General features: G+C 34.7%; 1 long non-coding RNA gene across 1 annotated transcript; it reads right to left on the reverse strand.

Annotated features, from left to right (window-relative positions):
- Positions 1-98,675: 98,675 nt before the first annotated feature.
- On the reverse strand, positions 98,676-100,644 carry LOC148788672 (uncharacterized). Its single transcript, XR_016064836.1, has 3 exons — positions 100,279-100,644; positions 99,701-99,766; positions 98,676-98,887 (listed from the first exon to the last, which is right to left on the reverse strand). It is a non-coding gene; the product is annotated as an uncharacterized LOC148788672 (long non-coding RNA).
- Positions 100,645-144,179: the final 43,535 nt, after the last annotated feature.

Raw genomic sequence — 144,179 nt, forward strand, 5'->3', positions numbered from 1 at the left:
ACACTGACTTGTAGTTATTATTACGCTTAGCAAATTTACCACACAAATGCATGGGTCAAGGCCTACCTTTGGTTCGAGTTTCGTGGAATTTTGAGAACATTCAAAATTTAGCTGTTTTGCATGGTTTTAGTAAAGCAAGTTCGTTTCCCTTATTGACTAACTTTTATTTATTATTACGCTTTGCAAATTTATGACACAAACGAATGGGTGTAGACCAGCGTTTGGGTCAAGTTTCATGGAATTCTATGAACGTTCAATATTTAGCTGTTTTGCACGGTTTATTAAAGCAAGTTCGTTTCCATTTTTACACTAACTTTTAATTATAATTACGCTTAGCAAATTTACCACACAAATGCATGGGTCTAGACCACATTTGGGTCAAGTTTCGTGGAATTCTGAGAACGTTTGATACTAAGCTGTTTTGCACGATTTTTTTAAAGCAAGTTCGTTTCCCTTTTACACTAACTTGTAGTTATTATTATGCTTATCAAATTTACCACACAAATGCATGGGACTAGACCTACATTTGGTTCAAGTTTCATCGAATTGTGAGAACGTTCAAAATTTAGCTGTTTTGCACGATTTTATTAAAGCAAGTTCGATTCCCTTTTACACTGACTTGTAGTTATTATTACGCTTAGCAAATTTACCACACAAATGCATGGGTCAAGACCTACGTGTGGTTCGAGTTTCGTGCAATTCTGAGCACATTCAAAATTTAGCTGTTTTGCATGGTTTTAGTAAAGCAACTTCGTTTCCCTTATACACTAACTTTTATTTGTTATTACGCTTTGCAAATTTACGACACAAACGAATGGGTGTAGACCAGCGTTTGGGTCAAGTTTCATGGAATTCTATGAACGTTCAATATTTAGCTGTTTTGCACGGTTTATTAAAGCAAGTTCGTTTCCATTTTTACACTAACTTGTAATTATAATTACGCTTAGCAAATTTACCACACAAATGCATGGGTCTAGACCACATTTGGGTCAAGTTTTGTGGAATTCTGAGAATGTTTGATACTAAGCTGTTTTGCAGGATTTTTTTAAAGCAAGTTCGTTTCCCTTTTACACTAACTTGTAGTTATTATTATGCTTATCAAATTTACCACACAAATGCATGGGACTAGACCAATGTTTGGTTCAAGTTTCATCGAATTGTGAGAACATTCAAAATTTAGCCCGTTTTGCACGGTTTTATTAAAGGAAGTTCGATTCCCTTTTACACTGACTTGTAGTTATTATTACGCTTAGCAAATTTACCACACAAATGCATGGGTCAAGGCCTAAGTTTAGTTCGAGTTTCGTGGAATTTTGAGAACATTGAAAATTTAGCTGTATTGCATGGTTTTAGTAAAGCAAGTTCGTTTCCCTTATACACTAGCTTTTATTTATTATTACGCTTTGCAAATTTACGACGCAAATGCATGGGTGTAGACCAACGTTTGGGTCAAGTTTCATAGAATTCTATGAACGTTCAATATTTAGCTGTTTTGCACGGTTTATTAAAGCAAGTTCGTTTCCATTTTTACACTAACTTGTAATTATAATTACGCTTAGCAAATTTACCACACAAATGCATGGGTCTAGACCACATTTGGGTCAAGTTTCGTGGAATTCTGTGAACGTTTGATACTAAGCTGTTTTACACGATTTTTTTAAACCAAGTTCGTTTCCCTTTTACACTAACTTGTAGTTATTATTATGCTTATCAAATTTTCCACACAAATGCATGGGACTAGACCTACGTTTGGTTCAAGTTTCATCGAATTGTGAGAACGTTCAAAATTTAGCTGTTTTGCACGGTTTTATTAAAGCAAGTTCGATTCCCTTTTACACTGACTTGTAGTTATTTAATCGGTTAGCAAATTTGCTTCACAAATGCATGGGTCAAGGCCTACGTTTAGTTCGAGTTTCGTGGAATTTTGAAAACATTCAAAATTTAGCTGTTTTGCATGGTTTTAGTAAAGCAAGTTCGTTTCCCTTATACACTAGCTTTTATTTATTATTACGCTTTGCAAATTTACGACACAAACGCATGGGTGTAGACCAACATTTGGGTCAACTTTCATGGAATTCTATGAACGTTCAATATTTAGCTGTTTTGCACGGTTTATTAAAGCAAGTTCGTTTCCATTTTTACACTAACTTGTAATTATAATTACGCTTAGCAAATTTACCACACAAATGCATGGGTTTAGACCACATTTGGGTCAAGTTTCGTGGAATTCTGAGAACGTTTGATACTAAGAACGTTTTACACTAACTTGTAGTTATTATTATGCTTATCAAATTTACCACACAAATGCATGGGACTAGACCTACGTTTGGTTCAAGTTTCATCGAATTGTGAGAACGTTTAAAATTTAGCTGTTTTGCACGGTTTTATTAAAGCAAGTTCGATTCCCTTTTACACTGACTTGTAGTTATTATTACGCTTAGCAAATTTACCACACAAATGCATGGGTCAAGGCCTACGTTTAGTTCGAGTTTCGTGGAATTTTGAGAACATTCAAAATTTAGCTGTTTTGCATGGTTTTTTAGTAAAGCAAGTTCGTTTCCCTTATACACTAGCTTTTATTTATTATTACGCTTTGCAAATTTACGACACAAACGCATGGGTGTAGACCAACGTTTGGGTCAAATTTCATGGAATTCTATGAACGTTCAATATTTAGCTGTTTTGCACGGTTTATTAAAGCAAGTTCGTTTCCATTTTTACACTAACTTGTAATTATAATTACGCTTAGCAAATTTACCACACAAATGCATGGGTCTAGACCACATTTGGGTCAAGTTTCGTGGAATTCTGAGAACGTTTGATACTAAGCTGTTTTGCACGATTTTTTTAAAGCAAGTTCGTTTCACTTTTACACTAACTTGTAGTTATTATTATGCTTATCAAATTTACCACACAAATGCATGGGACTAGACCTACGTTTGGTTCAAGTTTCATCGAATTGTGTAAACGTTCAAAATTTAGCTGTTTTGCACGGTTTTATTAAAGCAAGTTCGATTCCCTTTTACACTGACTTGTAGTAATTATTACGCTTAGCAAATTTACCACACAAATGCATGGATCAAGACCTACGTGTGGTTCGAGTTTCGTGCAATTCTGAGCACATTCAAAATTTAGCTGTTTTGCATTGTTTTAGTAAAGCAACTTCGTTTCCCTTATACACTAACTTTTATTTGTTATTACGCTTTGCAAATTTACGACACAAATGCCTGGGTGTAGACCAACGTTTGGGTCATGGTTCATGGAATTCTATGAAGGTTCAATAATTAGCTGTTTTGCACGGTTTATTAAAGCAAGTTCGTTTCCATTTTTACACTAACTTGTAATTATAATTATGCTTAGCAAATTTACCACACAAATGCATGGGTCTAGACCACATTTGGGTCAAGTTTCGTGGAATTCTGAGAACGTTTGATACTAAGCTGTTTTGCACGATTTTTTTAAAGCAAGTTCGTTTCCCTTTTACACTAACTTGTAGTTATTATTATGCTTATCAAATTTTCCACACAAATGCATGGGACTAGACCTACGTTTGGTTCAAGTTTCATCGAATTGTGAGAACGTTCAAAATTTAGCCCGTTTTGCACGGTTTTATTAAAGCAAGTTCGATTCCCTTTTACACTGACTTGTAGTTATTTAATCGCTTAGCAAATTTGCTTCACAAATGCATGGGTCAAGGCCTACGTTTAGTTCGAGTTTCGTGGAATTTTGAAAACATTCAAAATTTAGCTGTTTTGCATGGTTTTAGTAAAGCAAGTTCGTTTCCCTTATACACTAGCTTTTATTTATTATTACGCTTTGCAAATTTACGACACAAATGCATGGGTGTAGACCAACGTTTGGGTCAAGTTTCATAGAATTCTATGAACGTTCAATATTTAGCTGTTTTGCACGGTTTATTAAAGCAAGTTCGTTTCCATTTTTACACTAACTTGTAATTATAATTACGCTTAGCAAATTTACCACACAAATGCATGGGTCTAGACCTCATTTGGGTCAAGTTTCGTGGAATTCTGTGAACGTTTGATACTAAGCTGTTTTACATGATTTTTTTAAAGCAAGTTCGTTTCCCTTTTACACTAACTTGTAGTTATTATTATGCTTATCATATTTACCACACAAATGCATGGGACTAGACCTACGTTTGGTTCAAGTTTTATCGAATTGTGAGAACGTTCAAAATTTAGCTGTTTTGCACGGTTTTATTAAAGCAAGTTCGTTTCGCTTTTACACTGACTTGTAGTTATTATTACGCTTAGCAAATTTACCACACAAATGCATGGGTCAAGGCCTACGTTTAGTTCGAGTTTCGTGGAATTTTGAGAACATTCAAAATTTAGCTGTATTGCATGGTTTTAGTAAAGCAAGTTCGTTTCCCTTATACACTAGCTTTTATTTATTATTACGCTTTGCAAATTTACGACACAAACGCATGGGTGTAGACCAATGTTTGGGTCAAGTTTCATGGACTTCTATGAACGTTCAATATTTAGCTATTTTGCACGGTTTATTAAAGCAAGTTCGTTTCCATTTTTACACTAACTTGTAATTATAATTACGCTTAGCAAATTTACCACACAAATGCATGGGTCTAGACCACATTTGAGTCAAGTATCGTGGAATTCTGAGAACGTTTGATACTAAGCTGTTTTGCAGGATTTTTTTAAAGCAAGTTCGTTTCCCTTTTACACTAACTTGTAATTATAATTACGCTTAGTAAATTTACCACACAAATGCATGGGTCTAGCGACATTTGGGTCAAATTTCGTGGAATTCTGAGAACGTTTGATGCTAAGCTGTTTTGCACGATTTTTTTAAAAAACGTTCGTTTCCCTTTTACACTAACTTGTAGGTAATATTATGCTTATCAAATTTACCACACAAATGCATGGGACTATACCTACGTTTGGTTCAAGTTTCATCGAATTGTGAGAACGTTCAAAATTTAGCTGTTTTGCACGGTTTTATTAAAGGAAGTTCGTTTCCCTTTTACACTGACTTGTAGTTATTATTACGCTTAGCAAATTTACCACACAAATGCATGGGTCAAGGCCTACCTTTGGTTCGAGTTTCGTGGAATTTTGAGAACATTCAAAATTTAGCTGTTTTGCATGGTTTTAGTAAAGCAAGTTCGTTTCCCTTATAGACTAACTTTTATTTATTATTACGCTTTGCAAATTTATGACACAAACGAATGGGTGTAGACCAGCGTTTGGGTCAAGTTTCATGGAATTCTATGAACGTTCAATATTTAGCTGTTTTGCACGGTTTATTAAAGCAAGTTCGTTTCCATTTTTACACTAACTTGTAATTATAATTACGCTTAGCAAATTTACCACACAAATGCATGGGTCTAGACCACATTTGGGTCAAGTTTCGTGGAATTCTGAGAACGTTTGATACTAAGCTGTTTTGCACGATTTTTTTAAAGCAAGTTCGTTTCCCTTTTACACTAACTTGTAGTTATTATTATGCTTATCAAATTTACCACACAAATGCATGGGACTAGACCTACATTTGGTTCAAGTTTCATCGAATTGTGAGAACGTTCAAAATTTAGCTGTTTTGCACGGTTTTATTAAAGCAAGTTCGATTTCCTTTTACACTGACTTGTAGTTATTATTACGCTTAGCAAATTTACCACACAAATGCATGGGTCAAGGCCTACGTTTAGTTCGAGTTTCGTGGAATTTTGAGAACATTCAAAATTTAGCTGTTTTGCATGGTTTTAGTAAAGCAACTTCGTTTCCCTTATACACTAGCTTTTATTTATTATTACGCTTTGCAAATTTACGACACAAACGCATGTGTGTAGACCAACGTTTGGGTCAAGTTTCATGGAATTCTATGAACGTTCAATATTTAGCTGTTTTGCACGGTTTATTAAAGCAAGTTCGTTTCCATTTTTACACTAACTTGTAATTATAATTACGCTTAGCAAATTTACCACACAAATGCATGGGTCTAGACCACATTTGGGTCAAGTTTCGTGGAATTCTGAGAACGTTTGATACTAAGCTGTTTTGCACGATTTTTTTAAAGCAAGTTCGTTTCCCTTTTACACTAACTTGTAGTTATTATTATGCTTATCAAATTTACCACACAAATGCATGGGACTAGACCTACATTTGGTTCAAGTTTCATCGAATTGTGAGAACGTTCAAAATTTAGCTGTTTTGCACGGTTTTATTAAAGCAAGTTCGATTCCCTTTTACACTGACTTGTAGTTATTATTACGCTTAGCAAATTTACCACACAAATGCATGGGTCAAGGCCTACGTTTAGTTCGAGTTTCGTGGAATTTTGAGAACATTCAAAATTTAGCTGTTTTGCATGGTTTTAGTAAAGCAACTTCGTTTCCCTTATACACTAGCTTATATTTATTATTACGCTTTGCAAATTTACGACACAAACGCATGTGTGTAGACCAACGTTTGGGTCAAGTTTCATGGAATTCTATGAACGTTCAATATTTAGCTGTTTTGCACGGTTTATTAAAGCAAGTTCGTTCCATTTTTACACTAACTTGTAATTATAATTACGCTTAGCAAATTTACCATACAAATGCATGGGTCTAGACCACATTTGGGTCAAGTTTCGTGGAATTCTGAGAACGTTTAATACTAAGCTGTTTTGCACGATTTTTTTAAAGCAAGTTCGTTTCCCTTTTACACTAACTTGTAGTTATTATTATGCTTATCAAATTTACCACACAAATGCATGGGACTAGACCTACGTTTGGTTCAAGTTTCATCGAATTGTGAAAACGTTCAAAATTTAGCAGTTTTGCACGATTTTATTAAAGCAAGTTCGATTCCCTTTTACACTGACTTGTAGTTATTATTACGCTTAGCAAATTTACCACACAAATGCATGGGTCAAGGCCTATGTTTAGTTCGAGTTTCGTGGAATTTTGAGAACATTCAAAATTTAGCTGTTTTGCATGGTTTTAGTAAAGCAAGTTCGTTTCCCTTATACACTAGCTTTTATTTATTATTACGCTTTGCAAATTTACGACACAAACGCATGGGTGTAGACCAACGTTTGGGTCAAGTTTCATGGAATTCTATGAACGTTCAATATTTAGCTGTTTTGCACGGTTTATTAAAGCAAGTTCGTTTCCATTTTTACACTAACTTGTAATTATAATTACGCTTAGCAAATTTACCACACAAATGCATGGGTCTAGACCACATTTGGGTCAAGTTTCGTGGAATTCTGAGAACGTTTAATACTAAGCTGTTTTGCACGATTTTTTTAAAGCAAGTTCGTTTCCCTTTTACACTAACTTGTAGTTATTATTATGCTTATCAAATTTACCACACAAATGCATGGGACTAGACCTACGTTTGGTTCAAGTTTCATCGAATTGTGAAAACGTTCAAAATTTAGCAGTTTTGCACGATTTTATTAAAGCAAGTTCGATTCACTTTTACACTGACTTGTAGTTATTATTACGCTTAGCAAATTTACCACACAAATGCATGGGTCAAGGCCTATGTTTAGTTCGAGTTTCGTGGAATTTTGAGAACATTCAAAATTTATCTGTTTTGCATGGTTTTAGTAAAGCAAGTTCGTTTCCCTTATACACTAGCTTTTATTTATTATTACGCTTTGCAAATTTACGACACAAACGCATGGGTGTAGACCAACGTTTGGGTCAAGTTTCATGGAATTCTATGAACGTTCAATATTTAGCTGTTTTGCACGGTTTATTAAAGCAAGTTCGTTTCCATTTTTACACTAACTTGTAATTATAATTACGCTTAGCAAATTTACCACACAAATGCATGGGTCTAGACCACATTTGGGTCAAGTTTCGTGGAATTCTGAGAACGTTTGATACTAAGCTGTTTTGCACGATTTTTTTAAATCTAGTTCGTTTCCCTTTTACACTAACTTGTAGTTATTATTATGCTTATCAAATTTACCACACAAATGCATGGGAACCTACATTTGGTTCAAGTTTCATCGAATTGTGAGAACGTTCAAAATTTAGCTGTTTTGCACGGTTTTATTAAAGGAAGTTCGTTTCCCTTTTACACTGACTTGTAGTTATTATTACATTTAGCAAATTTACCACACAAATGCATGGGTCAAGGCCTACCTTTGGTTCGAGTTTCGTGGAATTTTGAGAACATTCAGAATTTAGCTGTTTTGCATGGTTTTAGTAAAGCAAGTTCGTTTCCCTTATAGACTAACTCTTATTTATTATTACGCTTTGCAAATTTATGACACAAACGAATGGGTGTAGACCAGCGTTTGGGTCAAGTTTCATGGAATTCTATGAACGTTCAATATTTAGCTGTTTTGCACGGTTTATTAAAGCAAGTTCGTTTCCATTTTTACACTAACTTGTAATTATAATTACGCTTAGCAAATTTACCACACAAATGCATGGGTCTAGACCACATTTGGGTCAAGTTTCGTGGAATTCTGAGAACGTTTGATACTAAGCTGTTTTACACGATTTTTTTAAAGCAAGTTCGTTTCCCTTTTACACTAACTTGTAGTTATTATTATACTTATCAAATTTACCACACAAATGCATGGGACTAGACCTATGTTTGGTTCAAGTTTCATCGAATTGTGAGAACGTTCAAAATTTAGCCCGTTTTGCACGGTTTTATTAAAGGAAGTTCGATTCCCTTTTACACTGACTTGTAGTTATTATTACGCTTAGCAAATTTACCACACAAATGCATGGGTCAAGGCCTAAGTTTAGTTCGAGTTTCGTGGAATTTTGAGAACATTGAAAATTTAGCTGTATTGCATGGTTTTAGTAAAGCAAGTTCGTTTCCCTTATACAATAGCTTTTATTTATTATTACGCTTTGCAAATTTACGACACAAACGCATGGGTGTAGACCAACGTTTGGGTCAAGTTTCATAGAATTCTATGAACGTTCAATATTTAGCTGTTTTGCACGGTTTATTAAAGCAAGTTCGTTTCCATTTTTACACTAACTTGTAATTATAATTACGCTTAGCAAATTTACCACACAAATGCATGGGTCTAGACCACATTTGGGTCAAGTTTCGTGGAATTCTGAGAACGTTTAATACTAAGCTATTTTGCACGATTTTTTTAAAGCAAGTTCGTTTCCCTTTTACACTAACTTGTAGTTATTATTATGCTTATCAAATTTACCACACAAATGCATGGGACTAGACCTACGTTTGGTTCAAGTTTCATCGAATTGTGAGAACGTTCAAAATTTAGCTGTTTTGCACGATTTTATTAAAGCAAGTTCGATTCCCTTTTACACTGACTTGTAGTTATTATTACGCTTAACAAAATTTACCACACAAATGCATGGGTCAAGGCCTATGTTTAGTTCGAGTTTCGTGGAATTTTGAGAACATTCAAAATTTAGCTGTTTTGCATGGTTTTAGTAAAGCAAGTTCGTTTCCCTTATACACTAGCTTTTATTTATTATTACGCTTTGCAAATTTACGACACAAACGCATGGGTGTAGACCAACGTTTGGGTCAAGTTTCATGGAATTCTATGAACGTTCAATATTTAGCTGTTTTGCACGGTTTATTAAAGCAAGTTCGTTTCCATTTTTACACTAGCTTGTAATTATAATTACGCTTAGCAAATTTACCACACAAATGCATGGGTCTAGACCACATTTGGGTCAAGTTTCGTGGAATTCTGTGAACGTTTGATACTAAGCTGTTTTACACGATTTTTTTAAAGCAAGTTCGTTTCCCTTTTACACTAACTTGTAGTTATTATTATGCTTATCATATTTACCACACAAATGCATGGGACTAGACCTACGTTTGGTTCAAGTTTCATCGAATTGTGAGAACGTTCAAAATTTAGCTGTTTTGCACGGTTTTATTAAAGCAAGTTCGTTTCGCTTTTACACTGACTTGTAGTTATTATTACGCTTAGCAAATTTACCACACAAATGCATGGGTCAAGGCCTACGTTTAGTTCGAGTTTCGTGGAATTTTGAGAACATTCAAAATTTAGCTGTATTGCATGGTTTTAGTAAAGCAAGTTCGTTTCCCTTATACACTAGCTTTTATTTATTATTACGCTTTGCAAATTTACGACACAAACGCATGGGTGTAGACCAATGTTTGGGTCAAGTTTCATGGACTTCTATCAATGTTCAATATTTAGCTATTTTGCACGGTTTATTAAAGCAAGTTCGTTTCCATTTTTACACTAACTTGTAATTATAATTACGCTTAGCAAATTTACCACACAAATGCATGGGTCTAGACCACATTTGAGTCAAGTATCGTGGAATTCTGAGAACGTTTGATACTAAGCTGTTTTGCAGGATTTTTTTAAAGCAAGTTCGTTTCCCTTTTACACTAACTTGTAATTATAATTACGCTTAGTAAATTTACCACACAAATGCATGGGTCTAGACGACATTTGGGTCAAATTTCGTGGAATTCTGAGAACGTTTGATGCTAAGCTGTTTTGCACGATTTTTTTAAAAAACGTTCGTTTCCCTTTTACACTAACTTGTAGGTAATATTATGCTTATCAAATTTACCACACAAATGCATGGGACTATACCTACGTTTGGTTCAAGTTTCATCGAATTGTGAGAACGTTCAAAATTTAGCTGTTTTGCACGGTTTTATTAAAGGAAGTTCGTTTCCCTTTTACACTGACTTGTAGTTATTATTACGCTTAGCAAATTTACCACACAAATGCATGGGTCAAGGCCTACCTTTGGTTCGAGTTTCGTGGAATTTTGAGAACATTCAAAATTTAGCTGTTTTGCATGGTTTTAGTAAGGCAAGTTCGTTTCCCTTATAGACTAACTTTTATTTATTATTACGCTTTGCAAATTTATGACACAAACGAATGGGTGTAGACCAGCGTTTGGGTCAAGTTTCATGGAATTCTATGAACGTTCAATATTTAGCTGTTTTGCACGGTTTATTAAAGCAAGTTCGTTTCCATTTTTACACTAACTTGTAATTATAATTACGCTTAGCAAATTTACCACACAAATGCATGGGTCTAGACCACATTTGGGTCAAGTTTCGTGGAATTCTGAGAACGTTTGATACTAAGCTGTTTTGCACGATTTTTTTAAAGCAAGTTCGTTTCCCTTTTACACTAACTTGTAGTTATTATTATGCTTATCAAATTTACCACACAAATGCATGGGACTAGACCTACATTTGGTTCAAGTTTCATCGAATTGTGAGAACGTTCAAAATTTAGCTGTTTTGCACGGTTTTATTAAAGCAAGTTCGATTCCCTTTTACACTGACTTGTAGTTATTATTACGCTTAGCAAATTTACCACACAAATGCATGGGTCAAGGCCTACGTTTAGTTCGAGTTTCGTGGAATTTTGAGAACATTCAAAATTTAGCTGTATTGCATGGTTTTAGTAAAGCAAGTTCGTTTCCCTTATACACTAGCTTTTATTTATTATTACGCTTTGCAAATTTACGACACAAACGCATGGGTGTAGACCAATGTTTGGGTCAAGTTTCATGGACTTCTATGAACGTTCAATATTTAGCTATTTTGCACGGTTTATTAAAGCAAGTTCGTTTCCATTTTTACACTAACTTGTAATTATAATTACGCTTAGCAAATTTACCACACAAATGCATGGGTCTAGACCACATTTGAGTCAAGTATCGTGGAATTCTGAGAACGTTTGATACTAAGCTGTTTTGCAGGATTTTTTTAAAGCAAGTTCGTTTCCCTTTTACACTAACTTGTAATTATAATTACGCTTAGTAAATTTACCACACAAATGCATGGGTCTAGCGACATTTGGGTCAAATTTCGTGGAATTCTGAGAACGTTTGATGCTAAGCTGTTTTGCACGATTTTTTTAAAAAAAGTTCGTTTCCCTTTTACACTAACTTGTAGGTAATATTATGCTTATCAAATTTACCACACAAATGCATGGGACTATACCTACGTTTGGTTCAAGTTTCATCGAATTGTGAGAACGTTCAAAATTTAGCTGTTTTGCACGGTTTTATTAAAGGAAGTTCGTTTCCCTTTTACACTGACTTGTAGTTATTATTACGCTTAGCAAATTTACCACACAAATGCATGGGTCAAGGCCTACCTTTGGTTCGAGTTTCGTGGAATTTTGAGAACATTCAAAATTTAGCTGTTTTGCATGGTTTTAGTAAAGCAAGTTCGTTTCCCTTATAGACTAACTTTTATTTATTATTACGCTTTGCAAATTTATGACACAAACGAATGGGTGTAGACCAGCGTTTGGGTCAAGTTTCATGGAATTCTATGAACGTTCAATATTTAGCTGTTTTGCACGGTTTATTAAAGCAAGTTCGTTTCCATTTTTACACTAACTTTTAATTATAATTACGCTTAGCAAATTTACCACACAAATGCATGGGTCTAGACCACATTTGGGTCAAGTTTCGTGGAATTCTGAGAACGTTTGATACTAGCTGTTTTGCACGATTTTTTTAAAGCAAGTTCGTTTCCCTTTTACACTAACTTGTAGTTATTATTATGCTTATCAAATTTACCACACAAATGCATGGGACTAGACCTACATTTGGTTCAAGTTTCATCGAATTGTGAGAACGTTCAAAATTTAGCTGTTTTGCACGATTTTATTAAAGCAAGTTCGATTCCCTTTTACACTGACTTGTAGTTATTATTACGCTTAGCAAATTTACCACACAAATGCATGGGTCAAGACCTACGTGTGGTTCGAGTTTCGTGCAATTCTGAGCACATTCAAAATTTAGCTGTTTTGCATGGTTTTAGTAAAGCAACTTCGTTTCCCTTATACACTAACTTTTATTTGTTATTATGCTTTGCAAATTTACGACACAAACGAATGGGTGTAGACCAGCGTTTGGGTCAAGTTTCATGGAATTCTATGAACGTTCAATATTTAGCTGTTTTGCACGGTTTATTAAAGCAAGTTCGTTTCCATTTTTACACTAACTTGTAATTATAACGCTTAGCAAATTTACCACACAAATGCATGGGTCTAGACCACATTTGGGTCAAGTTTTGTGGAATTCTGAGAATGTTTGATACTAAGCTGTTTTGCAGGATTTTTTTAAAGCAAGTTCGTTTCCCTTTTACACTAACTTGTAGTTATTATTATGCTTATCAAATTTACCACACAAATGCATGGGACTAGACCTATGTTTGGTTCAAGTTTCATCGAATTGTGAGAACATTCAAAATTTAGCCCGTTTTGCACGGTTTTATTAAAGGAAGTTCGATTCCCTTTTACACTGACTTGTAGTTATTATTACGCTTAGCAAATTTACCACACAAATGCATGGGTCAAGGCCTAAGTTTAGTTCGAGTTTCGTGGAATTTTGAGAACATTGAAAATTTAGCTGTATTGCATGGTTTTAGTAAAGCAAGTTCGTTTCCCTTATACACTAGCTTTTATTTATTATTACGCTTTGCAAATTTACGACGCAAATGCATGGGTGTAGACCAACGTTTGGGTCAAGTTTCATAGAATTCTATGAACGTTCAATATTTAGCTGTTTTGCACGGTTTATTAAAGCAAGTTCGTTTCCATTTTTACACTAACTTGTAATTATAATTACGCTTAGCAAATTTACCACACAAATGCATGGGTCTAGACCACATTTGGGTCAAGTTTCGTGGAATTCTGTGAACGTTTGATACTAAGCTGTTTTACACGATTTTTTTAAAGCAAGTTCGTTTCCCTTTTACACTAACTTGTAGTTATTATTATGCTTATCAAATTTTCCACACAAATGCATGGGACTAGACCTACGTTTGGTTCAAGTTTCATCGAATTGTGAGAACGTTCAAAATTTAGCTGTTTTGCACGGTTTTATTAAAGCAAGTTCGATTCCCTTTTACACTGACTTGTAGTTATTTAATCGGTTAGCAAATTTGCTTCACAAATGCATGGGTCAAGGCCTACGTTTAGTTCGAGTTTCGTGGAATTTTGAAAACATTCAAAATTTAGCTGTTTTGCATGGTTTTAGTAAAGCAAGTTCGTTTCCCTTATACACTAGCTTTTATTTATTATTACGCTTTGCAAATTTACGACACAAACGCATGCGTGTAGACCAACATTTGGGTCAAGTTTCATGGAATTCTATGAACGTTCAATATTTAGCTGTTTTGCACGGTTTATTAAAGCAAGTTCGTTTCCATTTTTACACTAACTTGTAATTATAATTACGCTTAGCAAATTTACCACACAAATGCATGGGTTTAGACCACATTTGGGTCAAGTTTCGTGGAATTCTGAGAACGTTTGATACTAAGCTGTTTTGCACGATTTTTTTAAAGCAAGTTCGTTTCCCTTTTACACTAACTTGTAGTTATTATTATGCTTATCAAATTTACCACACAAATGCATGGGACTAGACCTACGTTTGGTTCAAGTTTCATCGAATTGTGAGAACGTTTAAAATTTAGCTGTTTTGCACGGTTTTATTAAAGCAAGTTCGATTCCCTTTTACACTGACTTGTAGTTATTATTACGCTTAGCAAATTTACCACACAAATGCATGGGTCAAGGCCTACGTTTAGTTCGAGTTTCGTGGAATTTTGAGAACATTCAAAATTTAGCTGTTTTGCATGGTTTTTTAGTAAAGCAAGTTCGTTTCCCTTATACTCTAGCTTTTATTTATTATTACGCTTTGCAAATTTACGACACAAACGCATGGGTGTAGACCAACGTTTGGGTCAAATTTCATGGAATTCTATGAACGTTCAATATTTAGCTGTTTTGCACGGTTTATTAAAGCAAGTTCGTTTCCATTTTTACACTAACTTGTAATTATAATTACGCTTAGCAAATTTACCACACAAATGCATGGGTCTAGACCACATTTGGGTCAAGTTTCGTGGAATTCTGAGAACGTTTGATACTAAGCTGTTTTGCACGATTTTTTTAAAGCAAGTTCGTTTCACTTTTACACTAACTTGTAGTTATTATTATGCTTATCAAATTTACCACACAAATGCATGGGACTAGACCTACGTTTGGTTCAAGTTTCATCGAATTGTGTAAACGTTCAAAATTTAGCTGTTTTGCACGGTTTTATTAAAGCAAGTTCGATTCCCTTTTACACTGACTTGTAGTTATTATTACGCTTAGCAAATTTACCACACAAATGCATGGGTCAAGACCTACGTGTGGTTCGAGTTTCGTGCAATTCTGAGCACATTCAAAATTTAGCTGTTTTGCATTGTTTTAGTGAAGCAACTTCGTTTCCCTTATACACTAACTTTTATTTGTTATTACGCTTTGCAAATTTACGACACAAATGCCTGGGTGTAGACCAACGTTTGGGTCATTTTCATGGAATTCTATGAAGGTTCAATAATTAGCTGTTTTGCACGGTTTATTAAAGCAAGTTCGTTTCCATTTTTACACTAACTTGTAATTATAATTACGCTTAGCAAATTTACCACACAAATGCATGGGTCTAGACCACATTTGGGTCAAGTTTCGTGGAATTCTGAGAACGTTTGATACTAAGCTGTTTTGCACGATTTTTTTAAAGCAAGTTCGTTTCCCTTTTACACTAACTTGTAGTTATTATTATGCTTATCAAATTTACCACACAAATGCATGGGACTAGACCTACATTTGGTTCAAGTTTCATCGAATTGTGAGAACGTTCAAAATTTAGCTGTTTTGCACGATTTTATTAAAGCAAGTTCGATTCCCTTTTACACTGACTTGTAGTTATTATTACGCTTAGCAAATTTACCACACAAATGCATGGGTCAAGACCTACGTGTGGTTCGAGTTTCGTGCAATTCTGAGCACATTCAAAATTTAGCTGTTTTGCATGGTTTTAGTAAAGCAACTTCGTTTCCCTTATACACTAACTTTTATTTGTTATTATGCTTTGCAAATTTACGACACAAACGAATGGGTGTAGACCAGCGTTTGGGTCAAGTTTCATGGAATTCTATGAACGTTCAATATTTAGCTGTTTTGCACGGTTTATTAAAGCAAGTTCGTTTCCATTTTTACACTAACTTGTAATTATAACGCTTAGCAAATTTACCACACAAATGCATGGGTCTAGACCACATTTGGGTCAAGTTTTGTGGAATTCTGAGAATGTTTGATACTAAGCTGTTTTGCAGGATTTTTTTAAAGCAAGTTCGTTTCCCTTTTACACTAACTTGTAGTTATTATTATGCTTATCAAATTTACCACACAAATGCATGGGACTAGACCTATGTTTGGTTCAAGTTTCATCGAATTGTGAGAACATTCAAAATTTAGCCCGTTTTGCACGGTTTTATTAAAGGAAGTTCGATTCCCTTTTACACTGACTTGTAGTTATTATTACGCTTAGCAAATTTACCACACAAATGCATGGGTCAAGGCCTAAGTTTAGTTCGAGTTTCGTGGAATTTTGAGAACATTGAAAATTTAGCTGTATTGCATGGTTTTAGTAAAGCAAGTTCGTTTCCCTTATACACTAGCTTTTATTTATTATTACGCTTTGCAAATTTACGACGCAAATGCATGGGTGTAGACCAACGTTTGGGTCAAGTTTCATAGAATTCTATGAACGTTCAATATTTAGCTGTTTTGCACGGTTTATTAAAGCAAGTTCGTTTCCATTTTTACACTAACTTGTAATTATAATTACGCTTAGCAAATTTACCACACAAATGCATGGGTCTAGACCACATTTGGGTCAAGTTTCGTGGAATTCTGTGAACGTTTGATACTAAGCTGTTTTACACGATTTTTTTAAAGCAAGTTCGTTTCCCTTTTACACTAACTTGTAGTTATTATTATGCTTATCAAATTTTCCACACAAATGCATGGGACTAGACCTACGTTTGGTTCAAGTTTCATCGAATTGTGAGAACGTTCAAAATTTAGCTGTTTTGCACGGTTTTATTAAAGCAAGTTCGATTCCCTTTTACACTGACTTGTAGTTATTTAATCGGTTAGCAAATTTGCTTCACAAATGCATGGGTCAAGGCCTACGTTTAGTTCGAGTTTCGTGGAATTTTGAAAACATTCAAAATTTAGCTGTTTTGCATGGTTTTAGTAAAGCAAGTTCGTTTCCCTTATACACTAGCTTTTATTTATTATTACGCTTTGCAAATTTACGACACAAACGCATGCGTGTAGACCAACATTTGGGTCAAGTTTCATGGAATTCTATGAACGTTCAATATTTAGCTGTTTTGCACGGTTTATTAAAGCAAGTTCGTTTCCATTTTTACACTAACTTGTAATTATAATTACGCTTAGCAAATTTACCACACAAATGCATGGGTTTAGACCACATTTGGGTCAAGTTTCGTGGAATTCTGAGAACGTTTGATACTAAGCTGTTTTGCACGATTTTTTTAAAGCAAGTTCGTTTCCCTTTTACACTAACTTGTAGTTATTATTATGCTTATCAAATTTACCACACAAATGCATGGGACTAGACCTACGTTTGGTTCAAGTTTCATCGAATTGTGAGAACGTTTAAAATTTAGCTGTTTTGCACGGTTTTATTAAAGCAAGTTCGATTCCCTTTTACACTGACTTGTAGTTATTATTACGCTTAGCAAATTTACCACACAAATGCATGGGTCAAGGCCTACGTTTAGTTCGAGTTTCGTGGAATTTTGAGAACATTCAAAATTTAGCTGTTTTGCATGGTTTTTTAGTAAAGCAAGTTCGTTTCCCTTATACTCTAGCTTTTATTTATTATTACGCTTTGCAAATTTACGACACAAACGCATGGGTGTAGACCAACGTTTGGGTCAAATTTCATGGAATTCTATGAACGTTCAATATTTAGCTGTTTTGCACGGTTTATTAAAGCAAGTTCGTTTCCATTTTTACACTAACTTGTAATTATAATTACGCTTAGCAAATTTACCACACAAATGCATGGGTCTAGACCACATTTGGGTCAAGTTTCGTGGAATTCTGAGAACGTTTGATACTAAGCTGTTTTGCACGATTTTTTTAAAGCAAGTTCGTTTCACTTTTACACTAACTTGTAGTTATTATTATGCTTATCAAATTTACCACACAAATGCATGGGACTAGACCTACGTTTGGTTCAAGTTTCATCGAATTGTGTAAACGTTCAAAATTTAGCTGTTTTGCACGGTTTTATTAAAGCAAGTTCGATTCCCTTTTACACTGACTTGTAGTTATTATTACGCTTAGCAAATTTACCACACAAATGCATGGGTCAAGACCTACGTGTGGTTCGAGTTTCGTGCAATTCTGAGCACATTCAAAATTTAGCTGTTTTGCATTGTTTTAGTGAAGCAACTTCGTTTCCCTTATACACTAACTTTTATTTGTTATTACGCTTTGCAAATTTACGACACAAATGCCTGGGTGTAGACCAACGTTTGGGTCATGTTTCATGGAATTCTATGAAGGTTCAATAATTAGCTGTTTTGCACGGTTTATTAAAGCAAGTTCGTTTCCATTTTTACACTAACTTGTAATTATAATTACGCTTAGCAAATTTACCACACAAATGCATGGGTCTAGACCACATTTGGGTCAAGTTTCGTGGAATTCTGAGAACGTTTGATACTAAGCTGTTTTGCACGATTTTTTTAAAGCAAGTTCGTTTCCCTTTTACACTAACTTGTAGTTATTATTATGCTTATCAAATTTTCCACACAAATGCATGGGACTAGACCTACGTTTGGTTCAAGTTTCATCGAATTGTGAGAACGTTCAAAATTTAGCCCGTTTTGCACGGTTTTATTAAAGCAAGTTCGATTCCCTTTTACACTGACTTGTAGTTATTTAATCGCTTAGCAAATTTGCTTCACAAATGCATGGGTCAAGGCCTACGTTTAGTTCGAGTTTCGTGGAATTTTGAAAACATTCAAAATTTAGCTGTTTTGCATGGTTTTAGTAAAGCAAGTTCGTTTCCCTTATACACTAGCTTTTATTTATTATTACGCTTTGCAAATTTACGACAGAAATGCATGGGTGTAGACCAACGTTTGGGTCAAGTTTCATAGAATTCTATGAACGTTCAATATTTAGCTGTTTTGCACGGTTTATTAAAGCAAGTTCGTTTCCATTTTTACACTAACTTTTAATTATAATTACGCTTAGCAAATTTACCACACAAATGCATGGGTCTAGACCACATTTGGGTCAAGTTTCGTGGAATTCTGAGAACGTTTGATACTAAGCTGTTTTGCACGATTTTTTTAAAGCAAGTTCGTTTCCCTTTTACACTAACTTGTAGTTATTATTATGCTTATCAAATTTACCACACAAATGCATGGGACTAGACCTACATTTGGTTCAAGTTTCATCGAATTGTGAGAACGTTCAAAATTTAGCTGTTTTGCACGATTTTATTAAAGCAAGTTCGATTCCCTTTTACACTGACTTGTAGTTATTATTACGCTTAGCAAATTTACCACACAAATGCATGGGTCAAGACCTACGTGTGGTTCGAGTTTCGTGCAATTCTGAGCACATTCAAAATTTAGCTGTTTTGCATGGTTTTAGTAAAGCAACTTCGTTTCCCTTATACACTAACTTTTATTTGTTATTACGCTTTGCAAATTTACGACACAAACGAATGGGTGTAGACCAGCGTTTGGGTCAAGTTTCATGGAATTCTATGAACGTTCAATATTTAGCTGTTTTGCACGGTTTATTAAAGCAAGTTCGTTTCCATTTTTACACTAACTTGTAATTATAACGCTTAGCAAATTTACCACACAAATGCATGGGTCTAGACCACATTTAGGTCAAGTTTTGTGGAATTCTGAGAATGTTTGATACTAAGCTGTTTTGCAGGATTTTTTTAAAGCAAGTTCGTTTCCCTTTTACACTAACTTGTAGTTATTATTATGGTTATCAAATTTACCACACAAATGCATGGGACTAGACCTATGTTTGGTTCAAGTTTCATCGAATTGTGAGAACATTCAAAATTTAGCCCGTTTTGCACGGTTTTATTAAAGGAAGTTCGATTCCCTTTTACACTGACTTGTAGTTATTATTACGCTTAGCAAATTTACCACACAAATGCATGGGTCAAGGCCTAAGTTTAGTTCGAGTTTCGTGGAATTTTGAGAACATTGAAAATTTAGCTGTATTGCATGGTTTTAGTAAAGCAAGTTCGTTTCCCTTATACACTAGCTTTTATTTATTATTACGCTTTGCAAATTTACGACGCAAATGCATGGGTGTAGACCAACGTTTGGGTCAAGTTTCATAGAATTCTATGAACGTTCAATATTTAGCTGTTTTGCACGGTTTATTAAAGCAAGTTCGTTTCCATTTTTACACTAACTTGTAATTATAATTACGCTTAGCAAATTTACCACACAAATGCATGGGTCTAGACCACATTTGGGTCAAGTTTCGTGGAATTCTGTGAACGTTTGATACTAAGCTGTTTTACACGATTTTTTTAAAGCAAGTTCGTTTCCCTTTTACACTAACTTGTAGTTATTATTATGCTTATCAAATTTTCCACACAAATGCATGGGACTAGACCTACGTTTGGTTCAAGTTTCATCGAATTGTGAGAACGTTCAAAATTTAGCTGTTTTGCACGGTTTTATTAAAGCAAGTTCGATTCCCTTTTACACTGACTTGTAGTTATTTAATCGGTTAGCAAATTTGCTTCACAAATGCATGGGTCAAGGCCTACGTTTAGTTCGAGTTTCGTGGAATTTTGAAAACATTCAAAATTTAGCTGTTTTGCATGGTTTTAGTAAAGCAAGTTCGTTTCCCTTATACACTAGCTTTTATTTATTATTACGCTTTGCAAATTTACGACACAAACGCATGCGTGTAGACCAACATTTGGGTCAAGTTTCATGGAATTCTATGAACGTTCAATATTTAGCTGTTTTGCACGGTTTATTAAAGCAAGTTCGTTTCCATTTTTACACTAACTTGTAATTATAATTACGCTTAGCAAATTTACCACACAAATGCATGGGTTTAGACCACATTTGGGTCAAGTTTCGTGGAATTCTGAGAACGTTTGATACTAAGCTGTTTTGCACGATTTTTTTAAAGCAAGTTCGTTTCCCTTTTACACTAACTTGTAGTTATTATTATGCTTATCAAATTTACCACACAAATGCATGGGACTAGACCTACGTTTGGTTCAAGTTTCATCGAATTGTGAGAACGTTTAAAATTTAGCTGTTTTGCACGGTTTTATTAAAGCAAGTTCGATTCCCTTTTACACTGACTTGTAGTTATTATTACGCTTAGCAAATTTACCACACAAATGCATGGGTCAAGGCCTACGTTTAGTTCGAGTTTCGTGGAATTTTGAGAACATTCAAAATTTAGCTGTTTTGCATGGTTTTTTAGTAAAGCAAGTTCGTTTCCCTTATACTCTAGCTTTTATTTATTATTACGCTTTGCAAATTTACGACACAAACGCATGGGTGTAGACCAACGTTTGGGTCAAATTTCATGGAATTCTATGAACGTTCAATATTTAGCTGTTTTGCACGGTTTATTAAAGCAAGTTCGTTTCCATTTTTACACTAACTTGTAATTATAATTACGCTTAGCAAATTTACCACACAAATGCATGGGTCTAGACCACATTTGGGTCAAGTTTCGTGGAATTCTGAGAACGTTTGATACTAAGCTGTTTTGCACGATTTTTTTAAAGCAAGTTCGTTTCACTTTTACACTAACTTGTAGTTATTATTATGCTTATCAAATTTACCACACAAATGCATGGGACTAGACCTACGTTTGGTTCAAGTTTCATCGAATTGTGTAAACGTTCAAAATTTAGCTGTTTTGCACGGTTTTATTAAAGCAAGTTCGATTCCCTTTTACACTGACTTGTAGTTATTATTACGCTTAGCAAATTTACCACACAAATGCATGGGTCAAGACCTACGTGTGGTTCGAGTTTCGTGCAATTCTGAGCACATTCAAAATTTAGCTGTTTTGCATTGTTTTAGTGAAGCAACTTCGTTTCCCTTATACACTAACTTTTATTTGTTATTACGCTTTGCAAATTTACGACACAAATGCCTGGGTGTAGACCAACGTTTGGGTCATGTTTCATGGAATTCTATGAAGGTTCAATAATTAGCTGTTTTGCACGGTTTATTAAAGCAAGTTCGTTTCCATTTTTACACTAACTTGTAATTATAATTACGCTTAGCAAATTTACCACACAAATGCATGGGTCTAGACCACATTTGGGTCAAGTTTCGTGGAATTCTGAGAACGTTTGATACTAAGCTGTTTTGCACGATTTTTTTAAAGCAAGTTCGTTTTCCTTTTACACTAACTTGTAGTTATTATTATGCTTATCAAATTTTCCACACAAATGCATGGGACTAGACCTACGTTTGGTTCAAGTTTCATCGAATTGTGAGAACGTTCAAAATTTAGCCCGTTTTGCACGGTTTTATTAAAGCAAGTTCGATTCCCTTTTACACTGACTTGTAGTTATTTAATCGCTTAGCAAATTTGCTTCACAAATGCATGGGTCAAGGCCTACGTTTAGTTCGAGTTTCGTGGAATTTTGAAAACATTCAAAATTTAGCTGTTTTGCATGGTTTTAGTAAAGCAAGTTCGTTTCCCTTATACACTAGCTTTTATTTATTATTACGCTTTGCAAATTTACGACAGAAATGCATGGGTGTAGACCAACGTTTGGGTCAAGTTTCATAGAATTCTATGAACGTTCAATATTTAGCTGTTTTGCACGGTTTATTAAAGCAAGTTAGTTTCCATTTTAACACTAACTTGTAATTATAATTACGCTTAGCAAATTTACCACACAAATGCATGGGTCTAGACCTCATTTGGGTCAAGTTTCGTGGAATTCTGTGAACGTTTGATACTAAGCTGTTTTACACGATTTTTTTAAAGCAAGTTCGTTTCCCTTTTACACTAACTTGTAGTTATTATTATGCTTATCATATTTACCACACAAATGCATGGGACTAGACCTACGTTTGGTTCAAGTTTCATCGAATTGTGAGAACGTTCAAAATTTAGCTGTTTTGCACGGTTTTATTAAAGCAAGTTCGTTTCGCTTTTACACTGACTTGTAGTTATTATTACGCTTAGCAAATTTACCACACAAATGCATGGGTCAAGGCCTACGTTTAGTTCGAGTTTCGTGGAATTTTGAGAACATTCAAAATTTAGCTGTATTGTATGGTTTTAGTAAAGCAAGTTCGTTTCCCTTATACACTAGCTTTTATTTATTATTACGCTTTGCAAATTTACGACACAAACGCATGGGTGTAGACCAATGTTTGGGTCAAGTTTCATGGACTTCTATGAACGTTCAATATTTAGCTATTTTGCACGGTTTATTAAAGCAAGTTCGTTTCCATTTTTACACTAACTTGTAATTATAATTACGCTTAGCAAATTTACCACACAAATGCATGGGTCTAGACCACATTTGAGTCAAGTATCGTGGAATTCTGAGAACGTTTGATACTAAGCTGTTTTGCAGGATTTTTTTAAAGCAAGTTCGTTTCCCTTTTACACTAACTTGTAATTAGAATTACGCTTAGTAAATTTACCACACAAATGCATGGGTCTAGCGAGATTTGGGTCAAATTTCGTGGAATTCTGAGAACGTTTGACGCTAAGCTGTTTTGCACGATTTTTTTAAAAAACGTTCGTTTCCCTTTTACACTAACTTGTAGGTAATATTATGCTTATCAAATTTACCACACAAATGCATGGGACTATACCTACGTTTGGTTCAAGTTTCATCGAATTGTGAGAACGTTCAAAAATTTAGCTGTTTTGCACGGTTTTATTAAAGGAAGTTCGTTTCCCTTTTACACTGACTTGTAGTTATTATTACGCTTAGCAAATTTACCACACAAATGCATGGGTCAAGGCCTACCTTTGGTTCGAGTTTCGTGGAATTTTGAGAACATTCAAAATTTAGCTGTTTTGCATGGTTTTAGTAAAGCAAGTTCGTTTCCCTTATAGACTAACTTTTATTTATTATTACGCTTTGCAAATTTATGACACAAACGAATGGGTGTAGACCAGCGTTTGGGTCAAGTTTCATGGAATTCTATGAACGTTCAATATTTAGCTGTTTTGCACGGTTTATTAAAGCAAGTTCGTTTCCATTTTTACACTAACTTGTAATTATAATTACGCTTAGCAAATTTACCACACAAATGCATGGGTCTAGACCACATTTGGGTCAAGTTTCGTGGAATTCTGAGAACGTTTGATACTAAGCTGTTTTGCACGATTTTTTTAAATCAAGTTCGTTTCCCTTTTACACTAACTTGTAGTTATTATTATGCTTATCAAATTTACCACACAAATGCATGGGACTTGACCTACGTTTGGTTCAAGTTTCATCGAATTGTGAGAACGTTCAAAATTTAGCTGTTTTGTACGGTTTTATTAAAGGAAGTTCGTTTCCCTTTTACACTGACTTGTAGTTATTATTACATTTAGCAAATTTACCACACAAATGCATGGGTCAAGGCCTACCTTTGGTTCGAGTTTCGTGGAATTTTGAGAACATTTAAAATTTAGCTGTTTTGCATGGTTTTAGTAAAGCAAGTTCGTTTCCCTTATAGACTAACTTTTATTTATTATTACGCTTTGCAAATTTATGACACAAACGAATGGGTGTAGACCAGCGTTTGGGTCAAGTTTCATGGAATTCTATGAACGTTCAATATTTAGCTGTTTTGCATGGTTTATTAAAGCAAGTTCGTTTCCATTTTTACACTAACTTGTAATTATAATTACGCTTAGCAAATTACCACACAAATGCATGGGTCTAGACCACATTTGGGTCAAGTTTCGTGGAATTCTGAGAACGTTTGATACTAAGCTGTTTTACACGATTTTTTTAAAGCAAGTTCGTTTCCCTTTTAAACTAACTTGTAGTTATTATTATGCTTATCAAATTTACCACACAAATGCATGGGACTAGACCTACGTTTGGTTCAAGTTTCATCGAATTGTGAGAACGTTCAAAATTTAGCTGTTTTGCACGGTTTTATTAAAGGAAGTTCGTTTCCCTTTTACGCTGACTTGTAGTTATTATTACGCTTAGCAAATTTACCACACAAATGCATGGGTCAAGGCCTAAGTTTAGTTCGAGTTTCGTGGAATTTTGAGAACATTGAAAATTTAGCTGTATTGCATGGTTTTAGTTTAGCAAGTTCGTTTCCCTTATACAATAGCTTTTATTTATTATTACGCTTTGCAAATTTACGACACAAACGCATGGGTGTAGACCAACGTTTGGGTCAAGTTTCATAGAATTCTATGAACGTTCAATATTTAGCTGTTTTGCACGGTTTATTAAAGCAAGTTCGTTTCCATTTTTACACTAACTTGTGATTATAATTACGCTTAGCAAATTTACCACACAAATGCATGGGTTTAGACCACATTTGGGTCAAGTTTCGTGGAATTCTGTGAACGTTTGATACTAAGCTGTTTTACACGATTTTTTTAAAGCAAGTTCGTTTCCCTTTTACACTAACTTGTAGTTATTATTATGCTTATCAAATTTTCCACACAAATGCATGGGACTAGACCTACGTTGGGATCAAGTTTCATCGAATTGTGAGAACGTTCAAAATTTAGCCCGTTTTGCACGATTTTATTAAAGGAAGTTCGATTCCCTTTTACACTGACTTGTAGTTATTATTACGCTTAGCAAATTTACCACACAAATGCATGGGTCAAGGCCTACGTTTAGTTCGAGTTTCGTGGAATTTTGAGAACATTCAAAATTTAGCTGTATTGCATGGTTTTAGTAAAGCAAGTTCGTTTCCCTTATACACTAGCTTTTATTTATTATTACGCTTTGCAAATTTACGACACAAACGCATGGGTGTAGACCAACGTTTGGGTCAAGTTTCATAGAATTCTATGAACGTTCAATATTTAGCTGTTTTGCACGGTTTATTAAAGCAAGTTCGTTTCCATTTTTACACTAACTTGTAATTATAATTACGCTTAGCAAATTTACCACACAAATGCATGGGTCTAGACCACATTTGGGTCAAGTTTCGTGGAATTCTGAGAACGTTTGATACTAAGCTGTTTTGCACGATTTTTTTAAAGCAAGTTCGTTTCCCTTTTACACTAACTTGTAGTTATTATTATGCTTATCAAATTTACCACACAAATGCATGGGACTTGACCTACGTTTGGTTCAAGTTTATTCGAATTGTGAGAACGTTCAAAACTTAGCTCTTTTGCACGGTTTTATTAAAGCAAGTTCGTTTCCCTTTTACAGTGACTTGTAGTTATTATTATGTTTAGCAAATTTACCACACAAATGCATGGGTCAAGACCTACGTGTGGTTCGAGTTTCGTGCAATTCTGAGAACATTCAAAATTTAGCTGTTTTGCATGGTTTTAGTAAAGCAAGTTCGTTTCCCTTATACACTAGCTTTTATTTATTATTACGCTTTGCAAATTTACGACACAAACGCATGGGTGTAGACCAATGTTTGGGTCAAGTTTCATGGAATTCTATGAACGTTCAATATTTAGCTGTTTTGCACGGTTTATTAAAGCAAGTTCGTTTCCATTTTTACACTAACTTGTAATTATGATTACGCTTAGCAAATTTACCACACAAATGCATGGGTCTAGACCACATTTGGGTCAAGTTTCGTGGAATTCTGTGAACGTTTGATACTAAGCTGTTTTACACGATTTTTTTAAAGCAAGTTCGTTTCCCTTTTACACTAACTTGTAGTTATTATTATGCTTATCAAATTTATCACACAAATGCATGGGACTAGACCTACGTTTGGTTCAAGTTTCATCGAATTGTGAGAACGTTCAAAATTTAGCCCGTTTTGCACGGTTTTATTAAAGGAAGTTCGATTCCCTTTTACACTGACTTGTAGTTATTATTACGCTTAGCAAATTTACCACACAAATGCATGGGTCATGGCCTACGTTTAGTTCGAGTTTCGTGGAATTTTGAGAACATTCAAAATTTAGCTGTATTGCATGGTTTTAGTAAAGCAAGTTCGTTTCCCTTATACACTAGCTTTTATTTATTATTACGCTTTGCAAATTTACGACACAAACGCATGGGTGTAGACCAATGTTTGGGTCAAGTTTCATGGACTTCTATGAACGTTCAATATTTAGCAGTTTTGCACGGTTTATTAAAGCAAGTTCGTTTCCATTTTTACACTAACTTGTAATTATAATTACGCTTAGCAAATTTACCACACAAATGCATGGGTCTAGACCACATTTGGGTCAAGTTTCGTGGAATTCTGAGAATGTTTGATACTAAGCTGTTTTGCAGGATTTTTTTAAAGCAAGTTCGTTTCCATTTTTACACTAACTTGTAATTATAATTACGCTTAGCAAATTTACCACACAAATGCATGGGTCTAGACCACATTTGGGTCAAGTTTCGTGGAATTCTGAGAACGTTTGATACTAAGCTGTTTTGCACGATTTTTTTAAAACAAGTTCGTTTCCCTTTTACACTAACGTGTACCTATTATTATGCTTATCAAATTTACCACACAAATGCATGGGACTAGACCTAAGTTTGGTTCAAGTTTCATCGAATTGTGAGAACGTTCAAAATTTAGCTGTTTTGCACGGTTTTATTAAAGGAAGTTCGTTTCCCTTTTACGCTGACTTATAGTTATTATTACGTTTAGCAAATTTACCACACAAATGCATGGGTCAAGGCCTACCTTTGGTTCGAGTTTCGTGGAATTTTGAGACAACATTCAAAATTTAGCTGTTTTACATGGTTTTAGTAAAGCAAGTTCGTTTCCCTTATAGACTAACTTTTATTTATTATTACGCTTTGCAAATTTATGACACAAACGAATGGGTGTAGACCAGCGTTTGGGTCAAGTTTCATGGAATTCTATGAACTTTCAATATTTAGCTGTTTCGCATGGTTTATTAAAGCAAGTTCGTTTCTATTTTTACACTAACTTGTAATTATAATTACGCTTAGCAAATTTACCACACAAATGCATGGGTCTAGACCACATTTGGGTCAAGTTTCGTGGAATTCTGAGAACGTTTGATACTAAGCTGTTTTGCACGATTTTTTTAAAGCAAGTTCGTTTTCCTTTTACACTAACTTGTAGTTATTATTATGCTTATCAAATTTACCACACAAATGCATGGGACTAGACCTACATTTGGTTCAAGTTTCATCGAATTGTGAGAACGTTCAAAATTTAGCTGTTTTGCACGGTTTTATTAAAGCAAGTTCGATTCCCTTTTACACTGACTTGTAGTTATTATTACGCTTAGCAAATTTACCACACAAATGCATGGGTCAAGACCTACGCGTGGTTCGAGTTTCGTGCAATTCTGAGAACATTCAAAATTTAGCTGTTTTGCATGGTTTTAGTAAAGCAAGTTCGTTTCCCTTATACACTAGCTTTTATTTATTATTACGCTTTGCAAATTTACGACACAAATGCCTGGGTGTAGACCAACGTTTGGGTCATGTTTCATGGAATTCTATGAACGTTCAATAATTAGCTGTTTTGCACGGTTTATTAAAGCAAGTTCGTTTCCATTTTTACACTAACTTGTAATTATAATTACGCTTAGCAAATTTACCACACAAATGCATGGGTCTAGACCACATTTGGGTCAAGTTTCGTGGAATTCTGAGAACGTTTGATACTAAACTGTTTTACACGATTTTTTTAAAGCAAGTTCGTTTCCCTTTTACACTAACTTGTAGTTATTATTATGCTTATCAAATTTACCACACAAATGCATGGGACTAGACCTATGTTTGGTTCAAGTTTCATCGAATTGTGAGAACGTTCAAAATTTAGCCCGTTTTGCACGGTTTTATTAAAGGAAGTTCGATTCCCTTTTACACTGACTTGTAGTTATTATTACGCTTAGCAAATTACCACACAAATGCATGGGTCAAGGCCTACGTTTAGTTCGAGTTTCGTGGAATTTTGAGAACATTCAAAATTTAGCTGTATTGCATGGTTTTAGTAAAGCAAGTTTGTTTCCCTTATACACTAGCTTTTATTTATTATTACGCTTTGCAAATTTACGACACAAACGCATGGGTGTAGACCAACGTTTGGGTCAAGTTTCATAGAATTCTATGAACGTTCAATATTTAGCTGTTTTGCACGGTTTATTAAAGCAAGTTCGTTTACATTTTTACACTAACTTGTAATTATAATTACGCTTAGCAAATTTACCACACAAATGCATTGGTCTAGACCACATTTGGGTCATGTTTCGTGGAATTCTGAGAACGTTTGATACTAAGCTGTTTTGCACGATTTTTTTAAAGCAAGTTCGTTTCCCTTCTACACTAACTTGTAGTTATTATTATGCTTATCAGATTTACCACACAAATGCATGGGACTTGACCTACGTTTGGTTCAAGTTTCTTCGAATTGTGAGAACGTTCAAAACTTAGCTCTTTTTCAAGGTTTTATTAAAGCAAGTTCATTTCCCTTTTACAGTGACTTGTAGTTATTATTACGTTTAGCAAATTTACCACACAAATGCATGGGTCAAGACCTACGCGTGGTTCGAGTTTCGTGCAATTCTGAGAACATTCAAAATTTAGCAGTTTTGCATGGTTTTAGTAAAGCAACTTCGTTTCCCTTATACACTAACTTTTATTTGTTATTACGCTTTGCAAATTTACGACACAAATGCCTGGGTGTAGACCAACGTTTGGGTCATGTTTCATGGAATTCTATGAACGTTCAATAATTAGCTGTTTTGCACGCTTTATTAAAGCAAGTTCGTTTCCATTTTTACACTAACTTGTAATTATAATTACGCTTAGCAAATTTACCACACAAATGCATGGGTCTAGACCACATTTGGGTCAAGTTTTGTGGAATTCTGTGAACGTTTGATACTAAGCTGTTTTACACGATTTTTTTAAAGCAAGTTCGTTTCCCTTTTACACTAACTTGTAGTTATTATTATGCTTATCAAATTTACCACACAAATGCAAGGGACTAGACCTACGTTTGGTTCAAGTTTCATCGAATTGTGAGAACGTTCAAAATTTAGCCCGTTTTGCACGGTTTTATTAACGGAAGTTCGATTCCCTTTTACACTGACTTGTAGTTATTATTACGCTTAGCAAATTTACCACACAAATGCATGGGTCATGGCCTACGTTTAGTTCGAGTTTCGTGGAATTTTGAGAACATTCAAAATTTAGCTGTATTGCATGGTTTTAGTAAAGCAAGTTCGTTTCCCTTATACACTAGCTTTTATTTATTATTACGCTTTGCAAATTTACGACACAAACGCATGGGTGTAGACCAATGTTTGGGTCAAGTTTCATGGACTTCTATGAACGTTCAATATTTAGCTGTTTTGCACGGTTTATTAAAGCAAGTTCGTTTCCATTTTTACACTAACTTGTAATTATAATTACGCTTAGCAAATTTACCACACAAATGCATGGGTCTAGACCACATTTGGGTCAAGTTTCGTGGAATTCTGAGAACGTTTGATACTAAGCTGTTTTGCAGGATTTTTTTAAAGCAAGTTCGTTTCCCTTTTACACTAACTTGTAATTATAATTACGCTTAGCAAATTTACCACACAAATGCATGGGTCTAGACCACATTTGGGTCAAATTTCGTGGAATTCAGAGAACGTTTGATACTAAGCTGTTTTGCACGATTTTTTTAAAGCAAGTTCGTTTCCCTTTTACACTAACTTGTAGGTATTATTATGCTTATCAAATTTACCACACAAATGCATGGGACTAGACCTACGTTTGGTTCAAGTTTCATCGAATTGTGAGAACGTTCAAAATTTAGTTGTTTTGCACGGTTTTATTAAAGGAAGTTCATTTCCCTTTTACACTGACTTGTAGTTATTATTACGCTTAGCAAATTTACCACACAAATGCATGGGTCAAGGCCTACCTTTGGTTCGAGTTTCGTGGAATTTTGAGAACATTCAAAATTTAGCTGTTTTGCATGGTTTTAGTAAAACAAGTTCGTTTCCCTTATACACTAACTTTTATTTATTATTACGCTTTGCAAATTTATGACACAAACGAATGGGTGTAGACCAGCGTTTGGGTCAAGTTTCATGGAATTCTATGAACGTTCAATATTTAGCTGTTTTTCACAGTTTATTAAAGCAAGTTCGTTTCCATTTTTACACTAACTTGTAATTATAATTACGCTTAGCAAATTTACCACACAAATGCATGGGTCTAGACCACATTTGGGTCAAGTTTCGTGGAATTCTGAAAACGTTTGATACTAAGCTGTTTTGCAGAATTTTTTTAAAGCAAGTTCGTTTCCCTTTTACACTAACTTGTAATTATAATTACGCTTAGCAAATTTACCACACAAATGCATGGGTCTAGACCACATTTGGGTCAAGTGTCGTGGAATGCTGAGAACGTTTGATACTAAGCTGTTTTGCAGGATTTTTTTAAAGCAAGTTCATTTCCCTTTTACACTAACTTGTAATTATAATTACGCTTAGCAAATTTACCACACAAATGTATGGGTCTAGACCACATTTGGGTCAAGCTTCGTGGAATTCTGAGAACGTTTGATACTAAGCTGTTTTGCACGATTTTTTTAAAGCAAGTTCGTTTCCCTTTTACACTAACTTGTAGCTATTATTATGCTTATCAAATTTACCACACAAATGCATGGGACTAGACCTACGTTTGGTTCAAGTTTCATCGAATTGTGAGAACATTCAAAATTTAGCTGTTTTGCACGGTTTTATTAAAGGAAGTTCGTTTCCCTTTTACGCTGACTTGTAGTTATTATTACGCTTAGCAAATTTACCACACAAATGCATGGGTCAAGGCCTACGTTTAGTTCGAGTTTCGTGGAATTTTGAGAACATTCAAAATTTAGCTGTTTTGCATGGTTTTAGTAAAGCAAGTTCGTTTCCCTTATACACTAGCTTTTATTTATTATTACGCTTTGCAAATTTACGACACAAACGCATGGGTGTAGACCAGCGTTTGGGTCAAGTTTCATGGAATTCTATGAACGTTCAATATTTAGCTGTTTTGCACGGTTTATTAAAGCAAGTTCGTTTCCATTTTTACACTAACTTGTAATTATAATTACGCTTAGCAAATTTACCACACAAATGCATGGGTCTAGACCACATTTGGGTCAAGTTTCGTGGAATTCTGAGAACGTTTGATACTAAGCTGTTTTGCAGGATTTTTTTAAAGCAAGTTCGTTTCCCTTTTACACTAACTTGTAATTATAATTACGCTTAGCAAATTTACCACACAAATGCATGGGTCTAGACCACATTTGGGTCAAGTTTCGTGGAATTCTGAGAACGTTTGATACTAAGCTGTTTTGCAGGATTTTTTTAAAGCAAGTTCATTTCCCTTTTACACTAACTTGTAATTATAATTACACTTAGCAAATTTACCACACAAATGCATGGGTCTAGACCACATTTGGGTCAAGTTTCGTGGAATTCTGAGAACGTTTGATACTAAGCTGTTTTGCAGGATTTTTTTAAAGCAAGTTCGTTTCCCTTTTACACTAACTTGTAATTATAATTACGCTTAGCAAATTTACCACACAAATGCATGGGTCTAGACCACATTTGGGTCAAATTTCGTGGAATTCAGAGAACGTTTGATACTAAGCTGTTTTGCACGATTTTTTTAAAGCAAGTTCGTTTCCCTTTTACACTAACTTGTAGGTATTATTATGCTTATCAAATTTACCACACAAATGCATGGGACTAGACCTACGTTTGGTTCAAGTTTCATCGAATTGTGAGAACGTTCAAAATTTAGCTGTTTTGCACGGTTTTATTAAAGGAAGTTCGTTTCCCTTTTACACTGACTTGTAGTTATTATTACGCTTAGCAAATTTACCACACAAATGCATGGGTCAAGGCCTACCTTTGGTTCGAGTTTCGTGGAATTTTGAGAACATTCAAAATTTAGCTGTTTTGCATGGTTTTAGTAAAACAAGTTCGTTTCCCTTATACACTAACTTTTATTTATTATTTCGCTTTCCAAATTTATGACACAAACGAATGGGTGTAGACCAGCGTTTGGGTCAAGTTTCATGGAATTCTATGAACGTTCAATATTTAGCTGTTTTTCACGGTTTATTAAAGCAAGTTCGTTTCCATTTTTACATTAACTTGTAATTATAATTACGCTTAGCAAATTTACCACACAAATGCATGGGTCTAGACCACATTTGGGTCAAGTTTCGTGGAATTCTGAAAACGTTTGATACTAAGCTGTTTTGCAGGATTTTTTTAAAACAAGTTCGTTTCCCTTTTACACTAACTTGTAATTATAATTACGCTAAGCAAATTTACCACACAAATGCATGGGTCTAGACCACATTTGGGTCAAGTTTCGTGGAATTCTGAGAACGTTTGATACTAAGCTGTTTTGCAGGATTTTTTTAAAGCAAGTTCATTTTCCTTTTACACTAACTTGTAATTATAATTACGCTTAGCAAATTTACCACACAAATGTATGGGTCTAGACCACATTTGGGTCAAGCTTCGTGGAATTCTGAGAACGTTTGATACTAAGCTGTTTTGCACGATTTTTTTAAAGCAAGTTCGTTTCCCTTCTACACTAACTTGTAGTTATTATTATGCTTATCAGATTTACCACACAAATGCATGGGACTTGACCTACGTTTGGTTCAAGTTTCTTCGAATTGTGAGAACGTTCAAAACTTAGCTCTTTTGCAAGGTTTTATTAAAGCAAGTTCATTTCCCTTTTACAGTGACTTGTAGTTATTATTACGTTTAGCAAATTTACCACACAAATGCATGGGTCAAGACCTACGCGTGGTTCGAGTTTCGTGCAATTCTGAGAACATTCAAAATTTAGCAGTTTTGCATGGTTTTAGTAAAGCAACTTCGTTTCCCTTATACACTAACTTTTATTTGTTATTACGCTTTGCAAATTTACGACACAAATGCCTGGGTGAGACCAACGTTTGGGTCATGTTTCATGGAATTCTATGAACGTTCAATAATTAGCTGTTTTGCACGCTTTATTAAAGCAAGTTCGTTTCCATTTTTACACTAACTTGTAATTATAATTACGCTTAGCAAATTTACCACACAAATGCATGGGTCTAGACCACATTTGGGTCAAATTTCGTGGAATTCAGAGAACGTTTGATACTAAGCTGTTTTGCACGATTTTTTTAAAGCAAGTTCGTTTCCCTTTTACACTAACTTGTAGGTATTATTATGCTTATCAAATTTACCACACAAATGCATGGGACTAGACCTACGTTTGGTTCAAGTTTCATCGAATTGTGAGAACGTTCAAAATTTAGTTATTTTGCACGGTTTTATTAAAGGAAGTTCATTTCCCTTTTACACTGACTTGTAGTTATTATTACGCTTAGCAAATTTACCACACAAATGCATGGGTCATGGCCTACGTTTAGTTCGAGTTTCGTGGAATTTTGAGAACATTCAAAATTTAGCTGTATTGCATGGTTTTAGTAAAGCAAGTTCGTTTCCCTTATACACTAGCTTTTATTTATTATTACGCTTTGCAAATTTACGACACAAACGCATGGGTGTAGACCAATGTTTGGGTCAAGTTTCATGGACTTCTATGAACGTTCAATATTTAGCTGTTTTGCACGGTTTATTAAAGCAAGTTCGTTTCCATTTTTACACTAACTTGTAATTATAATTACGCTTAGCAAATTTACCACACAAATGCATGGGTCTAGACCACATTTGGGTCAAGTTTCGTGGAATTCTGAGAACGTTTGATACTAAGCTGTTTTGCAGGATTTTTTTAAAGCAAGTTCGTTTCCCTTTTACACTAACTTGTAATTGTAATTACGCTTAGCAAATTTACCACACAAATGCATGGGTCTAGACCACATTTGGGTCAAATTTCGTGGAATTCAGAGAACGTTTGATACTAAGCTGTTTTGCACGATTTTTTTAAAGCAAGTTCGTTTCCCTTTTACACTAACTTGTAGGTATTATTATGCTTATCAAATTTACCACACAAATGCATGGGACTAGACCTACGTTTGGTTCAAGTTTCATCGAATTGTGAGAACGTTCAAAATTTAGCTGTTTTGCACGGTTTTATTAAAGGAAGTTCGTTTCCCTTTTACACTGACTTGTAGTTATTATTACGCTTAGCAAATTTACCACACAAATGCATGGGTCAAGGCCTACCTTTGGTTCGAGTTTCGTGGAATTTTGAGAACATTCAAAATTTAGCTGTTTTGCATGGTTTTAGTAAAACAAGTTCGTTTCCCTTATACACTAACTTTTATTTATTATTACGCTTTGCAAATTTATGACACAAACGAATGGGTGTAGACCAGCGTTTGGGTCAAGTTTCATGGAATTCTATGAACGTTCAATATTTAGCTGTTTTTCACAGTTTATTAAAGCAAGTTCGTTTCCATTTTTACACTAACTTGTAATTATAATTACGCTTAGCAAATTTACCACACAAATGCATGGGTCTAGACCACATTTGGGTCAAGTTTCGTGGAATTCTGAAAACGTTTGATACTAAGCTGTTTTGCAGAATTTTTTTAAAGCAAGTTCGTTTCCCTTTTACACTAACTTGTAATTATAATTACGCTTAGCAAATTTACCACACAAATGCATGGGTCTAGACCACATTTGGGTCAAGTGTCGTGGAATGCTGAGAACGTTTGATACTAAGCTGTTTTGCAAGATTTTTTTAAAGCAAGTTCATTTCCCTTTTACACTAACTTGTAATTATAATTACGCTTAGCAAATTTACCACACAAATGTATGGGTCTAGACCACATTTGGGTCAAGCTTCGTGGAATTCTGAGAACGTTTGATACTAAGCTGTTTTGCACGATTTTTTTAAAGCAAGTTCGTTTCCCTTTTACACTAACTTGTAGCTATTATTATGCTTATCAAATTTACCACACAAATGCATGGGACTAGACCTACGTTTGGTTCAAGTTTCATCGAATTGTGAGAACATTCAAAATTTAGCTGTTTTGCACGGTTTTATTAAAGGAAGTTCGTTTCCCTTTTACGCTGACTTGTAGTTATTATTACGCTTAGCAAATTTACCACACAAATGCATGGGTCAAGGCCTACGTTTAGTTCGAGTTTCGTGGAATTTTGAGAACATTCAAAATTTAGCTGTTTTGCATGGTTTTAGTAAAGCAAGTTCGTTTCCCTTATACACTAGCTTTTATTTATTATTACGCTTTGCAAATTTACGACACAAACGCATGGGTGTAGACCAGCGTTTGGGTCAAGTTTCATGGAATTCTATGAACGTTCAATATTTAGCTGTTTTGCACGGATTATTAAAGCAAGTTCGTTTCCATTTTTACACTAACTTGTAATTATAATTACGCTTAGCAAATTTACCACACAAATGCATGGGTCTAGACCACATTTGGGTCAAGTTTCGTGGAATTCTGAGAACGTTTGATACTAAGCTGTTTTGCAGGATTTTTTTAAAGCAAGTTCGTTTCCCTTTTACACTAACTTGTAATTATAATTACGCTTAGCAAATTTACCACACAAATGCATGGGTCTAGACCACATTTGGGTCAAGTTTCGTGGAATTCTGAGAACGTTTGATACTAAGCTGTTTTGCAGGATTTTTTTAAAGCAAGTTCATTTCCCTTTTACACTAACTTGTAATTATAATTACGCTTAGCAAATTTACCACACAAATGCATGGGTCTAGACCACATTTGGGTCAAGTTTCGTGGAATTCTGAGAACGTTTGCTACTAAGCTGTTTTGCAGGATTTTTTTAAAGCAAGTTCGTTTCCCTTTTACACTAACTTGTAATTATAATTACGCTTAGCAAATTTACCACACAAATGCATGGGTCTAGACCACATTTGGGTCAAATTTCGTGGAATTCAGAGAACGTTTGATACTAAGCTGTTTTGCACGATTTTTTTAAAGCAAGTTCGTTTCCCTTTTACACTAACTTGTAGGTATTATTATGCTTATCAAATTTACCACACAAATGCATGGGACTAGACCTACGTTTGGTTCAAGTTTCATCGAATTGTGAGAACGTTCAAAATTTAGCTGTTTTGCACGGTTTTATTAAAGGAAGTTCGTTTCCCTTTTACACTGACTTGTAGTTATTATTACGCTTAGCAAATTTACCACACAAATGCATGGGTCAAGGCCTACCTTTGGTACGAGTTTTGTGGAATTTTGAGAACATTCAAAATTTAGCTGTTTTGCATGGTTTTAGTAAAACAAGTTCGTTTCCCTTATACACTAACTTTTATTTATTATTTCGCTTTCCAAATTTATGACACAAACGAATGGGTGTAGACCAGCGTTTGGGTCAAGTTTCATGGAATTCTATGAACGTTCAATATTTAGCTGTTTTTCACGGTTTATTAAAGCAAGTTCGTTTCCATTTTTACATTAACTTGTAATTATAATTACGCTTAGCAAATTTACCACACAAATGCATGGGTCTAGACCACATTTGGGTCAAGTTTCGTGGAATTCTGAAAACGTTTGATACTAAGCTGTTTTGCAGGATTTTTTTAAAACAAGTTCGTTTCCCTTTTACACTAACTTGTAATTATAATTACGCTAAGCAAATTTACCACACAAATGCATGGGTCTAGACCACATTTGGGTCAAGTTTCGTGGAATTCTGAGAACGTTTGATACTAAGCTGTTTTGCAGGATTTTTTTAAAGCAAGTTCATTTCCCTTTTACACTAACTTGTAATTATAATTACGCTTAGCAAATTTACCACACAAATGTATGGGTCTAGACCACATTTGGGTCAAGCTTCGTGGAATTCTGAGAACGTTTGATACTAAGCTGTTTTGCACGATTTTTTTAAAGCAAGTTCGTTTCCCTTCTACACTAACTTGTAGTTATTATTATGCTTATCAGATTTACCACACAAATGCATGGGACTTGACCTACGTTTGGTTCAAGTTTCTTCGAATTGTGAGAACGTTCAAAACTTAGCTCTTTTGCAAGGTTTTATTAAAGCAAGTTCATTTCCCTTTTACAGTGACTTGTAGTTATTATTACGTTTAGCAAATTTACCACACAAATGCATGGGTCAAGACCTACGCGTGGTTCGAGTTTCGTGCAATTCTGAGAACATTCAAAATTTAGCAGTTTTGCATGGTTTTAATAAAGCAACTTCGTTTCCCTTATACACTAACTTTTATTTGTTATTACGCTTTGCAAATTTACGACACAAATGCCTGGGTGAGACCAACGTTTGGGTCATGTTTCATGGAATTCTATGAACGTTCAATAATTAGCTGTTTTGCACGCTTTATTAAAGCAAGTTCGTTTCCATTTTTACACTAACTTGTAATTATAATTACGCTTAGCAAATTTACCACACAAATGCATGGGTCTAGACCACATTTGGGTCAAATTTCGTGGAATTCAGAGAACGTTTGATACTAAGCTGTTTTGCACGATTTTTTTAAAGCAAGTTCGTTTCCCTTTTACACTAACTTGTAGGTATTATTATGCTTATCAAATTTACCACACAAATGCATGGGACTAGACCTACGTTTGGTTCAAGTTTCATCGAATTGTGAGAACGTTCAAAATTTAGTTGTTTTGCACGGTTTTATTAAAGGAAGTTCATTTCCCTTTTACACTGACTTGTAGTTATTATTACGCTTAGCAAATTTACCACACAAATGCATGGGTCATGGCCTACGTTTAGTTCGAGTTTCGTGGAATTTTGAGAACATTCAAAATTTAGCTGTATTGCATGGTTTTAGTAAAGCAAGTTCGTTTCCCTTATACACTAGCTTTTATTTATTATTACGCTTTGCAAATTTACGACACAAACGCATGGGTGTAGACCAATGTTTGGGTCAAGTTTCATGGACTTCTATGAACGTTCAATATTTAGCTGTTTTGCACGGTTTATTAAAGCAAGTTCGTTTCCATTTTTACACTAACTTGTAATTATAATTACGCTTAGCAAATTTACCACACAAATGCATGGGTCTAGACCACATTTGGGTCAAGTTTCGTGGAATTCTGAGAACGTTTGATACTAAGCTGTTTTGCAGGATTTTTTTAAAGCAAGTTCGTTTCCCTTTTACACTAACTTGTAATTGTAATTACGCTTAGCAAATTTACCACACAAATGCATGGGTCTAGACCACATTTGGGTCAAATTTCGTGGAATTCAGAGAACGTTTGATACTAAGCTGTTTTGCACGATTTTTTTAAAGCAAGTTCGTTTCCCTTTTACACTAACTTGTAGGTATTATTATGCTTATCAAATTTACCACACAAATGCATGGGACTAGACCTACGTTTGGTTCAAGTTTCATCGAATTGTGAGAACGTTCAAAATTTAGCTGTTTTGCACGGTTTTATTAAAGGAAGTTCGTTTCCCTTTTACACTGACTTGTAGTTATTATTACGCTTAGCAAATTTACCACACAAATGCATGGGTCAAGGCCTACCTTTGGTTCGAGTTTCGTGGAATTTTGAGAACATTCAAAATTTAGCTGTTTTGCATGGTTTTAGTAAAACAAGTTCGTTTCCCTTATACACTAACTTTTATTTATTATTACGCTTTGCAAATTTATGACACAAACGAATGGGTGTAGACCAGCGTTTGGGTCAAGTTTCATGGAATTATATGAACGTTCAATATTTAGCTGTTTTTCACAGTTTATTAAAGCAAGTTCGTTTCCATTTTTACACTAACTTGTAATTATAATTACGCTTAGCAAATTTACCACACAAATGCATGGGTCTAGACCACATTTGGGTCAAGTTTCGTGGAATTCTGAAAACGTTTGATACTAAGCTGTTTTGCAGGATTTTTTTAAAGCAAGTTCGTTTCCCTTTTACACTAACTTGTAATTATAATTACGCTTAGCAAATTTACCACACAAATGCATGGGTCTAGACCACATTTGGGTCAAGTTTCGTGGAATTCTGAGAACGTTTGATACTAAGCTGTTTTGCAGGATTTTTTTAAAGCAAGTTCATTTCCCTTTTACACTAACTTGTAATTATAATTACGCTTAGCAAATTTACCACACAAATGTATGGGTCTAGACCACATTTGGGTCAAGCTTCGTGGAATTCTGAGAACGTTTGATACTAAGCTGTTTTGCACGATTTTTTTAAAGCAAGTTCGTTTCCCTTTTACACTAACTTGTAGCTATTATTATGCTCATCAAATTTACCACACAAATGCATGGGACTAGACCTACGTTTGGTTCAAGTTTCATCGAATTGTGAGAACATTCAAAATTTAGCTGTTTTGCACGGTTTTATTAAAGGAAGTTCGTTTCCCTTTTACGCTGACTTGTAGTTATTATTACGCTTAGCAAATTTACCACACAAATGCATGGGTCAAGGCCTACGTTTAGTTCGAGTTTCGTGGAATTTTGAGAACATTCAAAATTTAGCTGTTTTGCATGGTTTTAGTAAAGCAAGTTCGTTTCCCTTATACACTAGCTTTTATTTATTATTACGCTTTGCAAATTTACGACACAAACGCATGGGTGTAGACCAGCGTTTGGGTCAAGTTTCATGGAATTCTATGAACGTTCAATATTTAGCTGTTTTGCACGGTTTATTAAAGCAAGTTCGTTTCCATTTTTACACTAACTTGTAATTATAATTACGCTTAGCAAATTTACCACACAAATGCATGGGTCTAGACCACATTTGGGTCAAGTTTCGTGGAATTCTGAAAACGTTTGATACTAAGCTGTTTTGCAGGATTTTTTTAAAGCAAGTTCGTTTCCCTTTTACACTAACTTGTAATTATAATTACGCTTAGCAAATTTACCACACAAATGCATGGGTCTAGACCACATTTGGGTCAAGTTTCGTGGAATTCTGAGAACGTTTGATACTAAGCTGTTTTGCAGGATTTTTTTAAAGCAAGTTCATTTCCCTTTTACACTAACTTGTAATTATAATTACGCTTAGCAAATTTACCACACAAATGTATGGGTCTAGACCACATTTGGGTCAAGCTTCGTGGAATTCTGAGAACGTTTGATACTAAGCTGTTTTGCACGATTTTTTTAAAGCAAGTTCGTTTCCCTTTTACACTAACTTGTAGCTATTATTATGCTCATCAAATTTACCACACAAATGCATGGGACTAGACCTACGTTTGGTTCAAGTTTCATCGAATTGTGAGAACATTCAAAATTTAGCTGTTTTGCACGGTTTTATTAAAGGAAGTTCGTTTCCCTTTTACGCTGACTTGTAGTTATTATTACGCTTAGCAAATTTACCACACAAATGCATGGGTCAAGGCCTACGTTTAGTTCGAGTTTCGTGGAATTTTGAGAACATTCAAAATTTAGCTGTTTTGCATGGTTTTAGTAAAGCAAGTTCGTTTCCCTTATACACTAGCTTTTATTTATTATTACGCTTTGCAAATTTACGACACAAACGCATGGGTGTAGACCAGCGTTTGGGTCAAGTTTCATGGAATTCTATGAACGTTCAATATTTAGCTGTTTTGCACGGTTTATTAAAGCAAGTTCGTTTCCATTTTTACACTAACTTGTAATTATAATTACGCTTAGCAAATTTACCACACAAATGCATGGGTCTAGACCACATTTGGGTCAAGTTTCGTGGAATTCTGAGAACGTTTGATACTAAGCTGTTTTGCAGGATTTTTTTAAAGCAAGTTCGTTTCCCTTTTACACTAACTTGTAATTATAATTACGCTTAGCAAATTTACCACACAAATGCATGGGTCTAGACCACATTTGGGTCAAGTTTCGTGGAATTCTGAGAACGTTTGATACTAAGCTGTTTTGCAGGATTTTTTTAAAGCAAGTTCATTTCCCTTTTACACTAGCTTGTAATTATAATTACGCTTAGCAAATTTACCACACAAATGCATGGGTCTAGACCACATTTCGGTCAAGTTTCGTGGAATTCTGAGAACGTTTGATACTAAGCTGTTTTGCAGGATTTTTTTAAAGCAAGTTCGTTTCCCTTTTACACTAACTTGTAATTATAATTACGCTTAGCAAATTTACCACACGAATGCATGGGTCTAGACCACATTTGGGTCAAATTTCGTGGAATTCAGAGAACGTTTGATACTAAGCTGTTTTGCACGATTTTTTTAAAGCAAGTTCGTTTCCCTTTTACACTAACTTGTAGGTATTATTATGCTTATCAAATTTACCACACAAATGCATGGGACTAGACCTACGTTTGGTTCAAGTTTCATCGAATTGTGAGAACGTTCAAAATTTAGCTGTTTTGCACGGTTTTATTAAAGGAAGTTCGTTTCCCTTTTACACTGACTTGTAGTTATTATTACGCTTAGCAAATTTACCACACAAATGCATGGGTCAAGGCCTACCTTTGGTTCGAGTTTCGTGGAATTTTGAGAACATTCAAAATTTAGCTGTTTTGCATGGTTTTAGTAAAACAAGTTCGTTTCCCTTATACACTAACTTTTATTTATTATTTCGCTTTGCAAATTTATGACACAAACGAATGGGTGTAGACCAGCGTTTGGGTCAAGTTTCATGGAATTCTATGAACGTTCAATATTTAGCTGTTTTTCACGGTTTATTAAAGCAAGTTCGTTTCCATTTTTACACTAACTTGTAATTATAATTACGCTTAGCAAATTTACCACACAAATGCATGGGTCTAGACCACATTTGGGTCAAGTTTCGTGGAATTCTGAAAATGTTTGATACTAAGCTGTTTTGCAGGATTTTTTTAAAGCAAGTTCGTTTCCCTTTTACACTAACTTGTAATTATAATTACGCTAAGCAAATTTACCACACAAATGCATGGGTCTAGACCACATTTGGGTCAAGTTTCGTGGAATTCTGAGAACGTTTGATACTAAGCTGTTTTGCAGGATATTTTTAAAGCAAGTTCATTTCCCTTTTACACTAACTTGTAATTATAATTACGCTTAGCAAATTTACCTCACAAATGTATGGGTCTAGACCACATTTGGGTCAAGCTTCGTGGAATTCTGAGAACGTTTGATACTAAGCTGTTTTGCACGATTTTTTTAAAGCAAGTTCGTTTCCCTTCTAAACTAACTTGTAGTTATTATTATGCTTATCAGATTTACCACACAAATGCATGGGACTTGACCTACGTTTGGTTCAAGTTTCTTCGAATTGTGAGAACGTTCAAAACTTAGCTCTTTTGCAAGGTTTTATTAAAGCAAGTTCATTTCCCTTTTAAAGTGACTTGTAGTTATTATTACGTTTAGCAAATTTACCACACAAATGCATGGGTCAAGACCTACGCGTGGTTCGAGTTTCGTGCAATTCTGAGAACATTCAAAATTTAGCAGTTTTGCATGGTTTTAGTAAAGCAACTTCGTTTCCCTTATACACTAACTTTTATTTGTTATTACGCTTTGCAAATTTACGACACAAATGCCTGGGTGTAGACCAACGTTTGGGTCATGTTTCATGGAATTCTATGAACGTTCAATAATTAGCTGTTTTGCACGCTTTATTAAAGCAAGTTCGTTTCCATTTTTACACTAACTTGTAATTATAATTACGCTTAGCAAATTTACCACACAAATGCATGGGTCTAGACCACATTTGGGTCAAGTTTTGTGGAATTCTGTGAACGTTTGATACTAAGCTGTTTTACACGATTTTTTTAAAGCAAGTTCGTTTCCCTTTTACACTAACTTGTAGTTATTATTATGCTTATCAAATTTACCACACAAATGCAAGGGACTAGACCTACGTTTGGTTCAAGTTTCATCGAATTGTGAGAACGTTCAAAATTTAGCCCGTTTTGCACGGTTTTATTAACGGAAGTTCGATTCCCTTTTACACTGACTTGTAGTTATTATTACGCTTAGCAAATTTACCACACAAATGCATGGGTCATGGCCTACGTTTAGTTCGAGTTTCGTGGAATTTTGAGAACATTCAAAATTTAGCTGTATTGCATGGTTTTAGTAAAGCAAGTTCGTTTCCCTTATACACTAGCTTTTATTTATTATTACGCTTTGCAAATTTACGACACAAACGCATGGGTGTAGACCAATGTTTGGGTCAAGTTTCATGGACTTCTATGAACGTTCAATATTTAGCTGTTTTGCACGGTTTATTAAAGCAAGTTCGTTTCCATTTTTACACTAACTTGTAATTATAATTACGCTTAACAAATTTACCACACAAATGCATGGGTCTAGACCACATTTGGGTCAAGTTTCGTGGAATTCTGAGAACGTTTGATACTAAGCTGCTTTGCAGGATTTTTTTAAAGCAAGTTCGTTTCCCTTTTACACTAACTTGTAATTGTAATTACGCTTAGCAAATTTACCACACAAATGCATGGGTCTAGACCACATTTGGGTCAAATTTCGTGGAATTCAGAGAACGTTTGATACTAAGCTGTTTTGCACGATTTTTTTAAAGCAAGTTCGTTTCCCTTTTACACTAACTTGTAGGTATTATTATGCTTATCAAATTTACCACACAAATGCATGGGACTAGACCTACGTTTGGTTCAAGTTTCATCGAATTGTGAGAACGTTCAAAATTTAGCTGTTTTGCACGGTTTTATTAAAGGAAGTTCGTTTCCCTTTTACACTGACTTGTAGTTATTATTACGCTTAGCAAATTTACCACACAAATGCATGGGTCAAGGCCTACCTTTGGTTCGAGTTTCGTGGAATTTTGAGAACATTCAAAATTTAGCTGTTTTGCATGGTTTTAGTAAAACAAGTTCGTTTCCCTTATACACTAACTTTTATTTATTATTACGCTTTGCAAATTTATGACACAAACGAATGGGTGTAGACCAGCGTTTGGGTCAAGTTTCATGGAATTATATGAACGTTCAATATTTAGCTGTTTTTCACAGTTTATTAAAGCAAGTTCGTTTCCATTTATACACTAACTTGTAATTATAATTACGCTTAGCAAATTTACCACACAAATGCATGGGTCTAGACCACATTTGGGTCAAGTTTCGTGGAATTCTGAAAACGTTTGATACTAAGCTGTTTTGCAGGATTTTTTTAAAGCAAGTTCGTTTCCCTTTTACACTAACTTGTAATTATAATTACGCTTAGCAAATTTACCACACAAATGCATGGGTCTAGACCACATTTGGGTCAAGTTTCGTGGAATTCTGAGAACGTTTGATACTAAGCTGTTTTGCAGGATTTTTTTAAAGCAAGTTCATTTCCCTTTTACACTAACTTGTAATTATAATTACGCTTAGCAAATTTACCACACAAATGTATGGGTCTAGACCACATTTGGGTCAAGCTTCGTGGAATTCTGAGAACGTTTGATACTAAGCTGTTTTGCACGATTTTTTTAAAGCAAGTTCGTTTCCCTTTTACACTAACTTGTAGCTATTATTATGCTCATCAAATTTACCACACAAATGCATGGGACTAGACCTACGTTTGGTTCAAGTTTCATCGAATTGTGAGAACATTCAAAATTTAGCTGTTTTGCACGGTTTTATTAAAGGAAGTTCGTTTCCCTTTTACGCTGACTTGTAGTTATTATTACGCTTAGCAAATTTACCACACAAATGCATGGGTCAAGGCCTACCTTTGGTTCGAGTTTCGTGGAATTTTGAGAACATTCAAAATTTAGCTGTTTTGCATGGTTTTAGTAAAACAAGTTCGTTTCCCTTATACACTAACTTTTATTTATTATTACGCTTTGCAAATTTATGACACAAACGAATGGGTGTAGACCAGCGTTTGGGTCAAGTTTCATGAAATTCTATGAACGTTCAATATTTAGCTGTTTTTCACAGTTTATTAAAGCAAGTTCGTTTCCATTTTTACACTAACTTGTAATTATAATTACGCTGAGCAAATTTACCACACAAATGCATGGGTCTAGACCACATTTGGGTCAAGTTTCGTGGAATTCTGAAAACGTTTGATACTAAGCTGTTTTGCAGGATTTTTTTAAAGCAAGTTCGTTTCCCTTTTACACTAACTTGTAATTATAATTACGCTTAGCAAATTTACCACACAAATGCATGGGTCTAGACCACATTTGGGTCAAGTTTCGTGGAATTCTGAGAACGTTTGATACTAAGCTGTTTTGCAGGATTTTTTTAAAGCAAGTTCATTTCCCTTTTACACTAACTTGTAATTATAATTACGCTTAGCAAATTTACCACGCAAATGTATGGGTCTAGACCACATTTGGGTCAAGCTTCGTGGAATTCTGAGAACGTTTGATACTAAGCTGTTTTGCACGATTTTTTTAAAGCAAGTTCGTTTCCCTTTTACACTAACTTGTAGCTATTATTATGCTTATCAAATTTACCACACAAATGCATGGGACTAGACCTACGTTTGGTTCAAGTTTCATCGAATTGTGAGAACATTCACAATTTAGCTGTTTTGCACGGTTTTATTAAAGGAAGTTCGTTTCCCTTTTACGCTGACTTGTAGTTATTATTACGCTTAGCAAATTTACCACACAAATGCATGGGTCAAGGCCTACGTTTAGTTCGAGTTTCGTGGAATTTTGAGAACATTCAAAATTTAGCTGTTTTGCATGGTTTTAGTAAAGCAAGTTCGTTTCCCTTATACACTAGCTTTTATTTATTATTACGCTTTGCAAATTTACGACACAAACGCATGGGTGTAGACCAGCGTTTGGGTCAAGTTTCATGGAATTCTATGAACGTTCAATATTTAGCTGTTTTGCACGGTTTATTAAAGCAAGTTCGTTTCCATTTTTACACTAACTTGTAATTATAATTACGCTTAGCAAATTTACCACACAAATGCATGGGTCTAGACCACATTTGGGTCAAGTTTCGTGGAATTCTGAGAACGTTTGATACTAAGCTGTTTTGCAGGATTTTTTTAAAGCAAGTTCGTTTCCCTTTTACACTAACTTGTAATTATAATTACGCTAAGCAAATTTACCACACAAATGCATGGGTCTAGACCACATTTGGGTCAAGTTTCGTGGAATTCTGAGAACGTTTGATACTAAGCTGTTTTGCAGGATTTTTTTAAAGCAAGTTCATTTCCCTTTTACACTAACTTGTAATTATAATTACGCTTAGCAAATTTACCACACAAATGCATGGGTCTAGACCACATTTGGGTCAAGTTTCGTGGAATTCTGAGAACGTTTGATACTAAGCTGTTTTGCAGGATTTTTTTAAAGCAAGTTCGTTTCCCTTTTACACTAACTTGTAATTATAATTACGCTTAGCAAATTTACCACACAAATGCATGGGTCTAGACCACATTTGGGTCAAATTTCGTGGAATTCAGAGAACGTTTGATACTAAGCTGTTTTGCACGATTTTTTTAAAGCAAGTTCGTTTCCCTTTTACACTAACTTGTAGGTATTATTATGCTTATCAAATTTACCACACAAATGCATGGGACTAGACCTACGTTTGGTTCAAGTTTCATCGAATTGTGAGAACGTTCAAAATTTAGCTGTTTTGCACGGTTTTATTAAAGGAAGTTCGTTTCCCTTTTACACTGACTTGTAGTTATTATTACGCTTAGCAAATTTACCACACAAATGCATGGGTCAAGGCCTACCTTTGGTTCGAGTTTCGTGGAATTTTGAGAACATTCAAAATTTAGCTGTTTTGCATGGTTTTAGTAAAACAAGTTCGTTTCCCTTATACACTAACTTTTATTTATTATTTCGCTTTGCAAATTTATGACACAAACGAATGGGTGTAGACCAGCGTTTGGGTCAAGTTTCATGGAATTCTATGAACGTTCAATATTTAGCTGTTTTTCACGGTTTATTAAAGCAAGTTCGTTTCCATTTTTACACTAACTTGTAATTATAATTACGCTTAGCAAATTTACCACACAAATGCATGGGTCTAGACCACATTTGGGTCAAGTTTCGTGGAATTCTGAAAACGTTTGATACTAAGCTGTTTTGCAGGATTTTTTTAAAGCAAGTTCGTTTTCCTTTTACACTAACTTGTAATTATAATTACGCTAAGCAAATTTACCACACAAATGCATGGGTCTAGACCACATTTGGGTCAAGTTTCGTGGAATTCTGAGAACGTTTGATACTAAGCTGTTTTGCAGGATTTTTTTAAAGCAAGTTCATTTCCCTTTTACACTAACTTGTAATTATAATTACGCTTAGCAAATTTACCACACAAATGTATGGGTCTAGACCACATTTGGGTCAAGCTTCGTGGAATTCTGAGAACGTTTGATACTAAGCTGTTTTGCACGATTTTTTTAAAGCAAGTTCGTTTCCCTTTTACACTAACTTGTAGCTATTATTATGCTCATCAAATTTACCACACAAATGCATGGGACTAGACCTACGTTTGGTTCAAGTTTCATCGAATTGTGAGAACATTCAAAATTTAGCTGTTTTACACGGTTTTATTAAAGGAAGTTCGTTTCCCTTTTACGCTGACTTGTAGTTATTATTACGCTTAGCAAATTTACCACACAAATGCATGGGTCAAGGCCTACGTTTAGTTCGAGTTTCGTGGAATTTTGAGAACATTCAAAATTTAGCTGTTTTGCATGGTTTTAGTAAAGCAAGTTCGTTTCCCTTATACACTAGCTTTTATTTATTATTACGCTTTGCAAATTTACGACACAAACGCATGGGTGTAGACCAGCGTTTGGGTCAAGTTTCATGGAATTCTATGAACGTTCAATATTTAGCTGTTTTGCACGGTTTATTAAAGCAAGTTCGTTTCCATTTTTACACTAACTTGTAATTATAATTACGCTTAGCAAATTTACCACACAAATGCATGGGTCTAGACCACATTTGGGTCAAGTTTCGTGGAATTCTGAGAACGTTTGATACTAAGCTGTTTTGCAGGATTTTTTTAAAGCAAGTTCGTTTCCCTTTTACACTAACTTGTAATTATAATTACGCTTAGCAAATTTACCACACAAATGCATGGGTCTAGACCACATTTGGGTCAAGTTTCGTGGAATTCTGAGAACGTTTGATACTAAGCTGTTTTGCAGGATTTTTTTAAAGCAAGTTCATTTCCCTTTTACACTAGCTTGTAATTATAATTACGCTTAGCAAATTTACCACACAAATGCATGGGTCTAGACCACATTTGGGTCAAGTTTCGTGGAATTCTGAGAACGTTTGATACTAAGCTGTTTTGCAGGATTTTTTTAAAGCAAGTTCGTTTCCCTTTTACACTAACTTGTAATTATAATTACGCTTAGCAAATTTACCACACAAATGCATGGGTCTAGACCACATTTGGGTCAAATTTCGTGGAATTCAGAGAACGTTTGATACTAAGCTGTTTTGCACGATTTTTTTAAAGCAAGTTCGTTTCCCTTTTACACTAACTTGTAGGTATTATTATGCTTATCAAATTTACCACACAAATGCATGGGACTAGACCTACGTTTGGTTCAAGTTTCATCGAATTGTGAGAACGTTCAAAATTTAGCTGTTTTGCACGGTTTTATTAAAGGAAGTTCGTTTCCCTTTTACACTGACTTGTAGTTATTATTACGCTTAGCAAATTTACCACACAAATGCATGGGTCAAGGCCTACCTTTGGTTCGAGTTTCGTGGAATTTTGAGAACATTCAAAATTTAGCTGTTTTGCATGGTTTTAGTAAAACAAGTTCGTTTCCCTTATACACTAACTTTTATTTATTATTTCGCTTTGCAAATTTATGACACAAACGAATGGGTGTAGACCAGCGTTTGGGTCAAGTTTCATGGAATTCTATGAACGTTCAATATTTAGCTGTTTTTCACGGTTTATTAAAGCAAGTTCGTTTCCATTTTTACACTAACTTGTAATTATAATTACGCTTAGCAAATTTACCACACAAATGCATGGGTCTAGACCACATTTGGGTCAAGTTTCGTGGAATTCTGAAAACGTTTGATACTAAGCTGTTTTGCAGAATTTTTTTAAAGCAAGTTCGTTTCCCTTTTACACTAACTTGTAATTATAATTACGCTAAGCAAATTTACCACACAAATGCATGGGTCTAGACCACATTTGGGTCAAGTTTCGTGGAATTCTGAGAACGTTTGATACTAAGCTGTTTTGCAGGATATTTTTAAAGCAAGTTCATTTCCCTTTTACACTAACTTGTAATTATAATTACGCTTAGCAAATTTACCACACAAATGTATGGGTCTAGACCACATTTGGGTCAAGCTTCGTGGAATTCTGAGAACGTTTGATACTAAGCTGTTTTGCACGATTTTTTTAAAGCAAGTTCGTTTCCCTTCTACACTAACTTGTAGTTATTATTATGCTTATCAGATTTACCACACAAATGCATGGGACTTGACCTACGTTTGGTTCAAGTTTCTTCGAATTGTGAGAACGTTCAAAACTTAGCTCTTTTGCAAGGTTTTATTAAAGCAAGTTCATTTCCCTTTTACAGTGACTTGTAGTTATTATTACGTTTAGCAAATTTACCACACAAATGCATGGGTCAAGACCTACGCGTGGTTCGAGTTTCGTGCAATTCTGAGAACATTCAAAATTTAGCAGTTTTGCATGGTTTTAGTAAAGCAACTTCGTTTCCCTTATACACTAACTTTTATTTGTTATTACGCTTTGCAAATTTACGACACAAATGCCTGGGTGTAGACCAACGTTTGGGTCATGTTTCATGGAATTCTATGAACGTTCAATAATTAGCTGTTTTGCACGCTTTATTAAAGCAAGTTCGTTTCCATTTTTACACTAACTTGTAATTATAATTACGCTTAGCAAATTTACCACACAAATGCATGGGTCTAGACCACATTTGGGTCAAGTTTTGTGGAATTCAGTGAACGTTTGATACTAAGCTGTTTTACACGATTTTTTTAAAGCAAGTTCGTTTCCCTTTTACACTAACTTGTAGTTATTATTATGCTTATCAAATTTACCACACAAATGCAAGGGACTAGACCTACGTTTGGTTCAAGTTTCATCGAATTGTGAGAACGTTCAAAATTTAGCACGTTTTGCACGGTTTTATTAACGGAAGTTCGATTCCCTTTTACACTGACTTGTAGTTATTATTACGCTTAGCAAATTTACCACACAAATGCATGGGTCATGGCCTACGTTTAGTTCGAGTTTCGTGGAATTTTGAGAACATTCAAAATTTAGCTGTATTGCATGGTTTAGTAAAGCAAGTTCGTTTCCCTTATACACTAGCTTTTATTTATTATTACGCTTTGCAAATTTACGACACAAACGCATGGGTGTAGACCAGCGTTTGGGTCAAGTTTCATGGAATTCTATGAACGTTCAATATTTAGCTGTTTTGCACGGTTTATTAAAGCAAGTTCGTTTCCATTTTTACACTAACTTGTAATTATAATTACGCTTAGCAAATTTACCACACAAATGCATGGGTCTAGACCACATTTGGGTCAAGTTTCGTGGAATTCTGAGAACGTTTGATACTAAGCTGTTTTGCAGGATTTTTTTAAAGCAAGTTCGTTTCCCTTTTACACTAACTTGTAATTATAATTACGCTTAGCAAATTTACCACACAAATGCATGGGTCTAGACCACATTTGGGTCAAGTTTCGTGGAATTCTGAGAACGTTTGATACTAAGCTGTTTTGCAGGATTTTTTTAAAGCAAGTTCATTTTCCTTTTACACTAGCTTGTAATTATAATTACGCTTAGCAAATTTACCACACAAATGCATGGGTCTAGACCACATTTGGGTCAAGTTTCGTGGAATTCTGAGAACGTTTGATACTAAGCTGTTTTGCAGGATTTTTTTAAAGCAAGTTCGTTTCCCTTTTACACTAACTTGTAATTATAATTACGCTTAGCAAATTTACCACACAAATGCATGGGTCTAGACCACATTTGGGTCAAATTTCGTGGAATTCAGAGAACGTTTGATACTAAGCTGTTTTGCACGATTTTTTTAAAGCAAGTTCGTTTCCCTTTTACACTAACTTGTAGGTATTATTATGCTTATCAAATTTACCACACAAATGCATGGGACTAGACCTACGTTTGGTTCAAGTTTCATCGAATTGTGAGAACGTTCAAAATTTAGCTGTTTTGCACGGTTTTATTAAAGGAAGTTCGTTTCCCTTTTACACTGACTTGTAGTTATTATTACGCTTAGCAAATTTACCATACAAATGCATGGGTCAAGGCCTACCTTTGGTTCGAGTTTCGTGGAATTTTGAGAACATTCAAAATTTAGCTGTTTTGCATGGTTTTAGTAAAACAAGTTCGTTTCCCTTATACACTAACTTTTATTTATTATTTCGCTTTGCAAATTTATGACACAAACGAATGGGTGTAGACCAGCGTTTGGGTCAAGTTTCATGGAATTCTATGAACGTTCAATATTTAGCTGTTTTTCACGGTTTATTAAAGCAAGTTCGTTTCCATTTTTACACTAACTTGTAATTATAATTACGCTTAGCAAATTTACCACACAAATGCATGGGTCTAGACCACATTTGGGTCAAGTTTCGTGGAATTCTGAGAACGTTTGATACTAAGCTGTTTTGCAGGATTTTTTTAAAGAAAGTTCGTTTCCCTTTTACACTAACTTGTAATTATAATTACGCTTAGCAAATTTACCACACAAATGCATGGGTCTAGACCACATTTGGGTCAAATTTCGTGGAATTCAGAGAACGTTTGATACTAAGCTGTTTTGCACGATTTTTTTAAAGCAAGTTCGTTTCCCTTTTACACTAACTTGTAGGTATTATTATGCTTATCAAATTTACCACACAAATGCATGGGACTAGACCTACGTTTGGTTCAAGTTTCATCGAATTGTGAGAACGTTCAAAATTTAGCTGTTTTGCACGGTTTTATTAAAGGAAGTTCGTTTCCCTTTTACACTGACTTGTAGTTATTATTACGCTTAGCAAATTTACCACACAAATGCATGGGTCAAGGCCTACCTTTGGTTCGAGTTTCGTGGAATTTTGAGAACATTCAAAATTTAGCTGTATTGCATGGTTTAGTAAAGCAAGTTCGTTTCCCTTATACACTAGCTTTTATTTATTATTACGCTTTGCAAATTTACGACACAAACGCATGGGTGTAGACCAGCGTTTGGGTCAAGTTTCATGGAATTCTATGAACGTTCAATATTTAGCTGTTTTGCACGGTTTATTAAAGCAAGTTCGTTTCCATTTTTACACTAACTTGTAATTATAATTACGCTTAGCAAATTTACCACACAAATGCATGGGTCTAGACCACATTTGGGTCAAGTTTCGTGGAATTCTGAGAACGTTTGATACTAAGCTGTTTTGCAGGATTTTTTTAAAGCAAGTTCGTTTCCCTTTTACACTAACTTGTAATTATAATTACGCTTAGCAAATTTACCACACAAATGCATGGGTCTAGACCACATTTGGGTCAAGTTTCGTGGAATTCTGAGAACGTTTGATACTAAGCTGTTTTGCAGGATTTTTTTAAAGCAAGTTCATTTTCCTTTTACACTAGCTTGTAATTATAATTACGCTTAGCAAATTTACCACACAAATGCATGGGTCTAGACCACATTTGGGTCAAGTTTCGTGGAATTCTGAGAACGTTTGATACTAAGCTGTTTTGCAGGATTTTTTTAAAGCAAGTTCGTTTCCCTTTTACACTAACTTGTAATTATAATTACGCTTAGCAAATTTACCACACAAATGCATGGGTCTAGACCACATTTGGGTCAAATTTCGTGGAATTCAGAGAACGTTTGATACTAAGCTGTTTTGCACGATTTTTTTAAAGCAAGTTCGTTTCCCTTTTACACTAACTTGTAGGTATTATTATGCTTATCAAATTTACCACACAAATGCATGGGACTAGACCTACGTTTGGTTCAAGTTTCATCGAATTGTGAGAACGTTCAAAATTTAGCTGTTTTGCACGGTTTTATTAAAGGAAGTTCGTTTCCCTTTTACACTGACTTGTAGTTATTATTACGCTTAGCAAATTTACCATACAAATGCATGGGTCAAGGCCTACCTTTGGTTCGAGTTTCGTGGAATTTTGAGAACATTCAAAATTTAGCTGTTTTGCATGGTTTTAGTAAAACAAGTTCGTTTCCCTTATACACTAACTTTTATTTATTATTTCGCTTTGCAAATTTATGACACAAACGAATGGGTGTAGACCAGCGTTTGGGTCAAGTTTCATGGAATTCTATGAACGTTCAATATTTAGCTGTTTTTCACGGTTTATTAAAGCAAGTTCGTTTCCATTTTTACACTAACTTGTAATTATAATTACGCTTAGCAAATTTACCACACAAATGCATGGGTCTAGACCACATTTGGGTCAAGTTTCGTGGAATTCTGAGAACGTTTGATACTAAGCTGTTTTGCAGGATTTTTTTAAAGAAAGTTCGTTTCCCTTTTACACTAACTTGTAATTATAATTACGCTTAGCAAATTTACCACACAAATGCATGGGTCTAGACCACATTTGGGTCAAATTTCGTGGAATTCAGAGAACGTTTGATACTAAGCTGTTTTGCACGATTTTTTTAAAGCAAGTTCGTTTCCCTTTTACACTAACTTGTAGGTATTATTATGCTTATCAAATTTACCACACAAATGCATGGGACTAGACCTACGTTTGGTTCAAGTTTCATCGAATTGTGAGAACGTTCAAAATTTAGCTGTTTTGCACGGTTTTATTAAAGGAAGTTCGTTTCCCTTTTACACTGACTTGTAGTTATTATTACGCTTAGCAAATTTACCACACAAATGCATGGGTCAAGGCCTACCTTTGGTTCGAGTTTCGTGGAATTTTGAGAACATTCAAAATTTAGCTGTATTGCATGGTTTAGTAAAGCAAGTTCGTTTCCCTTATACACTAGCTTTTATTTATTATTACGCTTTGCAAATTTACGACACAAACGCATGGGTGTAGACCAGCGTTTGGGTCAAGTTTCATGGAATTCTATGAACGTTCAATATTTAGCTGTTTTGCACGGTTTATTAAAGCAAGTTCGTTTCCATTTTTACACTAACTTGTAATTATAATTACGCTTAGCAAATTTACCACACAAATGCATGGGTCTAGACCACATTTGGGTCAAGTTTCGTGGAATTCTGAGAACGTTTGATACTAAGCTGTTTTGCAGGATTTTTTTAAAGCAAGTTCGTTTCCCTTTTACACTAACTTGTAATTATAATTACGCTTAGCAAATTTACCACACAAATGCATGGGTCTAGACCACATTTGGGTCAAGTTTCGTGGAATTCTGAGAACGTTTGATACTAAGCTGTTTTGCAGGATTTTTTTAAAGCAAGTTCATTTTCCTTTTACACTAGCTTGTAATTATAATTACGCTTAGCAAATTTACCACACAAATGCATGGGTCTAGACCACATTTGGGTCAAGTTTCGTGGAATTCTGAGAACGTTTGATACTAAGCTGTTTTGCAGGATTTTTTTAAAGCAAGTTCGTTTCCCTTTTACACTAACTTGTAATTATAATTACGCTTAGCAAATTTACCACACAAATGCATGGGTCTAGACCACATTTGGGTCAAATTTCGTGGAATTCAGAGAACGTTTGATACTAAGCTGTTTTGCACGATTTTTTTAAAGCAAGTTCGTTTCCCTTTTACACTAACTTGTAGGTATTATTATGCTTATCAAATTTACCACACAAATGCATGGGACTAGACCTACGTTTGGTTCAAGTTTCATCGAATTGTGAGAACGTTCAAAATTTAGCTGTTTTGCACGGTTTTATTAAAGGAAGTTCGTTTCCCTTTTACACTGACTTGTAGTTATTATTACGCTTAGCAAATTTACCATACAAATGCATGGGTCAAGGCCTACCTTTGGTTCGAGTTTCGTGGAATTTTGAGAACATTCAAAATTTAGCTGTTTTGCATGGTTTTAGTAAAACAAGTTCGTTTCCCTTATACACTAACTTTTATTTATTATTTCGCTTTGCAAATTTATGACACAAACGAATGGGTGTAGACCAGCGTTTGGGTCAAGTTTCATGGAATTCTATGAACGTTCAATATTTAGCTGTTTTTCACGGTTTATTAAAGCAAGTTCGTTTCCATTTTTACACTAACTTGTAATTATAATTACGCTTAGCAAATTTACCACACAAATGCATGGGTCTAGACCACATTTGGGTCAAGTTTCGTGGAATTCTGAGAACGTTTGATACTAAGCTGTTTTGCAGGATTTTTTTAAAGAAAGTTCGTTTCCCTTTTACACTAACTTGTAATTATAATTACGCTTAGCAAATTTACCACACAAATGCATGGGTCTAGACCACATTTGGGTCAAATTTCGTGGAATTCAGAGAACGTTTGATACTAAGCTGTTTTGCACGATTTTTTTAAAGCAAGTTCGTTTCCCTTTTACACTAACTTGTAGGTATTATTATGCTTATCAAATTTACCACACAAATGCATGGGACTAGACCTACGTTTGGTTCAAGTTTCATCGAATTGTGAGAACGTTCAAAATTTAGCTGTTTTGCACGGTTTTATTAAAGGAAGTTCGTTTCCCTTTTACACTGACTTGTAGTTATTATTACGCTTAGCAAATTTACCACACAAATGAATGGGTCAAGGCCTACCTTTGGTTCGAGTTTCGTGGAATTTTGAGAACATTCAAAATTTAGCTGTTTTGCATGTTTTAGTAAAACAAGTTCGTTTCCCTTATACACTAACTTTTATTTATTATTTCGCTTTGCAAATTTATGACACAAACGAATGGGTGTAGACCAGCGTTTGGGTCAAGTTTCATGGAATTCTATGAACGTTCAATATTTAGCTGTTTTTCACGGTTTATTAAAGCAAGTTCGTTTCCATTTTTACACTAACTTGTAATTATAATTACGCTTAGCAAATTTACCACACAAATGCATGGGTCTAGACCACATTTGGGTCAAGTTTCGTGGAATTCTGAAAACGTTTGATACTAAGCTGTTTTGCAGAAATTTTTTAAAGCAAGTTCGTTTCCCTTTTACACTAACTTGTAATTATAATTACGCTAAGCAAATTTACCACACAAATGCATGGGTCTAGACCACATTTGGGTCAAGTTTCGTGGAATTCTGAGAACGTTTGATACTAAGCTGTTTTGCAGGATATTTTTAAAGCAAGTTCATTTCCCTTTTACACTAACTTGTAATTATAATTACGCTTAGCAAATTTACCACACAAATGTATGGGTCTAGACCACATTTGGGTCAAGCTTCGTGGAATTCTGAGAACGTTTGATACTAAGCTGTTTTGCACGATTTTTTTAAAGCAAGTTCGTTTCCCTTCTACACTAACTTGTAGTTATTATTATGCTTATCAGATTTACCACACAAATGCATGGGACTTGACCTACGTTTGGTTCAAGTTTCTTCGAATTGTGAGAACGTTCAAAACTTAGCTCTTTTGCAAGGTTTTATTAAAGCAAGTTCATTTCCCTTTTACAGTGACTTGTAGTTATTATTACGTTTAGCAAATTTACCACACAAATGCATGGGTCAAGACCTACGCGTGGTTCGAGTTTCGTGCAATTCTGAGAACATTCAAAATTTAGCAGTTTTGCATGGTTTTAGTAAAGCAACTTCGTTTCCCTTATACACTAACTTTTATTTGTTATTACGCTTTGCAAATTTACGACACAAATGCCTGGGTGTAGACCAACGTTTGGGTCATGTTTCATGGAATTCTATGAACGTTCAATAATTAGCTGTTTTGCACGCTTTATTAAAGCAAGTTCGTTTCCATTTTTACACTAACTTGTAATTATAATTACGCTTAGCAAATTTACCACACAAATGCATGGGTCTAGACCACATTTGGGTCAAGTTTTGTGGAATTCAGTGAACGTTTGATACTAAGCTGTTTTACACGATTTTTTTAAAGCAAGTTCGTTTCCCTTTTACACTAACTTGTAGTTATTATTATGCTTATCAAATTTACCACACAAATGCAAGGGACTAGACCTACGTTTGGTTCAAGTTTCATCGAATTGTGAGAACGTTCAAAATTTAGCCCGTTTTGCACGGTTTTATTAACGGAAGTTCGATTCCCTTTTACACTGACTTGTAGTTATTATTACGCTTAGCAAATTTACCACACAAATGCATGGGTCATGGCCTACGTTTAGTTCGAGTTTCGTGGAATTTTGAGAACATTCAAAATTTAGCTGTATTGCATGGTTTAGTAAAGCAAGTTCGTTTCCCTTATACACTAGCTTTTATTTATTATTACGCTTTGCAAATTTACGACACAAACGCATGGGTGTAGACCAATGTTTGGGTCAAGTTTCATGGACTTCTATGAACGTTCAATATTTAGCTGTTTTGCACGGTTTATTAAAGCAAGTTCGTTTCCATTTTTACACTAACTTGTAATTATAATTACGCTTAGCAAATTTACCACACAAATGCATGGGTCTAGACCACATTTGGGTCAAGTTTCGTGGAATTCTGAGAACGTTTGATACTAAGCTGTTTTGCAGGATTTTTTTAAAGCAAGTTCGTTTCCCTTTTACACTAACTTGTAATTGTAATTACGCTTAGCAAATTTACCACACAAATGCATGGGTCTAGACCACATTTGGGTCAAATTTCGTGGAATTCAGAGAACGTTTGATACTAAGCTGTTTTGCACGATTTTTTTAAAGCAAGTTCGTTTCCCATTTACACTAACTTGTAGGTATTATTATGCTTATCAAATTTACCACACAAATGCATGGGACTAGACCTACGTTTGGTTCAAGTTTCATCGAATTGTGAGAACGTTCAAAATTTAGCTGTTTTGCACGGTTTTATTAAAGGAAGTTCGTTTCCCTTTTACACTGACTTGTAGTTATTATTACGCTTAGCAAATTTACCACACAAATGCATGGGTCAAGGCCTACCTTTGGTTCGAGTTTCGTGGAATTTTGAGAACATTCAAAATTTAGCTGTTTTGCATGGTTTTAGTAAAAAAGTTCGTTTCCCTTATACACTAACTTTTATTTATTATTTCGCTTTGCAAATTTATGACACAAACGAATGGGTGTAGACCAGCGTTTGGGTCAAGTTTCATGGAATTCTATGAACGTTCAATATTTAGCTGTTTTTCACGGTTTATTAAAGCAAGTTCGTTTCCATTTTTACACTAACTTGTAATTATAATTACGCTTAGCAAATTTACCACACAAATGCATGGGTCTAGACCACATTTGGGTCAAGTTTCGTGGAATTCTGAGAACGTTTGATACTAAGCTGTTTTGCAGGATTTTTTTAAAGAAAGTTCGTTTCCCTTTTACACTAACTTGTAATTATAATTACGCTTAGCAAATTTACCACACAAATGCATGGGTCTAGACCACATTTGGGTCAAATTTCGTGGAATTCAGAGAACGTTTGATACTAAGCTGTTTTGCACGATTTTTTTAAAGCAAGTTCGTTTCCCTTTTACACTAACTTGTAGGTATTATTATGCTTATCAAATTTACCACACAAATGCATGGGACTAGACCTACGTTTGGTTCAAGTTTCATCGAATTGTGAGAACGTTCAAAATTTAGCTGTTTTGCACGGTTTTATTAAAGGAAGTTCGTTTCCCTTTTACACTGACTTGTAGTTATTATTACGCTTAGCAAATTTACCACACAAATGCATGGGTCAAGGCCTACCTTTGGTTCGAGTTTCGTGGAATTTTGAGAACATTCAAAATTTAGCTGTTTTGCATGTTTTAGTAAAACAAGTTCGTTTCCCTTATACACTAACTTTTATTTATTATTTCGCTTTGCAAATTTATGACACAAACGAATGGGTGTAGACCAGCGTTTGGGTCAAGTTTCATGGAATTCTATGAACGTTCAATATTTAGCTGTTTTTCACGGTTTATTAAAGCAAGTTCGTTTCCATTTTTACACTAACTTGTAATTATAATTACGCTTAGCAAATTTACCACACAAATGCATGGGTCTAGACCACATTTGGGTCAAGTTTCGTGGAATTCTGAAAACGTTTGATACTAAGCTGTTTTGCAGAAATTTTTTAAAGCAAGTTCGTTTCCCTTTTACACTAACTTGTAATTATAATTACGCTAAGCAAATTTACCACACAAATGCATGGGTCTAGACCACATTTGGGTCAAGTTTCGTGGAATTCTGAGAACGTTTGATACTAAGCTGTTTTGCAGGATATTTTTAAAGCAAGTTCATTTCCCTTTTACACTAACTTGTAATTATAATTACGCTTAGCAAATTTACCACACAAATGTATGGGTCTAGACCACATTTGGGTCAAGCTTCGTGGAATTCTGAGAACGTTTGATACTAAGCTGTTTTGCACGATTTTTTTAAAGCAAGTTCGTTTCCCTTCTACACTAACTTGTAGTTATTATTATGCTTATCAGATTTACCACACAAATGCATGGGACTTGACCTACGTTTGGTTCAAGTTTCTTCGAATTGTGAGAACGTTCAAAACTTAGCTCTTTTGCAAGGTTTTATTAAAGCAAGTTCATTTCCCTTTTACAGTGACTTGTAGTTATTATTACGTTTAGCAAATTTACCACACAAATGCATGGGTCAAGACCTACGCGTGGTTCGAGTTTCGTGCAATTCTGAGAACATTCAAAATTTAGCAGTTTTGCATGGTTTTAGTAAAGCAACTTCGTTTCCCTTATACACTAACTTTTATTTGTTATTACGCTTTGCAAATTTACGACACAAATGCCTGGGTGTAGACCAACGTTTGGGTCATGTTTCATGGAATTCTATGAACGTTCAATAATTAGCTGTTTTGCACGCTTTATTAAAGCAAGTTCGTTTCCATTTTTACACTAACTTGTAATTATAATTACGCTTAGCAAATTTACCACACAAATGCATGGGTCTAGACCACATTTGGGTCATGTTTTGTGGAATTCAGTGAACGTTTGATACTAAGCTGTTTTACACGATTTTTTTAAAGCAAGTTCGTTTCCCTTTTACACTAACTTGTAGTTATTATTATGCTTATCAAATTTACCACACAAATGCAAGGGACTAGACCTACGTTTGGTTCAAGTTTCATCGAATTGTGAGAACGTTCAAAATTTAGCCCGTTTTGCACGGTTTTATTAACGGAAGTTCGATTCCCTTTTACACTGACTTGTAGTTATTATTACGCTTAGCAAATTTACCACACAAATGCATGGGTCATGGCCTACGTTTAGTTCGAGTTTCGTGGAATTTTGAGAACATTCAAAATTTAGCTGTATTGCATGGTTTAGTAAAGCAAGTTCGTTTCCCTTATACACTAGCTTTTATTTATTATTACGCTTTGCAAATTTACGACACAAACGCATGGGTGTAGACCAATGTTTGGGTCAAGTTTCATGGACTTCTATGAACGTTCAATATTTAGCTGTTTTGCACGGTTTATTAAAGCAAGTTCGTTTCCATTTTTACACTAACTTGTAATTATAATTACGCTTAGCAAATTTACCACACAAATGCATGGGTCTAGACCACATTTGGGTCAAGTTTCGTGGAATTCTGAGAACGTTTGATACTAAGCTGTTTTGCAGGATTTTTTTAAAGCAAGTTCGTTTCCCTTTTACACTAACTTGTAATTGTAATTACGCTTAGCAAATTTACCACACAAATGCATGGGTCTAGACCACATTTGGGTCAAATTTCGTGGAATTCAGAGAACGTTTGATACTAAGCTGTTTTGCACGATTTTTTTAAAGCAAGTTCGTTTCCCATTTACACTAACTTGTAGGTATTATTATGCTTATCAAATTTACCACACAAATGCATGGGACTAGACCTACGTTTGGTTCAAGTTTCATCGAATTGTGAGAACGTTCAAAATTTAGCTGTTTTGCACGGTTTTATTAAAGGAAGTTCGTTTCCCTTTTACACTGACTTGTAGTTATTATTACGCTTAGCAAATTTACCACACAAATGCATGGGTCAAGGCCTACCTTTGGTTCGAGTTTCGTGGAATTTTGAGAACATTCAAAATTTAGCTGTTTTGCATGGTTTTAGTAAAACAAGTTCGTTTCCCTTATACACTAACTTTTATTTATTATTACGCTTTGCAAATTTATGACACAAACGAATGGGTGTAGACCAGCGTTTGGGTCAAGTTTCATGAAATTCTATGAACGTTCAATATTTAGCTGTTTTTCACAGTTTATTAAAGCAAGTTCGTTTCCATTTTTACACTAACTTGTAATTATAATTACGCTTAGCAAATTTACCACACAAATGCATGGGTCTAGACCACATTTGGGTCAAGTTTCGTGGAATTCTGAAAACGTTTGATACTAAGCTGTTTTGCAGGATTTTTTTAAAGCAAGTTCGTTTCCCTTTTACACTAACTTGTAATTATAATTACGCTTAGCAAATTTACCACACAAATGCATGGGTCTAGACCACATTTGGGTCAAGTGTCGTGGAATGCTGAGAACGTTTGATACTAAGCTGTTTTGCAAGATTTTTTTAAAGCAAGTTCATTTCCCTTTTACACTAACTTGTAATTATAATTACGCTTAGCAAATTTACCACACAAATGTATGGGTCTAGACCACATTTGGGTCAAGCTTCGTGGAATTCTGAGAACGTTTGATACTAAGCTGTTTTGCACGATTTTTTTAAAGCAAGTTCGTTTCCCTTTTACACTAACTTGTAGCTATTATTATGCTTATCAAATTTACCACACAAATGCATGGGACTAGACCTACGATTGGTTCAAGTTTCATCGAATTGTGAGAACATTCAAAATTTAGCTGTTTTGCACGGTTTTATTAAAGGAAGTTCGTTTCCCTTTTACGCTGACTTGTAGTTATTATTACGCTTAGCAAATTTACCACACAAATGCATGGGTCAAGGCCTACGTTTAGTTCGAGTTTCGTGGAATTTTGAGAACATTCAAAATTTAGCTGTTTTGCATGGTTTTAGTAAAGCAAGTTCGTTTCCCTTATACACTAGCTTTTATTTATTATTACGCTTTGCAAATTTACGACACAAACGCATGGGTGTAGACCAGCGTTTGGGTCAAGTTTCATGGAATTCTATGAACGTTCAATATTTAGCTGTTTTGCACAGTTTATTAAAGCAAGTTCGTTTCCATTTTTACACTAACTTGTAATTATAATTACGCTTAGCAAATTTACCACACAAATGCATGGGTCTAGACCACATTTGGGTCAAGTTTCGTGGAATTCTGAGAACGTTTGATACTAAGCTGTTTTGCAGGATTTTTTTAAAGCAAGTTCGTTTCCCTTTTACACTAACTTGTAATTATAATTACGCTTAGCAAATTTACCACACAAATGCATGGGTCTAGACCACATTTGGGTCAAGTTTCGTGGAATTCTGAGAACGTTTGATACTAAGCTGTTTTGCAGGATTTTTTTAAAGCAAGTTCATTTCCCTTTTACACTAACTTGTAATTATAATTACGCTTAGCAAATTTACCACACAAATGCATGGGTCTAGACCACATTTGGGTCAAGTTTCGTGGAATTCTGAGAACGTTTGATACTAAGCTGTTTTGCAGGATTTTTTTAAAGCAAGTTCGTTTCCCTTTTACACTAACTTGTAATTATAATTACGCTTAGCAAATTTACCACACAAATGCATGGGTCTAGACCACATTTGGGTCAAATTTCGTGGAATTCAGAGAACGTTTGATACTAAGCTGTTTTGCACGATTTTTTTAAAGCAAGTTCGTTTCCCTTTTACACTAACTTGTAGGTATTATTATGCTTATCAAATTTACCACACAAATGCATGGGACTAGACCTACGTTTGGTTCAAGTTTCATCGAATTGTGAGAACGTTCAAAATTTAGCTGTTTTGCACGGTTTTATTAAAGGAAGTTCGTTTCCCTTTTACACTGACTTGTAGTTATTATTACGCTTAGCAAATTTACCACACAAATGCATGGGTCAAGGCCTACCTTTGGTTCGAGTTTCGTGGAATTTTGAGAACATTCAAAATTTAGCTGTTTTGCATGGTTTTAGTAAAACAAGTTCGTTTCCCTTATACACTAACTTTTATTTATTATTTCGCTTTGCAAATTTATGACACAAACGAATGGGTGTAGACCAGCGTTTGGGTCAAGTTTCATGGAATTCTATGAACGTTCAATATTTAGCTGTTTTTCACGGTTTATTAAAGCAAGTTCGTTTCCATTTTTACACTAACTTGTAATTATAATTACGCTTAGCAAATTTACCATACAAATGCATGGGTCTAGACCACATTTGGGTCAAGTTTTGTGGAATTCTGAAAACGTTTGATACTAAGCTGTTTTGCAGGATTTTTTTAAAGCAAGTTCGTTTCCCTTTTACACTAACTTGTAATTATAATTACGCTAAGCAAATTTACCACACAAATGCATGGGTCTAGACCACATTTGGGTCAAGTTTCGTGGAATTTTGAGAACGTTTGATACTAAGCTGTTTTGCAGGATTTTTTTAAAGCAAGTTCATTTCCCTTTTACACTAACTTGTAATTATAATTACGCTTAGCAAATTTACCACACAAATGTATGGGTCTAGACCACATTTGGGTCAAGCTTCGTGGAATTCTGAGAACGTTTGATACTAAGCTGTTTTGCACGATTTTTTTAAAGCAAGTTCGTTTCCCTTTTACACTAACTTGTAGCTATTATTATGCTTATCAAATTTACCACACAAATGCATGGGACTAGACCTACGTTTGGTTCAAGTTTCATCGAATTGTGAGAACATTCAAAATTTAGCTGTTTTGCACGGTTTTATTAAAGGAAGTTCGTTTCCCTTTTACGCTGACTTGTAGTTATTATTACGCTTAGCAAATTTACCACACAAATGCATGGGTCAAGGCCTACGTTTAGTTCGAGTTTCGTGGAATTTTGAGAACATTCAAAATTTAGCTGTTTTGCATGGTTTTAGTAAAGCAAGTTCGTTTCCCTTATACACTAGCTTTTATTTATTATTACGCTTTGCAAATTTACGACACAAACGCATGGGTGTAGACCAGCGTTTGGGTCAAGTTTCATGGAATTCTATGAACGTTCAATATTTAGCTGTTTTGCACGGTTTATTAAAGCAAGTTCGTTTCCATTTTTACACTAACTTGTAATTATAATTACGTTTAGCAAATTTACCACACAAATGCATGGGTCTAGACCACATTTGGGTCAAGTTTCGTGGAATTCTGAGAACGTTTGATACTAAGCTGTTTTGCAGGATTTTTTTAAAGCAAGTTCGTTTCCCTTTTACACTAACTTGTAATTATAATTACGCTTAGCAAATTTACCACACAAATGCATGGGTCTAGACCACATTTGGGTCAAATTACGTGGAATTCTGAGAACGTTTGATGCTAAGCTGTTTTGCACGATTTTTTTAAAACAAGTTCGTTTCCCTTTTACACTAACTTGTAGGTATTATTATGCTTATCAAATTTACCACACAAATGCATGGGACTAGAACTACGTTTGGTTCAAGTTTCATCGAATTGTGAGAACGTTCAAAATTTAGCTGTTTTGCACGGTTTTATTAAAGCAAGTTCGATTCCCTTTTACACTGACTTGTAGTTATTATTACGCTTAGCAAATTTACCACCCAAATGCATGGGTCAAGGCCTACGTTTAGTTCGAGTTTTGTGGAATTTTGAGAACATTCAAAATTTAGCTGTTTTGCATGGTTTTAGTAAAGCAAGTTCGTTTCCCTTATACACTAGCTTTTATTTATTATTACGCTTTGCAAATTTACGACACAAACGCATGGGTGTAGACCAACGTTAGGGTCAAGTTTCATGAAATTCTATGAACGTTCAATATTTAGCTGTTTTGCACGGTTTATTAAAGCAAGTTCGTTTCCATTTTTACACTAACTTGTAATTATAATTACGCTTAGCAAATTTACCACACAAATGCATGGGTCTAGACCACATTTGGATCAAGTTTCGTGGAATTCTGAGAACGTTTGATACTAAGCTGTTTTGCACGATTTTTTTAAAGCAAGTTCGTTTCCCTTTTACATTAACTTGTAGTTATTATTATGCTTATCAAATTTACCACACAAATGCATGGGACTTGACCTACGTTTGGTTCAAGTTTCTTCGAATTGTGAGAACGTTCTAAACTTAGTTCTTTTGCACGGTTTTATTAAAGCAAGTTCGTTTTCCTTTTACAGTGACTTGTAGTTATTATTACGTTTAGCAAATTTACCACACAAATGCATGAGTCAAGACCTACGTGTGGTTCGAGTTTCGTGCAATTCTGAGAACATTCAAAATTTAGTTGTTTTGCATGGTTTTAGTAAAGCAACTTCGTTTCCCTTATACACTAACTTTTATTTGTTATTACGCTTTGCAAATTTACGACACAAATGCCTGGGTGTAGACCAACGTTTTGGTCATGTTTCATGGAATTCTATGAACGTTCAATAATTAGCTGTTTTGCACGGTTTATTAAAGCAAGTTGGTTTCCATTTTTACACTAACTTGTAATTATAATTATGCTTAGCAAATTTACAACACAAATGCATGGGTCTAGACCACATTTGGGTCAAGTTTCGTGGAATTCTTAGAACGTTTGATACTAAGCTGTTTTACACGATTTTTTTAAAGCAAGTTCGTTTCCCTTTTACACTAACTTGTAGTTATTATTATGCTTATCAAATTTACCACACAAATGCATGGGACTAGACCTACATTTGGTTCAAGTTTCATCGAATTGTGAGAACGTTCAAAATTTAGCCCGTTTTGCACGGTTTATTAAAGCAAGTTCGATTCCCTTTTACACTGACTTGTAGTTATTATTACGCTTAGCAAATTTACCACACAAATGCATGGGTCAAGGCCTACGTTAAGTTCGAGTTTCGTGGAATTTTGAGAACATTCAAAATTTAGTTGTTTTGCATGGTTTTTAGTAAAGCAAGTTCGTTTCCCTTATACACTAGCTTTTATTTATTATTACGCTTCGCAAATTTATGACACAAACGCATGGGTGTAGACCAACGTTTGGGTCAAGTTTCATGGAATTCTATGAACGTTCAATATTTAGCTGTTTTGCACGGTTTATTAAAGCAAGTTCGTTTCCATTTTTACACTAACTTGTAATTATAATTACGCTTAGCAAATTTACCACACAAATGCATGGGTCTAGACCACATTTGGGTCAAATTTCGTGGAATTCAGAGGACGTTTGATACTAAGCTGTTTTGCACGATTTTTTTAAAGCAAGTTCGTTTCCCTTTTACACTAACTTGTAGGTATTATTATGCTTATCAAATTTACCACACAAATGCATGGGACTAGACCTACGTTTGGTTCAAGTTTCATCGAATTGTGAGAACGTTCAAAATTTAGCTGTTTTGCACGGTTTTATTAAAGGAAGTTCGTTTCCCTTTTACACTGACTTGTAGTTATTATTACGCTTAGCAAATTTACCACACAAATGCATGGGTCAAGGCCTACCTTTGGTTCGAGTTTCGTGGAATTTTGAGAACATTCAAAATTTAGCTGTTTTGCATGGTTTTAGTAAAACAAGTTCGTTTCCCTTATACACTAACTTTTATTTATTATTACGCTTTGCAAATTTATGACACAAACGAATGGGTGTAGACCAGCGTTTGGGTCAAGTTTCATGGAATTCTATGAACGTTCAATATTTAGCTGTTTTGCACGGTTTATTAAAGCAAGTTCGTTTCCATTTTTACACTAACTTGTAATTATAATTACGCTTAGCAAATTTACCACACAAATGCATGGGTCTAGACCACATTTGGGTCAAGTTTCGTGGAATTCTGAGAACGTTTGATACTAAGCTGTTTTGCAGGATTTTTTTAAAGCAAGTTCATTTTCCTTTTACACTAACTTGTAATTATAATTACGCTTAGCAAATTTACCACACAAATGCATGGGTCTAGACCACATTTGGGTCAAGTTTCGTGGAATTCTGAGAACGTTTGATACTAAGCTGTTTTGCAGGATTTTTTTAAAGCAAGTTCATTTTCCTTTTACACTAACTTGTAATTATAATTACGCTTAGCAAATTTACCACACAAATGCATGGGTCTAGACCACATTTGGGTCAAATTTCGTGGAATTCAGAGAACGTTTGATACTAAGCTGTTTTGCACGATTTTTTTAAAGCAAGTTCGTTTCCCTTTTACACTAACTTGTAGGTATTATTATGCTTATCAAATTTACCACACAAATGCATGGGACTAGACCTACGTTTGGTTCAAGTTTCATCGAATTGTGAGAACGTTCAAAATTTAGCTGTTCTGCACGGTTTTATTAAAGGAAGTTCGTTTCCCTTTTACACTGACTTGTAGTTATTATTACGCTTAGCAAATTTACCACACAAATGCATGGGTCAAGGCCTACCTTTGGTTCGAGTTTCGTGGAATTTTGAGAACATTCAAAATTTAGCTGTTTTGCATGGTTTTAGTAAAACAAGTTCGTTTCCCTTATACACTAACTTTTATTTATTATTTCGCTTTGCAAATTTATGACACAAACGAATGGGTGTAGACCAGCGTTTGGGTCAAGTTTCATGGAATTCTATGAACGTTCAATATTTAGCTGTTTTTCACGGTTTATTAAAGCAAGTTCGTTTCCATTTTTACACTAACTTGTAATTATAATTACGCTTAGCAAATTTACCACACAAATGCATGGGTCTAGACCACATTTGGGTCAAGTTTCGTGGAATTCTGAAAACGTTTGATACTAAGCTGTTTTGCAGGATTTTTTTAAAGCAAGTTCGTTTCCGTTTTACACTAACTTGTAATTATAATTACGCTAAGCAAATTTACCACACAAATGCATGGGTCTAGACCACATTTGGGTCAAGTTTCGTGGAATTCTGAGAACGTTTGATACTAAGCTGTTTTGCAGGATTTTTTTAAAGCAAGTTCATTTCCCTTTTACACTAACTTGTAATTATAATTACGCTTAGCAAATTTACCACACAAATGTATGGGTCTAGACCACATTTGGGTCAAGCTTCGTGGACTTCTGAGAACGTTTGATACTAAGCTGTTTTGCACGATTTTTTTAAAGCAAGTTCGTTTCCCTTTTACACTAACTTGTAGCTATTATTATGCTTATCAAATTTACCACACAAATGCATGGGACTAGACCTACGTTTGGTTCAAGTTTCATCGAATTGTGAGAACATTCAAAATTTAGCTGTTTTGCACGGTTTTATTAAAGGAAGTTCGTTTCCCTTTTACGCTGACTTGTAGTTATTATTACGCTTAGCAAATTTACCACACAAATGCATGGGTCAAGGCCTACGTTTAGTTCGAGTTTCGTGGAATTTTGAGAACATTCAAAATTTAGCTGTTTTGCATGGTTTTAGTAAAGTAAGTTCGTTTCCGTTATACACTAGCTTTTATTTATTATTACGCTTTGCAAATTTACGACACAAACGCATGGGTGTAGACCAGCGTTTGGGTCAAGTTTCATGGAATTCTATGAACGTTCAATATTTAGCTGTTTTGCACGGTTTATTAAAGCAAGTTCGTTTCCATTTTTACACTAACTTGTAATTATAATTACGCTTAGCAAATTTACCACACAAATGCATGGGTCTAGACCACATTTGGGTCAAGTTTCGTGGAATTCTGAGAACGTTTGATACTAAGCTGTTTTGCAGGATTTTTTTAAAGCAAGTTCGTTTCCCTTTTACACTAACTTGTAATTATAATTACGCTTAGCAAATTTACCACACAAATGCATGGGTCTAGACCACATTTGGGTCAAATTACGTGGAATTCTGAGAACGTTTGATGCTAAGCTGTTTTGCACGATTTTTTTAAAACAAGTTCGTTTCCCTTTTACACTAACTTGTAGGTATTATTATGCTTATCAAATTTACCACACAAATGCATGGGACTAGAACTACGTTTGGTTCAAGTTTCATCGAATTGTGAGAACGTTCAAAATTTAGCTGTTTTGCACGGTTTTATTAAAGCAAGTTCGATTCCCTTTTACACTGACTTGTAGTTATTATTACGCTTAGCAAATTTACCACCCAAATGCATGGGTCAAGGCCTACGTTTAGTTCGAGTTTTGTGGAATTTTAAGAACATTCAAAATTTAGCTGTTTTGCATGGTTTAAGTAAAGCAAGTTCGTTTCCCTTATACACTAGCTTTTATTTATTATTACGCTTTGCAAATTTACGACACAAACGCATGGGTGTAGACCAACGTTAGGGTCAAGTTTCATGGAATTCTATGAACGTTCAATATTTAGCTGTTTTGCACGGTTTATTAAAGCAAGTTCGTTTCCATTTTTACACTAACTTGTAATTATAATTACGCTTAGCAAATTTACCACACAAATGCATGGGTCTAGACCACATTTGGATCAAGTTTCGTGGAATTCTGAGAACGTTTGATACTAAGCTGTTTTGCACGATTTTTTTAAAGCAAGTTCGTTTCCCTTTTACACTAACTTGTAGGTATTATTATGCTTATCAAATTTACCACACAAATGCATGGGACTAGACCTACGTTTGGTTCAAGTTTCATCGAATTGTGAGAACATTCAAAATTTAGCTGTTTTGCACGGTTTTATTAAAGGAAGTTCGTTTCCCTTTTACGCTGACTTGTAGTTATTATTACGCTTAGCAAATTTACCACACAAATGCATGGGTCAAGGCCTACGTTTAGTTCGAGTTTCGTGGAATTTTGAGAACATTCAAAATTTAGCTGTTTTGCATGGTTTTAGTAAAGTAAGTTCGTTTCCGTTATACACTAGCTTTTATTTATTATTACGCTTTGCAAATTTACGACACAAACGCATGGGTGTAGACCAGCGTTTGGGTCAAGTTTCATGGAATTCTATGAACGTTCAATATTTAGCTGTTTTGCACGGTTTATTAAAGCAAGTTCGTTTCCATTTTTACACTAACTTGTAATTATAATTACGCTTAGCAAATTTACCACACAAATGCATGGGTCTAGACCACATTTGGGTCAAGTTTCGTGGAATTCTGAGAACGTTTGATACTAAGCTGTTTTGCAGGATTTTTTTAAAGCAAGTTCGTTTCCCTTTTACACTAACTTGTAATTATAATTACGCTTAGCAAATTTACCACACAAATGCATGGGTCTAGACCACATTTGGGTCAAATTACGTGGAATTCTGAGAACGTTTGATGCTAAGCTGTTTTGCACGATTTTTTTAAAACAAGTTCGTTTCCCTTTTACACTAACTTGTAGGTATTATTATGCTTATCAAATTTACCACACAAATGCATGGGACTAGAACTACGTTTGGTTCAAGTTTCATCGAATTGTGAGAACGTTCAAAATTTAGCTGTTTTGCACGGTTTTATTAAAGCAAGTTCGATTCCCTTTTACACTGACTTGTAGTTATTATTACGCTTAGCAAATTTACCACCCAAATGCATGGGTCAAGGCCTACGTTTAGTTCGAGTTTTGTGGAATTTTGAGAACATTCAAAATTTAGCTGTTTTGCATGGTTTAAGTAAAGCAAGTTCGTTTCCCTTATACACTAGCTTTTATTTATTATTACGCTTTGCAAATTTACGACACAAACGCATGGGTGTAGACCAACGTTAGGGTCAAGTTTCATGGAATTCTATGAACGTTCAATATTTAGCTGTTTTGCACGGTTTATTAAAGCAAGTTCGTTTCCATTTTTACACTAACTTGTAATTATAATTACGCTTAGCAAATTTACCACACAAATGCATGGGTCTAGACCACATTTGGATCAAGTTTCGTGGAATTCTGAGAACGTTTGATACTAAGCTGTTTTGCACGATTTTTTTAAAGCAAGTTCGTTTCTCTTTTACACTAACTTGTAGGTATTATTATGCTTATCAAATTTACCACACAAATGCATGGGACTAGACCTACGTTTGGTTCAAGTTTCATCGAATTGTGAGAACGTTCAAAATTTAGCTGTTTTGCACGGTTTTATTAAAGGAAGTTCGTTTCCCTTTTACACTGACTTGTAGTTATTATTGCGCTTATCAAATTTACCACACAAATGCATGGGTCAAGTCCTACGTTTAGTTCGAGTTTCGTGGAATTTTGAGAACATTCAAAATTTAGCTGTTTTGCATGGTTTTAGTAAAACAAGTTCGTTTCCCTTATACACTAACTTTTATTTATTATTACGCTTTGCAAATTTATGACACAAACGAATGGGTGTAGACCAGCGTTTGGGTCAAGTTTCATGGAATTCTATGAACGTTCAATATTTAGCTGTTTTGCACGGTTTATTAAAACAAGTTCGTTTCCATTTTTACACTAACTTGTAATTATAATTACGCTTAGCAAATTTACCACACAAATGCATGGGTCTAGACCACATTTGGGTCAAGTTTCGTGGAATTCTGAGAACGTTTGATACTAAGCTGTTTTGCAGGATTTTTTTAAAGCAAGTTCATTTCCCTTTTACACTAACTTGTAATTATAATTACGCTTAGCAAATTTACCACACAAATGCATGGGTCTAGACCACATTTGGGTCAAGTTTCGTGGAATTCTGAGAACGTTTGATACTAAGCTGTTTTGCAGGATTTTTTTAAAGCAAGTTCGTTTCCCTTTTACACTAACTTGTAATTATAATTACGCTTAGCAAATTTACCACACAAATGCATGGGTCTAGACCACATTTGGGTCAAATTTCGTGGAATTCAGAGAACGTTTGATACTAAGCTGTTTTGCACGATTTTTTTAAAGCAAGTTCGTTTCCCTTTTACACACTAACTTGTAGGTATTATTATGCTTATCAAATTTACCACACAAATGCATGGGACTAGACCTACGTTTGGTTCAAGTTTCATCGAATTGTGAGAACGTTCAAAATTTAGCTGTTTTGCACGGTTTTATTAAAGGAAGTTCGTTTCCCTTTTACACTGACTTGTAGTTATTATTACGCTTAGCAAATTTACCACACAAATGCATGGGTCAAGGCCTACCTTTGGTTCGAGTTTCGTGGAATTTTGAGAACATTCAAAATTTAGCTGTTTTGCATGGTTTTAGTAAAACAAGTTCGTTTCCCTTATACACTAACTTTTATTTATTATTTCGCTTTGCAAATTTATGACACAAACGAATGGGTGTAGACCAGCGTTTGGGTCAAGTTTCATGGAATTCTATGAACGTTCAATATTTAGCTGTTTTTCACGGTTTATTAAAGCAAGTTCGTTTCCATTTTTACACTAACTTGTAATTATAATTACGCTTAGCAAATTTACCACACAAATGCATGGGTCTAGACCACATTTGGGTCAAGTTTCGTGGAATTCTGAAAACGTTTGATACTAAGCTGTTTTGCAGGATTTTTTTAAAGCAAGTTCGTTTCCCTTTTACACTAACTTGTAATTATAATTACGCTAAGCAAATTTACCACACAAATGCATGGGTCTAGACCACATTTGGGTCAAGTTTCGTGGAATTCTGAGAACGTTTGATACTAAGCTGTTTTGCAGGATTTTTTTAAAGCAAGTTCGTTTCCCTTTTACACTAACTTGTAATTATAATTACGCTTAGCAAATTTACCACACAAATGCATGGGTCTAGACCACATTTGGGTCAAATTTCGTGGAATTCAGAGAACGTTTGATAGTAAGCTGTTTTGCACGATTTTTTTAAAGCAAGTTCGTTTCCCTTTTACACACTAACTTGTAGGTATTATTATGCTTATCAAATTTACCACACAAATGCATGGGACTAGACCTACGTTTGGTTCAAGTTTCATCGAATTGTGAGAACGTTCAAAATTTAGCTGTTTTGCACGGTTTTATTAAAGGAAGTTCGTTTCCCTTTTACACTGACTTGTAGTTATTATTACGCTTAGCAAATTTACCACACAAATGCATGGGTCAAGGCCTACCTTTGGTTCGAGTTTCGTGGAATTTTGAGAACATTCAAAATTTAGCTGTTTTGCATGGTTTTAGTAAAACAAGTTCGTTTCCCTTATACACTAACTTTTATTTATTATTTCGCTTTGCAAATTTATGACACAAACGAATGGGTGTAGACCAGCGTTTGGGTCAAGTTTCATGGAATTCTATGAACGTTCAATATTTAGCTGTTTTTCACGGTTTATTAAAGCAAGTTCGTTTCCATTTTTACACTAACTTGTAATTATAATTACGCTTAGCAAATTTACCACACAAATGCATGGGTCTAGACCACATTTGGGTCAAGTTTCGTGGAATTCTGAAAACGTTTGATACTAAGCTGTTTTGCAGGATTTTTTTAAAGCAAGTTCGTTTCCCTTTTACACTAACTTGTAATTATAATTACGCTAAGCAAATTTACCACACAAATGCATGGGTCTAGACCACATTTGGGTCAAGTTTCGTGGAATTCTGAGAACGTTTGATACTAAGCTGTTTTGCAGGATTTTTTTAAAGCAAGTTCATTTCCCTTTTACACTAACTTGTAATTATAATTACGCTTAGCAAATTTACCACACAAATGTATGGGTCTAGACCACATTTGGGTCAAGCTTCGTGGAATTCTGAGAACGTTTGATACTAAGCTGTTTTGCACGATTTTTTTAAAGCAAGTTCGTTTCCCTTTTACACTAACTTGTAGCTATTATTATGCTTATCAAATTTACCACACAAATGCATGGGACTAGACCTACGTTTGGTTCAAGTTTCATCGAATTGTGAGAACATTCAAAATTTAGCTGTTTTGCACGGTTTTATTAAAGGAAGTTCGTTTCGCTTTTACGCTGACTTGTAGTTATTATTTCGCTTAGCAAATTTACCACACAAATGCATGGGTCAAGGCCTATGTATAGTTCGAGTTTCGTGGAATTTTGAGAACATTCAAAATTTAGCTGTTTTGCATGGTTTTAGTAAAGCAAGTTCGTTTCCCTTATACACTAGCTTTTATTTATTATTACGCTTTGCAAATTTACGACACAAACGCATGGGTGTAGACCAGCGTTTGGGTCAAGTTTCATGGAATTCTATGAACGTTCAATATTTAGCTGTTTTGCACGGTTTATTAAAGCAAGTTCGTTTCCATTTTTACACTAACTTGTAATTATAAGTACGCTTAGCAAATTTACCACACAAATGCATGGGTCTAGACCACATTTGGGTCAAGTTTCGTGGAATTCTGAGAACGTTTGATACTAAGCTGTTTTGCAGGATTTTCTTAAAGCAAGTTCGTTTCCCTTTTACACTAACTTGTAATTATAATTACGCTTAGCAAATTTACCACACAAATGCATGGGTCTAGACCACATTTGGGTCAAATTACGTGGAATTCTGAGAACGTTTGATGCTAAGCTGTTTTGCACGATTTTTTTAAAACAAGTTCGTTTCCCTTTTACACTAACTTGTAGGTATTATTATGCTTATCAAATTTACCACACAAATGCATGGGACTAGAACTACGTTTGGTTCAAGTTTCATCGAATTGTGAGAACGTTCAAAATTTAGCTGTTTTGCACGGTTTTATTAAAGCAAGTTCGATTCCCTTTTACACTGACTTGTAGTTATTATTACGCTTAGCAAATTTACCACCCAAATGCATGGGTCAAGGCCTACGTTTAGTTCGAGTTTTGTGGAATTTTGAGAACATTCAAAATTTAGCTGTTTTGCATGGTTTAAGTAAAGCAAGTTCGTTTCCCTTATACACTAACTTTTATTTATTATTTCGCTTTGCAAATTTATGACACAAACGAATGGGTGTAGACCAGCGTTTGGGTCAAGTTTCATGGAATTCTATGAACGTTCAATATTTAGCTGTTTTTCACGGTTTATTAAAGCAAGTTCGTTTCCATTTTTACACTAACTTGTAATTATAATTACGCTTAGCAAATTTACCACACAAATGCATGGGTCTAGACCACATTTGGGTCAAGTTTCGTGGAATTCTGAAAACGTTTGATACTAAGCTGTTTTGCAGGATTTTTTTAAAGCAAGTTCGTTTCCCTTTTACACTAACTTGTAATTATAATTACGCTAAGCAAATTTACCACACAAATGCATGGGTCTAGACCACATTTGGGTCAAGTTTCGTGGAATTCTGAGAACGTTTGATACTAAGCTGTTTTGCAGGATTTTTTTAAAGCAAGTTCATTTTCCTTTTACATTAACTTGTAATTATAATTACGCTAAGCAAATTTACCACACAAATGTATGGGTCTAGACCACATTTGGGTCAAGCTTCGTGGAATTCTGAGAACGTTTGATACTAAGCTGTTTTGCACGATTTTTTTAAAGCAAGTTCGTTTCCCTTTTACACTAACTTGTAGCTATTATTATGCTTATCAAATTTACCACACAAATGCATGGGACTAGACCTACGTTTGGTTCAAGTTTCATCGAATTGTGAGAACATTCAAAATTTAGCTGTTTTGCACGGTTTTATTAAAGGAAGTTCGTTTCGCTTTTACGCTGACTTGTAGTTATTATTACGCTTAGCAAATTTACCACACAAATGCATGGGTCAAGGCCTATGTTTAGTTCGAGTTTCGTGGAATTTTGAGAACATTCAAAATTTAGCTGTTTTGCATGGTTTTAGTAAAGCAAGTTCGTTTCCCTTATACACTAGCTTTTATTTATTATTACGCTTTGCAAATTTACGACACAAACGCATGGGTGTAGACCAGCGTTTGGGTCAAGTTTCATGGAATTCTATGAACGTTCAATATTTAGCTGTTTTGCACGGTTTATTAAAGCAAGTTCGTTTCCATTTTTACACTAACTTGTAATTATAATTACGCTTAGCAAATTTACCACACAAATGCATGGGTCTAGACCACATTTGGGTCAAGTTTCGTGGAATTCTGAGAACGTTTGATACTAAGCTGTTTTGCAGGATTTTCTTAAAGCAAGTTCGTTTCCCTTTTACACTAACTTGTAATTATAATTACGCTTAGCAAATTTACCACACAAATGCATGGGTCTAGACCACATTTGGGTCAAATTACGTGGAATTCTGAGAACGTTTGATGCTAAGCTGTTTTGCACGATTTTTTTAAAACAAGTTCGTTTCCCTTTTACACTAACTTGTAGGTATTATTATGCTTATCAAATTTACCACACAAATGCATGGGACTAGAACTACGTTTGGTTCAAGTTTCATCGAATTGTGAGAACGTTCAAAATTTAGCTGTTTTGCACGGTTTTATTAAAGCAAGTTCGATTCCCTTTTACACTGACTTGTAGTTATTATTACGCTTAGCAAATTTACCACCCAAATGCATGGGTCAAGGCCTACGTTTAGTTCGAGTTTTGTGGAATTTTGAGAACATTCAAAATTTAGCTGTTTTGCATGGTTTAAGTAAAGCAAGTTCGTTTCCCTTATACACTAACTTTTATTTATTATTTCGCTTTGCAAATTTATGACACAAACGAATGGGTGTAGACCAGCGTTTGGGTCAAGTTTCATGGAATTCTATGAACGTTCAATATTTAGCTGTTTTTCACGGTTTATTAAAGCAAGTTCGTTTCCATTTTTACACTAACTTGTAATTATAATTACGCTTAGCAAATTTACCACACAAATGCATGGGTCTAGACCACATTTGGGTCAAGTTTCGTGGAATTCTGAAAACGTTTGATACTAAGCTGTTTTGCAGGATTTTTTTATAGCAAGTTCGTTTCCCTTTTACACTAACTTGTAATTATAATTACGCTAAGCAAATTTACCACACAAATGCATGGGTCTAGACCACATTTGGGTCAAGTTTCGTGGAATTCTGAGAACGTTTGATACTAAGCTGTTTTGCAGGATTTTTTTAAAGCAAGTTCATTTCCCTTTTACACTAACTTGTAATTATAATTACGCTTAGCAAATTTACCACACAAATGTATGGGTCTAGACCACATTTGGGTCAAGCTTCGTGGAATTCTGAGAACGTTTGATACTAAGCTGTTTTGCACGATTTTTTTAAAGCAAGTTCGTTTCCCTTTTACACTAACTTGTAGCTATTATTATGCTTATCAAATTTACCACACAAATGCATGGGACTAGACCTACGTTTGGTTCAAGTTTCATCGAATTGTGAGAACATTCAAAATTTAGCTGTTTTGCACGGTTTTATTAAAGGAAGTTCGTTTCGCTTTTACGCTGACTTGTAGTTATTATTACGCTTAGCAAATTTACCACACAAATGCATGGGTCAAGGCCTATGTTTAGTTCGAGTTTCGTGGAATTTTGAGAACATTCAAAATTTAGCTGTTTTGCATGGTTTTAGTAAAGCAAGTTCGTTTCCCTTATACACTAGCTTTTATTTATTATTACGCTTTGCAAATTTACGACACAAACGCATGGGTGTAGACCAGCGTTTGGGTCAAGTTTCATTGAATTCTATGAACGTTCAATATTTAGCTGTTTTGCACGGTTTATTAAAGCAAGTTCGTTTCCATTTTTACACTAACTTGTAATTATAATTACGCTTAGCAAATTTACCACACAAATGCATGGGTCTAGACCACATTTGGGTCAAGTTTCGTGGAATTCTGAGAACGTTTGATACTAAGCTGTTTTGCAGGATTTTCTTAAAGCAAGTTCGTTTCCCTTTTACACTAACTTGTAATTATAATTACGCTTAGCAAATTTACCACACAAATGCATGGGTCGAGACCACATTTGGGTCAAATTACGTGGAATTCTGAGAACGTTTGATGCTAAGCTGTTTTGCACGATTTTTTTAAAACAAGTTCGTTTCCCTTTTACACTAACTTGTAGGTATTATTATGCTTATCAAATTTACCACACAAATGCATGGGACTAGAACTACGTTTGGTTCAAGTTTCATCGAATTGTGAGAACGTTCAAAATTTAGCTGTTTTGCACGGTTTTATTAAAGCAAGTTCGATTCCCTTTTACACTGACTTGTAGTTATTATTACGCTTAGCAAATTTACCACCCAAATGCATGGGTCAAGGCCTACGTTTAGTTCGAGTTTTGTGGAATTTTGAGAACATTCAAAATTTAGCTGTTTTGCATGGTTTAAGTAAAGCAAGTTCGTTTCCCTTATACACTAACTTTTATTTATTATTTCGCTTTGCAAATTTATGACACAAACGAATGGGTGTAGACCAGCGTTTGGGTCAAGTTTCATGGAATTCTATGAACGTTCAATATTTAGCTGTTTTTCACGGTTTATTAAAGCAAGTTCGTTTCCATTTTTACACTAACTTGTAATTATAATTACGCTTAGCAAATTTACCACACAAATGCATGGGTCTAGACCACATTTGGGTCAAGTTTCGTGGAATTCTGAAAACGTTTGATACTAAGCTGTTTTGCAGGATTTTTTTATAGCAAGTTCGTTTCCCTTTTACACTAACTTGTAATTATAATTACGCTAAGCAAATTTACCACACAAATGCATCGGTCTAGACCACATTTGGGTCAAGTTTCGTGGAATTCTGAGAACGTTTGATACTAAGGTGTTTTGCAGGATTTTTTTAAAGCAAGTTCATTTCCCTTTTACACTAACTTGTAATTATAATTACGCTTAGCAAATTTACCACACAAATGTATGGGCCTAGACCACATTTGGGTCAAGCTTCGTGGAATTCTGAGAACGTTTGATACTAAGCTGTTTTGCACGATTTTTTTAAAGCAAGTTCGTTTCCCTTTTACACTAACTTGTAGCTATTATTATGCTTATCAAATTTACCACACAAATGCATGGGACTAGACCTACGTTTGGTTCAAGTTTCATCGAATTGTGAGAACATTTAAAATTTAGCTGTTTTGCACGGTTTTATTAAAGGAAGTTCGTTTCCCTTTTACGCTGACTTGTAGTTATTATTACGCTTAGCAAATTTACCACACAAATGCATGGGTCAAGGCCTACGTTTAGTTCGAGTTTCGTGGAATTTTGAGAACATTCAAAATTTAGCTGTTTTGCATGGTTTTAGTAAAGTAAGTTCGTTTCCCTTATACACTAGCTTTTATTTATTATTACGCTTTGCAAATTTACGACACAAACGCATGGGTGTAGACCAGCGTTTGGGTCAAGTTTCATGGAATTCTATGAACGTTCAATATTTAGCTGTTTTGCACGGTTTATTAAAGCAAGTTCGTTTCCATTTTTACACTAACTTGTAATTATAATTACGCTTAGCAAATTTACCACACAAATGCATGGGTCTAGACCACATTTGGGTCAAGTTTCGTGGAATTCTGAGAACGTTTGATACTAAGCTGTTTTGCAGGATTTTTTTAAAGCAAGTTCGTTTCCCTTTTACACTAACTTGTAATTATAATTACGCTTAGCAAATTTACCACACAAATGCATGGGTCTGAACCACATTTGGGTCAAATTACGTGGAATTCTGAGAACGTTTGATGCTAAGCTGTTTTGCACGATTTTTTTAAAACAAGTTCGTTTCCCTTTTACACTAACTTGTAGGTATTATTATGCTTATCAAATTTACCACACAAATGCATGGGACTAGAACTACGTTTGGTTCAAGTTTCATCGAATTGTGAGAACGTTCAAAATTTAGCTGTTTTGCACGGTTTTATTAAAGCAAGTTCGATTCCCTTTTACACTGACTTGTAGTTATTATTACGCTTAGCAAATTTACCACCCAAATGCATGGGTCAAGGCCTACGTTTAGTTCGAGTTTTGTGGAATTTTGAGAACATTCAAAATTTAGCTGTTTTGCATGGTTTAAGTAAAGCAAGTTCGTTTCCCTTATACACTAGCTTTTATTTATTATTACGCTTTGCAAATTTACGACACAAACGCATGGGTGTAGACCAACGTTAGGGTCAAGTTTCATGGAATTCTATGAACGTTCAATATTTAGCTGTTTTGCACGGTTTATTAAAGCAAGTTCGTTTCCATTTTTACACTAACTTGTAATTATAATTACGCTTAGCAAATTTACCACACAAATGCATGGGTCTAGACCACATTTGGATCAAGTTTCGTGGAATTCTGAGAACGTTTGATACTAAGCTGTTTTGCACGATTTTTTTAAAGCAAGTTCGTTTCCCTTTTACACTAACTTGTAGGTATTATTATGCTTATCAAATTTACCACACAAATGCATGGGACTAGACCTACGTTTGGTTCAAGTTTCATCGAATTGTGAGAACATTCAAAATTTAGCTGTTTTGCACGGTTTTATTAAAGGAAGTTCGTTTCCCTTTTACGCTGACTTGTAGTTATTATTACGCTTAGCAAATTTACCACACAAATGCATGGGTCAAGGCCTACGTTTAGTTCGAGTTTCGTGGAATTTTGAGAACATTCAAAATTTAGCTGTTTTGCATGGTTTTAGTAAAGTAAGTTCGTTTCCCTTATACACTAGCTTTTATTTATTATTACGCTTTGCAAATTTACGACACAAACGAATGGGTGTAGACCAGCGTTTGGGTCAAGTTTCATGGAATTCTATGAACGTTCAATATTTAGCTGTTTTGCACGGTTTATTAAAGCAAGTTCGTTTCCATTTTTACACTAACTTGTAATTATAATTACGCTTAGCAAATTTACCACACAAATGCATGGGTCTAGACCACATTTGGGTCAAGTTTCGTGGAATTCTGAGAACGTTTGATACTAAGCTGTTTTGCAGGATTTTTTTAAAGCAAGTTCGTTTCCCTTTTACACTAACTTGTAATTATAATTACGCTTAGCAAATTTACCACACAAATGCATGGGTCTAGACCACATTTGGGTCAAATTACGTGGAATTCTGAGAACGTTTGATGCTAAGCTGTTTTGCACGATTTTTTTAAAACAAGTTCGTTTCCCTTTTACACTAACTTGTAGGTATTATTATGCTTATCAAATTTACCACACAAATGCATGGGACTAGAACTACGTTTGGTTCAAGTTTCATCGAATTGTGAGAACGTTCAAAATTTAGCTGTTTTGCACGGTTTTATTAAAGCAAGTTCGATTCCCTTTTACACTGACTTGTAGTTATTATTACGCTTAGCAAATTTACCACCCAAATGTATGGGTCAAGGCCTACGTTTAGTTCGAGTTTTGTGGAATTTTGAGAACATTCAAAATTTAGCTGTTTTGCATGGTTTAAGTAAAGCAAGTTCGTTTCCCTTATACACTAGCTTTTATTTATTATTACGCTTTGCAAATTTACGACACAAACGCATGGGTGTAGACCAACGTTAGGGTCAAGTTTCATGGAATTCTATGAACGTTCAATATTTAGCTGTTTTGCACGGTTTATTAAAGCAAGTTCGTTTCCATTTTTACACTAACTTGTAATTATAATTACGCTTAGCAAATTTACCACACAAATGCATGGGTCTAGACCACATTTGGATCAAGTTTCGTGGAATTCTGAGAACGTTTGATACTAAGCTGTTTTGCACGATTTTTTTAAAGCAAGTTCGTTTCCCTTTTACACTAACTTGTAGGTATTATTATGCTTATCAAATTTACCACACAAATGCATGGGACTAGACCTACGTTTGGTTCAAGTTTCATCGAATTGTGAGAACGTTCAAAATTTAGCTGTTTTGCACGGTTTTATTAAAGGAAGTTCGTTTCCCTTTTACACTGACTTGTAGTTATTATTACGCTTAGCAAATTTACCACACAAATGCATGGGTCAAGGCCTACCTTTGGTTCGAGTTTCGTGGAATTTTGAGAACATTCAAAATTTAGCTGTTTTGCATGGTTTTAGTAAAACAAGTTCGTTTCCCTTATACACTAACTTTTATTTATTATTACGCTTTGCAAATTTATGACACAAACGAATGGGTGTAGACCAGCGTTTGGGTCAAGTTTCATGGAATTCTATGAATGTTCAATATTTAGCTGTTTTGCACGGTTTATTAAAGCAAGTTCGTTTCCATTTTTACACTAACTTGTAATTATAATTACGCTTAGCAAATTTACCACACAAATGCATGGGTCTAGACCACATTTGGGTCAAGTTTCGTGGAATTTTGAGAACGTTTGATACTAAGCTGTTTTGCAGGATTTTTTTAAAGCAAGTTCATTTCCCTTTTACACTAACTTGTAATTATAATTACGCTTAGCAAATTTACCACACAAATGCATGGGTCTAGACCACATTTGGGTCAAGTTTCGTGGAATTCTGAGAACGTTTGATACTAAGCTGTTTTGCAGGATTTTTTTAAAGCAAGTTCGTTTCCCTTTTACACTAACTTGTAATTATAATTACGCTTAGCAAATTTACCACACAAATGCATGGGTCTAGACCACATTTGGGTCAAATTTCGTGGAATTCAGAGAACGTTTGATACTAAGCTGTTTTGCACGATTTTTTTAAAGCAAGTTCGTTTCCCTTTTACACACTAACTTGTAGGTATTATTATGCTTATCAAATTTACCACACAAATGCATGGGACTAGACCTACGTTTGGTTCAAGTTTCATCGAATTGTGAGAACGTTCAAAATTTAGCTGTTTTGCACGGTTTTATTAAAGGAAGTTCGTTTCCCTTTTACACTGACTTGTAGTTATTATTACGCTTAGCAAATTTACCACACAAATGCATGGGTCAAGGCCTACCTTTGGTTCGAGTTTCGTGGAATTTTGAGAACATTCAAAATTTAGCTGTTTTGCATGGTTTTAGTAAAACAAGTTCGTTTCCCTTATACACTAACTTTTATTTATTATTTCGCTTTGCAAATTTATGACACAAACGAATGGGTGTAGACCAGCGTTTGGGTCAAGTTTCATGGAATTCTATGAACGTTCAATATTTAGCTGTTTTTCACGGTTTATTAAAGCAAGTTCGTTTCCATTTTTACACTAACTTGTAATTATAATTACGCTTAGCAAATTTACCACACAAATGCATGGGTCTAGACCACATTTGGGTCAAGTTTCGTGGAATTCTGAAAACGTTTGATACTAAGCTGTTTTGCAGGATTTTTTTAAAGCAAGTTCGTTTCCCTTTTACACTAACTTGTAATTATAATTACGCTAAGCAAATTTACCACACAAATGCATGGGTCAAGACCACATTTGGGTCAAGTTTCGTGGAATTCTGAGAACGTTTGATACTAAGCTGTTTTGCAGGATTTTTTTAAAGCAAGTTCATTTCCCTTTTACACTAACTTGTAATTATAATTACGCTTAGCAAATTTACCACACAAATGTATGGGTCTAGACCACATTTGGGTCAAGCTTCGTGGAATTCTGAGAACGTTTGATACTAAGCTGTTTTGCACGATTTTTTTAAAGCAAGTTCGTTTCCCTTTTACACTAACTTGTAGCTATTATTATGCTTATCAAATTTACCACACAAATGCATGGGACTAGACCTACGTTTGGTTCAAGTTTCATGGAATTCTATGAACGTTCAATATTTAGCTGTTTTGCACGGTTTATTAAAGCAAGTTCGTTTCCATTTTTACACTAACTTGTAATTATAATTACGCTTAGCAAATTTACCACACAAATGCATGGGTCTAGACCACATTTGGGTCAAGTTTCGTGGAATTCTGAGAACGTTTGATACTAAGCTGTTTTGCAGGATTTTCTTAAAGCAAGTTCGTTTCCCTTTTACACTAACTTGTAATTATAGTTACGCTTAGCAAATTTACCACACAAATGCATGGGTCTAGACCACATTTGGGTCAAATTACGTGGAATTCTGAGAACGTTTGATGCTAAGCTGTTTTGCACGATTTTTTTAAAACAAGATCGTTTCCCTTTTACACTAACTTGTAGGTATTATTATGCTTATCAAATTTACCACACAAATGCATGGGACTAGAACTACGTTTGGTTCAAGTTTCATCGAATTGTGAGAACGTTCAAAATTTAGCTGTTTTGCACGGTTTTATTAAAGCAAGTTCGATTCCCTTTTACACTGACTTGTAGTTATTATTACGCTTAGCAAATTTACCACCCAAATGCATGGGTCAAGGCCTACGTTTAGTTCGAGTTTTGTGGAATTATGAGAACATTCAAAATTTAGCTGTTTTGCATGGTTTAAGTAAAGCAAGTTCGTTTCCCTTATACACTAGCTTTTATTTATTATTACGCTTTGCAAATTTACGACACAAACGCATGGGTGTAGACCAACGTTAGGGTCAAGTTTCATGGAATTCTATGAACGTTCAATATTTAGCTGTTTTGCACGGTTTATTAAAGCAAGTTCGTTTCTATTTTTACACTAACTTGTAATTATAATTACGCTTAGCAAATTTACCACACAAATGCATGGGTCTAGACCACATTTGGATCAAGTTTCGTGGAATTCTGAGAACGTTTGATACTAAGCTGTTTTGCACGATTTTTTTAAAGCAAGTTCGTTTCCCTTTTACATTAACTTGTAGTTATTATTATGCTTATCAAATTTACCACACAAATGCATGGGACTTGACCTACGTTTGGTTCAAGTTTCTTCGAATTGTGAGAACGTTCAAAACTTAGTTCTTTTGCACGGTTTTATTAAAGCAAGTTCGTTTCCCTTTTACAGTGACTTGTAGTTATTATTACGTTTAGCAAATTTACCACACAAATGCATGAGTCAAGACCTACGTGTGGTTCGGGTTTCGTGCAATTCTGAGAACATTCAAAATTTAGTTGTTTTGCATGGTTTTAGTAAAGCAACTTCGTTTCCCTTATACACTAACTTTTATTTGTTATTACGCTTTGCAAATTTACGACACAAATGCCTGGGTGTAGACCAACGTTTTGGTCATGTTTCATGGAATTCTATGAACGTTCAATAATTAGCTGTTTTGCACGGTTTATTAAAGCAAGTTGGTTTCCATTTTTACACTAACTTGTAATTATAATTATGCATAGCAAATTTACAACACAAATGAATGGGTCTAGACCACATTTGGGTCAAGTTTCGTGGAATTCTTAGAACGTTTGATACTAAGCTGTTTTACACGATTTTTTTAAAGCAAGTTCGTTTCCCTTTTACACTAACTTGTAGTTATTATTATGCTTATCAAATTTACCACACAAATGCATGGGACTAGACCTACGTTTGGTTCAAGTTTCATCGAATTGTGAGAACGTTCAAAATTTAGCTGTTTTGCACGGTTTTATTAAAGGAAGTTCGTTTCCCTTTTACACTGACTTGTAGTTATTATTGCGCTTATCAAATTTACCACACAAATGCATGGGTCAAGTCCTACGTTTAGTTCGAGTTTCGTGGAATTTTGAGAACATTCAAAATTTAGCTGTTTTGCATGGTTTTAGTAAAACAAGTTCGTTTCCCTTATACACTAACTTTTATTTATTATTACGCTTTGCAAATTTATGACACAAACGAATGGGTGTAGACCAGCGTTTGGGTCAAGTTTCATGGAATTCTATGAACGTTCAATATTTAGCTGTTTTGCACGGTTTATTAAAGCAAGTTCGTTTCCATTTTTACACTAACTTGTAATTATAATTACGCTTAACAAATTTACCACACAAATGCATGGGTCTAGACCACATTTGGGTCAAGTTTCGTGGAATTCTGAGAACGTTTGATACTAAGCTGTTTTGCACGATTTTTTTAAAGCAAGTTCGTTTCCCTTTTACACTAACTTGTAGTTATTATTATGCTTATCAAATTTACCACACAAATGCATGGGACTAAACCTACGTTTGGTTCAAGTTTCATCGAATTGTAAGAACGTTCAAAATTTAGCTGTTTTGCACGGTTTTATTAAGGGAAGTTCGTTTCCCTTTTACACTGACTTGTAGTTATTATCCCACTTAGCAAATTTACCACACAAATGCATGGGTCAAGGCCTACCTTTGGTTCGAGTTCCGTGGAATTTTGAGAACATTCAAAATTTAGCTGTTTTGCATGGTTTTAGTAAAACAAGTTCGTTTCCCTTATACACTAACTTTTATTTATTATTACGCTTTGCAAATTTATGACACAAACGAATGGGTGTAGACCAGCGTTTGGGTCAAGTTTCATGGAATTCTATGAACGTTCAATATTTAGCTGTTTTGCACGGTTTATTAAAGCAAGTTCGTTTCCATTTTTACACTAACTTGTAATTATAATTACGCTTAGCAAATTTACCACACAATTGCACGGGTCTAGACCACATTTTGGTCAAGTTTCGTGGAATTCTGAGAACGTTTGATACTAAGCTGTTTTGCAGGATTTTTTTAAAGCAAGTTCATTTCCCTTTTACACTAACTTGTAATTATAATTACGCTTAGCAAATTTACCACACAAATGCATGGGTCTAGACCACATTTGGGTCAAGTTTCGTGGAATTCTGAGAACGTTTGATACTAAGCTGTTTTGCACGATTTTTTTAAAGCAAGTTCGTTTCCATTTTACACTAACTTGTAGCTATTATTATGCTTATCAAATTTACCACACAAATGCATGGGACTAGACCTACGTTTGGTTCAAGTTTCATCGAATTGTGAGAACGTTCAAAATTTAGCTGTTTTGCACGGTTTTATTAAAGGAAGTTCGTTTTCCTTTTACGCTGACTTGTAGTTATTATTACGCTTAGCAAATTTACCACACAAATGCATGGGTCAAGGCCTACGTTTAGTTCGAGTTTCGTGGAATTTTGAGAACATTCAAAATTTAGCTGTTTTGCATGGTTTTAGTAAAGCAAGTTCGTTTCCCTTATACACTAGCTTTTATTTATTATTACGCTTTGCAAATTTACGACACAAACGCATGGGTGTAGACCAACGTTTGGGTCAAGTTTCATGGAATTCTATGAACGTTCAATATTTAGCTGTTTTGCACGGTTTATTAAAGCAAGTTCGTTTCCATTTTTACACTAACTTGTAATTATAATTACGCTTAGCAAATTTACCACACAAATGCATGGGTCTAGACCACATTTGGGTCAAGTTTTGTGGAATTCTGAGAACGTTTGATACTAAGCTGTTTTGCACGATTTTTTTAAAGCAAGTTCGTTTCCCTTTTACACTAACTTGTAGTTATTATATGCTTATCAAATTTACCACACAAATGCATGGGACTAGACCTACATTTGGTTCAAGTTTCATCGAATTGTGAGAACGTTCAAAATTTAGCTGTTTTGCACGGTTTTATTAAAGCAAGTTCAATTCTCTTTTACACTGACTTGTAGTTATTATTACGCTTAGCAAATTTACCACACAAATGCATGGGTCAAGGCCTACGTTTAGTTCGAGTTTCGTGGAATTTTGAGAACATTCAAAATTTAGCTGTTTTGCATGGTTTTAGTAAAGCAAGTTCGTTTCCCTTATACACTAGCTTTTATTTATTATTACGCTTTGCAAATTTACGACACAAACGCATGGGTGTAGACCAACGTTTAAGTCAAGTTTCATGGAATTCTATGAACGTTCAATATTTAGCTGTTTTGCACGGTTTATTAAAGCAAGTTCGTTTCCATTTTTACACTAACTTGTAATTATAATTACGCTTAGCAAATTTACCACACAAATGCATGGGTCTAGACCACATTTGGGTCAAGTTTCGTGGAATTCTGAGAACGTTTGATACTAAGCTGTTTTGCACGATTTTTTTAAAGCAAGTTCGTTTCCCTTTTACACTAACTTGTAGTTATTATTATGCTTATCAAATATACCACACAAATGCATGGGACTTGACCTACATTTGGTTCAAGTTTCTTCGAATTGTGACAACGTTCAAAACTTAGCTCTTTTGCACGGTTTTATTAAAGCAAGTTCGTTTCCCTTTTACAGTGACTTGTAGTTATTATTACGTTTAGCAAATTTACCACACAAATGCATGGGTCAAGACCTACTTGTGGTTCGAGTTTCGTGCAATTCTGAAAACATTCAAAATTTAGCTGTTTTGCATGGTTTTAGTAAAGCAACTTCGTTTCCCTTATACACTAACTTTCATTTGTTATTACGCTTTGCAAATTTATGACACAAACGAATGGGTGTAGACCAGCGTTTGGGTCAAGTTTCACGGAATTCTATGAACGTTCAATATTTAGCTGTTTTGCACGGTTTATTAAAGCAAGTTCGTTTCCATTTTTACACTAACTTGTAATTATAATTACGCTTAGCAAATTTACCACACAAATGCATGGGTCTAGACCACATTTGGGTCAAGTTTCGTGGAATTCTGAGAACGTTTGATACTAAGCTGTTTTGCAGGATTTTTTTAAAGCAAGTTCATTTCCCTTTTACACTAACTTGTAATTATACTTACGCTTAGCAAATTTACCACACAAACCACATTTGGGTCAAGTTTCGTGGAATTCTGAGAACGTTTGATACTAAGCTGTTTTGCACGATTTTTTTAAAGCAAGTTCGTTTCCCTTTTACACTAACTTGTAGGTATTATTATGCTTATCAAATTTACCACACAAATGCATGGGACTAGACCTACGTTTGGTTCAAGTTTCATCGAATTGTGAGAACGTTCAAAATTTAGCTGTTTTGCACGGTTTTATTAAAGGAAGTTCGTTTCCCTTTTACGCTGACTTGTAGTTATTATTACGCTTAGCAAATTTACCACACAAATGCATGGGTCAAGGCCTACGTTTAGTTCGAGTTTCGTGGAATTTTGAGAACATTCAAAATTTAGCTGTTTTGCATGGTTTTAGTAAAGCAAGTTCGTTTCCCTTATACACTAGCTTTTATTTATTATTACGCTTTGCAAATTTACGACACAAACGCATGGGTGTAGACCAACGTTTGGGTCAAGTTTCATGGAATTCTATGAACGTTCAATATTTAGCTGTTTTGCACGGTTTATTAAAGCAAGTTCGTTTCTATTTTTACACTAACTTGTAATTATAATTACGCTTAGCAAATTTACCACACAAATGCATGGGTCTAGACCACATTTGGGTCAAGTTTTGTGGAATTCTGAGAACGTTTGATACTAAGCTGTTTTGCACGATTTTTTTAAAGCAAGTTCGTTTCCCTTTTAGACTAACTTGTAGTTATTATATGCTTATCAAATTTACCACACAAATGCATGGGACTAGACCTACATTTGGTTCAAGTTTCATCGAATTGTGAGAACGTTCAAAATTTAGCTGTTTTGCACGGTTTTATTAAAGCAAGTTCAATTCTCTTTTACACTGACTTGTAGTTATTATTACGCTTAGCAAATTTACCACACAAATGCATGGGTCAAGGCCTACGTTTAGTTCGAGTTTCGTGGAATTTTGAGAACATTCAAAATTTAGCTGTTTTGCATGGTTTTAGTAAAGCAAGTTCGTTTCCCTTATACACTAGCTTTTATTTATTATTACGCTTTGCAAATTTACGACACAAACGCATGGGTGTAGACCAACGTTTAAGTCAAGTTTCATGGAATTCTATGAACGTTCAATATTTAGCTGTTTTGCACGGTTTATTAAAGCAAGTTCGTTTCCATTTTTACACTAACTTGTAATTATAATTACGCTTAGCAAATTTACCACACAAATGCATGGGTCTAGACCACATTTGGGTCAAGTTTCGTGGAATTCTGAGAACGTTTGATACTAAGCTGTTTTGCACGATTTTTTTAAAGCAAGTTCGTTTCCCTTTTACACTAACTTGTAGTTATTATTATGCTTATCAAATATACCACACAAATGCATGGGACTTGACCTACATTTGGTTCAAGTTTCTTCGAATTGTGACAACGTTCAAAACTTAGCTCTTTTGCACGGTTTTATTAAAGCAAGTTCGTTTCCCTTTTACAGTGACTTGTAGTTATTATTACGTTTAGCAAATTTACCACACAAATGCATGGGTCAAGACCTACTTGTGGTTCGAGTTTCGTGCAATTCTGAAAACATTCAAAATTTAGCTGTTTTGCATGGTTTTAGATAAAGCAACTTCGTTTCCCTTATACACTAACTTTCATTTGTTATTACGCTTTGCAAATTTATGACACAAACGAATGGGTGTAGACCAGCGTTTGGGTCAAGTTTCACGGAATTCTATGAACGTTCAATATTTAGCTGTTTTGCACGGTTTATTAAAGCAAGTTCGTTTCCATTTTTACACTAACTTGTAATTATAATTACGCTTAGCAAATTTACCACACAAATGCATGGGTCTAGACCACATTTGGGTCAAGTTTCGTGGAATTCTGAGAACGTTTGATACTAAGCTGTTTTGCAGGATTTTTTTAAAGCAAGTTCATTTCCCTTTTACACTAACTTGTAATTATACTTACGCTTAGCAAATTTACCACACAAACCACATTTGGGTCAAGTTTCGTGGAATTCTGAGAACGTTTGATACTAAGCTGTTTTGCACGATTTTTTTAAAGCAAGTTCGTTTCCCTTTTACACTAACTTGTAGCTATTATTATGCTTATCAAATTTACCACACAAATGCATGGGACTAGACCTACGTTTGGTTCAAGTTTCATCGAATTGTGAGAACGTTCAAAATTTAGCTGTTTTGCACGGTTTTATTAAAGGAAGTTCGTTTCGCTTTTACGCTGACTTGTAGTTATTATTACGCTTAGCAAATTTACCACACAAATGCATGGGTCAAGGCCTACGTTTAGTTCGAGTTTCGTGGAATTTTGAGAACATTCAAAATTTAGCTGTTTTGCATGGTTTTAGTAAAGCAAGTTCGTTTCCCTTATACACTAGCTTTTATTTATTATTACGCTTTGCAAATTTACGACACAAACGCATGGGTGTAGACCAGCGTTTGGGTCAAGTTTCATGGAATTCTATGAACGTTCAATATTTAGCTGTTTTGCACGGTTTATTAAAGCAAGTTCGTTTCCATTTTTACACTAACTTGTAATTATAATTACGCTTAGCAAATTTACCACACAAATGCATGGGTCTAGACCACATTTGGGTCAAGTTTCGTGGAATTCTGAGAACGTTTGATACTAAGCTGTTTTGCACGATTTTTTTAAAGCAAGTTCGTTTCCCTTTTACACTAACTTGTAGTTATTATTATGCTTATCAAATTTACCACACAAACTAGACCTACATTTGGTTCAAGTTTCATCGAATTGTGAGAACGTTCAAAATTTAGCTGTTTTGCACGGTTTTATTAAAGCAAGTTCAATTCCCTTTTACACTGACTTGTAGTTATTATTACGCTTAGCAAATTTACCACACAAATGCATGGGTCAAGGCCTACGTTTAGTTCAAGTTTCGTGGAATTTTGAGAACATTCAAAATTTAGCTGTTTTGCATGGTTTTAGTAAAGCAAGTTCGTTTCCCTTATACACTAGCTTTTATTTATTATTACGCTTTGCAAATTTACGACACAAACGCGTGGGTGTAGACCAACGTTTGGGTCAAGTTTCATGGAATTCTATGAACGTTCAATATTTAGCTGTTTTGCACGGTTTATTAAAGCAAGTTCGTTTCCATTTTTACACTAACTTGTAATTATAATTACGCTTAGCAAATTTACCACACAAATGCATGGGTCTAGACCACATTTGGGTCAAGTTTCGTGGAATTCTGAGAACGTTTGATACTAAGCTGTTTTGCACGATTTTTTTAAAGCAAGTTCGTTTCCCTTTTTACACTAACTTGTAGTTATTATTATGCTTATCAAATATACCACACAAATGCATGGGACTTGACCTACATTTGGTTCAACTTTCTTCGAATTGTGACAACGTTCAAAACTTAGCTCTTTTGCACGGTTTTATTAAAGCAAGTTCGTTTCCCTTTTACAGTGACTTGTAGTTATTATTACGTTTAGCAAATTTACCACACAAATGCATGGGTCAAGACCTACGTGTGGTTCGAGTTTCGTGCAATTCTGAGAACATTCAAAATTTAGCTGTTTTGCATGGTTTTAGTAAAGCAACTTCGTTTCCCTTATACACTAACTTTTATTTGTTATTACGCTTTGCAAATTTATGACACAAACGAATGGGTGTAGACCAGCGTTTGGGTCAAGTTTCACGGAATTCTATGAACGTTCAATATTTAGCTGTTTTGCACAGTTTATTAAAGCAAGTTCGTTTCCATTTTTACACTAACTTGTAATTATAATTACGCTTAGCAAATTTACCACACAAATGCATGGGTCTAGACCACATTTGGGTCAAGTTTCGTGGAATTCTGAGAACGTTTGATACTAAGCTGTTTTGCAGGATTTTTTTAAAGCAAGTTCATTTCCCTTTTACACTAACTTGTAATTATACTTACGCTTAGCAAATTTACCACACAAACCACATTTGGGTCAAGTTTCGTGGAATTCTGAGAACGTTTGATACTAAGCTGTTTTGCACGATTTTTTTAAAGCAAGTTCGTTTCCCTTTTACACTAACTTGTAGCTATTATTATGCTTATCAAATTTACCACACAAATGCATGGGACTAGACCTACGTTTGGTTCAAGTTTAATCGAATTGTGAGAACGTTCAAAATTTAGCTGTTTTGCACGGTTTTATTAAAGGAAGTTCGTTTCGCTTTTACGCTGACTTGTAGTTATTATTACGCTTAGCAAATTTACCACACAAATGCATGGGTCAAGGCCTACGTTTAGTTCGAGTTTCGTGGAATTTTGAGAACATTCAAAATTTAGCTGTTTTGCATGGTTTTAGTAAAGCAAGTTCGTTTCCCTTATACACTAGCTTTTATTTATTATTACGCTTTGCAAATTTACGACACAAACGCATGGGTGTAGACCAGCGTTTGGGTCAAGTTTCATGGAATTCTATGAACGTTCAATATTTAGCTGTTTTGCACGGTTTATTAAAGCAAGTTCGTTTCCATTTTTACACTAACTTGTAATTATAATTACGCTTAGCAAATTTACCACACAAATGCATGGGTCTAGACCACATTTGGGTCAAGTTCCGTGGAATTCTGAGAACGTTTGATACTAAGCTGTTTTGCACGATTTTTTTAAAGCAAGTTCGTTTCCCTTTTACACTAACTTGTAGTTATTATTATGCTTATCAAATTTACCACACAAACTAGACCTACATTTGGTTCAAGTTTCATCGAATTGTGAAAACGTTCAAAATTTAGCTGTTTTGCACGGTTTTATTAAAGCAAGTTCGATTCCCTTTTACACTGACTTGTAGTTATTATTACGCTTAGCAAATTTACCACACAAATGCATGGGTCAAGTCCTACGTTTAGTTCGAGTTTCGTGGAATTTCTAGAACATTCAAAATTTAGCTGTTTTGCATGGTTTTAGTAAAGCAAGTTCGTTTCCCTTATACACTAGCTTTTATTTATTATTACGCTTTGCAAATTTACGACACAAACGCATGGGTGTAGACCAACGTTTGGGTCAAGTTTCATGGAATTCTATGAACGTTCAATATTTAGCTGTTTTGCACGGTTTATTAAAGCAAGTTCGTTTCCATTTTTACACTAACTTGTAATTATAATTACGCTTAGCAAATTTAGCACACAAATGCATGGGTCTAGACCACATTTGGGTCCAGTTTCGTGGAATTCTGAGAACGTTTGATACTAAGCTGTTTTGCACGATTTTTTTAAAGCAAGTTCGTTTCCCTTTTACACTAACTTGTAGTTATTATTATGCTTATGAAATTTACCACACAAATGCATGGGACTAGACCTACGTTTGGTTCAAGTTTCATCAAACTGTGAGAACGTTCAAAATTTAGCTGTTTTGCACGGTTTTATTAAAGCAAGTTCGATTCCCTTTTACACTGACTTGTAGTTATTATTACGCTTAGCAAATTTACCACACAAATGCATGGGTCTAGACCACATTTGGGTCAAGTTCCGTGGAATTCTGAGAACGTTTGATACTAAGCTGTTTTGCACGATTTTTTTAAAGCAAGTTCGTTTCCCTTTTACACTAACTTGTAGTTATTATTATGCTTATCAAATTTACCACACAAACTAGACCTACATTTGGTTCAAGTTTCATCGAATTGTGAAAACGTTCAAAATTTAGCTGTTTTGCACGGTTTTATTAAAGCAAGTTCGATTCCCTTTTACACTGACTTGTAGTTATTATTACGCTTAGCAAATTTACCACACAAATGCATGGGTCAAGTCCTACGTTTAGTTCGAGTTTCGTGGAATTTCTAGAACATTCCAAATTTAGCTGTTTTGCATGGTTTTAGTAAAGCAAGTTCGTTACCCTTATACACTAGCTTTTATTTATTATTACGCTTTGCAAATTTACGACACAAACGCATGGGTGTAGACCAACGTTTGGGTCAAGTTTCATGGAATTCTATGAACGTTCAATATTTAGCTGTTTTGCACGGTTTATTAAAGCAAGTTCGTTTCCATTTTTACACTAACTTGTAATTATAATTACGCTTAGCAAATTTAGCACACAAATGCATGGGTCTAGACCACATTTGGGTCCAGTTTCGTGGAATTCTGAGAACGTTTGATACTAAGCTGTTTTGCACGATTTTTTTAAAGCAAGTTCGTTTCCCTTTTACACTAACTTGTAGTTATTATTATGCTTATGAAATTTACCACACAAATGCATGGGACTAGACCTACGTTTGGTTCAAGTTTCATCAAACTGTGAGAACGTTCAAAATTTAGCTGTTTTGCACGGTTTTATTAAAGCAAGTTCGATTCCCTTTTACACTGACTTGTAGTTATTATTACGCTTAGCAAATTTACCACACAAATTCATGGGTCAAGGCCTACGTTAAGTTCGAGTTTCGTGGAATTTTGAGAACATTAAAAATTTAGCTGTTTTGCATGGTTTTAGTAAAGCAAGTTCGTTTACCTTATACACTAGCTTTTATTTATTATTACGCTTTGCAAATTTACGACACAAACGAATGGGTGTAGACCAACGTTTGGGTCAAGTTTCATGGAATTCTATGAACGTTCAATATTTAGCTGTTTTGCACGGTTTATTAAAGCAAGTTCGTTTCCATTTTTACACTAACTTGTAATTATAATTACGCTTAGCAAATTTACCACACAAATGCATGGGTCTAGACCACATTTGGGTCAAGTTTCGTGGAATTCTGAGAACGTTTGATACTAAGCTGTTTTGCACGATTTTTTTAAAGGAAGTTCGTTTCCCTTTTACACTAACTTGTAGGTATTATTATGCTTATCAAATTTACCACACAAATGCATGGGACTAGACCTACGTTTGGTTCAAGTTTCATCAAATTGTGAGAACGTTCAAAATTTAGCTGTTTTGCACGGTTTTATTAAAGCAAGTTCGATTCCCTTTTATACTGATTTGTAGTTATTATTACGCTTAGCAAATTTACCACACAAATGCATGGGTCAAGTCCTACGTTTAGTTCGAGTTTCGTGGAATTTCTAGAACATTCAAAATTTAGCTGTTTTGCATGGTTTTAGTAAAGCAAGTTCGTTTCCCTTATACACTAGCTTTTATTTATTATTACGCTTTGCAAATTTACGACACAAACGCATGGGTGTAGACCAACGTTTGGGTCAAGTTTCATGGAATTCTATGAACGTTCAATATTTAGCTGTTTTGCACGGTTTATTAAAGCAAGTTCGTTTCCATTTTTACACTAACTTGTAATTATAATTACGCTTAGCAAATTTAGCACACAAATGCATGGGTCTAGACCACATTTGGGTCCAGTTTCGTGGAATTCTGAGAACGTTTGATACTAAGCTGTTTTGCACGATTTTTTTAAAGCAAGTTCGTTTCCCTTTTACACTAACTTGTAGTTATTATTATGCTTATGAAATTTACCACACAAATGCATGGGACTAGACCTACGTTTGGTTCAAGTTTCATCAAACTGTGAGAACGTTCAAAATTTAGCTGTTTTGCACGGTTTTATTAAAGCAAGTTCGATTCCCTTTTACACTGACTTGTAGTTATTATTACGCTTAGCAAATTTACCACACAAATTCATGGGTCAAGGCCTACGTTAAGTTCGAGTTTCGTGGAATTTTGAGAACATTAAAAATTTAGCTGTTTTGCATGGTTTTAGTAAAGCAAGTTCGTTTACCTTATACACTAGCTTTTATTTATTATTACGCTTTGCAAATTTACGACACAAACGAATGGGTGTAGACCAACGTTTGGGTCAAGTTTCATGGAATTCTATGAACGTTCAATATTTAGCTGTTTTGCACGGTTTATTAAAGCAAGTTCGTTTCCATTTTTACACTAACTTGTAATTATAATTACGCTTAGCAAATTTACCACACAAATGCATGGGTCTAGACCACATTTGGGTCAAGTTTCGTGGAATTCTGAGAACGTTTGATACTAAGCTGTTTTGCACGATTTTTTTAAAGCAAGTTCGTTTCCCTTTTACACTAACTTGTAGTTATTATATGCTTATCAAATTTACCACACAAATGCATGACTAGACCTACATTTGGTTCAAGTTTCATCGAATTGTGAGAACGTTCAAAATTTAGCTGTTTTGCACGGTTTTATTAAAGCAAGTTCAATTCTCTTTTACACTGACTTGTAGTTATTATTACGCTTAGCAAATTTACCACACAAATGCATGGGTCAAGGCCTACGTTTAGTTCGAGTTTCGTGGAATTTTGAGAACATTCAAAATTTAGCTGTTTTGCATGGTTTTAGTAAAGCAAGTTCGTTTCCCTTATACACTAGCTTTTATTTATTATTACGCTTTGCAAATTTACGACACAAACGCATGGGTGTAGACCAACGTTTAAGTCAAGTTTCATGGAATTCTATGAACGTTCAATATTTAGCTGTTTTGCACGGTTTATTAAAGCAAGTTCGTTTCTATTTTTACACTAACTTGTAATTATAATTACGCTTAGCAAATTTACCACACAAATGCATGGGTCTAGACCACATTTGGGTCAAGTTTCGTGGAATTCTGAGAACGTTTGATACTAAGCTGTTTTGCACGATTTTTTTAAAGCAAGTTCGTTTCCATTTTACACTAACTTGTAGTTATTATTATGCTTATCAAAATATACCACACAAATGCATGGGACTTGACCTACATTTGGTTCAAGTTTCTTCGAATTGTGACAACGTTCAAAACTTAGCTCTTTTGCACGGTTTTATTAAAGCAAGTTCGTTTCCCTTTTACAGTGACTTGTAGTTATTATTACGTTTATCAAATTTACCACACAAATGCATGGGTCAAGACCTACGTGTGGTTCGAGTTTCGTGCAATTCTGAAAACATTCAAAATTTAGCTGTTTTGCATGGTTTTAGTAAAGCAACTTCGTTTCCCTTATACACTAACTTTCATTTGTTATTACGCTTTGCAAATTTATGACACAAACGAATGGGTGTAGACCAGCGTTTGGGTCAAGTTTCACGGAATTCTATGAACGTTCAATATTTAGCTGTTTTGCACGGTTTATTAAAGCAAGTTCGTTTCCATTTTTACACTAACTTGTAATTATAATTACGCTTAGCAAATTTACCACACAAATGCATGGGTCTAGACCACATTTGGGTCATGTTTCGTGGAATTCTGAGAACGTTTGATACTAAGCTGTTTTGCAGGATTTTTTTAAAGCAAGTTCATTTTCCTTTTACACTAACTTGTAATTATACTTACGCTTAGCAAATTTACCACACAAACCACATTTGGGTCAAGTTTCGTGGAATTCTGAGAACGTTTGATACTAAGTTGTTTTGCACGATTTTTTTAAAGCAAGTTCGTTTCCCTTTTACACTAACTTGTAGTTATTATTATGCTTATCAAATTTACCACACAAATGCATGGGACTAGACCTACGTTTGGTTCAAGTTTCATCGAATTGTGAGAACGTTCAAAATTTAGCCCGTTTTGCACGGTTTTATTAAAGCAAGTTCGATTCCCTTTTACACTGACTTGTAGTTATTATTACGCTTAGCAAATTTACCACACAAATGCATGGGTCAAGTGTAGCACCCCCTTTGCTACAAGGGCTATACCTACCCTAAACGTTATACTTATTGTAATCCTTGTGTTTATATATATAAATGTATATAATAATTTAATCCATGTGTATACGTAACCCCAACGTCATAATAGGTATTATCAACCCACAACATTATATATATATACATATCACACACCACAAGGTGATTCATCACAAGTAATCTGTACGCTTATATTCTCTCTGTACAAACAAAATGTGCTTTGTACTCTAACTGACAAAGAGGAGAAAACTGCATACTGGCCCGACCTGCCTGGGTATAACGTGTAGACCTAGCATTCAACAGTCAGACATCTCAGAGTCTACTCCTGAAATAAAACGTCAGCAGAGGGATGAGCCTGCCACTCAGTAAGTAAATAACCAGTCCTATCTATATATGAATGTCAACCATAGCCCAAACAAGATAAACAAGCAACACTAATGGAATACAATCAATTTAATTCCAACATAATCAACTTTATTACACCACATGACTATCTCATAATGAAACAACTAACCAAACTCCATTTTTCCTAGTTTGCTTACCAGAAGGTGATATTGTGTTTTTCCCGCCAACTCAATCTCACCATTATTAAATTTAAGTGAATCCCCTTGACAGCCGGCTCATCAATCTCATTTCGCATCATAGCTCTTTCAATTCGCATCATAGCTCTTTTATTTCGCATCATAGCTCTTTTCACATCACATCTTTTTTTTCATATCGCATCAAAGCTCTTTTCATTTCATTTCTTTCTCATATCGCATCAAAGCTCTTTTCATTTCATTTCTTTCTCATATCGCATCAAAGCTCTTTTCAACACGTCAAGGGGTATTCACGCCACAATTATATTCAATTTCCACTACTCCCTCATTTCCACATATCACCATTCTTGTAAGCAACTAGTAACGTTAAACAATATATCATTACATTCTCATTTTCAGATACCCACAACACAACATACAACAAACATGATATTCAACATATTTTCTCATTCCACGTACACAATGCCATCAATCAATTCAAATCATTCGCCACGCATATATTTTCGGATAAAACAATATCAGCATGAATCACAAAGTCATATAATAGTAATACCACAAATAAAAAGAACATATATAGATAATACTAATTATTTACTTACCTCAACCTCACAACGTTTCTTTTTACTCAATCGCTAATTGTCAGTCCTTTCACCTCACCCCGTATCCTATAATGAGTTATACCATATACAATTAATATATCGAGAATATCGTAATTTTTTTAAAATATAATATTAAATATCATTTGTACAATTTCTAATAATTCGTTAATATTCTATTTCTATCAAAATACAAATCTTCATTTTTCCTCTTTATTAACATACCATTTATTAAATATAATTCTCGGAATATTTCTATGAATTTTCTATCAATTTCTCGCTATTATACTCTTTAATTAAACAATAATACATATAATTGCGTATTTGGCTAATAATCCCGATGAAATTGTACAAATTGGCTATAGCAACATTCAATCTAATAAATTTAACAATCTAATTGACCAATGATATCATTTTTATATTCAATTTAATATTTAATTCGACACTATTTTAAATAGTCAAACTCATAAAATATTCCGATTAAATAGTGCATCACTTAGTATAAACAACATTTAGTAAATAAACTAATTAAATAATATAATTATATAAATTAATAAAATTTTAAAATGATAAAATCGTACCTCTGTTTCTTTCTTTCCTGCGCAAGAGCAAGCCTCACTTTTTATGTGTGTGTGTTATGCATGTGTGTATGTAATATGCTTGTGTGTGTATTTAAGGAAAAGAGAGGAGAGTGAGGCGGTGGGCTGGTGGGCCCACCCTCAATTTTCTTTTCTTTCTCTCATATATATATATATCACTTACTAATATATATATATAACTTACATATATGTATTTACATTATATTACTTACTTATATATATACTATTTATATATATATAATATTATTATTATTTTATCTAATTAATTAGACTTTTCTCAAAATACCATTTACGTCCTTCCTAATTTTCTTAATTAATAGAAATTATCCCAAAATATTATAACGAACTCCAATTTAATCCATTCAAGTGTTATTATATTTCAATTATGGCCCATAATTTATTTACCAATTAACTAAGTTTCATAAAAATTTACCAATTGATCCCCCAATTATATATTATAATTTTTGGGGCGTCACATCAAGGCCTACGTTAAGTTCGAGTTTCGTAGAATTTTGAGAACATTCAAAATTTAGCTGTTTTGCATGGTTTTTAGTAAAGCAAGTTCGTTTCCCTTATACACTAGCTTTTATTTATTATTACGCTTCGCAAATTTACGACACAAACGCATGGGAGTAGACCAACGTTTGGGTCAAGTTTCATGGAATTCTATGAACGTTCAATATTTAGCTGTTTTGCACGGTTTATTAAAGCAAGTTCGTTTCCATTTTTACACTAACTTGTAATTATAATTACGCTTAGCAAATTTACCACACAAATGCATGGGTCTAGACCACATTTGGGTCAAATTTCGTGGAATTCAGAGAACGTTTGATACTAAGCTGTTTTGCACGATTTTTTTAAAGCAAGTTCGTTTCCCTTTTACACTAACTTGTAGGTATTATTATGCTTATCAAATTTACCACACAAATGCATGGGACTAGACCTACGTTTGGTTCAAGTTTCATCGAATTGTGAGAACGTTCAAAATTTAGCTGTTTTGCACGGTTTTATTAAAGGAAGTTCGTTTCCCTTTTACGCTGACTTGTAGTTATTATTACGCTTAGCAAATTTACCACACAAATGCATGGGTCAAGGCCTACGTTTAGTTCGAGTTTCGTGGAATTTTGAGAACATTCAAAATTTAGCTGTTTTGCATGGTTTTAGTAAAGCAAGTTCGTTTACCTTATACACTAGCTTTTATTTATTATTACGCTTTGCAAATTTACGACACAAACGCATGGGTGTAGACCAACGTTTGGGTCAAGTTTCATGGAATTCTATGAACGTTCAATATTTAGCTGTTTTGCACGGTTTATTAAAGCAAGTTCGTTTCCATTTTTACACTAACTTGTAATTATAATTACGCTTAGCAAATTTACCACACAAATGCATGGGTGTAGACCACATTTGGGTCAAGTTTCGTGGAATTCTGAGAACGTTTGATACTAAGCTGTTTTGCACGATTTTTTTAAAGCAAGTTCGTTTCCCTTTTACACTAACTTGTAGTTATTATATGCTTATCAAATTTACCACACAAATGCATGGGACTAGACCTACATTTGGTTCAAGTTTCATCGAATTGTGAGAACGTTCAAAATTTAGCTGTTTTGCACGGTTTTATTAAAGCAAGTTCAATTCTCTTTTACACTGACTTGTAGTTATTATTACGCTTAGCAAATTTACCACACAAATGCATGGGTCAAGGCCTACGTTTCGTTCGAGTTTCGTGGAATTTTGAGAACATTCAAAATTTAGCTGTTTTGCATGGTTTTAGTAAAGCAAGTTCGTTTCCCTTATACACTAGCTTTTATTTATTATTACGCTTTGCAAATTTACGACACAAACGCATGGGTGTAGACCAACGTTTGGGTCAAGTTTCATGGAATTCTATGAACGTTCAATATTTAGCTGTTTTGCACGGTTTATTAAAGCAAGTTCGTTTCCATTTTTGCACTAACTTGTAATTATAATTACGCTTAGCAAATTTACCACACAAATGCATGGGTCTAGAGCACATTTGGGTCAAGTTTCGTGGAATTCTGAGAACGTTTGATACTAAGCTGTTTTGCACGATTTTTTTAAAGCAAGTTCGTTTCCCTTTTACACTAACTTGTAGTTATTATTATGCTTATCAAATATACCACACAAATGCATGGGACTTGACCTACATTTGGTTCAAGTTTCTTCGAATTGTGACAACGTTCAAAACTTAGCTCTTTTGCACGGTTTTATTAAAGCAAGTTCGTTTCCCTTTTACAGTGACTTGTAGTTATTATTACGTTTAGCAAATTTACCACACAAATGCATGGGTCAAGACCTACGTGTGGTTCGAGTTTCGTGCAATTCTGAAAATATTCAAAATTTAGTTGTTTTGCATGGTTTTAGTAAAGCAACTTCGTTTCCCTTATACACTAACTTTCATTTGTTATTACGCTTTGCAAATTTATGACACAAACGAATGGGTGTAGACCAGCGTTTGGGTCAAGTTTCACGGAATTCTATGAACGTTCAATATTTAGCTGTTTTGCACGGTTTATTAAAGCAAGTTCGTTTCCATTTTTACACTAACTTGTAATTATAATTACGCTTAGCAAATTTACCACACAAATGCATGGGTCTAGACCACATTTGGGTCAAGTTTCGTGGAATTCTGAGAACGTTTGATACTAAGCTGTTTTGCAGGATTTTTTTAAAGCAAGTTCATTTCCCTTTTACACTAACTTGTAATTATACTTACGCTTAGCAAATTTACCACACAAACCACATTTGGGTCAAGTTTCGTGGAATTCTGAGAACGTTTGATACTAAGCTGTTTTGCACGATTTTTTTAAAGCAAGTTCGTTTCCCTTTTACACTAACTTGTAGCTATTATTATGCTTATCAAATTTACCACACAAATGCATGGGACTAGACCTACGTTTGGTTCAAGTTTCATCGAATTGTGAGAACGTTCAAAATTTAGCTGTTTTGCACGGTTTTATTAAAGGAAGTTCGTTTTCCTTTTACGCTGACTTGTAGTTATTATTACGCTTAGCAAATTTACCACACAAATGCATGGGTCAAGGCCTACGTTTAGTTCGAGTTTCGTGGAATTTTGAGAACATTCAAAATTTAGCTGTTTTGCATGGTTTTAGTAAATCAAGTTCGTTTCCCTTATACACTAGCTTTTATTTATTATTACGCTTTGCAAATTTACGACACAAACGCATGGGTGTAGACCAACGTTTGGGTCAAGTTTCATGGAATTCTATGAACGTTCAATATTTAGCTGTTTTGCACGGTTTATTAAAGCAAGTTCGTTTCCATTTTTACACTAACTTGTAATTATAATTACGCTTAGCAAATTTACCACACAAATGCATGGGTCTAGACCACATTTGGGTCAAGTTTCGTGGAATTCTGAGAACGTTTGATACTAAGCTGTTTTGCACGATTTTTTTAAAGCAAGTTCGTTTCTCTTTTACACTAACTTGTAGTTATTATATGCTTATCAAATTTACCACACAAATGCATGGGACTAGACCTACATTTGGTTCAAGTTTCATCGAATTGTGAGAACGTTCAAAATTTAGCTGTTTTGCACGGTTTTATTAAAGCAAGTTCAATTCTCTTTTACACTGACTTGTAGTTATTATTACGCTTAGCAAATTTACCACACAAATGCATGGGTCAAGGCCTACGTTTAGTTCGAGTTTCGTGGAATTTTGAGAACATTCAAAATTTAGCTGTTTTGCATGGTTTTAGTAAAGCAAGTTCGTTTCCCTTATACACTAGCTTTTATTTATTATTACGCTTTGCAAATTTACGACACAAACGCATGGGTGTAGACCAACGTTTAAGTCAAGTTTCATGGAATTCTATGAACGTTCAATATTTAGCTGTTTTGCACGGTTTATTAAAGCAAGTTCGTTTCTATTTTTACACTAACTTGTAATTATAATTACGCTTAGCAAATTTACCACACAAATGCATGGGTCTAGACCACATTTGGGTCAAGTTTCGTGGAATTCTGAGAACGTTTGATACTAAGCTGATTTGCACGATTTTTTTAAAGCAAGTTCGTTTCCCTTTTACACTAACTTGTAGTTATTATTATGCTTATCAAATATACCACACAAATGCATGGGACTTGACCTACATTTGGTTCAAGTTTCTTCGAATTGTGACAACGTTCAAAACTTAGCTCTTTTGCACGGTTTTATTAAAGCAAGTTCGTTTCCCTTTTACAGTGACTTGTAGTTATTATTACGTTTATCAAATTTACCACACAAATGCATGGGTCAAGACCTACGTGTGGTTCGAGTTTCGTGCAATTCTGAAAACATTCAAAATTTAGCTGTTTTGCATGGTTTTAGTAAAGCAACTTCGTTTCCCTTATACACTAACTTTCATTTGTTATTACGCTTTGCAAATTTATGACACAAACGAATGGGTGTAGACCAGCGTTTGGGTCAAGTTTCACGGAATTCTATGAACGTTCAATATTTAGCTGTTTTGCACGGTTTATTAAAGCAAGTTCGTTTCCATTTTTACACTAACTTGTAATTATAATTACGCTTAGCAAATTTACCACACAAATGCATGGGTCTAGACCACATTTGGGTCAAGTTTCGTGGAATTCTGAGAACGTTTGATACTAAGCTGTTTTGCAGGATTTTTTTAAAGCAAGTTCATTTCCCTTTTACACTAACTTGTAATTATACTTATGCTTAGCAAATTTACCACACAAACCACATTTGGGTCAAGTTTCGTGGAATTCTGAGAACGTTTGATACTAAGCTGTTTTGCACGATTTTTTTAAAGCAAGTTCGTTTCCCTTTTACACTAACTTGTAGCTATTATTATGCTTATCAAATTTACCACACAAATGCATGGGACTAGACCTACGTTTGGTTCAAGTTTCATCGAATTGTGAGAACGTTCAAAATTTAGCTGTTTTGCACGGTTTTATTAAAGGAAGTTCGTTTTCCTTTTACGCTGACTTGTAGTTATTATTACGCTTAGCAAATTTACCACATAAATGCATGGGTCAAGGCCTACGTTTAGTTCGAGTTTCGTGGAATTTTGAGAACATTCAAAATTTAGCTGTTTTGCATGGTTTTAGTAAAGCAAGTTCGTTTCCCTTATACACTAGCTTTTATTTATTATTACGCTTTGCAAATTTACGACACAAACGCATGGGTGTAGACCAACATTTAAGTCAAGTTTCATGGAATTCTATGAACGTTCAATATTTAGCTGTTTTGCACGGTTTATTAAAGCAAGTTCGTTTCTATTTTTACACTAACTTGTAATTATAATTACGCTTAGCAAATTTACCACACAAATGCATGGGTCTAGACCACATTTGGGTCAAGTTTCGTGGAATTCTGAGAACGTTTGATACTAAGCTGTTTTGCACGATTTTTTTAAAACAAGTTCGTTTCCCTTTTACACTAACTTGTAGTTATTATTATGCTTATCAAATATACCACACAAATGCATGGGACTTGACCTACATTTGGTTCAAGTTTCTTCGAATTGTGACAACGTTCAAAACTTAGCTCTTTTGCACGGTTTTATTTAAGCAAGTTCGTTTCCCTTTTACAGTGACTTGTAGTTATTATTACGTTTAGCAAATTTACCATACAAATGCATGGGTCAAGACCTATGTGTGGTTCGAGTTTCGTGCAATTCTGAGAACATTCAAAATTTAGCTGTTTTGCATGGTTTTAGTAAAGCAACTTCGTTTCCCTTATACACTAACTTTTATTTGTTATTACGCTTTGCAAATTTACGACACAAATGCCTGGGTGTAGACCAACGTTTGGGTCATGTTTCATGGAATTCTATCAACGTTCAATAATTAGCTGTTTTGCACGGTTTATTAAAGCAAGTTCGTTTCCATTTTTACACTAACTTGTAATTATAATTACGCTTAGCAAATTTACCACACAAATGCATGGGTCTAGACCACATTTGGGTCAAGTTTCGTGGAATTCTGAGAACGTTTGATACTAAGCTGTTTTGCAGGATTTTTTTAAAGCAAGTTCATTTCCCTTTTACACTAACTTGTAATTATACTTACGCTTAGCAAATTTACCACACAAACCACATTTGGGTCAAGTTTCGTGGAATTCTGAGAACGTTTGATACTAAGCTGTTTTGCACGATTTTTTTAAAGCAAGTTCGTTTCCCTTTTACACTAACTTGTAGCTATTATTATGCTTATCAAATTTACCACACAAATGCATGGGACTAGACCTACATTTGGTTCAAGTTTCATCGAATTGTGAGAACGTTCAAAATTTAGCTGTTTTGCACGGTTTTATTAAAGGAAGTTCGTTTTCCTTTTACGCTGACTTGTAGTTATTATTACGCTTAGCAAATTTACCACACAAATGCATGGGTCAAGGCCTACGTTTAGTTCGAGTTTCGTGGAATTTTGAGAACATTCAAAATTTAGCTGTTTTGCATGGTTTTAGTAAAGCAAGTTCGTTTCCCTTATACACTAGCTTTTATTTATTATTACGCTTTGCAAATTTACGACACAAACGCATGGGTGTAGACCAACGTTTAAGTCAAGTTTCATGGAATTCTATGAACGTTCAATATTTAGCTGTTTTGCACGGTTTATTAAAGCAAGTTCGTTTCTATTTTTACACTAACTTGTAATTATAATTACGCTTAGCAAATTTACCACACAAATGCATGGGTCTAGACCACATTTGGGTCAAGTTTCGTGGAATTCTGAGAACGTTTGATACTAAGCTGTTTTGCACGATTTTTTTAAAACAAGTTCGTTTCCCTTTTACACTAACTTGTAGTTATTATTATGCTTATCAAATATACCACACAAATGCATGGGACTTGACCTACATTTGGTTCAAGTTTCTTCGAATTGTGAGAACGTTCAAAACTTAGCTCTTTTGCAAGGTTTTATTTAAGCAAGTTCGTTTCCCTTTTACAGTGACTTGTAGTTATTATTACGTTTAGCAAATTTACCATACAAATGCATGGGTGAAGACCTATGTGTGGTTCGAGTTTCGTGCAATTCTGAGAACATTCAAAATTTAGCTGTTTTGCATGGTTTTAGTAAAGCAACTTCGTTTCCCTTATACACTAACTTTTATTTGTTATTACGCTTTGCAAATTTACGACACAAATGCCTGGGTGTAGACCAACGTTTGGGTCATGTTTCATGGAATTCTATCAACGTTCAATAATTAGCTGTTTTGCACGGTTTATTAAAGCAAGTTCGTTTCCATTTTTACACTAACTTGTAATTATAATTACGCTTAGCAAATTTACCACACAAATGCATGGGTCTAGACCACATTTGGGTCAAGTTTCGTGGAATTCTGAGAACGTTTGATACTAAGCTGTTTTGCAGGATTTTTTTAAAGCAAGTTCATTTCCCTTTTACACTAACTTGTAATTATACTTACGCTTAGCAAATTTACCACACAAACCACATTTGGGTCAAGTTTCGTGGAATTCTGAGACCGTTTGATACTAAGCTGTTTTGCACGATTTTTTTAAAGCAAGTTCGTTTCCCTTTTACACTAACTTGTAGCTATTATTATGCTTATCAAATTTACCACACAAATGCATGGGACTAGACCTACGTTTGGTTCAAGTTTCATCGAATTGTGAGAACGTTCAAAATTTAGCTGTTTTGCACGGTTTTATTAAAGGAAGTTCGTTTCGCTTTTACGCTGACTTGTAGTTATTATTACGCTTAGCAAATTTACCACACAAATGCATGGGTCAAGGCCTACGTTTAGTTCGAGTTTCGTGGAATTTTGAAAACATTCAAAATTTAGCTGTTTTGCATGGTTTTAGTAAAGCAAGTTCGTTTCCCTTATACACTAGCTTTTATTTATTATTACGCTTTGCAAATTTACGACACAAACGCATGGGTGTAGACCAACGTTTGGGTCAAGTTTCATGGAATTCTATGAACGTTCAATATTTAGCTGTTTTGCACGGTTTATTAAAGCAAGTTCGTTTCCATTTTTACACTAACTTGTAATTATAATTACGCTTAGCAAATTTACCACACAAATGCATGGGTCTACACCACATTTGGGTCAAGTTTCGTGGAATTCTGAGAACGTTTGATACTAAGCTGTTTTGCACGATTTTTTTAAAGCAAGTTCGTTTCCCTTTTACACTAACTTGTAGTTATTATTATGCTTATCAAATATGCCACACAAATGCATGGGACTTGACCTACATTTGGTTCAAGTTTCTTCGAATTGTGACAACGTTCAAAACTTAGCTCTTTTGCACGGTTTTATTAAAGCAAGTTCGTTTCCCTTTTACAGTGACTTGTAGTTATTATTACGTTTATCAAATTTACCACACAAATGCATGGGTCAAGACCTACGTGTGGTTCGAGTTTCGTGCAATTCTGAAAACATTCAAAATTTAGCTGTTTTGCATGGTTTTAGTAAAGCAACTTCGTTTCCCTTATACACTAACTTTCATTTATTATTACGCTTTGCAAATTTATGACACAAACGAATGGGTGTAGACCAGCGTTTGGGTCAAGTTTCACGGAATTCTATGAACGTTCAATATTTAGCTGTTTTGCACGGTTTATTAAAGCAAGTTCGTTTCCATTTTTACACTAACTTGTAATTATAATTACGCTTAGCAAATTTACCACACAAATGCATGGGTCTAGACCACATTTGGGTCAAGTTTCGTGGAATTCTGAGAACGTTTGATACTAAGCTGTTTTGCAGGATTTTTTTAAAGCAAGTTCATTTCCCTTTTACACTAACTTGTAATTATACTTACGCTTAGCAAATTTACCACACAAACCACATTTGGGTCAAGTTTCGTGGAATTCTGAGAACGTTTGATACTAAGCTGTTTTGCACGATTTTTTTAAAGCAAGTTCGTTTCCCTTTTACACTAACTTGTAGCTATTATTATGCTTATCAAATTTACCACACAAATGCATGGGACTAGACCTACGTTTGGTTCAAGTTTCATCGAATTGTGAGAACGTTCAAAATTTAGCTGTTTTGCACGGTTTTATTAAAGGAAGTTCGTTTTCCTTTTACGCTGACTTGTAGTTATTATTACGCTTAGCAAATTTACCACACAAATGCATGGGTCAAGGCCTACGTTTAGTTCGAGTTTCGTGGAATTTTGAGAACATTCAAAATTTAGCTGTTTTGCATGGTTTTAGTAAAGCAAGTTCGTTTCCCTTATACACTAGCTTTTATTTATTATTACGCTTTGCAAATTTACGACACAAACGCATGGGTGTAGACCAACGTTTGGGTCAAGTTTCATGGAATTCTATGAACGTTCAATATTTAGCTGTTTTGCACGGTTTATTAAAGCAAGTTCGTTTCCATTTTTACACTAACTTGTAATTATAATTACGCTTAGCAAATTTACCACACAAATGCATGGGTCTAGACCACATTTGGGTCAAGTTTCGTGGAATTCTGAGAACGTTTGATACTAAGCTGTTTTGCACAATTTTTTTAAAGCAAGTTCGTTTCCCTTTTACACTAACTTGTAGTTATTATATGCTTATCAAATTTACCACACAAATGCATGGGACTAGACCTACATTTGGTTCAAGTTTCATCGAATTGTGAGAACGTTCAAAATTTAGCTGTTTTGCACGGTTTTATTAAAGCAAGTTCAATTCTCTTTTACACTGACTTGTAGTTATTATTACGCTTAGCAAATTTACCACACAAATGCATGGGTCAAGGCCTACGTTTAGTTCGAGTTTCGTGGAATTTTGAGAACATTCAAAATTTAGCTGTTTTGCATGGTTTTAGTAAAGCAAGTTCGTTTCCCTTATACACTAGCTTTTATTTATTATTACGCTTTGCAAATTTACGACACAAACGCATGGGTGTAGACCAACGTTTAAGTCAAGTTTCATGGAATTCTATGAACGTTCAATATTTAGCTGTTTTGCACGGTTTATTAAAGCAAGTTCGTTTCTATTTTTACACTAACTTGTAATTATAATTACGCTTAGCAAATTTACCAAACAAATGCATGGGTCTAGACCACATTTGGGTCAAGTTTCGTGGAATTCTGAGAACGTTTGATACTAAGCTGTTTTGCACGATTTTTTTAAAGCAAGTTCGTTTCCCTTTTACACTAACTTGTAGTTATTATTATGCTTATCAAATATACCACACAAATGCATGGGACTTGACCTACATTTGGTTCAAGTTTCTTCGAATTGTGACAACGTTCAAAACTTAGCTCTTTTGCACGGTTTTATTAAAGCAAGTTCGTTTCCCTTTTACAGTGACTTGTAGTTATTATTACGTTTATCAAATTTACCACACAAATGCATGGGTCAAGACCTACGTGTGGTTCGAGTTTCGTGCAATTCTGAAAACATTCAAAATTTAGCTGTTTTGCATGGTTTTAGTAAAGCAAGTTCGTTTCCCTTATACACTAACTTTCATTTGTTATTACGCTTTGCAAATTTATGACACAAACGAATGGTTGTAGACCAGCGTTTGGGTCAAGTTTCACGGAATTCTATGAACGTTCAATATTTAGCTGTTTTGCACGGTTTATTAAAGCAAGTTCGTTTCCATTTTTACACTAACTTGTAATTATAATTACGCTTAGCAAATTTACCACACAAATGCATGGGTCTAGACCACATTTGGGTCAAGTTTCGTGGAATTCTGAGAACGTTTGATACTAAGCTGTTTTGCACGATTTTTTTAAAGCAAGTTCGTTTCCCTTTTACACTAACTTGTAGTTATTATTATGCTTATCAAATTTACCACACAAACTAGACCTACATTTGGTTCAAGTTTCATCGAATTGTGAAAACGTTCAAAATTTAGCTGTTTTGCACGGTTTTATTAAAGCAAGTTCGATTCCCTTTTACACTGACTTGTAGTTATTATTACGCTTAGCAAATTTACCACACAAATGCATGGGTGAAGTCCTACGTTTAGTTCGAGTTTCATGGAATTTTGAGAACATTCAAAATTTAGCTGTTTTGCATGGTTTTAGTAAAGCAAGTTCGTTTCCCTTATACACTAGCTTTTATTTATTATTACGCTTTGCAAATTTACGACACAAACGCATGGGTGTAGACCAACGTTTGGGTCAAGTTTCATGGAATTCTATGAACGTTCAATATTTAGCTGTTTTGCACGGTTTATTAAAGCAAGTTCGTTTCCATTTTTACACTAACTTGTAATTATAATTACGCTTAGCAAATTTAGCACACAAATGCATGGGTCTAGACCACATTTGGGTCCAGTTTCGTGGAATTCTGAGAACGTTTGATACTAAGCTGTTTTGCACGATTTTTTTAAAGCAAGTTCGTTTCCCTTTTACACTAACTTGTAGTTATTATTATGCTTATCAAATTTACCACACAAATGCATGGGACTAGACCTACGTTTGGTTCAAGTTTCATCGAATTGTGAAAACGTTCAAAATTTAGCTGTTTTGCACGGTTTTATTAAAGCAAGTTCAATTCTCTTTTACACTGACTTGTAGTTATTATTACGCTTAGCAAATTTACCACACAAATGCATGGGTCAAGGCCTACGTTTAGTTCGAGTTTCGTGGAATTTTGAGAACATTCAAAATTTAGCTGTTTTGCATGGTTTTAGTAAAGCAAGTTCGTTTCCCTTATACACTAGCTTTTATTTATTATTACGCTTTGCAAATTTACGACACAAACGCATGGGTGTAGACCAACGTTTAAGTCAAGTTTCATGGAATTCTATGAACGTTCAATATTTAGCTGTTTTGCACGGTTTATTAAAGCAAGTTCGTTTCTATTTTTACACTAACTTGTAATTATAATTACGCTTAGCAAATTTACCAAACAAATGCATGGGTCTAGACCACATTTGGGTCAAGTTTCGTGGAATTCTGAGAACGTTTGATACTAAGCTGTTTTGCACGATTTTTTTAAAGCAAGTTCGTTTCCCTTTTACACTAACTTGTAGTTATTATTATGCTTATCAAATATACCACACAAATGCATGGGACTTGACCTACATTTGGTTAAAGTTTCTTCGAATTGTGAGAACGTTCAAAACTTAGCTCTTTTGCACGGTTTTATTAAAGCAAGTTCGTTTCCCTTTTACAGTGACTTGTAGTTATTATTACGTTTAGCAAATTTACCATACAAATGCATGGGTCAAGACCTACGTGTGGTTCGAGTTTCGTGCAATTCTGAGAACATTCAAAATTTAGCTGTTTTGCATGGTTTTAGTAAAGCAACTTCGTTTCCCTTATACACTAACTTTTATTTGTTATTACGCTTTGCAAATTTACGACACAAATGCCTGGGTGTAGACCAACGTTTGGGTCATGTTTCATGGAATTCTATCAACGTTCAATAATTAGCTGTTTTGCACGGTTTATTAAAGCAAGTTCGTTTTCATTTTTACACTAACTTGTAATTATAATTACGCTTAGCAAATTTACCACACAAATGCATGGGTCTAGACCACATTTGGGTCAAGTTTCGTGGAATTCTGAGAACGTTTGATACTAAGCTGTTTTACACGATTTTTTTAAAGCAAGTTCGTTTCCCTTTTACACTAACTTGTAGTTATTATTATGCTTATCAAATTTACCACACAAATGCATGGGACTAGACCTACGTTTGGTTCAAGTTTCATCGAATTGTGAGAACGTTCAAAATTTAGCCCGTTTTGCACGGTTTTATTAAAGGAAGTTCGATTCCCTTTTACACTAACTTGTAGTTATTATTACGCTTAGCAAATTTACCACACAAATGCATGGGTCAAGGCCTACGTTTAGTTCGAGTTTCGTGGAATTTTGAGAACATTCAAAATTTAGCTGTATTGCATGGTTTTAGTAAAGCAAGTTCGTTTCCCTTATACACTAGCTTTTATTTATTATTACGCTTTGCAAATTTACGACACAAACGCATGGGTGTAGACCAACGTTTGGGTCAAGTTTCATGGACTTCTATGAACGTTCAATATTTAGCTGTTGTGCACGGTTTATTAAAGCAAGTTCGTTTCCATTTTTACACTAACTTGTAATTATAATTACGCTTAGCAAATTTACCACACAAATGCATGGGTCTAGACCACATTTGGGTCAAGTTTCGTGGAATTCTGAGAACGTTTGATACTAAGCTGTTTTGCAGGATTTTTTTAAAACAAGTTCGTTTCCCTTTTACACTAACTTGTAATTATAATTACGCTTAGCAAATTTACAACACAAATGCATGGGTCTAGACCACATTTGGGTCAAATTTCGTGGAATTCTGAGAACGTTTGATACTAAGCTCTTTTGCACGATTTTTTTAAAGCAAGTTCGTTTCCCTTTTACACTAACTTGTAGTTATTATTATGCTTATCAAATTTACCACACAAATGCATGGGACTAGACCTACGTTTGGTTCAAGTTTCATCAAATTGTGAGAACGTTTGATACTAAGCTCTTTTGCACGATTTTTTTAAAGCAAGTTCGTTTCCCTTTTACACTAACTTGTAGGTATTATTATGCTTATCAAATTTACCACACAAATGCATGGGACTAGACCTACGTTTGGTTCAAGTTTCATCGAATTGTGAGAACGTTCAAAATTTAGCTGTTTTGCACGGTTTTATTAAAGGAAGTTCGTTTCCCTTTTACGCTGACTTGTAGTTATTATTACGCTTAGCAAATTTACCACACAAATGCATGGGTCAAGGCCTACGTTTAGTTCGAGTTTCGTGGAATTTTGAGAACATTCAAAATTTAGCTGTTTTGCATGGTTTTAGTAAAGCAAGTTCGTTTCCCTTATACACTAGCTTTTATTTATTATTACGCTTTGCAAATTTACGACACAAACGCATGGGTGTAGACCAACGTTTGGGTCAAGTTTCATGGAATTCTATGAACGTTCAATATTTAGCTGTTTTGCACGGTTTATTAAAGCAAGTTCGTTTCCATTTTTACACTAACTTGTAATTATAATTACGCTTAGCAAATTTACCACACAAATGCATGGGTCTAGACCACATTTGGGTCAAGTTTCGTGGAATTCTGAGAACGTTTGATACTAAGCTGTTTTGCACGATTTTTTTAAAGCAAGTTCGTTTCCCTTTTACACTAACTTGTAGTTATTATTATGCTTATCAAATATACCACACAAATGCATGGGACTTGACCTACATTTGGTTCAAGTTTCTTCGAATTGTGAGAACGTTCAAAACTTAGCTCTTTTGCACGGTTTTATTTAAGCAAGTTTGTTTCCCTTTTACAGTGACTTGTAGTTATTATTACGTTTAGCAAATTTACCATACAAATGCATGGGTCAAGACCTATGTGTGGTTCGAGTTTCGTGCAATTCTGAGAACATTCAAAATTTAGCTGTTTTGCATGGTTTTAGTAAAGCAACTTCGTTTCCCTTATACACTAACTTTTATTTGTTATTACGCTTTGCAAATTTACGACACAAATGCCTGGGTGTAGACCAACGTTTGGGTCATGTTTCATGGAATTCTATCAACGTTCAATAATTAGCTGTTTTGCACGGTTTATTAAAGCAAGTTCGTTTCCATTTTTACACTAACTTGTAATTATAATTACGCTTAGCAAATTTACCACACAAATGCATGGGTCTAGACCACATTTGGGTCAAGTTTCGTGGAATTCTGAGAACGTTTGATACTAAGCTGTTTTGCAGGATTTTTTTAAAGCAAGTTCATTTCCCTTTTACACTAACTTGTAATTATACTTACGCTTAGCAAATTTACCACACAAACCACATTTGGGTCAAGTTTCGTGGAATTCTGAGAACGTTTGATACTAAGCTGTTTTGCACGATTTTTTTAAAGCAAGTTCGTTTCCCTTTTACACTAACTTGTAGCTATTATTATGCTTATCAAATTTACCACACAAATGCATGGGACTAGACCTACGTTTGGTTCAAGTTTCATCGAATTGTGAGAACGTTCAAAATTTAGCTGTTTTGCACGGTTTTATTAAAGGAAGTTCGTTTTCCTTTTACGCTGACTTGTAGTTATTATTACGCTTAGCAAATTTACCACACAAATGCATGGGTCAAGGCCTACGTTTAGTTCGAGTTTCGTGGAATTTTGAGAACATTCAAAATTTAGCTGTTTTGCATGGTTTTAGTAAAGCAAGTTCGTTTCCCTTATACACTAGCTTTTATTTATTATTACGCTTTGCAAATTTACGACACAAACGCATGGGTGTAGACCAACGTTTGGGTCAAGTTTCATGGAATTCTATGAACGTTCAATATTTAGCTGTTTTGCACGGTTTATTAAAGCAAGTTCGTTTCCATTTTTACACTAACATGTAATTATAATTACGCTTAGCAAATTTACCACACAAATGCATGGGTCTAGACCACATTTGGGTCAAGTTTCGTGGAATTCTGAGAACGTTTGATACTAAGCTGTTTTGCACGATTTTTTTAAAGCAAGTTCGTTTCCCTTTTACACTAACTTGTAGTTATTATATGCTTATCAAATTTACCACACAAATGCATTGGACTAGACCTACATTTGGTTCAAGTTTCATCGAATTGTGAGAACGTTCAAAATTTAGCTGTTTTGCACGGTTTTATTAAAGCAAGTTCAATTCTCTTTTACACTGACTTGTAGTTATTATTACGCTTAGCAAATTTACCACACAAATGCATGGGTCAAGGCCTACGTTTAGTTCGAGTTTCGTGGAATTTTGAGAACATTCAAAATTTAGCTGTTTTGCATGGTTTTAGTAAAGCAAGTTCGTTTCCCTTATACACTAGCTTTTATTTATTATTACGCTTTGCAAATTTACGACACAAACGCATGGGTGTAGACCAACGTTTAAGTCAAGTTTCATGGAATTCTATGAACGTTCAATATTTAGCTGTTTTGCACGGTTTATTAAAGCAAGTTCGTTTCCATTTTTACACTAACTTGTAATTATAATTACGCTTAGCAAATTTACCATACAAATGCATGGGTCTAGACCACATTTGGGTCAAGTTTCGTGAAATTTTGAGAACGTTTGATACTAAGCTGTTTTGCACGATTTTTTTAAAGCAAGTTCGTTTCCCTTTTACACTAACTTGTAGTTATTATTATGCTTATCAAATATACCACACAAATGCATGGGACTTGACCTACATTTGGTTCAAGTTTCTTCGAATTGTGAGAACGTTCAAAACTTAGCTCTTTTGCACGGTTTTATTTAAGCAAGTTCGTTTCCCTTTTACAGTGACTTGTAGTTATTATTACGTTTAGCAAATTTACCATACAAATGCATGGGTCAAGACCTATGTGTGGTTCGAGTTTCGTGCAATTCTGAGAACATTCAAAATTTAGCTGTTTTGCATGGTTTTAGTAAAGCAACTTCGTTTCCCTTATACACTAACTTTTATTTGTTATTACGCTTTGCAAATTTACGACACAAATGCCTGGGTGTAGACCAACGTTTGGGTCATGTTTCATGGAATTCTATCAACGTTCAATAATTAGCTGTTTTGCACGGTTTATTAAAGCAAGTTCGTTTCCATTTTTACACTAACTTGTAATTATAATTACGCTTAGCAAATTTACCACACAAATGCATGGGTCTAGACCACATTTGGGTCAAGTTTCGTGGAATTCTGAGAACGTTTGATACTAAGCTGTTTTGCAGGATTTTTTTAAAGCAAGTTCATTTCCCTTTTACACTAACTTGTAATTATACTTACGCTTAGCAAATTTACCACACAAACCACATTTGGGTCAAGTTTCGTGGAATTCTGAAAACGTTTGATACTAAGCTGTTTTGCACGATTTTTTTAAAGCAAGTTCGTTTCCCTTTTACACTAACTTGTAGCTATTATTATGCTTATCAAATGTACCACACAAATGCATGGGACTAGACCTACGTTTGGTTCAAGTTTCATCGAATTGTGAGAACGTTCAAAATTTAGCTGTTTTGCACGGTTTTATTAAAGAAAGTTCGTTTCGCTTTTACGCTGACTTGTAGTTATTATTACGCTTAGCAAATTTACCACACAAATGCATGGGTCAAGGCCTACGTTTAGTTCGAGTTTCGTGGAATTTTGAGAACATTCAAAATTTAGCTGTTTTGCATGGTTTTAGTAAAGCAAGTTCGTTTCCCTTATACACTAGCTTTTATTTATTATTACGCTTTGCAAATTTACGACACAAACGCATGGGTGTAGACCAACGTTTGGGTCAAGTTTCATGGAATTCTATGAACGTTCAATATTTAGCTGTTTTGCACGGTTTATTAAAGCAAGTTCGTTTCCATTTTTACACTAACATGTAATTATAATTACGCTTAGCAAATTTACCACACAAATGCATGGGTCTAGACCACATTTGGGTCAAGTTTCGTGGAATTCTGAGAACGTTTGATACTAAGCTGTTTTGCACGATTTTTTTAAAGCAAGTTCGTTTCCCTTTTACACTAACTTGTAGTTATTATATGCTTATCAAATTTACCACACAAATGCATGGGACTAGACCTACATTTGGTTCAAGTTTCATCGAATTGTGAGAACGTTCAAAATTTAGCTGTTTTGCACGGTTTTATTAAAGCAAGTTCAATTCTCTTTTACACTGACTTGTAGTTATTATTACGCTTAGCAAATTTACCACACAAATGCATGGGTCAAGGCCTACGTTTAGTTCGAGTTTCGTGGAATTTTGAGAACATTCAAAATTTAGCTGTTTTGCATGGTTTTAGTAAAGCAAGTTCGTTTCCCTTATACACTAGCTTTTATTTATTATTACGCTTTGCAAATTTACGACACAAACGCATGGGTGTAGACCAACGTTTAAGTCAAGTTTCATGGAATTCTATGAACGTTCAATATTTAGCTGTTTTGCACGGTTTATTAAAGCAAGTTCGTTTCCATTTTTACACTAACTTGTAATTATAATTACGCTTAGCAAATTTACCATACAAATGCATGGGTCTAGACCACATTTGGGTCAAGTTTCGTGAAATTTTGAGAACGTTTGATACTAAGCTGTTTTGCACGATTTTTTTAAAGCAAGTTCGTTTCCCTTTTACACTAACTTGTAGTTATTATTATGCTTATCAAATATACCACACAAATGCATGGGACTTGACCTACATTTGGTTCAAGTTTCTTCGAATTGTGAGAACGTTCAAAACTTAGCTCTTTTGCACGGTTTTATTTAAGCAAGTTCGTTTCCCTTTTACAGTGACTTGTAGTTATTATTACGTTTAGCAAATTTACCATACAAATGCATGGGTCAAGACCTATGTGTGGTTCGAGTTTCGTGCAATTCTGAGAACATTCAAAATTTAGCTGTTTTGCATGGTTTTAGTAAAGCAACTTCGTTTCCCTTATACACTAACTTTTATTTGTTATTACGCTTTGCAAATTTACGACACAAATGCCTGGGTGTAGACCAACGTTTGGGTCATGTTTCATGGAATTCTATCAACGTTCAATAATTAGCTGTTTTGCACGGTTTATTAAAGCAAGTTCGTTTCCATTTTTACACTAACTTGTAATTATAATTACGCTTAGCAAATTTACCACACAAATGCATGGGTCTAGACCACATTTGGGTCAAGTTTCGTGGAATTCTGAGAACGTTTGATACTAAGCTGTTTTGCAGGATTTTTTTAAAGCAAGTTCATTTCCCTTTTACACTAACTTGTAATTATACTTACGCTTAGCAAATTTACCACACAAACCACATTTGGGTCAAGTTTCGTGGAATTCTGAAAACGTTTGATACTAAGCTGTTTTGCACGATTTTTTTAAAGCAAGTTCGTTTCCCTTTTACACTAACTTGTAGCTATTATTATGCTTATCAAATGTACCACACAAATGCATGGGACTAGACCTACGTTTGGTTCAAGTTTCATCGAATTGTGAGAACGTTCAAAATTTAGCTGTTTTGCACGGTTTTATTAAAGAAAGTTCGTTTCGCTTTTACGCTGACTTGTAGTTATTATTACGCTTAGCAAATTTACCACACAAATGCATGGGTCAAGGCCTACGTTTAGTTCGAGTTTCGTGGAATTTTGAGAACATTCAAAATTTAGCTGTTTTGCATGGTTTTAGTAAAGCAAGTTCGTTTCCCTTATACACTAGCTTTTATTTATTATTACGCTTTGCAAATTTACGACACAAACGCATGGGTGTAGACCAACGTTTGGGTCAAGTTTCATGGAATTCTATGAACGTTCAATATTTAGCTGTTTTGCACGGTTTATTAAAGCAAGTTCGTTTCCATTTTTACACTAACATGTAATTATAATTACGCTTAGCAAATTTACCACACAAATGCATGGGTCTAGACCACATTTGGGTCAAGTTTCGTGGAATTCTGAGAACGTTTGATACTAAGCTGTTTTGCACGATTTTTTTAAAGCAAGTTCGTTTCCCTTTTACACTAACTTGTAGTTATTATATGCTTATCAAATTTACCACACAAATGCATGGGACTAGACCTACATTTGGTTCAAGTTTCATCGAATTGTGAGAACGTTCAAAATTTAGCTGTTTTGCACGGTTTTATTAAAGCAAGTTCAATTCTCTTTTACACTGACTTGTAGTTATTATTACGCTTAGCAAATTTACCACACAAATGCATGGGTCAAGGCCTACGTTTAGTTCGAGTTTCGTGGAATTTTGAGAACATTCAAAATTTAGCTGTTTTGCATGGTTTTAGTAAAGCAAGTTCGTTTCCCTTATACACTAGCTTTTATTTATTATTACGCTTTGCAAATTTACGACACAAACGCATGGGTGTAGACCAACGTTTAAGTCAAGTTTCATGGAATTCTATGAACGTTCAATATTTAGCTGTTTTGCACGGTTTATTAAAGCAAGTTCGTTTCCATTTTTACACTAACTTGTAATTATAATTACGCTTAGCAAATTTACCATACAAATGCATGGGTCTAGACCACATTTGGGTCAAGTTTCGTGAAATTTTGAGAACGTTTGATACTAAGCTGTTTTGCACGATTTTTTTAAAGCAAGTTCGTTTCCCTTTTACACTAACTTGTAGTTATTATTATGCTTATCAAATATACCACACAAATGCATGGGACTTGACCTACATTTGGTTCAAGTTTCTTCGAATTGTGAGAACGTTCAAAACTTAGCTCTTTTGCACGGTTTTATTTAAGCAAGTTCGTTTCCCTTTTACAGTGACTTGTAGTTATTATTACGTTTAGCAAATTTACCATACAAATGCATGGGTCAAGACCTATGTGTGGTTCGAGTTTCGTGCAATTCTGAGAACATTCAAAATTTAGCTGTTTTGCATGGTTTTAGTAAAGCAACTTCGTTTCCCTTATACACTAACTTTTATTTGTTATTACGCTTTGCAAATTTACGACACAAATGCCTGGGTGTAGACCAACGTTTGGGTCATGTTTCATGGAATTCTATCAACGTTCAATAATTAGCTGTTTTGCACGGTTTATTAAAGCAAGTTCGTTTCCATTTTTACACTAACTTGTAATTATAATTACGCTTAGCAAATTTACCACACAAATGCATGGGTCTAGACCACATTTGGGTCAAGTTTCGTGGAATTCTGAGAACGTTTGATACTAAGCTGTTTTGCAGGATTTTTTTAAAGCAAGTTCATTTCCCTTTTACACTAACTTGTAATTATACTTACGCTTAGCAAATTTACCACACAAACCACATTTGGGTCAAGTTTCGTGGAATTCTGAAAACGTTTGATACTAAGCTGTTTTGCACGATTTTTTTAAATCAAGTTCGTTTCCCTTTTACACTAACTTGTAGCTATTATTATGCTTATCAAATGTACCACACAAATGCATGGGACTAGACCTACGTTTGGTTCAAGTTTCATCGAATTGTGAGAACGTTCAAAATTTAGCTGTTTTGCACGGTTTTATTAAAGAAAGTTCGTTTCGCTTTTACGCTGACTTGTAGTTATTATTACGCTTAGCAAATTTACCACACAAATGCATGGGTCAAGGCCTACGTTTAGTTCGAGTTTCGTGGAATTTTGAGAACATTCAAAATTTAGCTGTTTTGCATGGTTTTAGTAAAGCAAGTTCGTTTCCCTTATACACTAGCTTTTATTTATTATTACGCTTTGCAAATTTACGACACAAACGCATGGGTGTAGACCAACGTTTGGGTCAAGTTTCATTAAATTCTATGAACGTTCAATATTTAGCTGTTTTGCACGGTTTATTAAAGCAAGTTCGTTTCCATTTTTACACTAACTTGTAATTATAATTACGCTTAGCAAATTTACCACACAAATGCATGGGTCTAGACCACATTTGGGTCAAGTTTCGTGGAATTCTGAGAACGTTTGATACTAAGCTGTTTTGCACGATTTTTTTAAAGCAAGTTCGTTTCCCTTTTACACTAACTTGTAGTTATTATTATGCTTATCAAATTTACCACACAAACTAGACCTACATTTGGTTCAAGTATCATCGAATTGTGAAAACGTTCAAAATTTAGCTGTTTTGCACGGTTTTATTAAAGCAAGTTCGATTCCCTTTTACACTGACTTGTAGTTATTATTACGCTTAGCAAATTTACCACACAAATGCATGGGTCAAGTCCTACGTTTAGTTCGAGTTTCATGGAATTTTGAGAACATTCAAAATTTAGCTGTTTTGCATGGTTTTAGTAAAGCAAGTTCGTTTCCCTTATACACTAGCTTTTATTTATTATTACGCTTTGCAAATTTACGACACAAACGCATGGGTGTAGACCAACGTTTGGGTCAAGTTTCATTGAATTCTATGAACGTTCAATATTTAGCTGTTTTGCACGGTTTATTAAAGCAAGTTCGTTTCCATTTTTACACTAACTTGTAATTATAATTACGCTTAGCAAATTTAGCACACAAATGCATGGGTCTAGACCACATTTGGGTCCAGTTTCGTGGAATTCTGAGAACGTTTGATACTAAGCTGTTTTGCACGATTTTTTTAAAGCAAGTTCGTTTCCCTTTTACACTAACTTGTAGTTATTATTATGCTTATCAAATTTACCACACAAATGCATGGGACTAGACCTACGTTTGGTTCAAGTTTCATCGAATTGTGAGAACGTTCAAAATTTAGCTGTTTTGCACGGTTTTATTAAAGCAAGTTCGATTCCCTTTTACACTGACTTGTAGTTATTATTACGCTTAGCAAATTTACCACACAAATGCATGGGTCAAGGCCTACGTTAAGTTCGAGTTTCGTGGAATTTTGAGAACATTAAAAATTTAGCTGTTTTGCATGGTTTTAGTAAAGCAAGTTCGTTTACCTTATACACTAGCTTTTATTTATTATTACGCTTTGCAAATTTACGACACAAACGAATGGGTGTAGACCAACGTTTGGGTCAAGTTTCATGGAATTCTATGAACGTTCAATATTTAGCTGTTTTGCACGGTTTATTAAAGCAAGTTCGTTTCCATTTTTACACTAACTTGTAATTATAATTACGCTTAGCAAATTTACCACACAAATGCATGGGTCTAGACCACATTTGGGTCAAGTTTCGTGGAATTCTGAGAACGTTTGATACTAAGCTGCTTTGCACAATTTTTTTAAAGCAAGTTCGTTTCCCTTTTACACTAACTTGTAGTTATTATTATGCTTATCAAATATACCACACAAATGCATGGGACTTGACCTACATTTGGTTCTAGTTTCTTCGAATTGTGAGAACGTTCAAAACTTAGCTCTTTTGCACAGTTTTATTAAAGCAAGTTCGTTTCCCTTTTACAGTGACTTGTAGTTATTATTACGTTTAGCAAATTTACCATACAAATGCATGGGTCAAGACCTACGTGTGGTTCGAGTTTCGTGCAATTCTGAGAACATTCAAAATTTAGCTGTTTTGCATTGTTTTAGTAAAGCAACTTCGTTTCCCTTATACACTAACTTTTATTTGTTATTACGCTTTGCAAATTTACGACACAAATGCCTGGGTGTAGACCAACGTTTGGGTCATGTTTCATGGAATTCTATCAACGTTCAATAATTAGCTGTTTTGCACGGTTTATTAAAGCAAGTTCGTTTCCATTTTTACACTAACTTGTAATTATAATTACGCTTAGCAAATTTACCACACAAATGCATGGGTCTAGACCACATTTGGGTCAAGTTTCGTGGAATTCTGAGAACGTTTGATACTAAGCTGTTTTGCAGGATTTTTTTAAAGCAAGTTCATTTCCCTTTTACACTAACTTGTAATTATACTTACGCTTAGCAAATTTACCACACAAACCACATTTGGGTCAAGTTTCGTGGAATTCTGAAAACGTTTGATACTAAGCTGTTTTGCACGATTTTTTTAAATCAAGTTCGTTTCCCTTTTACACTAACTTGTAGCTATTATTATGCTTATCAAATGTACCACACAAATGCATGGGACTAGACCTACGTTTGGTTCAAGTTTCATCGAATTGTGAGAACGTTCAAAATTTAGCTGTTTTGCACGGTTTTATTAAAGAAAGTTCGTTTCGCTTTTACGCTGACTTGTAGTTATTATTACGCTTAGCAAATTTACCACACAAATGCATGGGTCAAGGCCTACGTTTAGTTCGAGTTTCGTGGAATTTTGAGAACATTCAAAATTTAGCTGTTTTGCATGGTTTTAGTAAAGCAAGTTCGTTTCCCTTATACACTAGCTTTTATTTATTATTACGCTTTGCAAATTTACGACACAAACGCATGGGTGTAGACCAACGTTTGGGTCAAGTTTCATTAAATTCTATGAACGTTCAATATTTAGCTGTTTTGCACGGTTTATTAAAGCAAGTTCGTTTCCATTTTTACACTAACTTGTAATTATAATTACGCTTAGCAAATTTACCACACAAATGCATGGGTCTAGACCACATTTGGGTCAAGTTTCGTGGAATTCTGAGAACGTTTGATACTAAGCTGTTTTGCACGATTTTTTTAAAGCAAGTTCGTTTCCCTTTTACACTAACTTGTAGTTATTATTATGCTTATCAAATTTACCACACAAACTAGACCTACATTTGGTTCAAGTATCATCGAATTGTGAAAACGTTCAAAATTTAGCTGTTTTGCACGGTTTTATTAAAGCAAGTTCGATTCCCTTTTACACTGACTTGTAGTTATTATTACGCTTAGCAAATTTACCACACAAATGCATGGGTCAAGTCCTACGTTTAGTTCGAGTTTCATGGAATTTTGAGAACATTCAAAATTTAGCTGTTTTGCATGGTTTTAGTAAAGCAAGTTCGTTTCCCTTATACACTAGCTTTTATTTATTATTACGCTTTGCAAATTTACGACACAAACGCATGGGTGTAGACCAACGTTTGGGTCAAGTTTCATTGAATTCTATGAACGTTCAATATTTAGCTGTTTTGCACGGTTTATTAAAGCAAGTTCGTTTCCATTTTTACACTAACTTGTAATTATAATTACGCTTAGCAAATTTAGCACACAAATGCATGGGTCTAGACCACATTTGGGTCCAGTTTCGTGGAATTCTGAGAACGTTTGATACTAAGCTGTTTTGCACGATTTTTTTAAAGCAAGTTCGTTTCCCTTTTACACTAACTTGTAGTTATTATTATGCTTATCAAATTTACCACACAAATGCATGGGACTAGACCTACGTTTGGTTCAAGTTTCATCGAATTGTGAGAACGTTCAAAATTTAGCTGTTTTGCACGGTTTTATTAAAGCAAGTTCGATTCCCTTTTACACTGACTTGTAGTTATTATTACGCTTAGCAAATTTACCACACAAATGCATGGGTCAAGGCCTACGTTAAGTTCGAGTTTCGTGGAATTTTGAGAACATTAAAAATTTAGCTGTTTTGCATGGTTTTAGTAAAGCAAGTTCGTTTACCTTATACACTAGCTTTTATTTATTATTACGCTTTGCAAATTTACGACACAAACGAATGGGTGTAGACGAACGTTTGGGTCAAGTTTCATGGAATTCTATGAACGTTCAATATTTAGCTGTTTTGCACGGTTTATTAAAGCAAGTTCGTTTCCATTTTTACACTAACTTGTAATTATAATTACGCTTAGCAAATTTACCACACAAATGCATGGGTCTAGACCACATTTGGGTCAAGTTTCGTGGAATTCTGAGAACGTTTGATACTAAGCTGCTTTGCACAATTTTTTTAAAGCAAGTTCGTTTCCCTTTTACACTAACTTGTAGTTATTATTATGCTTATCAAATATACCACACAAATGCATGGGACTTGACCTACATTTGGTTCTAGTTTCTTCGAATTGTGAGAACGTTCAAAACTTAGCTCTTTTGCACGGTTTTATTAAAGCAAGTTCGTTTCCCTTTTACAGTGACTTGTAGTTATTATTACGTTTAGCAAATTTACCATACAAATGCATGGGTCAAGACCTACGTGTGGTTCGAGTTTCGTGCAATTCTGAGAACATTCAAAATTTAGCTGTTTTGCATTGTTTTAGTAAAGCAACTTCGTTTCCCTTATACACTAACTTTTATTTGTTATTACGCTTTGCAAATTTACGACACAAATGCCTGGGTGTAGACCAACGTTTGGGTCATGTTTCATGGAATTCTATCAACGTTCAATAATTAGCTGTTTTGCACGATTTATTAAAGCAAGTTCGTTTCCATTTTTACACTAACTTGTAATTATAATTACGCTTAGCAAATTTACCACACAAATGCATGGGTCTAGACCACATTTGGGTCAAGTTTCGTGGAATTCTGAGAACGTTAGATACTAAGCTGTTTTACACGATTTTTTTAAAGCAAGTTTGTTTCCCTTTTACACTAACTTGTAGTTATTATTATGCTTATCAAATTTACCACACAAATGCATGGGACTAGACCTACGTTTGGTTCAAGTTTCATCGAATTGTGAGAACGTTCAAAATTTAGCCCGTTTTGCACGGTTTTATTAAAGGAAGTTCGATTCCCTTTTACACTAACTTGTAGTTATTATTACGCTTAGCAAATTTACCACACAAATGCATGGGTCAAGGCCTACGTTTAGTTCGAGTTTCGTGGAATTTTGAGAACATTCAAAATTTAGCTGTATTGCATGGTTTTAGTAAAGCAACTTCGTTTCCCTTATACACTAACTTTTATTTGTTATTACGCTTTGCAAATTTATGACACAAATGCCTGGGTGTAGACCAACGTTTGGGTCATGTTTCATGGAATTCTATCAACGTTCAATAATTAGCTGTTTTGCACGGTTTATTAAAGCAAGTTCGTTTCCATTTTTACACTAACTTGTAATTATAATTACGCTTAGCAAATTTACCACACAAATGCATGGGTCTAGACCACATTTGGGTCAAGTTTCGTGGAATTCTGAGAACGTTTGATACTAAGCTGTTTTACACGATTTTTTTAAAGCAAGTTCGTTTCCCTTTTACACTAACTTGTAGTTATTATTATGCTTATCAAATTTACCACACAAATGCATGGGACTAGACCTACGTTTGGTTCAAGTTTCATCGAATTGTGAGAACGTTTGATACTAAGCTCTTTTGCACGATTTTTTTAAAGCAAGTTCGTTTCCCTTTTACACTAACTTGTAGGTATTATTATGCTTATCAAATTTACCACACAAATGCATGGGACTAGACCTACGTTTGGTTCAAGTTTCATCGAATTGTGAGAACGTTCAAAATTTAGCTGTTTTGCACGGTTTTATTAAAGGAAGTTCGTTTCCCTTTTACGCTGACTTGTAGTTATTATTACGCTTAGCAAATTTACCACACAAATGCATGGGTCAAGGCCTACGTTTAGTTCGAGTTTCGTGGAATTTTGAGAACATTCAAAATTTAGCTGTTTTGCATGGTTTTAGTAAAGCAAGTTCGTTTCCCTTATACACTAGCTTTTATTTATTATTACGCTTTGCAAATTTACGACACAAACGCATGGGTGTAGACCAACGTTTGGGTCAAGTTTCATGGAATTCTATGAACGTTCAATATTTAGCTGTTTTGCACGGTTTATTAAAGCAAGTTCGTTTCCATTTTTACACTAACTTGTAATTATAATTACGCTTAGCAAATTTACCACACAAATGCATGGGTCTAGACCACATTTGGGTCAAGTTTCGTGGAATTCTGAGAACGTTTGATACTAAGCTGTTTTGCACGATTTTTTTAAAGCAAGTTCGTTTCCCTTTTACACTAACTTGTAGTTATTATTATGCTTATCAAATATACCACACAAATGCATGGGACTTGACCTACATTTGGTTCAAGTTTCTTCGAATTGTGAGAACGTTCAAAACTTAGCTCTTTTGCACGGTTTTATTTAAGCAAGTTCGTTTCCCTTTTACAGTGACTTGTAGTTATTATTACGTTTAGCAAATTTACCATACAAATGCATGGGTCAAGACCTATGTGTGGTTCGAGTTTCGTGCAATTCTGAGAACATTCAAAATTTAGCTGTTTTGCATGGTTTTAGTAAAGCAACTTCGTTTCCCTTATACACTAACTTTTATTTGTTATTACGCTTTGCAAATTTACGACACAAATGCCTGGGTGTAGACCAACGTTTGGGTCATGTTTCATGGAATTCTATCAACGTTCAATAATTAGCTGTTTTGCACGGTTTATTAAAGCAAGTTCGTTTCCATTTTTACACTAACTTGTAATTATAATTACGCTTAGCAAATTTACCACACAAATGCATGGGTCTAGACCACATTTGGGTCAAGTTTCGTGGAATTCTGAGAACGTTTGATACTAAGCTGTTTTGCAGGATTTTTTTAAAGCAAGTTCATTTCCCTTTTACACTAACTTGTAATTATACTTACGCTTAGCAAATTTACCACACAAACCACATTTGGGTCAAGTTTCGTGGAATTCTGAGAACGTTTGATACTAAGCTGTTTTGCACGATTTTTTTAAAGCAAGTTCGTTTTCCCTTTTACACTAACTTGTAGCTATTATTATGCTTATCAAATTTACCACACAAATGCATGGGACTAGACCTACGTTTGGTTCAAGTTTCATCGAATTGTGAGAACGTTCAAAATTTAGCTGTTTTGCACGGTTTTATTAAAGGAAGTTCGTTTTCCTTTTACGCTGACTTGTAGTTATTATTACACTTAGCAAATTTACCACACAAATGCATGGGTCAAGGCCTACGTTTAGTTCGAGTTTCGTGGAATTTTGAGAACATTCAAAATTTAGCTGTTTTGCATGGTTTTAGTAAAGCAAGTTCGTTTCCCTTATACACTAGCTTTTATTTATTATTACGCTTTGCAAATTTACGACACAAACGCATGGGTGTAGACCAACGTTTGGGTCAAGTTTCATTAAATTCTATGAACGTTCAATATTTAGCTGTTTTGCACGGTTTATTAAAGCAAGTTCGTTTCCATTTTTACACTAACTTGTAATTATAATTACGCTTAGCAAATTTACCACACAAATGCATGGGTCTAGACCACATTTGGGTCAAGTTTCGTGGAATTCTGAGAACGTTTGATACTAAGCTGTTTTGCACGATTTTTTTAAAGCAAGTTCGTTTCCCTTTTACACTAACTTGTAGTTATTATTATGCTTATCAAATTTACCACACAAACTAGACCTACATTTGGTTCAAGTATCATCGAATTGTGAAAACGTTCAAAATTTAGCTGTTTTGCACGGTTTTATTAAAGCAAGTTCGATTCCCTTTTACACTGACTTGTAGTTATTATTACGCTTAGCAAATTTACCACACAAATGCATGGGTCAAGTCCTACGTTTAGTTCGAGTTTCATGGAATTTTGAGAACATTCAAAATTTAGCTGTTTTGCATGGTTTTAGTAAAGCAAGTTCGTTTCCCTTATACACTAGCTTTTATTTATTATTACGCTTTGCAAATTTACGACACAAACGCATGGGTGTAGACCAACGTTTGGGTCAAGTTTCATTGAATTCTATGAACGTTCAATATTTAGCTGTTTTGCACGGTTTATTAAAGCAAGTTCGTTTCCATTTTTACACTAACTTGTAATTATAATTACGCTTAGCAAATTTAGCACACAAATGCATGGGTCTAGACCACATTTGGGTCCAGTTTCGTGGAATTCTGAGAACGTTTGATACTAAGCTGTTTTGCACGATTTTTTTAAAGCAAGTTCGTTTCCCTTTTACACTAACTTGTAGTTATTATTATGCTTATCAAATTTACCACACAAATGCATGGGACTAGACCTACGTTTGGTTCAAGTTTCATCGAATTGTGAGAACGTTCAAAATTTAGCTGTTTTGCACGGTTTTATTAAAGCAAGTTCGATTCCCTTTTACACTGACTTGTAGTTATTATTACGCTTAGCAAATTTACCACACAAATGCATGGGTCAAGGCCTACGTTAAGTTCGAGTTTCGTGGAATTTTGAGAACATTAAAAATTTAGCTGTTTTGCATGGTTTTAGTAAAGCAAGTTCGTTTACCTTATACACTAGCTTTTATTTATTATTACGCTTTGCAAATTTACGACACAAACGAATGGGTGTAGACGAACGTTTGGGTCAAGTTTCATGGAATTCTATGAACGTTCAATATTTAGCTGTTTTGCACGGTTTATTAAAGCAAGTTCGTTTCCATTTTTACACTAACTTGTAATTATAATTACGCTTAGCAAATTTACCACACAAATGCATGGGTCTAGACCACATTTGGGTCAAGTTTCGTGGAATTCTGAGAACGTTTGATACTAAGCTGCTTTGCACAATTTTTTTAAAGCAAGTTCGTTTCCCTTTTACACTAACTTGTAGTTATTATTATGCTTATCAAATATACCACACAAATGCATGGGACTTGACCTACATTTGGTTCTAGTTTCTTCGAATTGTGAGAACGTTCAAAACTTAGCTCTTTTGCACGGTTTTATTAAAGCAAGTTCGTTTCCCTTTTACAGTGACTTGTAGTTATTATTACGTTTAGCAAATTTACCATACAAATGCATGGGTCAAGACCTACGTGTGGTTCGAGTTTCGTGCAATTCTGAGAACATTCAAAATTTAGCTGTTTTGCATTGTTTTAGTAAAGCAACTTCGTTTCCCTTATACACTAACTTTTATTTGTTATTACGCTTTGCAAATTTACGACACAAATGCCTGGGTGTAGACCAACGTTTGGGTCATGTTTCATGGAATTCTATCAACGTTCAATAATTAGCTGTTTTGCACGATTTATTAAAGCAAGTTCGTTTCCATTTTTACACTAACTTGTAATTATAATTACGCTTAGCAAATTTACCACACAAATGCATGGGTCTAGACCACATTTGGGTCAAGTTTCGTGGAATTCTGAGAACGTTAGATACTAAGCTGTTTTACACGATTTTTTTAAAGCAAGTTTGTTTCCCTTTTACACTAACTTGTAGTTATTATTATGCTTATCAAATTTACCACACAAATGCATGGGACTAGACCTACGTTTGGTTCAAGTTTCATCGAATTGTGAGAACGTTCAAAATTTAGCCCGTTTTGCACGGTTTTATTAAAGGAAGTTCGATTCCCTTTTACACTAACTTGTAGTTATTATTACGCTTAGCAAATTTACCACACAAATGCATGGGTCAAGGCCTACGTTTAGTTCGAGTTTCGTGGAATTTTGAGAACATTCAAAATTTAGCTGTATTGCATGGTTTTAGTAAAGCAACTTCGTTTCCCTTATACACTAACTTTTATTTGTTATTACGCTTTGCAAATTTATGACACAAATGCCTGGGTGTAGACCAACGTTTGGGTCATGTTTCATGGAATTCTATCAACGTTCAATAATTAGCTGTTTTGCACGGTTTATTAAAGCAAGTTCGTTTCCATTTTTACACTAACTTGTAATTATAATTACGCTTAGCAAATTTACCACACAAATGCATGGGTCTAGACCACATTTGGGTCAAGTTTCGTGGAATTCTGAGAACGTTTGATACTAAGCTGTTTTACACGATTTTTTTAAAGCAAGTTCGTTTCCCTTTTACACTAACTTGTAGTTATTATTATGCTTATCAAATTTACCACACAAATGCATGGGACTAGACCTACGTTTGGTTCAAGTTTCATCGAATTGTGAGAACGTTTGATACTAAGCTCTTTTGCACGATTTTTTTAAAGCAAGTTCGTTTCCCTTTTACACTAACTTGTAGGTATTATTATGCTTATCAAATTTACCACACAAATGCATGGGACTAGACCTACGTTTGGTTCAAGTTTCATCGAATTGTGAGAACGTTCAAAATTTAGCTGTTTTGCACGGTTTTATTAAAGGAAGTTCGTTTCCCTTTTACGCTGACTTGTAGTTATTATTACGCTTAGCAAATTTACCACACAAATGCATGGGTCAAGGCCTACGTTTAGTTCGAGTTTCGTGGAATTTTGAGAACATTCAAAATTTAGCTGTTTTGCATGGTTTTAGTAAAGCAAGTTCGTTTCCCTTATACACTAGCTTTTATTTATTATTACGCTTTGCAAATTTACGACACAAACGCATGGGTGTAGACCAACGTTTGGGTCAAGTTTCATGGAATTCTATGAACGTTCAATATTTAGCTGTTTTGCACGGTTTATTAAAGCAAGTTCGTTTCCATTTTTACACTAACTTGTAATTATAATTACGCTTAGCAAATTTACCACACAAATGCATGGGTCTAGACCACATTTGGGTCAAGTTTCGTGGAATTCTGAGAACGTTTGATACTAAGCTGTTTTGCACGATTTTTTTAAAGCAAGTTCGTTTCCCTTTTACACTAACTTGTAGTTATTATTATGCTTATCAAATATACCACACAAATGCATGGGACTTGACCTACATTTGGTTCAAGTTTCTTCGAATTGTGAGAACGTTCAAAACTTAGCTCTTTTGCACGGTTTTATTTAAGCAAGTTCGTTTCCCTTTTACAGTGACTTGTAGTTATTATTACGTTTAGCAAATTTACCATACAAATGCATGGGTCAAGACCTATGTGTGGTTCGAGTTTCGTGCAATTCTGAGAACATTCAAAATTTAGCTGTTTTGCATGGTTTTAGTAAAGCAACTTCGTTTCCCTTATACACTAACTTTTATTTGTTATTACGCTTTGCAAATTTACGACACAAATGCCTGGGTGTAGACCAACGTTTGGGTCATGTTTCATGGAATTCTATCAACGTTCAATAATTAGCTGTTTTGCACGGTTTATTAAAGCAAGTTCGTTTCCATTTTTACACTAACTTGTAATTATAATTACGCTTAGCAAATTTACCACACAAATGCATGGGTCTAGACCACATTTGGGTCAAGTTTCGTGGAATTCTGAGAACGTTTGATACTAAGCTGTTTTGCAGGATTTTTTTAAAGCAAGTTCATTTCCCTTTTACACTAACTTGTAATTATACTTACGCTTAGCAAATTTACCACACAAACCACATTTGGGTCAAGTTTCGTGGAATTCTGAGAACGTTTGATACTAAGCTGTTTTGCACGATTTTTTTAAAGCAAGTTCGTTTTCCCTTTTACACTAACTTGTAGCTATTATTATGCTTATCAAATTTACCACACAAATGCATGGGACTAGACCTACGTTTGGTTCAAGTTTCATCGAATTGTGAGAACGTTCAAAATTTAGCTGTTTTGCACGGTTTTATTAAAGGAAGTTCGTTTTCCTTTTACGCTGACTTGTAGTTATTATTACACTTAGCAAATTTACCACACAAATGCATGGGTCAAGGCCTACGTTTAGTTCGAGTTTCGTGGAATTTTGAGAACATTCAAAATTTAGCTGTTTTGCATGGTTTTAGTAAAGCAAGTTCGTTTCCCTTATACACTAGCTTTTATTTATTATTACGTTTTGCAAATTTACGACACAAACGCATGGGTGTAGACCAACGTTTGGGTCAAGTTTCATGGAATTCTATGAACGTTCAATATTTAGCTGTTTTGCACGGTTTATTAAAGCAAGTTCGTTTCCATTTTTACACTAACATGTATTTATAATTACGCTTAGCAAATTTACCACACAAATGCATGGGTCTAGACCACATTTGGGTCAAGTTTCGTGGAATTCTGAGAACGTTTGATACTAAGCTGTTTTGCACGATTTTTTTAAAGCAAGTTCGTTTCCCTTTTACACTAACTTGTAGTTATTATATGTTTATCAAATTTACCACACAAATGCATGGGACTAGACCTACATTTGGTTCAAGTTTCATCGAATTGTGAGAACGTTCAAAATTTAGCTGTTTTGCATGGTTTTATTAAAGCAAGTTCAATTCTCTTTTACACTGACTTGTAGTTATTATTACGCTTAGCAAATTTACCACACAAATGCATGGGTCAAGGCCTACGTTTAGTTCGAGTTTCGTGGAATTTTGAGAACATTCAAAATTTAGCTGTTTTGCATGGTTTTAGTAAAGCAAGTTCGTTTCCCTTATACACTAGCTTTTATTTATTATTACGCTTTGCAAATTTACGACACAAACGCATGGGTGTAGACCAACGTTTGCGTCAAGTTTCATGGAATTCTATGAACGTTCAATATTTAGCTGTTTTGCACGGTTTATTAAAGCAAGTTCGTTTCCATTTTTACACTAACTTGTAATTATAATTACGCTTAGCAAATTTACCACACAAATGCATGGGTCTAGACCACATTTGGGTCAAGTTTCGTGGAATTCTGAGAACGTTTGATACTAAGCTGTTTTGCACGATTTTTTTAAAGCAAGTTCGTTTCCCTTTTACACTAACTTGTAGTTATTATTATGCTTATCAAATATACCACACAAATGCATGGGACTTGACCTACATTTGGTTCAAGTTTCTTCGAATTGTGAGAACGTTCAAAACTTAGCTCTTTTGCACGGTTTTATTTAAGCAAGTTCGTTTCCCTTTTACAGTGACTTGTAGTTATTATTACGTTTAGCAAATTTACCATACAAATGCATGGGTCAAGACCTATGTGTGGTTCGAGTTTCGTGCAATTCTGAGAACATTCAAAATTTAACTGTTTTGCATGGTTTTAGTAAAGCAACTTCGTTTCCCTTATACACTAACTTTTATTTGTTATTACGCTTTGCAAATTTACGACACAAATGCCTGGGTGTAGACCAACGTTTGGGTCATGTTTCATGGAATTCTATCAACGTTCAATAATTAGCTGTTTTGCACGGTTTATTAAAGCAAGTTCGTTTCCATTTTTACACTAACTTGTAATTATAATTACGCTTAGCAAATTTACCAAACAAATGCATGGGTCTAGACCACATTTGGGTCAAGTTTCGTGGAATTCTGAGAACGTTTGATACTAAGCTGTTTTGCAGGATTTTTTTAAAGCAAGTTCATTTCCCTTTTACACTAACTTGTAATTATACTTACGCTTAGCAAATTTACCACACAAACCACATTTGGGTCAAGTTTCGTGGAATTCTGAGAACGTTTGATACTAAGCTGTTTTGCACGATTTTTTTAAAGCAAGTTCGTTTCCCTTTTACACTAACTTGTAGCTATTATTATGCTTATCAAATGTACCACACAAATGCATGGGACTAGACCTACGTTTGGTTCAAGTTTCATCGAATTGTGAGAACGTTCAAAATTTAGCTGTTTTGCACGGTTTTATTAAAGAAAGTTCGTTTCGCTTTTACGCTGACTTGTAGTTATTATTACGCTTAGCAAATTTACCACACAAATGCATGGGTCAAGGCCTACGTTTAGTTCGAGTTTCGTGGAATTTTGAGAACATTCAAAATTTAGCTGTTTTGCATGGTTTTAGTAAAGCAAGTTCGTTTCCCTTATACACTAGCTTTTATTTATTATTACGTTTTGCAAATTTACGACACAAACGCATGGGTGTAGACCAACGTTTGGGTCAAGTTTCATGGAATTCTATGAACGTTCAATATTTAGCTGTTTTGCACGGTTTATTAAAGCAAGTTCGTTTCCATTTTTACACTAACATGTATTTATAATTACGCTTAGCAAATTTACCACACAAATGCATGGGTCTAGACCACATTTGGGTCAAGTTTCGTGGAATTCTGAGAACGTTTGATACTAAGCTGTTTTGCACGATTTTTTTAAAGCAAGTTCGTTTCCCTTTTACACTAACTTGTAGTTATTATATGCTTATCAAATTTACCACACAAATGCATGGGACTAGACCTACATTTGGTTCAAGTTTCATCGAATTGTGAGAACGTTCAAAATTTAGCTGTTTTGCACGGTTTTATTAAAGCAAGTTCAATTCTCTTTTACACTGACTTGTAGTTATTATTACGCTTAGCAAATTTACCACACAAATGCATGGGTCAAGGCCTACGTTTAGTTCGAGTTTCGTGGAATTTTGAGAACATTCAAAATTTAGCTGTTTTGCATGGTTTTAGTAAAGCAAGTTCGTTTCCCTTATACACTAGCTTTTATTTATTATTACGCTTTGCAAATTTACGACACAAACGCATGGGTGTAGACCAACGTTTAAGTCAAGTTTCATGGAATTCTATGAACGTTCAATATTTAGCTGTTTTGCACGGTTTATTAAAGCAAGTTCGTTTCCATTTTTACACTAACTTGTAATTATAATTACGCTTAGCAAATTTACCACACAAATGCATGGGTCTAGACCACATTTGGGTCAAGTTTCGTGGAATTCTGAGAACGTTTGATACTAAGCTGTTTTGCAGGATTTTTTTAAAGCAAGTTCATTTCCCTTTTACACTAACTTGTAATTATACTTACGCTTAGCAAATTTACCACACAAACCACATTTGGGTCAAGTTTCGTGGAATTCTGAGAACGTTTGATACTAAGCTGTTTTGCACGATTTTTTTAAAGCAAGTTCGTTTCCCTTTTACACTAACTTGTAGCTATTATTATGCTTATCAAATGTACCACACAAATGCATGGGACTAGACCTACGTTTGGTTCAAGTTTCATCGAATTGTGAGAACGTTCAAAATTTAGCTGTTTTGCACGGTTTTATTAAAGAAAGTTCGTTTCGCTTTTACGCTGACTTGTAGTTATTATTACGCTTAGCAAATTTACCACACAAATGCATGGGTCAAGGCCTACGTTTAGTTCGAGTTTCGTGGAATTTTGAGAACATTCAAAATTTAGCTGTTTTGCATGGTTTTAGTAAAGCAAGTTCGTTTCCCTTATACACTAGCTTTTATTTATTATTACGCTTTGCAAATTTACGACACAAACGCATGGGTGTAGACCAACGTTTGGGTCAAGTTTCATGGAATTCTATGAACGTTCAATATTTAGCTGTTTTGCACGGTTTATTAAAGCAAGTTCGTTTCCATTTTTACACTAACTTGTAATTATAATTACGCTTAGCAAATTTACCACACAAATGCATGGGTCTAGACCACATTTGGGTCAAGTTTCGTGGAATTCTGAGAACGTTTGATACTAAGCTGTTTTGCACGATTTTTTTAAAGCAAGTTCGTTTCCCTTTTACACTAACTTGTAGTTATTATTATGCTTATCAAATTTACCACACAAACTAGACCTACATTTGGTTCAAGTATCATCGAATTGTGAAAACGTTCAAAATTTAGCTGTTTTGCACGGTTTTATTAAAGCAAGTTCGATTCCCTTTTACACTGACTTGTAGTTATTATTACGCTTAGCAAATTTACCACACAAATGCATGGGTCAAGTCCTACGTTTAGTTCGAGTTTCATGGAATTTTGAGAACATTCAAAATTTAGCTGTTTTGCATGGTTTTAGTAAAGCAAGTTCGTTTCCCTTATACACTAGCTTTTATTTATTATTACGCTTTGCAAATTTACGACACAAACGCATGGGTGTAGACCAACGTTTGGGTCAAGTTTCATGTAATTCTATGAACGTTCAATATTTAGCTGTTTTGCACGGTTTATTAAAGCAAGTTCGTTTCCATTTTTACACTAACTTGTAATTATAATTACGCTTAGCAAATTTAGCACACAAATGCATGGGTCTAGACCACATTTGGGTCCAGTTTCGTGGAATTCTGAGAACGTTTGATACTAAGCTGTTTTGCACGATTTTTTTAAAGCAAGTTCGTTTCCCTTTTACACTAACTTGTAGTTATTATTATGCTTATCAAATTTACCACACAAATGCATGGGACTAGACCTACGTTTGGTTCAAGTTTCATCGAATTGTGAGAACGTTCAAAATTTAGCTGTTTTGCACGGTTTTATTAAAGCAAGTTCGATTCCCTTTTACACTGACTTGTAGTTATTATTACGCTTAGCAAATTTACCACACAAATGCATGGGTCAAGGCCTACGTTAAGTTCGAGTTTCGTGGAATTTTGAGAACATTAAAAATTTAGCTGTTTTGCATGGTTTTAGTAAAGCAAGTTCGTTTACCTTATACACTAGCTTTTATTTATTATTACGCTTTGCAAATTTACGACACAAACGAATGGGTGTAGACCAACGTTTGGGTCAAGTTTCATGGAATTCTATGAACGTTCAATATTTAGCTGTTTTGCACGGTTTATTAAAGCAAGTTCGTTTCCATTTTTACACTAACTTGTAATTATAATTACGCTTAGCAAATTTACCACACAAATGCATGGGTCTAGACCACATTTGGGTCAAGTTTCGTGGAATTCTGAGAACGTTTGATACTAAGCTGTTTTGCACAATTTTTTTAAAGCAAGTTCGTTTCCCTTTTACACTAACTTGTAGTTATTATTATGCTTATCAAATATACCACACAAATGCATGGGACTAGACCTACGTTTGGTTCAAGTTTCATCGAATTGTGAGAACGTTCAAAATTTAGCCCGTTTTGCACGATTTTATTAAAGGAAGTTCGATTCCCTTTTACACTAACTTGTAGTTATTATTACGCTTAGCAAATTTACCACACAAATGCATGGGTCAAGGCCTACGTTTAGTTCGAGTTTCGTGGAATTTTGAGAACATTCAAAATTTAGCTGTATTGCATGGTTTTAGTAAAGCAACTTCGTTTCCCTTATACACTAACTTTTATTTGTTATTACGCTTTGCAAATTTACGACACAAATGCCTGGGTGTAGACCAACGTTTGGGTCATGTTTCATGGAATTCTATCAACGTTCAATAATTAGCTGTTTTACACGGTTTATTAAAGCAAGTTCGTTTCCATTTTTACACTAACATGTAATTATAATTACGCTTAGCAAATTTACCACACAAATGCATGGGTCTAGACCACATTTGGGTCAAGTTTCGTGGAATTCTGAGAACGTTTGATACTAAGCTGTTTTACACGATTTTTTTAAAGCAAGTTCGTTTCCCTTTTACACTAACTTGTAGTTATTATTATGCTTATCAAATTTACCACACAAATGCATGGGACTAGACCTACGTTTGGTTCAAGTTTCATCGAATTGTGAGAACGTTTGATACTAAGCTCTTTTGCACGATTTTTTTAAAGCAAGTTCGTTTCCCTTTTACACTAACTTGTAGGTATTATTATGCTTATCAAATTTACCACACAAATGCATGGGACTAGACCTACGTTTGGTTCAAGTTTCATCGAATTGTGAGAACGTTCAAAATTTAGCTGTTTTGCACGGTTTTATTAAAGGAAGTTCGTTTCCCTTTTACGCTGACTTGTAGTTATTATTACGCTTAGCAAATTTACCACACAAATGCATGGGTCAAGGCCTACGTTTAGTTCGAGTTTCGTGGAATTTTGAGAACATTCAAAATTTAGCTGTTTTGCATGGTTTTAGTAAAGCAAGTTCGTTTCCCTTATACACTAGCTTTTATTTATTATTACGCTTTGCAAATTTACGACACAAACGCATGGGTGTAGACCAACGTTTGGGTCAAGTTTCATGGAATTCTATGAACGTTCAATATTTAGCTGTTTTGCACGGTTTATTAAAGCAAGTTCGTTTCCATTTTACACTAACTTGTAATTATAATTACGCTTAGCAAATTTACCACACAAATGCATGGGTCTAGACCACATTTGGGTCAAGTTTCGTGGAATTCTGAGAACGTTTGATACTAAGCTGTTTTGCACGATTTTTTTAAAGCAAGTTCGTTTCCCTTTTACACTAACTTGTAGTTATTATTATGCTTATCAAATATACCACACAAATGCATGGGACTTGACCTACATTTGGTTCAAGTTTCTTCGAATTGTGAGAACGTTCAAAACTTAGCTCTTTTGCACGGTTTTATTTAAGCAAGTTCGTTTCTCTTTTACAGTGACTTGTAGTTATTATTACGTTTAGCAAATTTACCATACAAATGCATGGGTCAAGACCTATGTGTGGTTCGAGTTTCGTGCAATTCTGAGAACATTCAAAATTTAGCTGTTTTGCATGGTTTTAGTAAAGCAACTTCGTTTCCCTTATACACTAACTTTTATTTGTTATTACGCTTTGAAAATTTACGACACAAATGCCTGGGTGTAGACCAACGTTTGGGTCATGTTTCATGGAATTCTATCAACGTTCAATAATTAGCTGTTTTGCACGGTTTATTAAAGCAAGTTCGTTTCCATTTTTACACTAACTTGTAATTATAATTACGCTTAGCAAATTTACCACACAAATGCATGGGTCTAGACCACATTTGGGTCAAGTTTCGTGGAATTCTGAGAACGTTTGATACTAAGCTGTTTTGCAGGATTTTTTTAAAGCAAGTTCATTTCCCTTTTACACTAACTTGTAATTATACTTACGCTTAGCAAATTTACCACACAAACCACATTTGGGTCAAGTTTCGTGGAATTCTGAGAACGTTTGATACTAAGCTGTTTTGCACGATTTTTTTAAAGCAAGTTCGTTTCCCTTTTACACTAACTTGTAGCTATTATTATGCTTATCAAATTTACCACACAAATGCATGGGACTAGACCTACGTTTGGTTCAAGTTTCATCGAATTGTGAGAACGTTCAAAATTTAGCTGTTTTGCACGGTTTTATTAAAGGAAGTTCGTTTCGCTTTTACGCTGACTTGTAGTTATTATTACGCTTAGCAAATTTACCACACAAATGCATGGGTCAAGGCCTACGTTTAGTTCGAGTCTCGTGGAATTTTGAGAACATTCAAAATTTAGCTGTTTTGCATGGTTTTAGTAAAGCAAGTTCGTTTCCCTTATACACTAGCTTTTATTTATTATTACGCTTTGCAAATTTACGACACAAACGCATGGGTGTAGACCAACGTTTGGGTCAAGTTTCATGGAATTCTATGAATGTTCAATATTTAGCTGTTTTGCACGGTTTATTAAAGCAAGTTCGTTTCCATTTTTACACTAACTTGTAATTATAATTACGCTTAGCAAATTTACCACACAAATGCATGGGTCTAGACCACATTTGGGTCAAGTTTCGTGGAATTCTGAGAACGTTTGATACTAAGCTGTTTTGCACGATTTTTTTAAAGCAAGTTCGTTTCCCTTTTACACTAACTTGTAGTTATTATTATGCTTATCAAATTTACCACACAAATGCATGGGACTAGACCTACGTTTGGTTCAAGTTTCATCGAATTGTGAGAACGTTCAAAATTTAGCTGTTTTGCACGGTTTTATTAAAGCAAGTTCGATTCCCTTTTACACTGACTTGTAGTTATTATTACGCTTAGCAAATTTACCACACAAATGCATGGGTCAAGTCCTACGTTTAGTTCGAGTTTCATGGAATTTTGAGAACATTCAAAATTTAGCTGTTTTGCATGGTTTTAGTAAAGCAAGTTCGTTTCCCTTATACACTAGCTTTTATTTATTATTACGCTTTGCAAATTTACGACACAAACGCATGGGTGTAGACCAACGTTTGGGTCAAGTTTCATGGAATTCTATGAACGTTCAATATTTAGCTGTTTTGCACGGTTTATTAAAGCAAGTTCGTTTCCATTTTTACACTAACTTGTAATTATAATTACGCTTAGCAAATTTAGCACACAAATGCATGGGTCTAGACCACATTTGGGTCCAGTTTCGTGGAATTCTGAGAACGTTTGATACTAAGCTGTTTTGCACGATTTTTTTAAAGCAAGTTCGTTTCCCTTTTACACTAACTTGTAGTTATTATTATGCTTATCAAATTTACCACACAAATGCATGGGACTAGACCTACGTTTGGTTCAAGTTTCATCGAATTGTGAGAACGTTCAAAATTTAGCTGTTTTGCACGGTTTTATTAAAGCAAGTTCGATTCCCTTTTACACTGACTTGTAGTTATTATTACGCTTAGCAAATTTACCACACAAATGCATGGGTCAAGGCCTACGTTAAGTTCGAGTTTCGTGGAATTTTGAGAACATTAAAAATTTAGCTGTTTTGCATGGTTTTAGTAAAGCAAGTTCGTTTACCTTATACACTAGCTTTTATTTATTATTACGCTTTGCAAATTTACGACACAAACGAATGGGTGTAGACGAACGTTTGGGTCAAGTTTCATGGAATTCTATGAACGTTCAATATTTAGCTGTTTTGCACGGTTTATTAAAGCAAGTTCGTTTCCATTTTTACACTAACTTGTAATTATAATTACGCTTAGCAAATTTACCACACAAATGCATGGGTCTAGACCACATTTGGGTCAAGTTTCGTGGAATTCTGAGAACGTTTGATACTAAGCTGTTTTGCACAATTTTTTTAAAGCAAGTTCGTTTCCCTTTTACACTAACTTGTAGTTATTATTATGCTTATCAAATATACCACACAAATGCATGGGACTAGACCTACGTTTGGTTCAAGTTTCATCGAATTGTGAGAACGTTCAAAATTTAGCCCGTTTTGCACGATTTTATTAAAGGAAGTTCGATTCCCTTTTACACTAACTTGTAGTTATTATTACGCTTAGCAAATTTACCACACAAATGCATGGGTCAAGGCCTACGTTTAGTTCGAGTTTCGTGGAATTTTGAGAACAATCAAAATTTAGCTGTATTGCATGGTTTTAGTAAAGCAACTTCGTTTCCCTTATACACTAACTTTTATTTGTTATTACGCTTTGCAAATTTACGACACAAATGCCTGGGTGTAGACCAACGTTTGGGTCATGTTTCATGGAATTCTATCAACGTTCAATAATTAGCTGTTTTACACGGTTTATTAAAGCAAGTTCGTTTCCATTTTTACACTAACATGTAATTATAATTACGCTTAGCAAATTTACCACACAAATGCATGGGTCTAGACCACATTTGGGTCAAGTTTCGTGGAATTCTGAGAACGTTTGATACTAAGCTGTTTTACACGATTTTTTTAAAGCAAGTTCGTTTCCCTTTTACACTAACTTGTAGTTATTATTATGCTTATCAAATTTACCACACAAATGCATGGGACTAGACCTACGTTTGGTTCAAGTTTCATCGAATTGTGAGAACGTTTGATACTAAGCTCTTTTGCACGATTTTTTTAAAGCAAGTTCGTTTCCCTTTTACATTAACTTGTAGGTATTATTATGCTTATCAAATTTACCACACAAATGCATGGGACTAGACCTACGTTTGGTTCAAGTTTCATCGAATTGTGAGAACGTTCAAAATTTAGCTGTTTTGCACGGTTTTATTAAAGGAAGTTCGTTTCCCTTTTACGCTGACTTGTAGTTATTATTACGCTTAGCAAATTTACCACACAAATGCATGGGTCAAGGCCTACGTTTAGTTCGAGTTTCGTGGAATTTTGAGAACATTCAAAATTTAGCTGTTTTGCATGGTTTTAGTAAAGCAAGTTCGTTTCCCTTATACACTAGCTTTTATTTATTATTACGCTTTGCAAATTTACGACACAAACGCATGGGTGTAGACCAACGTTTGGGTCAAGTTTCATGGAATTCTATGAATGTTCAATATTTAGCTGTTTTGCACGGTTTATTAAAGCAAGTTCGTTTCCATTTTTACACTAACTTGTAATTATAATTACGCTTAGCAAATTTACCACACAAATGCATGGGTCTAGACCACATTTGGGTCAAGTTTCGTGGAATTCTGAGAACGTTTGATACTAAGCTGTTTTGCACGATTTTTTTAAAGCAAGTTCGTTTCCCTTTTACACTAACTTGTAGTTATTATTATGCTTATCAAATTTACCACACAAATGCATGGGACTAGACCTACGTTTGGTTCAAGTTTCATCGAATTGTGAGAACGTTCAAAATTTAGCTGTTTTGCACGGTTTTATTAAAGCAAGTTCGATTCCCTTTTACACTGACTTGTAGTTATTATTACGCTTAGCAAATTTACCACACAAATGCATGGGTCAAGTCCTACGTTTAGTTCGAGTTTCATGGAATTTTGAGAACATTCAAAATTTAGCTGTTTTGCATGGTTTTAGTAAAGCAAGTTCGTTTCCCTTATACACTAGCTTTTATTTATTATTACGCTTTGCAAATTTACGACACAAACGCATGGGTGTAGACCAACGTTTGGGTCAAGTTTCATGGAATTCTATGAACGTTCAATATTTAGCTGTTTTGCACGGTTTATTAAAGCAAGTTCGTTTCCATTTTTACACTAACTTGTAATTATAATTACGCTTAGCAAATTTAGCACACAAATGCATGGGTCTAGACCACATTTGGGTCCAGTTTCGTGGAATTCTGAGAACGTTTGATACTAAGCTGTTTTGCAGGATTTTTTTAAAGCAAGTTCATTTCCCTTTTACACTAACTTGTAATTATACTTACGCTTAGCAAATTTACCACACAAACCACATTTGGGTCAAGTTTCGTGGAATTCTGAGAACGTTTGATACTAAGCTGTTTTGCACGATTTTTTTAAAGCAAGTTCGTTTCCCTTTTACACTAACTTGTAGCTATTATTATGCTTATCAAATTCACCACACAAATGCATGGGACTAGACCTACGTTTGGTTCAAGTTTCATCGAATTGTGAGAACGTTCAAAATTTAGCTGTTTTGCACGGTTTTATTAAAGGAAGTTCGTTTTCCTTTTACGCTGACTTGTAGTTATTATTACGCTTAGCAAATTTACCACACAAATGCATGGGT

The sequence above is a fragment of the Sesamum indicum genome, linkage group LG3 (genome assembly GCF_026168435.1).
Source record: "Sesamum indicum cultivar Baizhima isolate 11 linkage group LG3, ASM2616843v1, whole genome shotgun sequence".
Taxonomy (NCBI): Eukaryota; Viridiplantae; Streptophyta; class Magnoliopsida; order Lamiales; family Pedaliaceae; genus Sesamum; species Sesamum indicum.